This window comes from Crinia signifera, chromosome 1, assembly GCF_055691185.1.
Source record: "Crinia signifera chromosome 1, ASM5569118v1, whole genome shotgun sequence".
Taxonomy (NCBI): Eukaryota; Metazoa; Chordata; class Amphibia; order Anura; family Myobatrachidae; genus Crinia; species Crinia signifera.
Window position 1 is genome coordinate 336,304,883 of NC_139217.1, and position 144,179 is coordinate 336,449,061.

The 144,179-nt window shown below is 45.1% G+C and overlaps 1 protein-coding gene across 4 annotated transcripts; it reads right to left on the reverse strand.

Annotated features, from left to right (window-relative positions):
* Positions 1-13,910: 13,910 nt before the first annotated feature.
* EMID1 (EMI domain containing 1) lies at positions 13,911-108,168 on the reverse strand. Of its 4 annotated transcripts, XM_083145521.1 has the most exons (17): positions 107,538-108,168; positions 98,992-99,105; positions 98,214-98,317; positions 79,068-79,157; positions 75,125-75,186; positions 74,912-75,011; positions 72,648-72,692; positions 71,275-71,364; positions 69,380-69,490; positions 62,856-62,933; positions 62,131-62,183; positions 53,860-53,913; positions 53,737-53,781; positions 41,537-41,581; positions 25,678-25,762; positions 20,511-20,601; positions 15,362-15,499 (listed from the first exon to the last, which is right to left on the reverse strand). In XM_083145521.1, exons 1-16 carry the CDS (start codon positions 107,693-107,695, stop codon positions 20,546-20,548), a joined length of 1,290 nt encoding a protein of 429 aa, XP_083001647.1. In that variant the 5' UTR covers positions 107,696-108,168; the 3' UTR covers positions 15,362-15,499; positions 20,511-20,545. The 4 variants fall into 4 exon arrangements, with proteins under 4 accessions (XP_083001627.1, XP_083001633.1, XP_083001641.1 ...); XM_083145507.1 differs by lacking the exon at positions 25,678-25,762 and having other exon boundaries at positions 15,225-15,499; XM_083145515.1 differs by lacking the exon at positions 20,511-20,601 and having other exon boundaries at positions 15,225-15,499; positions 107,538-108,166.
* Between the last annotated feature and the right edge of the window lie 36,011 nt (positions 108,169-144,179).

The following is a 144,179-nucleotide window of genomic DNA, read 5'->3' on the forward strand; positions in this document are numbered from 1 at the left end:
GCCTTCCATTTAAATCAGGAGATAGTTCTACCTGTGTTTCAACCCCCTGAGGGTTCTAAGAAAAGGGACAAGTTGAAGAGTTTGGATGTTGTGCGTGCTTTACGCATCTATGTGGACAGAGTAAAGAGTGTCAGAAAGACTGATACTTTATTGGTACTGTATGACGTACACAAAATTGGTTGGCCTGCATCTAAGCAGACTATTGCTAGGTGGTTGCGATCTGTGATAGCATTTGCATACACCAAAGTGGGTAGGCCTGTACCGGCCAGAATAAATGCGCATACCACCAGGTCAGTTGCCACCTCTTGGGCGGTTCGACATGGGGCCACAGCTGAGCAGGTTTGCAGGGCTGCCACTTGGTCATCTGTTCATACCTTTGCCAAATTCTATAGATTCCACGAGTTCGCGTCGGAGGACGCATCATTCGGGCGAGCAGTGCTGAGAGCTGCAGACCTGAGCGTACCCACCCAAAGGACCGGCTCTGGAACGTCCCAGTGTTGAGCTGTGTCACCAGGACCATTGAAAGAGAAAAAGGGATTTTTGTAAGAACTTACTTTTCGAATCCCTTTCTCTGATATGGTCCTGGTGACACAGCGATCCCTCCCTTACGTTCAGCAAGTATGCCAGAAGTTTCATGATGTTCATGTTAAAATGGTTAAAAGTTAACAGTTACTGTTATAAAATGTGCATATAATATGTGCAGGCGTTTGTACTGAGTTAATGTATTCCAGTGGCTTTGAAAGATTGAACTGAAGAGTCCGGGATGCAGTAGGGGAGGAGCCTACCCTCTAAAGGTTTAGGATAAGTGCCTGGCTCCTTCGGACCCTCCTACATCCCAGTGTTGAGCTGTGTCACCAGGACCATATCAGAGAAAGGGATTTGAACGGTAAGTTCTTACAAAAATCCCTTTGTGTTTTCCATCCAATATGATGTGAGGTCCCATGAGTGTTGAATAGGAGCCCCTAGATAGCCGTACTGCACCACTGAATGATCGGAATCGCATGGAAAATTATTTACCTTTTGCACATTTGGTTTATCACAATCCAGCCCATCAGATATATCTTAAGGCCCCCTTACATTATGCGATTTGGGCACGATTTTGCCCGACTCGGATGAATCGGGCCGTGAAATCGTCCCAAATCGCATATGGAGACATCCCCTCCGACCCGATGCGCGGCCCTGTGCGCATCGGATCGGAGTCGGGAGGTCGGACGGGCTGCACATAAGATTTACTAAATCTTATGTGCTGCCCGGAGCCCTGCTCCCCCCCAACGGGGGACCTACCAGAGCCTGGCGGAGGGATCAGGCGCAGGGAGCCGGGCAAGAAGCCGCTGCCATCAGCGGGTGCAGGGGGGGGGGGGCGGCGCAGGGTACCAGGGAGCCGGGCAGGAGAAGACGCAGCAGCGCGAGTGGCTAGAGCAGCAGCAGAGCACTTCCCAAAAAAAAAGCCCATACAAACACATAGGAAGACATTCAGTGGCTGAGACCTCTCTCAGCCAATCACTGATTGGCTGAGAGAGGTCTCAGCCAATCAATGGCTTCCTATGCGTTTGTATGGTCTTTTTCTCGTGCCACTCGCGCTGCTGCTGCACCGTCTTCTCCTGCCCGGCTCCCTGGTACTCTGCGCCGCCCCCCCCCTGCTCCCTGCCCAGCAGCTTCTTGCCCGGCTCCCTGCCCCCCCCCCCCCCCCGCCCGCTCTCTGGTCGCGGGCACATCCCCGCTGCTGTCCCCCGCTCCCATTGTCCCTGCAGTTCCACTTGCAAAACTTGGTACATAAAGTGCCATCGCATGTGATCCTTCCCGGGGAGCTGCTGGGACAATCGGGTCTGACTTGTACTTTTGACAAGTTGGACAAATGTAAGGGGGCCTTTATAGTACAATTGTATACCATAAGATATATCTCATGTGTTTTATCTTGGCTTGATCAATCGCATGAGATATGTCTTATGCAAAAATGACACCAAAGTACATAACCGGAGGGATCACTCCCGGGAAGGTCCAGGGGAAGTTCAAGCAAAATTACATTAGGGATGGCCATCGTTGCAGTCACCATCGATGGTTGCTATCAATGCCATGTTATCCTATAGGGAAAACGTTCCAGCTTTGCCTGGCAGTATTTCTGGCTTCCAGGGGGATAGAGACATGGGGCTGGGCTCGTTGCACCCCCGGACCACCCCCTAGATTCGCCTATGCTTCCCGGGTCACTCCCAGTCACCACAAGGCCTGCTTGTATCGCATCTTCATGTCCGCGCCACGGCTTCCTGCAGTGCTTCCTAGGTGCTTTACAATATCTCAAAACATGCGGGATTCAAACAAAATTGATAAAGCATTCATCAAAGAATAGTTTTCATCTGAATTTTTGTTGACACAAATAACACTGATTGGCACTGCATGTGAATTATATTCATAATTATTATGCTGTATCCTTATTTTTACTTAAACAAGGTATAGTCTCATTCAAATCATATAAACCAATGTGTTCCAGAAACTTACTTCTTTATGGGGATGGCTATATTTCCATTATCTAATGCGATTGGCCAGAAGGATGTGAGGCAGCAACATGATACCCTCTCAGCCTGCTGCTGGTGAGCCTTCAGGACAATTGAAATATATAATTCAGGGCCGCCGCCACCACTAGGCAGCTTTAGGCATTTGCCTAGGGCGCCGGCCACTGGAGGGCGGAAGTCGGGAGCAGGGTACCCCCCTGGATGCAGGTGAGCGGCTAAGCGGCTCCCCCCACCCCCAGCAGACTCAGCGGCTGCCTCCGTGTTGCCCCCTCCCCCCGTGGAATCACTTCACGCCCGCCCAACGCCGCTGTGGAGCGATGCGGCACCCGGCACATGAGCGGCTTCCCCCCCCACCCCCAGCAAACTCGGCAGCCACCGCCGCATCGCTCCTGCCCGCACACCTGTTCAACACCGCTGCGGAGCGATGCGCCACATGGCACCAGGCAGGTGAGCAGATCCCTACCCCAGCAAACTTGGCTGCTGCCGCCGCATCGCTCCTGCCCGCACACCCGTCCAACACCGCTGTGGAGCGATGCGGCACATGGCACCCGGCAGGTGATTAGACACCCCCCCCCCCAGCAAACTTGGCTGCTGCCGCCGCATCGCTCGGCCCGCCGACACCCCCCCCCCCCCCGCCGCATCATCGACCCACACCCCCTCTGTAGCGGCACAACGGTGGGCGCCGGGGCTCCCCCCATGCCTGGGGCGCTCCGGTGCCTAGCACCGGCCCTGTAATGTACATAATGCAATGTGGCTGATGGACTATTGTATTCTTAACATACCCTTCAAGTTAAAAATAGCTAAAATAACAGTTACATCCACATAGTAGTATCAAAATACAGTATATTAACTATTATATAAACCGGATCCAAATGTCCATGTACAGGACAATGTCTACACCATACAGTGCATGCTTAAATGTGACTCATTGTGAGTGCCTGTGCTTCAATTATACAGTTATATGGTCAATGTAGCAGAGACTAATTCACAAAGCATACCTGCACATTCCATCATACATGACCCCACTGTGTGATTTATTCTCATCATGACATTATATATTCCCATAATGTTACCATTTGTAGCTTCATACCCGCTACAGACTAGACCAGGAGTGGGCAATTATTTTGGCTGGGGGGGCCACTTAACAATCCAGTAAATATTCGAGGGCTGCACACAAAATATCTTGTATATACAATACCCATCACAAACAATGCTGTAATATTTTTATCAATATTTTTTTTAAACATTTTGCAAGACTAACAATAAAAAAATTAACACTTATTACGTCACTCGGAATGAGCCAGAATTCACATTAGACCACACGGTATGAGTCCAAATTCACATTACACCACACGGTATGAGCCCAAATTCACATTAGGCCACATGGTCTGAGCCCAAATTCACATTATGCCACATATTATGAGCCAAAATTCACATTATGGGGCACCAAATTACGCAAAATTCTGTTATGGGGGGGATGCTCTAACATCCGCGCCCCCTCACTGCCGCCCATCGCCATCTACCACAACCATAATTATCGCATATGATCTAACATATGCGATAATGATCACAAAAGACAGCTCTTGCGTTAAGAGCTGTCTTTTGCGTTGACCCGGCAATGAGCAGCGGGTCCCGGCGGCTCCCCCTCCCTCTCTTACCCAGCTACTGCCTGCTGCTGCAGGGAGGGCTGGCTCTCCTCCTCTCTGCACCCGGAAGAGGATGTAAAGTACAGGGAGGAGGAGGTCACAGGTCAGGGCAGCACAGCTCTGTGCTGCCTCCGACAGGTGAGGGGGGGTCGGTGCGGGGCGGCGGTAGGTCGGTGAGGGGCGGTGGAAGGTCGGTGTGGGGTGGCGGTGATCTGGCGCCAGATTTTTCTGGGGATGCCCCCTGCCCGGCGGTAACCCTATGGGGGGATGCTTAGAGCATCCCAAAATGCGGTAAAAACCCGATAACTGGGTTTTTACTGCATTTTTAGTTTAGAGAATCTCCCCCATGGTATCGGAGGAGGAAGGTGGGCTCTTTACAATTGTACATCCCAGCTGCTGCCTATGATGGAGTTTTGTGCCCCTTTAAAATGTGCGTGTGTGTGTGTGTATATATATATATATATATATACATATACACAGTATTTAAATATACACAGTGTATATTTTTTTTTTAGCCACAACACCTGAATCAAGGTGATAACAGTCACAGTCCTCCCTCAGGGTCTGCTAGTGTGTGCACTAGATCCTTAATTCTCCAGGACCGCTGCTTCCAACCAATGGGGAATCCCTGGATACAATGGGATTAAGACAATCTATAAGAACAATACAGAAGGAAGCGCTCCTTAGTGCAATAACGTTTTTATTAAAAGGCAATCTGCCACTTCAAAAAAGTTAAAAGATATACAGGTACTCGTATTCCACAATTCCTCAGTGTGGGCTTAGGTACCACATGATATAATAAAACAACTGTCACTGTCACTTTTCCTCAGGAGACTCGGAGCTGGGGAACACGCTGGTCCAAGGACACTGGTCTGCAGACTCTTGCCGGGATCTTTCAGGTGTAACAACTGCTCTCCTCTCACAATCGGTGACAGGTTGAAGTTAGCGTCTGATGAGGCACGCCCAAAAGCGTTTCGTCATGGACTTCGTCAGTGGGAAAAGTGACGGTTGTTTTATTATATCATGTGGTACCTAAGCCCACACTGAGGAATTGTGGGGTACGAGTTCCTGTATATCTTTTACCTTTTTTGAAGTGGCAGATTGCCTTTTAATAAAAACGTTATTGCACTAAGGAGCGCTTCCTTCTGTATTGTTCTTATATATACTCCGATATTCGCGGTGGCACTCAATAATAAACACTAACGTTTCGAAGTTTTTTTACTTCGCCTTTAGGTCAAATACAATACACACAATATCTGAACACCTTTTATCCCCTCACCCACACCTGCAGGCAATCAAGCTGGCTCCACCTTGCGACGCCCACAAATGATGGCACAAGGTAACACAGCTGTCAACTCACCTAGTTACAAATCAGCATGATCAAAACAAGTGCACAGTTACCAATCAAAATACAAAACATACATAGTACAATACATGAATAAAACATGAAAAACACATCACAGAGACAAATATAAAGCTGAAAACCTGAAAAGACTGAACCAGGATATTTGTATCACAAGAAGCAATGGAGACCTAAGCTGTCATTTAATCCCCGAGGGTATAACGTACCCAGTTTGAAAATCCATTTAGATTCATACCGCAAGAGTTTACCTGATCTATCCCCTCCTCGAAGTGATACAGGGATATGATCTATGATGGTACACTTTAATGAAGCCAGACTGTGATCCGCACTCATGAAGTGCCGGGCCACAGGCTGGTCACTCTTGCCAGTACTGATCGCTTCCCGGATAGCCGCTCTGTGTCCAGCCATGTGTTCTCTTATTGTACAGTCTGTCTTACCGACATAACTGAGTCCGCAAGGATACATAATGAGATACACAATGTATCTCGTAGTACAGATAACTCTGTGGTGAATCAAAATTTCTTTACCATTTAGCGGATGTTTGAATGAACTGCCCACTGTCATCGATCTACAAGTAGTGCAATTTAAACATCTGTAGCAACCATTTCTGCGCCCCAGGAAGGACAAATCATCCGATCTAGAGCCCACATTAGTGACATCATGTTACGTCCCCTGGAGTAACTAGCCATTAATTCATGTGGTTTTAATTGTAACCCAGGGTCAGTTATCACAATTGGCCATAAATCCTTACTGATTTGTCTAATTTCCTTGTTAGCTACATTACATTTATTAACCCAGGGCATTCTCTTCCCCAAAACCTTCTTATTTTTGGTGCTAAGCAGATTCTAGGAATCTTTAATGCTTTTTCCCTAGCAATCATTAAATCCTTCAGATTGTAGCACCTGAGCAAAAAGTTCTCAACCATGGTATCAATTTGCACCATGGCATCTTTGGTTGCACTGCAAATGATGGATTTGTATGACCAATGAAGATTTCTTGGCTCAATCTGAAGTGATGCTTGAGCATTTTAGGAAAAGAGGATACCCAGAGGAACTACTTGATAAGGCCCTTAGAGATGCATTTTTGGTCCCCAGAGATAATCTCTTAGTAAATACTAATAAAAAGAAATCTCTCCAGCAGCAGGATTTATCTGAAGGTGATAAAGCATGGGTCCTCAAACTGCGGCCCTCCAGATGTTGTGAAACTACAAATTCCAGCATGCCTTGCCACAGTTTTAACACTCCCTATAGCAAAACTGTGGCAAGGCATGCTGGGATTTGTAGTTTCACAACATCTGGAGGGCCGCAGTTTGAGGACCCATGTGATAAAGAGTCTCCCCTTTCAATTCTAAATTTAATATTACATCAAATTCCATAAAAAAGGAACATGATAAAATACTGTCTAAATGTCTCAATAAGCCTAAAATAAGTTTTGAAAGGAATCAAAACCTTAGAGACCTTATAGCACCCAGCTTGCCATGTCAAGAACCTGCAATCCCTAAGACCACATGGTTACCTACTAAACCTAAGGGCAATTATAAATGCAATAAATCAATTTGTCTTACATGTAATCATATGAAAAATAGAAATCATTCAATTATTTCTACACAAAATTCTAGTGTACACCCTATTAAGCAATTTATTAACTGTGAAACAACCTACTGTATTTATATTTTGCAATACTCTTATAAACTGCAATACATCGGTCAGACTACACGTAGCTTAAAAAGCCACTTCAGAGAACACAGGAATAATATATTCAAAAAATTCCCTTTCCATAGTGTATTGCGTCATTTCTTGGAAGCTCATGAAGGAAACCCTAAAGATCTCACAGTCTCAGGTATTGAATATATTACCAACACCAAGAGAGGAGGTGATAGATTTAAAAGATTGTCTATCGCTGAATCCTCATGGATTTTCAAATGAGATACACTTATTTCTGCAGGTCTTAATGAAGCTCTAGATTTTTCATGTTTAGAATAAGGTTAAGATGTTTTGGGGGTTCGGATTTCACGAAGCATAAATTGGGGTCCACCGCTATGCGTTTGTTTCATCCCTCCTCCACTTCATCTACACTATCATGTCTTGTCTTCAACTGTCCAGTGTCTCCAGTCAATTAGCTTCCCTCTTTCTCTTGTAGATACATTGAGTTTGGCATATATTATCAGCATTGTTGTGATTACCTGGTTCTCTGCAGGGATCAGAGAGACAGCTAACTACCCTTTTTGAGGGTTTGCAGTTTCCTCTCGTTCTGCTCCTTCCAGACAATTATTTTTGGTTCGAAAGGTACTTATTTATAAATATAGATAAATAAATAAATCCAACATAGACATCAATCCATTACACCAATTAATAATTATAAATGTTCTAAAAAACATATATTCACATATATAAATATAGATATGCAATTTTTTTTATATTTTATCGCCATTTTATTTGTTTTATTTTATATTATATGTTGAACAAACTTATTTCATATATGTGCTAGATAATTATACTGTAAAATGCTCTTTACTATTTTTTTTTTCATCATATTTTTTTATTTTCTTATATGTAACTGTCTTTTATTATATCGCTCTAGATATCTATTTGATTATCCATTAATTAGAATAATAATAAGAAAAGTCTATATAGAATGTTATGTTTATATATTTTACTAAATAAAAATAAATAAATTAAAACTTTTGATTTTAAACTTATTATCTATAGGACACTCTGTAGTAGAAGTTATTGATCTTATGTTTCCAATGTTCTGAATTAGCCTGTTTATTCAATAATAGTATCAATTAACGACCAATGACCAATTAAACAATGAACTTTTGCCTATAAATAGGCAGTATGGATACTGGCTTAACACAGCTTGAAAAAGGTCTCCAGTCGTCTAGGAGAAGAAACGCGTTGCTCTACACCCACCAGACTTCGACCGACTTGTTCCTGACTTCCGCATTGCCGCCTTTACTTCCGCCCGGATCACGGCTCTCACCGGTGCTGCCCATGCCGACTCCCGGCACTCTACGTGATTGCCCCTCATGGTGTGCAGCATCCCTCACGGTGTGCAGCATTTGGACATCCAACTGGTTTGCGGAGTTGCCGGTATCGTGCCCCCGGTGACATAGAGTGGATCCATCTCTGCCCGCACACAAAGGACCATCCAACCGGCACCTCTGTTTATGGGTGAGCAATTAACCCTTGCCTCTCCTGCTTGTTACTAACACGCAAGCACAGCAGCTAATTACACATTTGCCAACTGCCAGTATTGAACTTATTGCATGTTAGCCCACTTGCTAATCCAGGCTTATTTTTGGCTACACAAATACTCTGCTGTTTCTTAGCTACTTACTGCTTGCTATACCCAGCGGCTTACTCTATGTGGATTGCAGTTCCTTTATTCCCAATTTATATATGCTCCAGCTGGGACGCCAGCATTCAATAAATCAGGAACCAAGTCAAGCCTTTTTACAGCTTTAGATACCTATTGTCTGCTACAATATTGTACATGTTTGTTTGTTCATTATTTTTATTATTATGTGTCTATGTATATAAACCTTTTGCTACAAAAACAGCATGTCCTATATTATTATTTACTACCCTGGTTACAGAGAGGTGTGCACCCCCAACAAAACTTGTCTCCAGTAAATCGGTTTAGAGTCTAGCAAACTCTCCACCACTGCAGCAGTTATCCAAGGGTACAATCTTATTTGAACTATTTAATTCTTTACATATTATTTATACATTTTTATATTCTTACTCATTAGCGCCGGGGCTCTTGAGAGAGTGGTTCCCCTTCTCTCAAGAGAAAATTTCCAGTTCTTTTCTGCACTGCAAATGCGCCTCGCTCTTACAAATGGAGAAAAAGGAAATCCAAGTTTCAATGAATAAGGGTGGAAACTGCTGGCTGCCAACAATATATTTCTATAAGTGGATTTCTGAAATAAATCCGTTGAAATCTGTCCCTCACATAACGTGACCTTAACGTCTAGGAAGTTATCTGACTTAGCATCAATCATCATGTTTGTATCGACAAATGAGACAAATTGCTCCAAACATATATATATATACAGGTTTAGTATCCCTTATCCAAATATCCGTTATCCATTATTCTGAAAACCATAGTTTCCAAAATTTACTTTTTTTTTCTTCTAAAAACTTACAGTGTAATGGGCACTACAGGGGAAATGAGATGTAACTGGCACTAAATATGTGCAAGAGAATGATTGCATGGCATTCAAATTCAGTGTCTGAGATAGTACACAAATTTTGTTTCATGTTTTAAAACCTTGTTTTTTGCACAAATAATTATATTTCTGTGTATTTCATGTGTTTGATGTGCTTATACAACATAAATGCAAGATACCTCATTAAAAAATAAAAATATTCCAAAATACGGAATAATCCGGTCCTTGGTCCCGAGCATTTTGTATAAGGGATACTCAACCTGTGTGTGTGTGTGTGTGTGTATGTATGTATGTATGTGTATATATATATGTATATATATATGTATATATATATATATATATATATATATATATACTTCGTTTGCGTGTCCGGCACTCCCCGCTTCTTGTTTAAAGGTGTTATGCCCGGGTGCCTTCCCTGTGGCACTGCATCCACCAATATTTTCTCCAAATAATGGGCGTCATTCCAGGACTTTAGTGTAACAACAAGGTGAGATTTATAACTTCTCCACGGTCTACGCCGTTTCGGGTATTTAACCCTTCGTCAGGACCAGAAGATATCCCAACAAGAGTGGTTGCATTTTTTATGTGGGAGTTGGACTGCCATGAATAAGGGCCTGAACAGGTCCGAAACGTCGGCTTACTACCAACTATTGTGATGGAATAAAGAGCATTGATCTACTGCTGTTTTGGTGAGTGCCCTGATTCTATGAGAAACTGTGGATTTGGACCGTATATTCAAATGCGAGCCTGATGGGAGCACCACCCAAAGGATTAATAGTAACCGTGAGTGCATTGGACATATGTTCACACACACATATATATATATATATATATATATATATATATATATAAAGGATGCACAAAACTCCATCACAGACTGCAACTGGGATGAACTAGCAGTTTTTAACCCTATTAATAAACTTTTTTTTCACCTGGTGTTTATTTTTTTCACAATAACCGCAAAAGTTATGTTGCATCACCGAGAAGAGCTTTGCCGCGCCACGGGGTAGCCAGCTGGGATTTCCTTTGCATCGTCAGATGTAATAGTGGATCAAAGTGGCACACCAGCTTTAACCGGCTCTTTGGCTCTGTCACCCAGCGACTGACATCACATAGGTTTCCTCTTGCTGTAGTGCAGTGACAAGCTGTTCAGCCCATCAGGATACTTGTCATTGTGCACTGGTGAGGGGCAGCGGGCCGTATGTTGCCCATCCCTAGGCTAGACCCATCTCCTCTTGTACACTATATAAGAGTGATTTCAGCTGTTTGTGTTTACTGCTGTTCTGTTTTTTAATGTCTATCAAACTAAAATATAAAGTTTGATTTATTTTATACCACAATAAACATTTAAATTAACAATCCATCTATATAGGTATGCAGTGCCCGGACATTACAATGTGTCATCATGTTTTCTCTAAACCTGGACACAAGAATGGACATGATGATTACCACACTTTTACTCTCAGCACATTGAGCTCTTTATAAGCAAAAGTGCTATGGCAGCAAGAGCAAGGAAAGCATGTTTGTGAGGAAAAAAACAATCCCACAATGCAACATTGTCTGACAATGGTATTTAACTCTCTGACAATAGTACAGTCACTTTAGGAACACTGAACCCAATACTGAAATATTCACATAAAGGTGAAATATATTAATTGTTAACATGACTTTTCACTGCAGCAGATATAAAATTGTCATTCCATTGCTAAAGCTTCGGTCACATCTATATTTGAATACAACCACATCAGGACAAATGCAAATCCACACCCTTTTCCAAATTGAAAATTGGGCCAGTCCTGATAAAATTGGATCTAGTCAATACCCCTTTCACACTGCCAGCAATTACCCAAGTTAATGCACACGAACATGCAGCAACCCGGATTGCGGCTTATTCTGAGAAGTGCCAGTTGAAATAACCTGGATAACGTGCAGGGACAGTGTGAATGGGTATCCTGGGTCAATCTGATCAAGAACCACTTCCCAGCATAAGAAGAGCCAGCACTAGGAGATCATTTCATCTCCAAACGCTGGTACTGCAGTGTGGTGACATCATCAAACCAGCAATAAACCAGGTCCAGCCAGCAGTCTGAAAGGGGTCCTAGCCGGGTCGCTCCCATGCACAAAATCACAGGTGTGACCTAGGAATGCATTGTAAAAGGGGTTTAACAAGCATAAATATGGCAATATACCAGTCTTTATGGGTGCCAGTTACAGACAAGTCGAGAAATGGAGGGAAATCGCCCAAAATCGCAAGTGTTTGACATCCCATCCGATGCGCAGCTCCATGCGGATCGGATTCGGAGGACCCACCTAGTTGCATGTATATTTCTTATACACCTTATACACATAGCTTGAAGGTAATTTTATACAATATTTTTTAATGATTTTGTGCAGAAAACAAAGTTTGTGTACACTGGGCCTAATTCAGGTATGTAAACCTATTAGTTTATATAGTAATCCGACGTTTGTGGTCAGCGCATGTGCAGGATTCGTTCTGCACATGTGCATGATATAAATGCTGCAGGAATTGTAGGGTTGAGCAGGAGCGGCAACCTGGAACATTGGAAGGCAGCGATCATCAGTGGTTGTGACGGTGATCTTCGGAAGCATCATTCAGATTGCAGATGTTGTCAGGAGGTGTCTGCTTCATATAGACACCTCTTACAGCATTTGAATTGGACTTCCTTATGATTGTGTGCTACCAACCACCTAAGAATCAGGATCCTCAAACCACCAGAAAGCAAAGGTGTCACTCTCAGTGTCCCGCTCAAACAATTTTGTACTTCCACATTTTGGATATGGGAGACTCAGCCTGTAAAGTGATCTTACAACTAAATGTATATTTTCATAGACCAGAAGGTATGTTTCTAACTGTTTCTCAAACTTTCATTCTCCTACACAGATGTGTACAAATCATCCCCTACCGATATGTCCATAGGGGAGGCAAACACACAGTTGTCAGACTTTGCCCAGTTTAGAGATACTTCTGCATTGTTTAGAGACCCAGGTATGCTGGAAGATCAGATGTTAGAAGCTGGTATTCTAGCTTCTCCGAGGTACTATGAGCTACAGGAAACACATAGACATGAGCTAACCTTGAACAAATCCAGTGTTTCAGCACTTAGGTGAGATATTAACATTTATCTTGTTATGTAAACACTAGACTTCCTTAGTCACTTGGTTTCCTTCCTAGGCACAATGTTCTCTTACTGTTACCTCTTCTTTAACGTTGTAAGTAAAGTTCTCTCATCTTACAGTGTGTCCATACCTCCCAATTTTCATTGTTGGTCGAGTGGGACGTATGCGCGCGGTGCAGCCACGCGGCCAAATTTTTGGGGACGTGAACTCACGGTGAGGTGACGTGGCCTTGCACGAGTGATGCGATTTGAAGGCCACTGCAATTTGAAGGCCATTTTGACACTGCTGCCCCTCTGTCTGCAGGGAAGAGACGCGTCTATTCCCCGCTGACAAGCAAGTGGCAGCGGGGATACCCAACTGCCCCCCCCCTGCCGTGGTACATTGCTGGCCCCATACCATACCTCCCAACTGTCCCGCAATGGGGAGGTATGGTATGTCTTTAATTGGTTATCTCTCTGTATTTCGTTATCTTTTTTTGTTTCAGCAGCTGGAACGAATGGGATTTATCACAAGACCTAGAGTTGTTGAATTAGCAGCCATAGGTGAGGTGGAGAGAGCAGTGTGTCTTCTTGTGGAATGAGAGATTGATGTAGATATTACAGTGGCCAGTGACAGACAGACATCTTGTGAACATCTAGGGTGATATTTAATAGGATGAGAGATTCAGAAAGTGAGAGATTTTGTGAAAAATCTCCAGTTTTTTTAAAGCGGCAATCATTTACACTGCAAAATCAGTTTGATTTTGCAGTGTAAATGATTGCCGCTTTAAAAAAACTGGAGATTTCTCACAAAATCTCTCATTTTCTGAATCTCTCATCCTATTAAATCTCACCCATAATCTCCTCTGACTCAGGGCAAATAAACTTCTTATATATTAGCTCATGGCGCTTCCTACAAGATTTAAATATGAGAGATCATTAAAAATACTTTGCAAGTGTAACTTGAGGGGCAATACACTAATTATTGTGGACCAATATTGACAGTACATGCTGGCTTGTAGAGCAGCCCAAATAAAGACAACATTTCCTGGATAAAATCCTATGTTTTATGTCATGAGTGAAGCATTTTCAAACAGAAACTCGATAAAAAAAGTTTTATTTATTTATACAAAGTGTTTTTTGTTCCATTGTGGATTTCAAATAATAAGATGGGTACATAATAAAATAACACACTCTCATGTTATAAAAAAAAAGTCACACCAATCAAATGTATTAGCCCATCTTGGGTATTTTGTCTTGTAAACTTTCATATATTTGTACAATTACAAACTTGCAGCATCACTTACAGTAGGTGGAGAATTCTATTTGAGTTTACTCATAGGTGGTGAGCTGGGAGAACTTCAACAAGATCATGTTGGAAATTATCCTGGACCAGTGTGTCACTGACACTACTGAAACTATCAGAAGTTATTCCCACAGTTCAATGGGTGTTACACACAACTGGGGGCATCCTCTGTGGTTTATTCCATGTTCCAGCTCCTTCATGATACCACTGAGGGGGTACTCCCTTGTGTAAATTGCCTTAGTAATGGTACCACATGAATTAAAAATGCTCCAGGTTAACCAACCAAACTGATTCTTACCCTACTGTTAGTGATGATATACTGTACACATGTATATTACCACCAAATGCTTCCTATTCTCTTTATGTGAATTGTCTTCAGAAATAGAGTGTGGAGTTCCAGTTTGGCTATGAGATGCTGGAATAAACATCAAGAAACACACATTTCATTTACAAGAACAATTAGCTGTATTTTGTTTTTTTCCTTCTGAAAGTTCAAGTTGGTTATAGTACCACGCTCATGAGCTGTCCTACTGGCATGTTCATTCAGCTTAATTGGGTCAATGATTCAGTCTAGTGATCGCTAGTACCTGCCTGGCAGTTACTATGTGTTCACCAGCATTTCACTTTTTGACCATAGTGCATAAACTTGGCTGTGACCTGTGCGCTTGATACCATTTGGATACCCATATAGATAACTGGATTAATTATTTAATAGAAAGTACAAGAAGCAACATTTAGAAGAAGCTTGATGGTGATTTTAAAATCTGGTCTCCCCGTTTTAAATAACGGCTACAATCCTGCAGGCAAAAATGTCAGGATCATATGCATCTGTGCCTTTAAATATTCTTACCTATATATTGCCACAGGATTGGTTTGGCTACAGTAATCAAGCTATACCAGTTTTTCCGCAGGGCACCAGCCACTCAACGTGACGGTGTATGTAGGGTTTTCCAGGCAACATAAAAATGATTCTTTTCAACCCAGTTTGCAGAGAACACACAACAGGCCTAGATTCCTGTACATCTCCTGATTGAGCACATATGAGATATAACAACCAACCCTGGGAAATTCATGTGTATTCATCTGGTAATATCCTAAAGTTCAGGCTTGAGAGATGTTTTATGAAAACTGCTTGGAGAAAACGTTGGGCATCCATTTTTCTCTTTAAAAGAATACAAATAAGGCACAAATAGAGCCACAGAAAGTAGATAAGCCTAATTAGTTTGCCACTGGCACCATGGTGGAACCCATCAATAGTTCTCATCTTCTTCTTCATCATTCTGCGATGGCAACACTTTGTAAAGCGATGGGTGATTGCGCCTTCCACGATAGAATCCACTAGTGCCCGTTGGTGTTGGATCTGTTCCAGAGCCTGTGTCAGTTTCTAAATTAGACAAAAAATTTAATTAACAACCATGGAGGTGACCAGCGGCGGCTGCAGCATCAACTGTGTAGTGCAAGGAAATGATCACTTAGCACATATAAACATACATGTGATAGATAATGTATGTTATATATGTGCTAGATGGTTCACCCGGCGATTGGCAGTGCTGAATGCAGAGGTGCCCAGGAATCAGCATGCTTCACAAACACTAAACCTGTCTGTGGACCATTGGTTAGTTTAGCAGAAGTCTGCATAGTAATGTGTAAAGCATACTGATTCCTGGGCGCCCACTGCATCCAACATTTCCGATCCCCGGGGTTACCAATCAGCACCGGGGTAACCTTTCAACCCCAGCCCTGATGGTCGGGGTTTGCACATGCGCATTTCTGCGCATCTACAAACCTCAACAGCAAACAGCTTTGGCGAGTTATACACTTGCCGGGACATTCGCTGCGTGAAGGGAGGGCGTTTTATGGGTGTCCCCAAGAAATGCATTCCCAGGGGTACGCGGGGGTGCCGTTGCTTGCCGGGGACACCAGCCGCCCGCCCTGTCTTCTTCCAGGCACTCGTAAAATAAAGGTCATTTGAGACTGACTTTTATTAGTGAAGACAGGTGAAATCATTCAATGGTCCGCGACCATCAAATGATTTCTCCTGCTAGTGGAGGCATATGAGGGGATGTGTTCTCGTTAGACATCCCCTCGCATGTTGCCGAAAGGATTCAGGGGTGGAGGGGTGTAGGCGTTCGGATGGGCAATGGGCGGCGTTAAGCAGCGAGTGACCGTTGTGGAATTAGGGCCTTTCTTAAAAAAAAAAAGTAAAGCTCCACAATAAAAATATATGCATAAAATTCTAATTTAACACGTATATGCAACTTAAATAGTTTATTTTATTCCATATTCTGATTAATATTACAAATCGATCAATACTTTGTCATCATTATTTTTGAAGCAATTGCCCCAATTATCTCATATTACTAATGTAGATTTAAAAACACAAAAGAAAACTATTTAATACCCCAAAATAACCAAAAACAAGCAGCATGCACCTGTTTTTACACACATGCCTCATGCAGTCACAGCACATGCACACAGAATATACAGGCAGCATGAATACTTCGTGCCAGATGTAATAGCCACCGATTTCAGCGGCCTTGAGGGATGCCAGCCAAACTCTGATTTTTTTTAAAGGGGCAATCACTTACTAGACAAAACCATGCCTTGTAAGTGATTGTCCCTTTTAAAAAAATCTTTGAGTTGGGACGCTATTACAACTGGCCCTTGGATTCCAAGCCAATTACATCACCAGGGCTGTAATGTCAGCTATTGTGAAATTAAATATGTATCTTTAGGCAGCACCCCAACTTAAATTTATGGCAATGCCTATATACCTTTAATGCAAAGGGCCTGATCCTGAGTCGGACGCAGCTCCTTTTATGGCTGCAAATAAATGTTGCAGCAAATTTTGCATATTTCCAGTCTATTTTGGGAGATAGTGGCAGAAACTGGGTGGCAATGCTGTGGTTACACTCAAAAGATGCATCAGTGTTGCTATATATATATATATATATATATATATATATATATATATGTTCAGGGAGAGGACCGGCACTCTATCCCTAGAGTTGACTGCGGCTGCTGTGCCTTCCGAGAAATAGTAATCCCAACGTTTTGGGGACTAGCCCGGTTTTCAAGGTGCAGATGTACCTTGAAAATGGGGTTAGTCCCCGAAATGTTGGGATACTTTGCATGTATTTTATTGCATAAAAGGATTACTTTGTACACAAGTCTGCGAGTGCCGCCGTCTGTTTGGGCTTTATATATATATATATATATATATATATATATATATATATATGTATATCTACTTCAAAGCTATGCGTAGTCTCACATATAGGAAGGGAAGCTTGTTTCTGACTATTTCTTTCCCCTAGCATTGGGAAATTGCCAGGATTAATGATGATAGGTGCTTCCAGAGGTCGGGCTGCAGCACAGTCCAAAATACAAATAGAAGAGCCACACCGACTGCCAGTGGGTCAGTTTGGAATGGCAGTTGGTGGCAGTGGGTGTGGCTCCCCTATTTGTATTTTTGGACTGTGCTGCAGCCCCTCCCTTGGAGCCGCCACTGGCTACTTCTATGGATGGAAAAACAGGGAGCGGTGCAGCTAAACACTTGGGGGGAAATTTACTAAGATGTGTATTCTACTTCACATGTGATGTTGCTATGGGCAACTAATCAGATCCTGTCTACTATCGTCTAGAGCAGTGATTTTCAACCTTTTTACCTTGCGGCACACTAAATAAGATTTTAAAATTGCCAAGGCACACCATGAGATCCCCACAGGGCAAAACACATTGGCCCCCACAGGAAAAAAACAAACCTATTGCCCCCCATATAAAAAACAATCACACTGGTCCCCACAGGTAACCCAAATAAAATACATTGGCCCTTTAAATGAAAAGAAGAGACAAGTAAATAACACTTGAACTGGTGGTGGCTGTAAACTAGTTTGGGCATCTCTAGATCTGGGGGCACACTTGAGAACAGCTCAAGGCACACTAGTGTACCATGGCACAGTGGTTGAAAAACACTGGTCTAGAGGGTGCTAAATAAATAAGTAGACTCTGATTGGTTGCCCATAGCAACATCACATGTGAAGTAGAATACACATCTTAGTAAATTTCCCCCTTGATGTCATATAGACCCTCGGTCATACTTGCCTACTTGTTGAGTCTCTGCAGCACTTCTGGGGGGGGGGAGCTTGTCATCTTTAAGCCCCGCCCCTGTCACGGTAAATGCTGTGATTCGCGGCTGTTCAAAGAGTGCTGGGAATGCCGGTATTTTACTGGCAGATGAGGGGGGCTGCGGGGTGGGGCTGATGTGATGGGCAGGAATGTGGGAGGATTGCCTATGCCTACCCTTCCGAGGGACCGGGAGGGGACCCAATTTTCGGGACCCTCCCGGCCATTTTGGGAGGGTACGTAAGTATGCCCTTGCTTTAGCCCTATGTATACTTACATTAGTATAATGAAATTAATATGGCTTCTCCTGCTTCCTGAAAATACAGCCACTTTGTGTCCAACTCAAAATCAGGCCCAATATATGTACTGTTATAAACTGTACTATTTATAGAATTGTTTCAATTTGCTAAGAAATATGTTCCTAGGTTTCCTACTAGAATTGATATACTAGTATTGAAAATACTGGATGTGTAAATTATAAAGTGCCACATGAACCATACTCCACCAACCTGGCATTCGGTTATCAGGAAGCATTGATGAGGCACCCCTTTCCCATATTGAAACATTGACTTGTGGTGCCAAAGTAAGATGAGTCCCAAATGTCCTATTGCTAACTGGGGTGGCGATTGATAGATCAACACTCAAGTCAACTCCACATGGTTGACAGCCAAAAGGTTGACAGGTACAAAAGGTAAACAAGGTCAACCGGTTGACATGTAAAAGCTAAACATTACAATATTTTGACATGGAAATGATCGACAGCTTTTTTTCAGGGGGGGGGGGGTGTCATCTTTTTTTTTTTTTATTTACTATCCATGCCACAATCCTTTATAACATTGTGGTGAGCAGAGCCCGCGAGGGTACAAGCTTCTACTAATTTGGGTAATTTATGGCAAACCTTCTTCATGGTGTTGACCCCCCCCATCTCCAGTCTCTGGCTATCACCACCGGGTCTGTCACTCCTGTTTCCATTTAAAAATTAAATTTTCACTGGGGGCAGGTGCAACAGGACAGCAGACAAGTATCTACGGTATCCCCAGTGCCTACGAGCCCCTGCAGGGGCTATTATTGCTACACCACAGGTCCCCCTGTGCTACTGTCGACTATTGCTAACTATTCCCTACTGTCTCAGAGTCCCCTGTGTCACTGTTAGCCAGCTGTGAATGTCACTATGGGGCCCATTTACTATTGAATATTGGTGGCTACTTCACCAAACTACCCATTTTCACGGATTAGCCACAAATATTAGGTACCCCTCGTATGTATGTAGGAGGGACCACAGTAGGAATCTCCAATCCCTGCTGCGATCCCTCCTGCTTCACTCGCAGCCCCATTCCTCCATAGGTTTCTATGGGGGATGTGATGTTGCCCAGGTTGTGGGGGGTCAGTTCTGAGATGGAGATAGCCTATGGCTACGGGATCGCACTGACGGCAGTGGGGTCGCTAGGGAGGTCAGCGCTAACCGTGCATGTGCAGACCCCCGGCTGCCAGCTCTGGGCATCGCAAGGGGCGGGATGTTTTTAGAGCCCTGTCCCTGCGCCCTGAGGTATGATACATACCTCCGATGGAATTTTACAATGCGATCCTGAGTGGTAATATTCCGCCAAGATCGCAATGTAAATACGATCCTTGATAAATGGGCCCCCATATGTGAGAGAATCCTGGAGAGCTACAACAGAGGATTTCATCCTCCTCCTTGTGAAAAATCACTGCCCATGCTCTGAATAACCGAATGACAAAAGGGCACGTGGAGCCTCCATTCATTTGTAATCACCAATAATATATATATATATATATATATATAGTGTCCAAGCCTGCCGGCACTCAGCGTAGTGAACAGCAGTCCCCGGTGCCCAAAAAGAGAATAATGCATAAACTCCAAGCGAAATGATGGCACTCGAGAGGCAAATAATGCAAAAATTAACATATATTGTCAAGCTTTCGGGGACTTAAACCCCTTCTTCAGGACAAACACCTACAGGTTGTAGGTGTTTGTCCTGAAGAAGGGGTTTAAGTCCCCGAAAGCTTGACAATATATGTTAATTTTTGCATTATTTGCCTCTCGAGTGCCATCATTTCGCTTGGAGTTTATATATATATATATATATATATATATATATATAAAACGTCATTTTTTGGTGTCCCTCCTATCGAAAAACTTAAGAATACCTAGTTGGAACAAGCTCACATATACAGCCCGTGGATACAAGAGGTAGGGGAAATGGTAACAAACATTCCGGTAGCAAGGAGCCGCACATGGCTTTTGTTACCTGGCCACATTATGTACTCAAGCAGAGTGACCCTTTTAACCAGTAGCTCCAGCTGCTCCTGAAGCTGGAGGAAGGAGGCTAAGCTGACCACCTGCCAGACCGAAAACAGCACAATGGAACAATGGACCAAGATGACAGTAATCAAGAGATGGGTGTGAAAGAGGGGTGAGGAAATGTGTAGTAGTAAATACAGCATGAGAAGGTAGTATTTGAATATTGAGATATAAGAAATGATAACACCCATAAAAAACGTAATAAACATAAAGAGTAAGAAAAAAAAAAAGTGAAAAGAAAAAAGCAATATAAATATAAGAGCAATGAAAGCATATAGGATTACAAGAAAGAGCAGAAATTAGTTACTAGTGCTGAAGATACTGTGAGCTTGATTTTCATCATGAAAAAATGAATTTTCAAAGTATTTGTTAAACAATATGATATGCACATGCATTCCAGCAGATGGCAGCATAAATAACGTGTTACTTGGCAATGGTGAAACTTTTATTCAGTGTAAAGGTCCATACACACTGGGCGACTATGACGAAAGCCGCTTTCCCCCTGCCCGGCGCCGACGGAGGGGGGAGGACGGTGTTGCATAGCGCAGAGCTATGCAAAGCCGTCCTCAATGCCGCTCATCTGCTGGTATAACCAGCAGATGATGAGCAGATGAGCGGCTTTCCCGGCAATGATGCGGGAGCGCGCAGCAGCGCTCACCGCTCATCGCCAGGCCATACACACTGGGCGGGTTTCAGCTGAAAGTTGCTCAAACAGGCTGTTTTGAGCGTCTTTCAGCTCAAAGTCGACCAGTTTGTATGGGCCTTAAGTGCTTTATCTCAACTACTTACCGATCAACAGTTAAAAAAATTAAAAATGTCCAAAGATGCAATTTCAGATAACCTTGGTCAACTACAAAACTTAGTTATGCTTGCATAGTTCCAAGCTTGAATAATAAACTGTCCCACTTTTCAGAAAGTCTAATATAATGTGTAATGTAATTTTACCTTGAATATTCCTAATTATATTCATGACTTAAGTAGTCATTTATAAAGCCCAGGTAATTTGCGTAGTGAGAAATGAATGAAGGAATTGTTTGAACTTGGTAAAAGGAACATTACAGGTTTAAATATTAAGGGGGGTATTCAATCTGGTGTCATGACTGTCGCACTTGCCGACAGCTGTGACCCGATCCCGTTCTAGACCGGCTCGACGTCAGCTCGGCAGACGGGATTCAATATCCCACCTGCAGATTGCCAAAAAGGGGGAGTGACTGCGAAAAATGGCCGAAAATCGTCGAGCTGCGGCCGGGAGCTCGACAATTCCTGGACATTCTCGGCAGAACGTGCCCGACTGCTTGTAAAGTCGGGCACGTTCTGCGGCGATCCCTGTTCAATGCTGTCGGGGAAGACAGCATTGCATAGGGCCCGGCCGCCATTTCCCCTGTCGGGAATGGAAGCAGGAGATTGAATACCCCCTTTAATTTTTAGGACTGTACCAGGAGATTAGAGACCTTTACAACTATGGTAACTAATAATATTATAAAATAAAGAGACAGCATAGTAGCCTAATTATCATGAATAATATAATGTTAATTACACTTTGAATGTGCTTCAATGAAGATTCCAAAAAGATGCTCTTTCAGCTTTTCAGACGTGGTGCTCATACTCAAGTGCGATTTGGGCCCTTTTCACCGATTTCAGTGAATCAGACCAAGAAAACAGATGAAAAGTGTCAAATCACATGTGTTTTATCTCCATGGTCCTGTGCGTATCGGATGGGAGCCACATATTGCAAGGGCTGCCAGCAAGATTTGTGGGATCCAGCAGCCTCAGCCTCAATGGATCATATGCAAAAAGACCACATATGCTGTATCGTATGCAATCCTGCTGCTGTGGACCTTAATGGGAGATTATATGCAAAGTATCCCCTCAGAGAAGGTGCAAACGTGTAGGGGGGGGGGGGGGGGGCGCATTTGACTTCTAACTAGCTGTCAGAGTTTTCTGATATTGGTCATAGAATTTTGCAAATGGAGCGATTATTGGATGACTGTGCAGTGTTCGCATAGATGCTGCAGAGTAGCCACAGCCTGACTGACAAGAAAATGGCAGTTAGGGGCAGGAACATGGCATTTTCTGGGTGTGTTTGTGAAAGCGCAGGCAAGCCCAGACATTTTTCAGGTGGGTCTCTGATGTCAGTGAGGACCACTTCCAGACTGTTTTTTTGAGCAGATTATTGGAAACCCTAGACTTGCACAGATGAAAAAAGAGTTGGTGGGAAAAGGTTGGTAATACGGTAATACCTGCTTTATGTAGTTACATTTCAAACTGAATGAACTTAGTAATTAATGGTTATCCTGTCATTGATAGAAATGTACAGTACACTTATATCTAAAGTAGATCAGTCACCCAAAGTAACTGACTATGGGCCTGATTCTGGTTCACTTACAAAAGCAAATTCTCTCTCTAATGGACAAAACCATACTGCACTGCAGGTGGGGCAGATGTACAGTAACATGTGCAGAGATAGTTAGATTTGGGTAAATACAGGCTGCTTTATTTTTACACTGCAGTATAGATATCCGTTTGCAGTACAAACCCCACCCAAATCTAACTCTCTCTGCACATGTGACATCTGCCCCACCTGCAGTGCACATGGTTTTGTACATTAGAGAGACCATTTGCTTTTGCAAGTGAACCAGAATCAGGCCCTACAGTATATTCTAACAGGATACTTAAATGAAAACGAAATATACTGTATGTTTGCATGTACTGGTTCATAGCGGTATACTTCTTCTATATCAACTCTTTACTTGTCAGCATGAAGGTTGCTAAATGCCAGACAGCTAGACACAGTAGAGTATTAATGAGGGCTTTGAATAGACCATGTACTGGCAGGAGCATACTGTTTCAGGAGCAAGTCATTGCATATTTGACTGCTTTGTGGACATCGCCTCCAGGGGGAACAAGCTCAAAGGATGTGACAATGCAATATGAGTCATCACTGTATTGCCTTCCCCATCACACACAGATTTGATGGACCACCCGCAAGCATCACTACGTCGGGATGGTTTCCTTCTCTATCATTAATCTAGGAATATACCCTGCAATGCGCAAGTCTCCCTCATATGCCAGGAATGTAGGAAAGTATGGCATACTGTGATCCTCATACCACCAGGCAGTCAGTCTTTAGTAAGCTGGCACTGAATGGTTACATCAGTTTACTGTTCCAGGTACTTCAACTCACATATAAGGCAAGGCGCACAGTAGGAGCTGCTTCGAATGCAGTTGTCTGCTTACTTCCTTATGCTAATGTGAGAATATGTTCATGTATTCTAAATAGGGATGGCAATCGATGCGTTAACCATGCATGGTACTATTTATAGGTAACCATCAGTGGGTAACACCATCTGCAAGAAAAAAAAAGGATTTTACCCACTGATGGTCATTACAATTCAGTAGGCTGTGGGCCAATGAGAGACGAGGTGTGGGACTTCCTAGAAATGTTAGGGGCAGAGCCAAACACAGTGTTCTGACAAAAATCTGGCCACGACCTCCTCAAAAACTGTCTGCTGTAACGGGGTGGACATTTTGTAAAGGGTCAATTTTAATTAGCAATAGCAGCAGGACCCAGGAGCAGTGCCGGAATCGCAGTCAGGCAGATCTGCAGGTCCCAGCCACAGACGCGGCAACAAGCGGAAGGGTAAGGCAGGTCACGGAAGCAGTGCAACAATTGCTCCCGCAGACCCCCGGCACCCACACTTATTTAGGGCCTCCCCGCCACCGCAGGGCTATTGTTACGCCACTGATCTGATTAATTCTAGGGCTTCTACTAATCTGCTAAAGAACCAAGCTCAAAATGGTCATTGCTGACGCCACTGAAAAACACTGGGCACACCTGCATTTTCAGAAACACATCCAGAAAACTAAAATTCATATTTCTACCCCTAAATGCTGGCTTCCTGTTAATCAAATGGAGACTGCAATGCAACTGCTATGCATACAGAGATGGATATTTATTTTCAATATTCATACACCCATAAGATTCAGGCTGAATTCAGCTTATTAAGCTCAAATATATGGCAACCCATGTATGCATACCTATGTTCTCTATATCGGTGTACCTTTCTCTGGCCCTTATTCTGATCGGTGCGGATATTCCCGCATTCTTACGGAGCGGTCCGCACGCCACGGTGTTCTGCCGCGTGCGGCCATCGTCCGTAGAAACGCCCACGGGTCCTCCGCATTCGGACGGACTCACTCTTTAAGAACAGGGCGTGTTTACGGACGACATACAAACCATGCGTGTGCGGGAGAAACACTCCGATTCTGCACGGTATTACAGAGTATTACAGAGTATGCTCGGGAATACCGCATCCGAACGGGAGCCAAGCGGTGCTACCGCACGTAAGCGGAGTATTTACGCCAAACAACCCACTATTATGTATCTTCTGCAATACATCACATGACCCACTTATTCAATTACCTATCCTCATAAAAAACTTCTTATTTGGAATTGGAATCAATTAGATGCCAATATATCCTTACAAGCATGCCTAACACATGCATTGCACACATTAACCCTTACAGCAATTGAAGTGCAATGGTTTCTATTAAAGCACTGACAAGCGTCCTATTAGTGAGTAATGAGTAAAGGAGTCGATTCTATTGGGTTCAGGTGTTAATGCTTGTAGTCATTAGGCGTACGTTCGCCTACCGCATGAACGAGTGGTGTCCGCAAAGCAATAGTACACTTGTGGACACCGCACATTTCTTCCCTTTTTGATCGCGTGCATTCGGAGTGGTATCCGAATGTACGCCCCCCAACATAAGTGTACTCCCCCGTGTCCGCCCATGTTTCCGCCCCGTTTTGCCCACTTTGAAACTACGCCCATGTGTCATTCCGCATGACGCCCATAATACGCCCATATTTCCCGACTGATTGCGGGGAACAGTTTTGTACGGGATTTGGCCGAACAGGTACGGAGTCAAGGCGTGGCACATGCGCGTTGCGTTCTCCACGCATGCGCAGACGCCGTAAAGACGCGATCCGAAAGTATGCGGTAAAGTACGCGTCAATCAGAATAAGGGCCTCTATTATGTTATCTGTATCCCCCTTCCCTCCATTCTATCCCCTTTCTGTTATTCATTTTTTCCTCCTCTTCCTCGATACTCACCATGTATTCCAATCATTGTCTCCAATATTAAAACTCTTTCTGCTAAAATCTTCAGAGCTTCTCTAATCTGCAGCATCCTTTCCCCCTGCACAGGCAAGAGACAGACACAGCTGTGAGGGATTAACCCTCTCCCACCCACATTTTACAGTTGCAACTACAGTTTGGTAAAAAAAAAAAGAATAAAACATGCCAGGGTAAGTGAATCATGCAGGATATCTATAACGCTGGAAGAGAAAAAAAGGTATTCAGAATTAATTAAATTATATTCGTTGACACAGATAAATTGAGAGCCATTGTAAGAATATATATTGCAAAATCTTGTGATAAAAGGAAACTCAGTAAATTGATGTCTGTTATATTTTACTGAATAAATTGTACTTGTTAATTATATGGGTACCACCAACAGGAAGCAGTGGATACGTCTGCAGCAGAGGACACGGGGCAATAGCCTTCAAAGCCCATATTTAAAGGCCCATACACAATGGGCAGTTTTGAGCAGAAAGCAGCTCACTTTCATGGTTTGAGCTGTTTTCAACTCAAAAGCCGCCCAGTGTGTATGGGTCAGCGATGAGCGGGTGAGCACTGATGCTGGCTTCCGACACTCATATGATAGTATAACCAGCAGATGAGCAATGGGGCGGATGTCAAGTCATCCACCCCGGGAAAATAACTATTTTCAGCCCAAAGATTTTCCCCATCATCGTTGAGGCCCATACACACTGGACGCATTTTGAGCTGAAAGCAGCTCACTTTTACCGTTTGAGCTCTTTTCAGCTCAAAAGCCGCCCTGTGTGTAGGGCCTGGTGGTGAGCACTGATGCGTGCTTCCGCATCATCGCCGGGCACCGCCGATCATCTGCTGTAGCGTCATCTGTGTACTCACTGAGTGATTTCAGCCCAGTGATTTTCCCCATCATCGCTGTGCATGCACACTGAGCAAAATCGCCCAGTGCGTATGCACCATTAGTGTCAACTGGCACCCGTATACTTAACACCTGGACAAAGGGGCTAGTCCCCGAAATGTTGGATAATATATACACCTTTTGAAAAACCCACTGAGTGCCGCTGCCTGTTTGTACTGAGCTACAGCTATACTATATATATATATATATATATATATATATATATATATATATATATATATACGGTATATTACAGATATTATATGTTACAAATGCTCTTTGGTTTTAACTGTAATACTTCTAGTCTCAAGAAAATGTATTCTGTCAGAATGTATAAAAATGTTTAGAAACGTATGTGAAGCAAGACACTCCGACACTCCGAGGTCTGGCAGGTGGACCAGGGAGAGGTAGAAGCTTTGTTCCAAAGGGTCGGACTTAGGAAGGCTGCAGGTCCTGATGGAGGGTCGCCATCTACCCTTAAGACCTGTGCAACGCAGCTTGCACCCATGTTCACTGTGATCTTTAACACCTCACTGGAAATGAGTAGGGTCCCCGCTTGCTTCAAACGCTCAGTCATTATTCCGGTTCCCAAGAAGTTGGCTGTGAAGGATCTAAATGACTACAGGCCAGTCGCACATCAGTGGTCATGAAGACATTCGAAAGACTGGTATTGAACCATCTGTGGGAGGTGACAAACACCCATCTCGACCCCCTGCAGTTCACCTACCAAGCAAACAGAAGCATTGAGGATACAGTTAACCTAGGGCTGCATTATATCCTGGAACACCTGGATCATCCAGCCACCTATGTGAGGGTCCTATTCATTGACTTCAGCTTGGCATTTAACACTGCTATCCTAAAGCCCAAACTTTTCTCCCTAGGAGTTCCAGAATCTGCCTTCTCCTGGATTGTGGACTTCCTGATGGCATGGAAACAGGTGGTGAAAGCAGGAGCCTTCACATCACCCATTCGTATGATCAGCACTGGTGCTCCCCAGGGATGCGTCCTTCCCCTGCTCTTCTCCCTCTATGCTAATGACGTCCTTCCCCTGCTCTTCTCCCTCTACGCTAATGACTGCATCTTGAGTGATCAGTCAGTAAAAATCATAAAATTTGTTGATGACACCACCATCATCGGCCTAATCAAGGAGGCAGATGAGTCTGCATACAGACAGGAAGTGGACAGACTTTCACAGTGGTCTGGCAGAAACAACCTGGACTTAACCCCTTCCCGACATTTGACGTACATTTACGTCATGGCCGGGAGGTACTTCCCGACACATGGCATAAATGTACGTCATGAGTTTAAACTGTCACTGCGTCTCGAGACGCAGTGACAGAGGGACGATGTCTGCTGTCCCTGACAGCAGACATGTCCCTGCATGCCCAGGGGGGGCTGCGATGTCGCCCCCCCGTCGGCGATCGCTGTGATTGGCTGTTCAGTGTGAACAGCCATTCACAGCGTTTTCCTGTGTTACCAGCGAATCGGACGCTCGGTAACACAGGTGTCAATCACCGCCGGGCGTCAGGGGGCATGAGGGGGTCATCGGTGACGATGACACCTCACCCCACCCTCACCCCACCTGCCCCCAAGGCTGTGATTGGTCCGTGGGACCCACGGACCAATCACAGCCAAGGCGCGACATTTAAACTGACGGTGACTGCGCTGCAGACGCCATTCCGGTCTGGAATAGCGTGCAGAACGGTCACCGTGCCTGCCTGCCGTGAATACCGACCTGATCCTTGCTAATACTTACCTGATCCTTGCAAATACCTTACCTGATCACCTTATCACTGCTTGTAGCGTGCTGGACGCTTCCTGGATCTGACTTCCTGAGACTTCCTGCTGCTGCTGCAGTGTGATAGAGAGATAGAGAGATAGAGAGAGAGATAGAGAGAGATAGAGAGAGATAGAGAGATAGTGACAGAGAGAGCTATATTTTGTGTCTGCTACCCCCCCTTTTTGGGGGTGCAGGGGTTTTCTATATATATATAACTGTCAGTGCTGCTGCTGCAGTGTCATACAGTGATAGATAGTGATAGATAGTGATAGATAGTGAGAGGTAGAGAGATAGAGAGATTTGTGTCTGCTACCCCCCCCCTTTTTGGGGGTGCAGGGGTTTTATTTTATATATATAACTGTCAGTGCTGCTGCTGCAGTGTCATAGAGTGATAGATAGTGATAGATAGTGAGAGATAGAGAGATAGAGAGAGATAGTGACAGAGAGTGATAGAGAGTGTATATTTTGTGTCTGCTACCCCCCCCTTTTTGGGGGTGCAGGGGTTTTATTTTATATATATAACTGTCAGTGCTGCTGCTGCAGTGTCATAGAGTGATAGATAGTGATAGATAGTGAGAGATAGAGAGATAGTGACAGAGAGTGATAGAGAGTGTATATTTTGTGTCTGCTACCCCCCCTTTTGTGCTGATCAGTATATCTGTGCTGATCAGCAACTTTTTGGGGGCGCAGAGGTTTTTTTTTTATATATATACCTGTCAGTTGCTGCCAGTTGCACTGTCAGTTGCACCAAAGGTTGTGCACCTGCTGTCCCTCACTGGTAATCAGTGTCGCATCACTGATCACCTTTTTTTTTTTTTGTGAGTGCTGTGGGGTCTTTTTTTAATTTTTTTTTTACACACACTGATTTTGTGGGTGTCCTGTGGCCACTGTGCGCCGATCAGTGACGTACATCACTGATCAGCTTTTTCGGCACAGGGTTGATCAATTTTTTTTTTTTTTTTGATCAGATTCCTGTTGCCTTTGAGCGCTGTTCAGTGACAGACGTTACTGACCAACATCTGTGCTCAATTTTTGGCGCAGGACCTTTTTTTTTTTTTTTTAACCCCTTCAATTTTTTATTTTTAACCCCTTCATTTTTTTTTTTTTTTATTGGTATAAAGTATTTTTTTTTTTCTGCACCACATACACACTACATACCCCCCGGATTGAAATAAAGTTTGTACCCCCCCCTACACTATACACGTGTTGAAACATTTCACTACCAGTAACACAAAAATAAAAATGGCATCCCAAATGTCCTCCCAAATGTCCTCCCAAATGTCCTCCCAGTCATCCAGGAGAATGTATTCAGTGGAGGAGGCATATGCCATGCTTGCCTCTGACTCTGACACAGGCAGTGATGCAAGCGGGGAATTTGAAGGATTCGTCTTAAGCTCCTCTTCCTCCTCTGGTGATGAGGGACCCCCTCAAAGACGCCCCCGTAGATCAGCTGAGATTCCCCCCCCAATAATTGATCTAGTATGGACCCCACCACCAGACAATTTTGAGCCCCAGGTTCCTGAGTTTTTGGCCATGCCAGGAATCCAATTTGATTCCACAGGTCTCAGAGAAATTGACTTTTTCAAATTATTTTTCTCTGATGATTTTATAAATTTAATGGTGGACCAAACTAATTTATATGCCCAGCAGTTTATTGCTCAAAACCCCACGTCATCATTTGCTAGGTGGACCCCTGTAGATGCAGTAGAGATGATGACGTTTTGGGGTCTGGTGTTTCATATGGGCATAGTAAAAAAGCCAGAAATTAGGCAATATTGGAGTACAGATGTTCTGTACAGTACTCCATTTTACCGTATGGCCATGCCCCGGACTCGATTTGAGACAATTCTTAAATTTATACATTACACCGATAATGCACAGTGCCCACCCAGAGATGATCCCACCTTTGACCGGCTATTCAAAGTCAGGCCGGTCATTGATCATTTCAGTGCCAAATTTGAAGAGGTGTACATCCCTGAAAAATGTATTTGTATCGACGAGTCCCTTATACATTTTAAAGGAAGGGTTAAATTCCGCCAGTACCTTCCCAGTAAGAGGGCAAGGTATGGCATAAAAATGTATAAACTGTGTGAAAGCACCTCAGGGTACACCCACAGGTTTAGGGTTTATGAAGGGAAGGATTCAAGAATTCAACCGCCAGAATGCCCCCCCTCCCTCGTAGGTGTTAGTGGGAAAATTGTCTGGGATTTAGTGCACCCCTTCCTGGATAAAGGTTATCACCTCTATGTGGATAACTTTTACACTAGCATCCCCCTGTTTAAGGCCCTTGGTTCAAGAGGTACAGCAGCTTGCGGTACTGTGCGCAAGAACCAAAGAGGCCTCCCAAAAACGCACATTGCCCAAGTAATGAGAAGGGGTGAAAGCAGGGGAATATGCAACGAAAATATGTTGTTGGTCAAATATAAGGACAAGAGGGATGTCCTTATACTGACAACAATTCACGGAGACAGTACCACCTCCGTCCCTGTACGAGGTACCAGTACCCACACCTCCAAACCTAATTGTATCCTGGATTACAATAGGTACATGGGCGGAGTGGATCTTTCAGATCAGGTACTGAAGCCGTACAGTGCCCTGCGGAAAACAAAAATCTGGTACAAGAAGGTGGCCGTGTATATCATCCAGATGGCACTGTATAACGCTTACGTGCTATTCCGTTCTACCGGCCAGAGGGGGACATTTATGCACTTTCAAGAGGAAGTCATAAAGGGCCTAATATTTGGGAACCAGCAGGCAGAGGGCCCCAGTACTTCTAGTACTGGCCCCCGTATTGTACCAGGGCAGCATTTTCCTGATGAAATCCCCTCCACTGGAAAAAAGGGCAGGACACAAAAAAGGTGCAAAGTTTGCTATAAAAAGGGAATAAGAAAGCAAACTATTTTCCAGTGTGACACTTGCCCCGACAAACCCGGCCTATGTATAAAGGAGTGTTTTAAAATATACCACACATCTATGGAATATTAGGTTCATAATTTCACCGTGCTTCGGGGGTCTTGCTAATGCCACATAGCACCCACCATTCATTCCACCAGAATCTGAGCCGCAAAATCCAAAAATCACTCCTTCCCTTCTGAGTCCTGCCATGCACCCAACTGGTATTTTTTGGTCACATGTGAGGCATTGCCGTACTCGGGAGAAATTGGGGCACAGATTTTGGGGTGCTTTGTCTCCTTCATTCCTTGTGAAAATGAAAAATTTTGAGCCAGAACTGTATTTTTGTGTAAAAAAATGTAATTTTTCATGTTCACTGCCCACTTGTATCAAAATTGGTGAAACCCCTGGGGGTTTGAAATGTACACTATACCCCTAGATGAATTCCCTGAGGGGTGTAGTTTGCAAAATGGGGTCACTTGTGGGGGGGTTCCACTGTATTGGTGCTTTGGGGGTCTTGCTAATGCGACATAGCACCCACCATCATTCCACCAGAATTTGTGCTGCAAAATCCAAATATCACTCCTTCCCTTCTGAGTCCTGCCACTTTTTGGTCACACATGAGGCATTGCCGTACTCGGGAGAAATTGGGGCACAGATTTTGGGGTGCTTTGTCTCCTTCATTCCTTCTGAAAATGAAAAATTTTGAGCCAGAACTGCATTTTTGTGTAAAAAAATGTAATTTTTCATTTTCACTGCCCACTTGTATCAAAATTGGTGAAACCCCTGGGGGTTTGAAATGTACACTATACCCCTAGATGAATTCCCTGAGGGGTGTAGTTTGCAAAATGGGGTGACTTGTGGGGGGGTTCCACTGTATTGGTGCAACATAGCACCCACCATTCATTCCACCAGAATCTGTGCTGCAAAATCCAAAAATCACTCCTTCCCTTCTGAGTCCTGCCATGCACCCAACTGGTATTTTTTGGTCACATGTGAGGCATTGCCGTACTCGGGAGAAATTGGGGCACAGATTTTGGGGTGCCTTTTCTCCTTCATACCTTCTGAAAATGAAAAATTTTGAGCCAGAACTGCATTTTTGTGTAAAAAATGTAATTTTTCATGTTCACTGCCCAGTTTTATCAAAATTGGTGAAACCCCTGGGGGTTTGAAATGTACACTATACCCCTAGATGAATTCCCTGAGGGGTGTAGTTTGCAAAATGGGGTCACTTGTGGGGGGGTTCCACTGTATTGGTGCTTGGGGGGTCTTGCTAATGCGACATAGCACCCACCAAAATTCCACCAGAATCTGAGCTGCAAAATCCAAAAATCACTCCTTCCCTTTTGAGTCCTGCCATGCACCCAACTGGTATTTTTTGGTCACATGTGAGGCATTGCCGTACTCGGGAGAAATTGGGGCACAGATTTTGGGGTGCTTTTTCTCCTTCATACCTTCTGAAAATGAAAAATTTTGAGCCAGAACTGCATTTTTGTGTAAAAAATGTAATTTTTCATGTTCACTGCCCACTTGTATCAAAATTGGTGAAACCCCTGGGGGTTTGAAATGTACACTATACCCCTAGATGAATTCCCTGAGGGGTGTAGTTTGCAAAATGGGGTGACTTGTGGGGGGGTTCCACTGTATTGGTGCTTGGGGGGTCTTGCTAATGCGACATAGCACCCACCAAAATTCCACCAGAATCTGAGCTGCAAAATCCAAAAATCACTCCTTCCCTTCTGAGTCCTGCCATGCACCCAAATGGTATTTTTTGGTCACATGTGAGGCATTGCCGTACTCGGGAGAAATTGGGGCACAGATTTTGGGGTGCTTTGTCTCCTTCATACCTTCTGAAAATGAAAAATTTTGAGCCAGAACTGCATTTTTGTGTAAAAAAATGTAATTTTTCATTTTCACTGCCCACTTGTATCAAAATTGGTGAAACCCCTGGGGGTTTGAAATGTACACTATACCCCTAGATGAATTCCCTGAGGGGTGTACTTTGCAAAATGGGGTGACTTGTGGGGGGGTTCCACTGTATTGGTGCAACATAGCACCCACCATTCATTCCACCAAAATCTGTGCTGCAAAATCCAAAAATCACTCCTTCCGTTCTGAGTCCTGCCATGCACCCAACTGGTATTTTTTGGTCACATGTGAGGCATTTCCGTACTCGGGAGAAATTGGGGCACAGATTTTGGGGTGCTTTTTCTCCTTCATACCTTCTGAAAATGAAAAATTTTGAGCCAGAACTGCATTTTTGTGTAAAAAAATGTAATTTTTCATTTTCACTGCCCACTTGTATCAAAATTGGTGAAACCCCTGGGGGTTTGAAATGTACACTATACCCCTAGATGAATTCCCTGAGGGGTGTAGTTTGCAAAATGGGGTGACTTGTGGGGGGGTTCCACTGTATTGGTGCTTGGGGGGTCTTGCTAATGCGACATAGCACCCACCAAAATTCCACCAGAATCTGAGCTGCAAAATCCAAAAATCACTCCTTCCGTTCTGAGTCCTGCCATGCACCCAACTGGTATTTTTTGGTCACATGTGAGGCATTGCCGTACTCGGGAGAAATTGGGGCACAGATTTTGGGGTGCTTTTTCTCCTTCATACCTTCTGAAAATGAAAAATTTCGAGCCAGAACTGCATTTTTGTGTAAAAAATGTAATTTTTCATTTTCACTGCCCACTTGTATCAAAATTGGTGAAACCCCTGGGGGTTTGAAATGTACACTATACCCCTAGATGAATTCCCTGAGGGGTGTAGTTTTCAAAATGGGGTGACTTGTGGGGGGGTTCCACTGTATTGGTGCTTGGGGGGTCTTGCTAATGCGACATAGCACCCACCAAAATTCCACCAGAATCTGAGCCGCAAAATCCAAAAATCACTCCTTCCGTTCTGAGTCCTGCCATGCACCCAAATGGTATTTTTTGGTCACATGTGAGGCATTTCCGTACTCGGGAGAAATTGGGGCACATATTTTGGGGTGCTTTTTCTCCTTCATACCTTCTGAAAATGAAAAATTTTGAGCCAGAACTGCATTTTTGTGTAAAAAAAAATGTAATTTTTCATTTTCACTGCCCACTTGTATCAAAATTGGTGAAACCCCTGGGGGTTTGAAATGTACACTATACCCCTAGATGAATTCCCTGAGGGGTGTAGTTTTCAAAATGGGGTGACTTGTGGGGGGGTTCCACTGTATTGGTGCTTTGGGGGTCTTGCTAATGCGACATAGCACCCACCAAAATTCCACCAGAATCTGAGCTGCAAAATCCAAAAATCACTCCTTCCCTTCTGAGTCCTGCCATGCACCCAACTGGTATTTTTTGGTCACATGTGAGGCATTGCCGTACTCGGGAGAAATTGGGGCACAGATTTTGGGGTGCTTTTTCTCCTTCATACCTTCTGAAAATGAAAAATTTTGAGCCAGAACTGCATTTTTGTGTAAAAAAATGTAATTTTTCATTTTCACTGCCCACTTGTATCAAAATTGGTGAAACCCCTGGGGGTTTGAAATGTACACTATACCCCTAGATGAATTCCCTGAGGGGTGTAGTTTTCAAAATGGGGTGACTTGTGGGGGGGTTCCACTGTATTGGTGCTTTGGGGGTCTTGCTAATGCGACATAGCACCCACCAAAATTCCACCAGAATCTGAGCTGCAAAATCCCAAAATCACTCCTTCCCTTCTGAGTCCTGCCATGCACCCAACTGGTATTTTTTGGTCACATGTGAGGCATTGCCGTACTCGGGAGAAATTGGGGCACAGATTTTGGGGTGCTTTGTCTCCTTCATACCTTCTGAAAATGACAAATTTGGAGCCAGAACTGTATTTTTGTGTAAAAAAAATAATTTTTCATTTTCACTGCCCAGTTGTACCACAATTGGTGAAACCCCTGGGGGTTTGAAATGTACACTATACCCCTAGATGAATTCCCTGAGGGGTGTAGTTTGCAAAATGGGGTCACTTGTGGGGGGGTTCCTAACTTTTAGCATCTTATGGTGCCTAGAAACCTACATGGTGCCTAAAAAATAATCTCATAAAAAGGAGGCTCCAAAATCAAGTAGGTGCTCCTTCTATTATGAAGCCTGTGGTTTGGTCACCGTGCACACTAGGGCCACATATAGGATATTTATGAAAACAAAAGAATTGGGGGAATCAATTTTCAGTCACATTTCTCTAGTAAAATGTACTGTGTTCCTTAGAAAAATGTATTAAAATTGCAAATCTGCAAAAAAAAAGAAATTTAGAAATTTCACCTACACTTTGTTTTAATTCCTGTGAAACACCTAAAGGGTTAACAAACTTCCAAAATGCTGTTTTGAATACTGTGAGGGGTGCAGTTTTTGAAATGGCATCATTTATGGGGGTGTCTCACATACAAGTCCCTCAAAGTCACATCAGAACTGAACTGGTCCCTAAAAAAATCAGTGTTTGAAATTTTCTTGAAAATTTGAGAATTTGCTATTCATATTGTAAGCCTCCTAGTGTCCCAAAAAATTAAAAGGAAGTTGAAATAATGATGTCAACATAAAGTAGACATATGGTCTATGTTAGTTATTCACTATTTTGAGTGGTAAGATTATTTGTCTCACAAGCAGAAAATTTAACATTTTGCAAATCGCTAAATTTTCCATTTTTTCACGATACTTTGGTATTTTTCACAAAAAAACACAGACTGTATCGACCCAAATTTACCACTAATTTGAAGTACAATGTGTCACGAAAAAACAATCTCAAAATCACTGGGATAAGTAAAAGCAAAAAAAAGTTATCCCCACTTAAGTGAGACATGTCAGATTTGAAAAAAAGGGCTCTGTCAGGAACGCAAAAACTGGCTCTGTCAGGAAGGGGTTAAACCCCATCAAACCAGTCGAGATGATAGTAGACTTCAGGAGAAAACCAAATGTCAAGGTCGCACTAGTAATTTCCAACAGAGTGGTGTCATGGGTAGAGACCTTCAAATTCCTTGGGACAAAAATCTCTCGTAACCTCAGATGGGAGCCCAACATAACTTCCATTGTCAAAAAAGGCCCAACAGCCGCTGTTCTTCCAGAGGCAACTGAAAAAATTCAACATTCCACAGGAGCTGCTGCAGCTCTGTTACACTGCTATCGTGGAGTCCGTTCTATGCTCCTCTATTACAATCTGTTATGGAGGGGCCAATGAATCTGACAAACGAAGCCTGCAAAGAGTGGTGAGGACAGCAGAGAAGATTATTGGGACGGACCTTCCCCCCTGTAAGGGAACAATACTTAAGCAGGGTCAAGAAGCACGCTGGGAAGATCGTGGTGGACAAACTCCATCCTGGGCATAACTTGTTTAATATTCTCCCATCAGGTAGAAGCTTCAGGTCCATTCCTGCCAAGTCGTCGAGAACCGCAAAAAGCTTCTTCCCGACAGCTATTCAACAATGTACTCTAAGATACTGCTAATATAATCACCTAACTGCTCTGTCTAAACTTGTAAAACATAACATGTGAATTGACATTTGTATGCGCAACTGATGCAATGTATGTATGTCCTGTTATTCCTCTTGTACCATGCTTGAAGCTGCACTGTATCCACAAAAAAATTACTAGTATACGAGAGTATACATGGCCAATAAAGTGATTCTGATTTTGATAGAACGTGATCATGTAGAGGATAGTTTTCTTTTGCCCAGAAGATGTCCTATGAATTAGAAGGAAACCCGTTTTTTTTTTTTGCACGAAAAGATTTGCACAGCAAATCTGTATATAAGTTCTGTTACTAGTAGCGGACGTATATACCCAATGTTTATGGTTGGCAGAGTTTATTTTTGAGCGCCACTACATAGGCAATTTTTTTTATTCAGAGGTGAGAATTTCTCAGCCAGAGATTCTGGTGCTATATTACGCTATCAGAATCAGACATGAAGAAGGGAATGGTGGGCGTAATCTGATATTCTATAATAACCTATACATCCATGCAGACCCCTTTAAATTAGAATAACTACAGGGTACTCTGGTAACATCTTTTCACAGTGCTCAATGTTCATCGTAGTGAAATAGGGCATATTGGGAAGTGTGTTACACCATTCATGGCCCTTTTGGATCATGCTTTGGTGATAACACATCTAGGTCATTGTTGTCACTAACAGAAGGATTTGGGAAAGAGTTGGACAAAGAAACAAGAAAAAAATGTATCCCTATGGAAAAGTGTACTCTGCCAGAGAGACTGGTTCCCACTTCAAAGGATCAAGTGTCAGGAGTAGTAATTGCAGTGGCACTCCTCCATATGGCTTCTCCTCTGGTCACTCGGTTGCTAGGATGCTTCTTACTGATTGGTAGAGAGTGTAGAACTGCTACTGAACCTATTCGTTGCTTGCAGACTTGCTGAAATATTGGTTCTTCAATACCTACCTTCATTGTTAAATTGAATGTTACAGCTGTCTAATGTATCATTTATTGCAGGGGTTCCCAATCTTTTTTGAATCACGGCACCCTAGAGTATCAAAAATTTTTCACGGCACCCCTAGGCCAAAAATAAATTTATTAGATTGGGTTTATATGTGATTCTTTGGGTCAGGTATGTGGTAAAGGACAGGATTTTCTTCTGTTTGTACACATTTTATTAATGGCAGCCACCAGCATTGCTTTTGGTCATAAATAATTAACCATTAATAATTTGAGTTGGTCCTGGACTACCAACCCAGGGCACCCCTGCATGTGTCCCGAGGCACCCTAGGGAGCCGCGGCACACAGTTTGGGAACCACTGATTTATTGTATTGTATAGTGTTGCTATACTGTCTCATATTAATGTATTCTGTCATCTACTTTGCTTGTATTGACCTTTGTGATTGTGTGTTTGTTTGTTTGTGTAGGAGTGTGTGTGTGTGTGTGTGTGTGTGGTGGGGAGGGGGGGTTGTAAAGCTTGTTACACACTATACAATTTGTGACACCCACAATATCACTAACGATATCAGCGGTGCTCCCAGGTGAACGATCTAGCATAAACATACTAACCAATATGGAATGGGGGGAGGGGTGTCTTGGCCTATAATGAGATGTGCTCCCATGCTGACATTTGCTTTCCTGGGGAGGGGGGTCAGATGAACTCACCTGGTTGCAGTTGGGTCCATATTTTTGGTTTGAATTATTTTAAGCACCTTAGATTTACACTATGTTATATTGCAGAGTGTAGTATACGTAATCTGATTAGCAATGTCGTCTTTGTTTTTTTTCTGTATTGTATTGGCCTTTAACTTTTTATGTATCATATTAACCTTTAACTATTCTTAAGTATTATGCTGCATAGCCTGAATTTTACCTGTGTATTATTCTTATATGCTTCCTGCCTTTACATTTGCCATTTCAGTATTGTCATATACCAATATTATCTGGTGTGCATTAAAGGAAAATAATAGTGGGTACTAGGAAGAATGGAATAAAAAACCTGATTGAAGCAAAGGAAATATATTTAATGATTAACTTCCGGAGAATTTCCCATAACTCTGGAGGTCCAAAAGGTTTTTTTTTCTCACACTTAACTCATTTTTTAAGGAACACAACTAGTTTGAGATGAACCTCCCTTTTTTGTGATGCAATCAGAGATGTTGTTGCTGCAGGCTTTGTTTATGTGTATACTATATTTATGCTGTGTTTGCTGTGAGTACCACAAGGTTTATGTTTGGGTGTATTTGCTGTCTCGTTTCCTTATGTTGCAAATCAGTCAGTGTATTGTACTGTATTGTAATGTTAGTAACAAATTAACATACATATTTACTATTTTCAGGAAGCCGCTTGTTAGTGTTGTTATATGCATACAGTATTTTAATATAATGCAGATGTCATTAATTCCTTCACTCCTGGAGTTCAAACAGTGATCAAACTGATTCCAAATTCAGTTGTATTGTGTTTAGTTCTGTGAACTCTGAATATATGGTAAAAAATAAATTTAATTATGCAATTTATTGATACAAAGAAATGCAATGGAATGATGACCACATACCACATGATCACTATAAAACTAGTATATCATTGGTTATTGTGTAGGCTATTTTCCTTATTTAATAGATTGCAACGTTCATATGAGGGCATAACATTGTCATCAATTACAGTGTTCCTCTTGGGGTGGTACCAGGTAAGCCATATCACCCATTCGTAATTATATTTACTGACATATCAGGTTTCTGTAGTCAAGAGTAATGAGTGTAAATCTTAAGGGGCCTACACACAGGGCAATTTCAGGGTATTTTCCAAGTGATCTCAGTAGATCGCTCAGAAAATGCCCCTACATCGCTCAGTGTAGGGGCCATTGCGATAGCGGTGCACGGCCCCGCGCAATGTTATTACACAGTGATTAAGATCCTGAATGCAGGATAAATCTAGTGAGATCACCGGTCAGGGCGAGTGTTCTCATCAGAGAACACTGGCCCTGATAGATCGCTCAACACATAGAAATAACACATCGCTGTGCAGTGCTGTGTGCTGAGCGATATTGCAGTGTCACCCCATGTGTAGGCCCCATTATTCTCCTTCTAAATTGCCTGTCTTTTCTTCAGAGATCAGAGGTAACCCTGCTGCCTTGTGCTAATACTGTATGTATGCTAATACTGTATGTGTCTCCAGTAGGGAAGGAGATGAAGTGAAAGAAGGGGTTAAGTAGTAGGCCATAGGTTAGGAGGTGAAGGTGAGACACAGAAAACCCACACACAGCTGTGTCAGTCCTTATCCCAGAGACCAATCACCCCAATACACAATCAGACTGCATATACATAACTGTGGCACAGGGGAATGTTTGTTCCTTAATAATAATTATTACTAAGGGATCTATTTATTATTGGTGATTGTGGGGTGCTGAAAAATATCATTCCTTATTGCCACATAGGGAAAAGGAATGATTTCTCAGGGCTTTAGAGCAATTTATTTATGCTGGGACAAGCAGCTGCCCCAATAACTGCATTACTGTATGACAGCCAATGGCTTTCAAATGAACAATTTCTCTTGAAGCGCCACAGTGTAATTTGTCTCTGACAGATATGTGAATGAGGCACAGAAAGAGACATAGGGGCTATTTCACAATATCAAGCACTAACTAAAATCAGCCTAGCCAATGATCACAGTGATACAGATTGCACTTGAGCTTGTTGTATTCACCATGCTCCTGTTGGGGGGGGGGGGGGGTCGTCCTTGGTGTTGGTAACCTAGTACTTCAGGCGGGGAAGAAGCTATTACCAAGAAATGGGTAAATACCATCTCACCATTCCAATTGCATTAAGATTGGAGATGGATGCAAGCATAGCTATAGTAAATAGGTAAGCCCTAGTGATCTTTCTGATGTTCTCCAGTGTTATCCTTTTTATAACATGAGATAAGCCGGTAAAAACAGTTTCTTTGGTGAAAATATAGGAGATATAGACCCCTTAAACTGCATAAATAGACCCCTTAAACTGTTGAGGAATGACAAAACGACATAGGCCCATTTATCAAAGTATATTTGTGGCTATATCCCGAAAATGGTTAGCCACAAATATTAAGTACCCACCCCATGTATGAAGGAGGGACTGCAACAGGTATCTCCGATATCTGGTGTGCTCCTTCCATTGATGCACACAGCCGCATCCCCTGGAGGGTTCTATGGGGGAGGTGTTGCTGCCAGATTTATCAATATTTGGAATGCAAAGTATTGTGGATATTGACTACTGCCACCTGAATATAGCGATAGCCCATTGTAACCTTTGTGTTACACAACACATTGTCGGCTAGGCAGAGGGTTCCTCCGGAACCCTCCCCAGAAGTGGCTGCTGTGTAGCGCAGTGTGGCTGACCGCACATGCACAGACCTCCCCGGCAGCTAACAGAGCATGTGCTTAGTAATATATAGCACCAATGGGATCGCATATTGCAATGTGATCCTGAGAGGTAAGATCCCGCCCAGATCGCATTGAACATGTGATCCATAATAAATGGGCCCCACGGAGAGATAATAAAGTGTAAATGCAATATAGAAAATAAATACAGTACTATAAATTACTGAAGTGGGAAAGAACAGAAGAGAATATAGCAGATGCTGGCACTAGCAGTAAATGAATACACATCATATTACATATAAACAGCTGTAGATCAAAAGCCCAAAACACATTTTATTCTCTATAAGAATATTCCAAAATTCCGTCTTGCTCTTGATTTTGAAATACACTTAGAGGTCCGAATATGAGTATTTGGTTCCTCCTACAGAATATGTTAGGGTTCTTTAATGGAGGTTAAATGGTGTGAAAACAGAGCAGACTTAAGCAAGGCATGGGCTATTGAGAGTCTTACCGGCTCCCCTCTCTCTCCCGGTTCACCCTTCTGTCCCGGAGGACCCTGTAACAACAGAAAAGGGAGGAAGAGTACAAAGAAATGAGATGAAGGAGGAATGACTGATTAAAGGGGATGCAGTTAAAATCCCGGCGGTCGGGATCCCGGCGTTCAGAATCCCGACGCTGGAACCCCGACCGCCAAAATCCCGACACTTTCTCCCTCCGTGGATGTCCACGACACCCCTGGAGGGAGAATAAATTAGCGTGCCGAGCGTAGCAAGGCACCGGGCCCGCTGCGTGGCGAGCGCAGCGAGCCCGCAAGGGGGGGCGATCCACGTCCTCCCTTGTCGGGATTTCGGCGGTCGGGATTCCGGCGTCGGGATTTTGAACGCCGGGATCCCGACTGCCGGGATTTCATACTGAATCCGATTAAAGAAATCAATTATAATGTACTTTGAAATGTATTCAGATCAGTGAATAATTCTAATTTACAGAATAACAAATCCTACACTGAAACTTTGGTCCTGATACCAGGGCCGGATTAAGAGGGGGGCACAGGGGGTCGGTACCCCTGGGCCCTCATCTAGCTAGGGGCCCCCTGTGGTCGGCATGTATATAAAAAAAAAAAATTTTTTAAACATGGCAGTGGGGTAGTGCTGCAGCTTCACCTATCTGCCAATGTGACAATGATTAATGGTGCTGAGCATCACGAGCCAAGGCACACTGATTGCACAAGTGTGCAGTGCATTACTGGGAGTTGGCTAAGTCCCATGAGACTTTGCACAGGAGGGCGGAGGATGAGAGGTTTGTGCTGAGCTCTGATTGGTGGAGCTCATCACATGCTATGTTAATACATGTGCAGCATGAGATGTGCTTTGTGATTAATTCAAAAATTACATTTAAAATCAATTTTTGAGGTTAATAAATATCCTTAGATTATACACTTTGGGCCTGACTCCGGTTTACTTGGGCTGGGCAGAGTTCGACCTCGTTTCCTATGGTGGGGTCTGCGCATCCGCATGTGCGAATATACGTATGTGCAGACGCCCTGTGCGAATGCCTTCAGCGAGTATCACACTCAGCGAGGCATTTGCAGGGGAGGGAAGAGGGCGGACAGGGGGCTGATGCAGTGGAACGTCCAGTGTTTTATGGGCATTCCCATGAAAATGCATGGGTGTTCCGCTGCAAAATCAGGCGGGTTGATGCCTGCTCGGGGTGGGCGGCTGACGTCACATGATTTCAGTGTCTGTCAACTTTTCAGTAATCTTCATTGGAAATAAAAGACAATCTTCTAGACTGTCCCCTTGTGGCCGCATGCAAGGGGATGTGAAAGCGTACACATCCCCTCGCATGCAAATGTGGGAATTTGTGCGGCAGGGGGGTAGATGTTCGGATGGCCGGTGTTTACCTGTTTGCTAGGATGTGCACATACGCAGCCTAGCAAACAGGTCTGAATCAGGCCATTTGTGCCACCTATGTATGGATAACACAAGCCCAGTGTGAGACTGCCTGTGCTAGAACAGGCCTTTTACACAATTGTATGTGAATATCTACAGGAAGTGCTTAAATGGGCAATTACTAACTTTCGAATTTACCTATATGTTGGAGGTATTAGCAGAACTAGCTCTTGCTGGGCCACATAGCACAATGGATACCCATTGGAGTCCCTTTGGGTGGATACTACATTTTGATATAATTATTTTGGCTGCCATTTACACAACTTCAACAACTTATTAAGGCACACAAAAGTGAGCGATACAAGTGTTTCCGTAAACCAATTAGGATAACAAACAAAAATGTACTTTAAACAGAGGAGAGAACTGGAGGGACTGGTTAACATTCCTATTTATGGTTGTAATTAACATGTTTTCCAATGCAGATGGGTCACAGTTATGTAAGAAAGCACTGTAGAGATTGGTGTTTGTGTGGCATAAGGAAGGGCAATGGGATCCTTTGTGCTACACCAAAGAAAGTAGGTGTTGTTGGAATGTACGTGTACAGGTAGCAGTGGTATGGCAGAGTGTATGTGTACAGCAGCGGGTGGCCTGAGACTAAGAACAGCCAGTGACGGATTCAGGGGGGGGGGCACCCGGGCACGTGCCCCCCCTGTCATTCATTTTGTAGATGAGGACCAGAGCTTTCCAACGAGCCCAGCCCCATGTCTCTAGCCCCCCCGGGAACTGGAGATATCGCCTGGCAAAGCTGCAACATTTTTTCCCCATAGGATAATATGGGACCCGTCAATTCCAACCCCCACCCGGTTCCAATGGCTGCCAGTTCCCCCCCTGGCATCACAGGAGCTTGTGGTTGATGTCATTCAATTCCAAATCGCTGGAATGGAATTGACGGGTCCATATCGGTCAATCGGTTCCAGAGATAGAGGGTGACATTCTATGATTTGCGTTTTTTGTTTTTTGCGATTTTTTTCGCAAAAACAGCCGAAATCGCATGTTTTTCCATTTTTGCATATTTAATGAGCTGCGAAAATGTGAAAAAAGTGCGATTTTGGCCAACAAGTTGGACACACTGGAAATGCGATGGCTGCTTTTCGCAGCACATCGCATCCAGATGTTTTCACATTAAAAAGTATACAAATCGCATATTTAATGGTATGCGATTTGTATAAACTGTGTCTATAATTCACCCAAAAATCAGACCAGGTTCTGATGGGCGAATTAGCCAGAACCCTGCACAGATCATTGCGATCTGTGCAGGGTTCTGGTGTAAAAAAAAGTTTAAACAGTTAAAATAAAAAAAAAAACAGCGCGGGGTCCCCCGCCAGAGCATAACCAGCCCCGGGCTCATTGAGCCGGTGCTGGTGTCATAAAATCAGGGTCCCCGACAAATAGGGGTCCCCTTGATTTAATGAAACCAGCACTAGGCTCAAGGTCCGGCGCTGGTTCCCGAAATACGGGGGACAAAATGACTAGGGGTCCCCCGTATTTTAAGAACCAGCACCAGACCCAACCAGCCAGCAGGGTAATGCCACAGCCGGGGGACACTTATTATATAAGGTCCCGCAGCCAAAGCATTATCCCCCTGGCTGGTCAGCATGGGCAGGGGTCCTGGGGAAGTGGGGACCCCCCCAATGAAGGGCCCCCCCCCCTCCAGGACTTACCAGCCCATGCTGAAAGTCCGGGGCTGTCCCCGATGCCCCTGGGCGGTGGGCATCGGGCTGATGCAAAGTGTAAAAAAAAAGATTAAAAACTATTGTTTTCTACTGTAGAACTATGAGTCCCAGCAAGCCTACCCAGCATGCTGGGACTTGGAGAACCACAAGTCCCAGCATGCGGGGCATTAAAGGGCCCGCTGGCACTTGTAGTTCTACAGTACAAAAAATAGTTAAATAAAACACACTGACACCCTGAAAAATAAAAGTTTAATACATACATAACACACACACTGATACTTACCTACCTTGAGCCCGTAGGTCGGTCCCTGGATCCTGGGTCCAGGGTCCGGTGCTCCTGGACAGAAGAGTCCGGTTCCGGGGCCTTGGTCCTGGTTCCGGGGCTGGTCCGGGGTCCTGGGCTCCAGGGCTGATGTCTCCGGGTCCAGGATCCGAAGTAGTCCAAAAGGGGTTCCTACGGAAGGAAATCCTACTCACCTGGTCCCCGGCGACGACCTCGGCATCCTCTCCGGCAGACGCGCTGCTCCCGGCTGGTACCCGCTCACGGACTGGAGAGGATCTTCCGCGCCTTCCCTCAGAATGATTCTATTGGCCGCCTAGCGGCCAATCAGGAGCCGACTTTCTCGGTTTTTTTTTTTAAATTGCGATTTCCTGCAAACGTGCGATTTTCAGACATGAAAATCGCACATTTTCAGGACTAAAGAAATCGCACCAAATCATAGTAGGTAGGTAAGGCTGAAAAAAGACTTGCGTCCATCTAGTTCAGTGGTTCCCAACCTTTTTTGTCTCCCGTACCCCTTGATTAGGCTTTTCATTTATGAGTACCCCCTCGTGAAATTTCAGGGGGCGTGGTCTAAAAGGGGTGTGGCCTCATTTGAAGGGTGTGGCTTAACAGGTGCAAGTCATACTGGCAATGAAGAGAAAAAAAAAAAAAGTGCAACCACTTGACCACAATATAAGGTCAGCCCATTTTGCGGACAGCATATAAAATAACAGAACACTGTCAAATCTCTATTATTAAAGTAACAGACATTCCAAGGGATCACGTTAGTCTTCCAATAGTGCCAGATACAGATATGCTCCAATGGTGCCAGGTATGCCCCCACAGTGCCAGAAACGGGAATGCCACCACGGTGCCAGGTATGACCCCATGGTACTGGGTATGCGCCCACAGTGCTAACAATGCCCCTACAGTGCCAGCAACAAGTATGCCCCCATAGTGCCAGCAACAAGTATGCCCCACAGTGCCAACAATGCCCCACAGTGCCAGCAACAAATATGCCCCAGTGCCAGCAATGCCCCAGTGCCAGTAACAAGTATGCCCCACAGTGCCAGCAATGCCCCAGTGCCAGTAACAAGTATGCCCCACAGTGCCAGCAATGCCTCAGTGCCAGTAACAAGTATGCCCCACAGTGCCAGCAACAAATATGCCCCACAGTGCCAGCAATGCCCCAGTGCCAGCAACAAATATGCCCCACAGTGCCAGCAATGCCCCACAGTGCCAGTAACAAGTATGCCCCACAGTGCCAGCAATGCCCCAGTGCCAGTAACAAGTATGCCCCACAGTGGTTGGTACTGGTGACTTAACCCTCAGAGGAGAGGGGTTGGTGATCCCTCTGCGGTATGGGGAGGGCATGTGTAGGTGCATCTGCTGTCTGCCTGGGGTGGCGGGAAGCGCAAATACCTGTAGCCAGGAACGAGTTGCAGGCTCCTGCCCGTCGCTACTCTGTCCTTTGATGTCCGCATGGCTGGCTGTTGGGTGCCGGCCTCCTGCGCTCCAAGCTCCGTCTCCTTTTCTGCCGGGGGGCGCACTAGTGCGGGCGCCGCAGCGTTGCCGCACTCAGTCGCCCCTCCGGTCTGCCGGCTGCTGGATACGCTAATCGGGGCGGCACTGGAGTGGTACCTCACTCCCTGCCCCTCCACCGTCTCTCCCCGGCTCCGGCACGCTCTCCACGGCTGCACGCGCTGGCTCTCCGACTTCCTCCTCTCCTCACGCGTCAGCCCACACGCTTCTCCGTGCCCTCCTCTCTGTCTCCCGAGTCCCGATCAGACCCGCTCACCATCGCTTCCGGGACCTCTCACCCCCCGCTAACACCTGCCCTCTGCTCCTATTGGTCCCCCTTTGGCTGTCACTCAGCCCGGGGGCTCCTTTTCGCGCCCTCTGCTGCGTCCAATTTTTAACCCCTTGGGCACCGACTGCCGCGGCCGCCATTACAGTGCGGGCTGCAGCGTACCCCCGAGCTGGTGGACGCGTACCCCCAGGGGTACGCGTACCACAGGTTGGGAACCGCTGATCTAGTTCAACCTGGTATAGATATCCATTGCTGATTTGGTAGGTTCTGGTATTTTACAGACAATTTATATTTCTTATTTGTACCCATGGATGTTTTTCTCCAGTAAATGTTTGTCCAACTTTGCCTTGAACGCATTTAATGAGCCAGCCGTTACCACCTCTCTGGGAAGAGAGTTCCAGAGTTTGACTGTTCTGACCGTAAAGAAATTCTTTCTACTAGCTGAATGAAATCTTTTTTCTTCTAATCTATACTCATGCCCTCGCGTCCTAGATTCCTTTCTAGTAGAAAAGAGGGTGTGTGGCAGTTCCTTATACTGGCCCTTGATATACTTGTACATGTTGAGCATGTCCCCCCTTAAACGTCTCTTTTCTAATGTAAATAGTCCCAAATTGCTTAATCTCTCCCCGTAGCTTAAATTCTCCATTCCCCTAATAAGCTTTGTTGCTCGCCTTTGGACTTTTTCTAATTCTATGATGTCCTTTTTATAGTGTGGGGCCCAGAACTGTACTCCGTACTCTAGGTGAGGTCTCACCAATGCTTTATATAGTGGCATAATTACCCTCGAGTCCCTAGTTTCCATTCCCCTCTTAATACATGCCAGAATTTTGTTGGCTTTTTTTGTAGCTACATTACAATGGGCACTACATCCTAGTTTGCTGTCTATTTGGACTCCTAGATCCTTTTCAAGTATGGAATTACCCAGTTCCTCTCCACTAAGGTTGTAACTTGCACACTGGTTGTGTCTCCCAAGGTGCATAACCTTACATTTATCTACATTGAACCTAAATCGCACCTATTGATAAAAATCGCACCTATTCGCACTATTTGGCCCGTTTTTCGCATCTCATTAAATATGCGAAAAACGGGCCAATCTTGCGATTTTCAAAAGTGCGATTTGGTGCGATATAAAACATGCGGATTTTACCGCATAGCATAGAATGTCACCCATAGCGTGTAAATCTATTTTTTATTTTTGAAATGTAATTTCATGGCTGTTCATGTTCTTTGAGGGCAGATTACTCTGGAACCAAACGTTCCAGTTTCACTGGACCAAAATCATTCAAAGCCCACTCAAAAGTTCTTCAATATGATACTTGTCTCATGTAAATGGGTCAGTTAGTTCCGAAGATATAGCCGGTTAAATTAGATAACTGGTTAAAGGGGGGGAGGGGTGGTTTTCTCTCCCCCTCACACCAGAAAATGCAGGGACTAGGCTGGTGTAAAAGGGGCCAACCTGGGAATGCATTTTCTGGTGTGAAATGGGTATTATTTCAAATAGCTGGGACCTGCAGTGCTAGGAATACAGCCAGGCTCTGCCACTGTCAGCGGCTATCACTTCTGCCTGGCGGCGGCTGTCCCCCATTTACCATGAGCATGTATTCCCCATTGGCAATGAGCATGTAATCCCACATGGCATCGAGCATGGAACCTCTGGCAATGAGCAAGGGTACGTCGACCACCATGACCCCACCAACTGGTCCTCAGAGGACGACTGGAGTGAAGAGGAATCGGAGAGGTGCACGGGCTGCAGTGACCTCGACCACATACGCCCTGAATGCCCCTGGCCTATGGACTACGATTCGCGTGAAGAGACTGACCCTGGAGGATCTGAGGACGACGGTTGGGAGACTATGGAAGAAGATGACGACCCCCCGCCCTCAAGGGCGGCTGCCCGAGAGGTAGAGAGTGCCCCAGAGGGAACGACCGGTGGGCAGAGGGCAACCCCTCGACAGGAAAACCGGATGGAGGCCCCCTGCAGGATGGGAGAAGAATGGGTAGAGGTGATGCCCTTGGAAGGAGAATCTCCCTGTTGGCCTATGGCGGGTGACCCCGGCGAACGACCCCTCCCTCAGAGAAGTCGACGGAGGAGGCCTGAAGCCAAACACAGTAGTCCACCGCCCACAGAGGACCAGGACCAGTCCCTGGGGACAACCGCCCTCGACACAGAAGACTTATCCCCGGAAGCCACCCCCCCCAGACGAGAAGGTGGAGGTGAGTTTTCCTTCCACAGATGCTGGCCCAGGCACCCCAGATGGGACATCCGGACCAGGACCAACCTCCCGAGAGGACAAGGGTGACCCCGACGCCGGAACGCAGGTAATGGCTCACTTTGTGGGGACCACAAAGGAAAAGGGGGGGCAAGTGTAGAGGTACGCCCCGGTGCAGTAGCACCGGGACGGAAGGGGCAGTGCCGCTGCCGGGTGGCGCCGCCCCCTGCAGCCAGGACCAGTGTACTCGTGCGGTCACTGGCCCTGCTGCTGGTTGGCGCCTGCTTCCTGGCCTGGGGTGGCCTGGCGCCACCCCAGGGAGCCGGAAGCAGACCCTCCAATGACGCCGGGTGTGGGAGCAGCGGCGAGCCTTTGCCGCTGATCCCCACGAACAAAAGGAATTGAAATGTGGAGCCAAAGGAGAGCCAATCATGGCTCTCGCTCTGGCGCCCAATGGGAAGCGGCGGCGAGCCAATCCTGGCTCGCCACGTCACGAGCCCCGCCCCGGGCGCTGGTTAGTTCTAACCAGCGCCCGGGGCGGGAAGTGAAGTTCGGCGACGGAGAAGGACAGGAGGAGACAGCCCCGGAACGGAGAGGAGCAGCCGCCGGAAGCCCCGGGAGGCGGCAGCTGTGTGCGCAAGACTGCTACATGCTGCCGCCCACCGGGCGAAGGACACAGTGTCGGGGACAGCCGGCGAAGACGGAAGAAGCCCAGGTGCGGCGGGGTGCAACGCAAAGGAGCTTGCCCCGGCCCCCGCTGCCCCGGTGAAGACTGCAGGAAGCCCGGAGGTGGTGGGAAGCATCCCACCTCCGGCGAAGACGGACCACCCTCGTGGCTGGACCAGGCTTGGTCCAGCGGAAGGCCCTAGGATGGGTAAGTCCACATGCGGGTCCCCTCCCTAGACCACCAGGTGGCAATAGGCCCGTGGGCCCAATTCAGGCACCAGGCCTGCGGGACCATAGTCGGGCTCTAGGCCCATGGGGACCTCAGGTTGGTGGCGTTGGGCATTAGGCCCCTTGTGTGTGTCGGGCATTAGGCCCAGTTGTGCTCTGGGCTTTAGGCCCACATATAGTTGGCCCTCAGGCCCAATTGGTTGCTGGGCACCAGGCCCATCCGTGTTACTGGGCGCGAGGCCCGTCTGTGTCGCTGAGCATCAGGCCCATCTGTGTTGCAGGGCGCGAGGCCCTTGTTGTGTAGGGCTGAGGCCTCTCCGAAGAAGTAACAGGCCTGTATCGACAGGCCGCGAGTTCAGGTATCGCCTCAAGGGTTATTGTGGTATGGCTGGGAGCAGCCAGAGGGAGGTAGGCCCTCGCTAGGTGTTGGTGCAGTGTTGTCTCTTTACATTGTACTGTTTTACTTGACACCGTGTACTGTATGCTGTACTTGGGTTCACCAATTGTGGCCCTGTGCAAATTGTGTCCTTTTCAGGTTGTGTGTGCGTCAAGCCGCAGGTTGCGCGACGCTAGGCCGTGGCATCGGAAGATCCGGCGCTAGGTCGCGGGTTGCGCGGGCGTTAGGCGCCAGGTTGCGTGACGCTAGGCCGTGGCATCGGAAGATCCGGCGCTAGGTCACAGGTTGCACGGGCGTTAGGCGCCAGGTTGCATGACGCTAGGCCGTGGCATCGGAAGATCCGGCGCTAGGCCACAGGTTGCGCGACGCTAGGCTGTGGCATCTAAGGATCCAGCGCTAGGTCGCGAGTTATGTAAGACGGCTTCAGGCCGCAGGGTGCGCGGGCGTTAAGCCGCAGGCGCGTTGGTGTATTGCCCTGCCCTAGGGAGCAGGAGGTTACGTGAGTTCATTTTCAGGTGCCGGTATCCGCATTGGAAGCGTGACGGCGGACCAGTAAACGACTGGTGAGTAGAAATTGTATTGAATCTGTTGTCGTGTTGTTTGTGCTCCTTCCCCTCCCCGGAGCGTTCCCCCCGACCCCCCGCGCCTCCCACACCAGTACAACACTATCCTTCACCTAGTCTGCAGTAGTGTCCTGAGCTCCCTCCAATTGATTCAGAACAGGCTCCAGTTCTTCTGAGTTTTCAGAGCCTGCTTCAGCTATTTTGTCCTCTGGAATCATATTCTCCAATCTTCAACTCCGATCCACTGGCCCTGCTGCTTCATCAGGCCCATCTGTGTTGCAGGGCGCAAGGCCCTTGTTGTGCACAAGGCTCAGACCCTCCTAGGGCTGAGGCCTCTCCGAAGAAGTAACAGGCCTGTATCGACAGGCCGCGAGTTCAGGTATCGCCACAAGGGTTATTGTGGTATGGCTGGGAGCAGTCAGAGGGAGGTAGGCCCTCGCTAGGTGTTGGTGCAGTGTTGTCTCTTTACATTGTACTGTTTTACTTGACACCGTGTACTGTATGCTGTACTTGGGTTCACCAATTGTGGCCCTGTGCAGATTGTGTCCTTTTCAGGTTGTGCGTGCGTCAAGCCGCAGGTTGCGCGACGCTAGGCCGTGGCATCGGAAGATCCGGCGCTAGGTCGCGGGTTGCGTGGGCGTTAGGCGCCAGGTTGCGTGACGCTAGGCCGTGGCATCGGAAGATCCGGCGCTAGGCCACAGGTTGCGCGACGCTAGGCTGTGGCATCTAAGGATCCAGCGCTAGGTCGCGAGTTACGTAAGACGGCTTCAGGCCGCAGGGTGCGCGGGCGTTAAGCCGCAGGCGCGTTGGTGTATTGCCCTGCCCTAGGGAGCAGGAGGTTACGTGAGTTCATTTTCAGGTGCCGGTATCCGCATTGAAAGCGTGACGGCGGACCAGTAAACGACTGGTGAGTAGAAATTGTATTGAATCTGTTGTCGTGTTGTTTGTGCTCCTTCCCCTCCCCGGAGCGTTCCCCCCGACCCCCCGCGCCTCCCACACCAGTACAACACTATCCTTCAGCTAGTCTGCAGTAGTGTCCTGAGCTCCCTCCAATTGATTCAGAACAGGCTCCAGTTCTTCTGAGTTTTCAGAGCCTGCTTCAGCTATTTTGTCCTCTGGAATCATATTCTCCAATCTTCAACTCCGATCCACTGGCCCTGCTGCTGCATCAGGCCCATCTGTGTTGCAGGGCGCAAGGCCCTTGTTGTGCACAAGGCTCAGACCCTCCTAGGGCTGAGGCCTCTCCGAAGAAGTAACAGGCCTGTATCGACAGGCCGCGAGTTCAGGTATCGCCACAAGGGTTATTGTGGTATGGCTGGGAGCAGTCAGAGGGAGGTAGGCCCTCGCTAGGTGTTGGTGCAGTGTTGTCTCTTTACATTGTACTGTTTTACTTGACACCGTGTACTGTATGCTGTACTTGGGTTCACCAATTGTGGCCCTGTGCAGATTGTGTCCTTTTCAGGTTGTGCGTGCGTCAAGCCGCAGGTTGCGCGACGCTAGGCCGTGGCATCGGAAGATCCGGCGCTAGGTCGCGGGTTGCGCGGGCGTTAGGCGCCAGGTTGCGTGACGCTAGGCCGTGGCATCGGAAGATCCGGCGCTAGGCCACAGGTTGCGCGACGCTAGGCTGTGGCATCTAAGGATCCAGCGCTAGGTCGCGAGTTACGTAAGACGGCTTCAGGCCGCAGGGTGCGCGGGCGTTAAGCCGCAGGCGCGTTGGTGTATTGCCCTGCCCTAGGGAGCAGGAGGTTACGTGAGTTCATTTTCAGGTGCCGGTATCCGCATTGAAAGCGTGACGGCGGACCAGTAAACGACTGGTGAGTAGAAATTGTATTGAATCTGTTGTCGTGTTGTTTGTGCTCCTTCCCCTCCCCGGAGCGTTCCCCCCGACCCCCCGCGCCTCCCACACCAGTACAACACTATCCTTCAGCTAGTCTGCAGTAGTGTCCTGAGCTCCCTCCAATTGATTCAGAACAGGCTCCAGTTCTTCTGAGTTTTCAGAGCCTGCTTCAGCTATTTTGTCCTCTGGAATCATATTCTCCAATCTTCAACTCCGATCCAGTTATTTATCTGGGATTATAGTCTACAATTTTCAGCTTCAGTCTGCTCAATCTGGTTATTTCTCTGGAATTATAGTCTTCAATCTTCAGCTTCAGTCTGCTCAATCTGGGTATTTCTCTGGAATTATGTTCTTCAGTCTTCAGCTCCAGTCCAGTCCAGTCCAGTCCAGTCAATCTGGTTATTCTCTGGAATCGTATTCTTTATTGTTCAGCTTCAGTTCACTCAGGAGTGTTATTTAGGCTAGCATACCTCTATATACTGGTTATTTGCACTTCCTCTGTTTAAGCACAAACAATATATAAAATATATGAAAAGGTGAGCCAATACAATATAACTGAACCCAGAAAAGGAGCCAAGTGAGACCATGCCAGACAGAGGTGGGTCCAGAAAAAAATGTCAGGGGGCACCATGATGGGGAGATGGTTATTTTGTGTTACTTGGCCCCAAAACAGGGGGTGTTGCAGTTGCTTCAAAGGTAATGCCATATTCTTATGACGGGGAGAAGGTGATAAAGTGGAGAGGCAAAGGGAGTCAAGAGTGATGGTGCTGGGAAGATAGTGGAGCAGGGAGAGGCAGAGGGTGAGGCAGTGGGTGTCAGGGAGAGATAGTGGAAAACAGAGAAGCTTCTGATGTGAGGCTACTAACGCTTGTGCTGTGAGGCTACTTCATGTGCTCTAACTCCAGCTCAGCTGACAGGAAGAGGAAGTGCAGAGTGCAGACTGGCTGCGTTGCACAGGTTTCCCTAAGTAAGTGGTCCGTGGAGAAAGGAATATTTTAAAAAAAAATGCACTAAAAACAACTGGGAGGGCATGTATCTGCATGCCTCCACCTCTAAATCTGCCCACTGTAGTACAGAGACAGGCGAGATGGGACTTAAGCCCTTGAAAATGCTTACCATGTCCCCTTTTGCCCCAGATACTCCAGGCTGGCCAGTTGGACCCTGCATTGCAAGTTAGAGAATTAGGATATATTTATTACCATCATACAGTGCTATGTAGTAGGTTATCATTATACTCACAAGGTCTCCTTTCTCTCCCCCAAGACCATCTCTACCAGGTGGGCCTGGTAACCCCTGTATAATAGCACAAACAGAATACATAGTGACCAATTAGTAAATCACAATAAATAATATACAATTAACACTAGTATAACCAAAATAAATAAAAAGAATATAAAGCTTTTTACTGCATGACTTATTCAAAATCTTCTAATTTGTTGCTATTAAAAGATGGCTCTACTTTAAGAATTATTTCCTATTCTTCTTACTATCCCTAAAACCTTGGCTGTCAGTTGCCCAAGCCATTTGCATCTCAGGAGGCCCTACTATTTTCCCCTTTGTGTATACCAGCGATATGTCTGTAAACGGTGTCATGTGTCAGCAGTGTAGCACAGCTAATAGCCAATACAGGTTGAGTATCCCTTATCCAAAATGCTCGGGACCGCGCATTTTGGATAAGGGATTTTTTTTTTTTCGGTTTTTGGAATCATTTTTCCCCCATACTTACCTGGTCCCCTGGTGGTGCTCCAATGGTCCCCCGATGTCCACGGTGTCTTAAACATAGAAACATAGAATTTGACGGCAGATAAGAACCACTTGGCCCATCTAGTCTGCCCCTTTTTTAAACATGTTACCTCAAACCATATTTGATCCTTATTTTTTTGTAAGGATATCAATATGCTTATCCCAAGCATGTTTAAATTGTACTACTGTATTTGTGTCTACCACCTCTGATGGTAGGCTATTCCACTTATCTACTACTCTTTATGTGAAGTAATTCTTCCTCACATTTCCCATGAATCTTCCTCCCTCTAGTTTCAGTGCATGTCCTCGTGTTCTGTTGCTCCTCTTCCTGTGAAGAATGTCTCCCGCCTGTACCTTGTTAAAACCCTTGATATATTTGAAAGTTTCTATCATGTCCCCCCTTTCCCTTCTCTGCTCTAAAGTATACATATTAAGATCTTTTAGTCTTTCCTGGTACGTTTTGTGATGTAGGCCATGCACCATTTTAGTTTCTCTTCTTTGTAGTCTCTAATGTATTTATATCCTTCTGGAGATATGGCCTCCAGAACTGAACACAATACTCTAGGTGAGGTCGTACCAATGACCTATACAGTGGCATTATTACTTCTTTCTTTCTGCTGCTGATACCTCTCCCTATGCAACCAAGCATCTGACTAGCCTTCTTCATTGCTTTGTTACATTGCCTACCTGCTTTTAAGTCCCCTGAAATAGTGACACCTAGATCCCTCTCTTCCTCAGTAGTTTCCATTATAGTGCCATTTATACTATATTTAGTCTTTGGATTTCTGAGACCCAAGTGCATGATTTTGCATTTTTTGGCATTAAACTGTAGTTGCCATTCTCTTGACCATTTCTCTAATCTACCTAGATCCTCAATCATTTGTTTTACCCCTCCTGGTGTGTCTACCCTGTTGCATACCTTTGTGTCATCTGCAAAAAGGAACATTTTACCCTCAATTCCATTTGCAATATCACCAATAAAGATATTAAAAAGCACCGGTCCAAGTACAGATCCCTGGGGTACTCCACTTGTAACCTTTCCCTCCTTTGACTGTACTCCGTTTACTACAACTGTCTGTTTTCTGTTCTGCAACCACACTCTTATCCATTCAACTATCTTAGAATCCAATCCCAAGCTTTCAAGTTTATTTAACAGTCTGCGATGTGGGACAGTGTCAAAAGCTTTACTAAAGTCTAGATAAGCTACATCTACAGCCCCACCTTGATCTATTACTTTGGTCACCCAGTCAAAAAAGTCAATAAGATTTGTTTGACATGATCTTCCCCCAGTAAACCCATGCTGTTTTGGATCCTGTAAATTGCTGGTTTTGAGATATTCTACAACTCTTTGTTTTAAGAGTGTTTCCATCAATTACCCTACTACTGATGTAAGGCTCACTGGCTGATAGTTGCTTACCTCTTCCTTGCTTCCACTTTTGTGCAGTGGGACTACATTTGCTGTTTTCCAGTCCTCTGGGATTACTCCAGTAGCTAGTGACTGGTTGAATAATTCTGTTATTGGTTTTACCAGCTCCCCTTTAAGCTCTTTTAGTATCCTTGGATGTATCCCATCTGGCCCCATTGATTTATCCACTTTCAGTTTTGAGAGTTCTGTGAGGACTTTCTCCTCTGTAAATGTACTTGTCTCTCCCTCAGTTTTCTGACTATACTTGCAACTTAACTGTGGCCCCTTCCCCTCTCTTTCAGCAGTGAATACTGAGCAGAAATAATTATTAATATTATCTGCTATTACATTGTCCCCCTCAAGAAAACGTCCACTCTCTGTCTTCAGTCTAATTATTCCACTTTTTGTTTTTCTCCTTTCACTTATATACCTAAAAAAAGTCCCCCCTTTACCCACTAACTGGGCCATTTTCTCTTCAGCCTGTGCTTTTGCACATCTGATTACCTTCTTAGCCTCCTTCTGTCTAACAAGATACACCTCTTTGTCCTCATTCTTCTGCATCTGTTTACATTTCTTAAAGGCCAACTTTTTTGCTTTCACAATACTTGCTACTTCTTTTGCAAACTACAATGGCTTTCTTTTTCTTGTGTTTTTCCTAACTCTTTTGAAACAAAGTTCTGTTGCTTTTAGAATTGCACTTTTTAATTTTTCCCACTTATCCTGCACTCCTTCCAAGTTCTTCCACTCTGCCAAAGAATCCCTTACAGAGTTTCCCATCTCTACAAAATCAGCCTTCCTAAAATCTAACACCTTTGTTTTTGTGTGCGATGAGTCAGTCTCTGTCTTTATTTTGAACCATACTGAGATCCATATGGAGATCCTGTCTTCAGCAGGATCTCCGGTCCCAGGGGTACATAGCACAAGTGCCTGGTCACGCAATGCACCCCTAGGACCGGAGAGGGGTGGAGAGGGGTGAAGCAAAAAAATTCAGAAAAACTATGATTTTTTGAATATTTTAGCTAGATCGCATCGCACGGCATGCATGCAATGTTTGTGCGATGCGATCCAAAAGCAGTACAAAAAGTATGTGCAGCACTCGTGACTGAGGGGGAAAGGAGGGGAGAGAAGGAGGAGATGGAAGAAGAGGGGGCGGAGTGTTGAGGACTGGCAGCGGCACTGGCACAGCACACTGAGAAGAGGGAAGGAAAGGGAGGCGGCGCTGCTGCCTGTTCATCATTTGATTGACAGCTGACAGGTGCAGGGAGCAATGGCTAGGGGGCGGATCCGGACATGACATGTCATCCAGGCATTCACAGACAGCGCTACATGCCTCAGCGCAAGTGTCCGTGAGGAAGAGGGGGCAGGTCGCAGGAGGAGGACAGTGTGTGCGGTGCAGGGAGCTGCTCTGCTTCTCCATACTGCCGCCCGCTGTCAGACAGGCGCTGCGGGCGGCGTGCAGGAGGCAGTGACAGTGAGGGCTGAGGCAGCTTTAGCAGAGCAGGGAGGGAGACGGCGCCTTTTCAGCATGGCGCCTCCCTGCTTTGCAGGAGCTGCTGAGTGGGTAGCGCCGGCCCTGGCTGGACAAGCTGTCCCTGACTTTACTGTGGACACTCTGCTAGTTTGAACTCCTGTCTCACATAAGCTGAATTATTGTACCTGAACTTTTTTTTTGTAGCCCATGAAGGAAGCCATTACAAAGGCTCTGCTTTTTAGCCTGGAATTAAAGCTTACTTTAAAGGTGCCATTGTTTACCTTAAATTTACCTGCTATAACTACCATCATTGTGTCAGCCGCTGTTACAGATAGAATAAATCACCCAATGCAGGAAGCATGAGTTGCAGGACACACTAAAAAGCCATATAGAGCAACATATAGTTTTGATACAACATTTTCTCTGACCTTTATCACTAAACAACGGCAGGATGGATGTGAATGTTCTGTGCCTCTGATAAATGGCAATGGCTCCTTTGGGAGTGGAATGTAATGGCCTCCTTGGTCTGCACCAAGAAAACTGCAAGGAGACTTGGGACTCTGCTCCCTTTAGACCAAAGGGCCATAGCTCTCAAGAAAGTCTTACCAAAGGCTGTTAATATCAAATACAATATCTGGCCAAGAGGAAAACAGGATGACATGTGCCAGCCTAACAGGAATACATTTCCCAGTGTAAGGTCAGACAGAAACATTGCAAAACCACAGGACAAGACCAATACTTAAGAAACCAGGGCAAGAAAACCTGTTCTGTGCATGCATCAGTCAGCTCCATTGTGCAGCTGCTGGGTGCTGGCCAGTAGCAGGAGCTCTCCTTCTTCTGACCAGGCAGCATAGCCAGCGACAAGTCTCCTCCTCCACAAAGGTAGGAGCTGGTGCTGGTGGTATAGTGCAAGGTTGTAGTGGAGGTATTATTATTTCTGTCTGGAATTGATAATTAGGTTGAAAGAAATAATTTTTATACTGGGTCAAAAAACTATATTCACAGACCTTGGCGGAGATGTTGGTGAAATAACTACCCCTACTGTGTACAATTACAGGTACACTTGAACTAACAGCAGGGGCCAAATGTAATAGGGTGTGAGAATCAGAAAGTGAGAGATTTTGAATGCTTTCCCATTTTTTTTAAAAGCAGCAGTCATTTACACTGAGAAACAGTGGCGTAGCTACAGGGGTCGCAGCGGTCGCAGATGCGACCGGGCCCCTGAGCCAGGGGGCCCAACCCCCGCCACTGTCCTGGAAGAGGGAAGGGAACAGAACGCTCCCGTTCCCAGTGCTGCTTTGCGGGCCCGCGTGCGTCGCGCTGACGTCACGCGGCCATACGATGAAACACACAATCCGGAAGTAGAGAAGCCTGGACCGCAAAAGCCGGAAGCAGAGTGGAACGCAGATACCGGAAGTTCGCGGAAACGCACACTGTGTGTGACCTGCTGTTGTGTCCGGGTGAGAGGTGGTGCCGGCTGGTGAGTGTCCCCATAGACAGGGGTGCGGGATAGGGAGGAGCGGGTGACATAGATACACAGTGTCTCTATGTGACGCCCGGAGCTGCTGCTGCTGCTGGTGGGGACACGGCGCCTCCTGGCCTTACACGTGTGCTGCTGTGGGGCTGAGGCTGAGGGGGGACATCATAACTATATATCCCAATACAGCGACCGGGGCCCTGTCCCACCCTCAGCCATAGGCTTGTTACCAGCAGCGTGTGGCCCCTGTGGCACAGTATTATTCCTCTAATATAGCAGTTATTATGGTGTAGATGGGCATCAGCACTGGGCTCTATACTGATAAATATGAGTATATATCAGCCTTGTATATAATTGGTGATGTGTACTACACCAGTGTGAGAATATAAGAGGGATATACCCACAGTACATATTGCTGTATACAGTGTATGTGCTACATAATATACCCGGGGTATAGAAATTAGAAATCTATTATCTAAAATCTGTGGCAGGGCATGCTGGGACGTGTAGATTTTGTTGTATGTAGGGGGGCCCCAAGCTGACCTTTCGCACCAGGGCCCATGAACCCTTAGCTACGCCCCTGCTGAGAAACAAGGTTGATTTGGCATGTAGTTGATTGACGCTTTAAAAAAATGGGGCCCTTTTTCAAGGTCTCACAAAATGGCCCCAGAACTTTGATCAATGTATTCGAGAGTTTCAATGTCTGGCACATAGGCGTGCGCAGGGGGGGTGCCGGGGGTGCACAGGCACCTCCTAATGACAGGACCTTGCTGCACGATTGCAGCAAGGTCCTACATCACAGAATATAATTTTTTTTTCCGGGAGCCGGCTGCCTGTAGGGGGAGCTGAAGTGCACAGACAGCTCCTCTCAGGCCTTACTGAAACAGTGCTGGACGAGTGGCCGGGTGAGGAGTGAGGAGAGGACTTCCTGGTGAATGTGCTGCAGGTAAGCTGGAACAGGGGGATTGTATGTGATATGAGGCTATGACTTTGTTTTAGAGGGGAAGGGGGAAGGTATATTGGTCTTTAATAATGCTGGCTGCTTTTTTGTTATGAAGGAAAAATGGGGAAAGGGGGAGGGGATGGGGGCCAGGTGCACAGGACTGATTTGCTAGCAGGTAAGAAGGTTAAACTCCAGTCAACATGTGAGTGAGTAAATTATGTTATAATCTCGTTGTGGAGGTGCTCCCGGGGAGTATGGTAAGTACAATTGGAAACGGGTTGATATTCAAGGGAGAATATCAGGAAAGAAACTCCCGGGTGGGGCACTGCCTTCTATAATATAAACGTATCAGTCTAAAATATCAACTTTATTAATACTAAAATTGATCCTGTTATTAGATCAAGACACGAACATGAGACGAGGACATACAGATAACATGAATAGAAAAAAATTGAGAAAAGATCGTGAAAATATGATATCTGGGTCTGAAAATGGGCTAAATGCCTCTGTTCAATATGGCTGTAATATCAGTGTATTCCTGTAAAGGATTATTTCAGACTAAGCACGTCTTCAATTAACCATATTGGTTATCATAAGCACATATCTAATAAATGCGTAACAAATGGCACACTGTCTGGCAGTACAACTTATTGTTATCTTAATTACTTTCTAATGGTCGAAAACTGTGTATAATCTCACTCTAATTGGACTGCAAGATCCAAGAGAAATTGAGAATTGTGGTGAAGTACCTGGGTTGAAAATGCTCGCCTAGTGGCTGACTAGGCGAGCATTTTCAACCCAGGTACTTCACCACAATTCTCAATTTCTCTTGGATCTTGCAGTCCAATTAGAGTGAGATTATACACAGTTTTCGACCATTAGAAAGTAATTAAGATAACAATAAGTTGTACTGCCAGACAGTGTGCCATTTGTTACGCATTTATTAGATATGTGCTTATGATAACCAATATGGTTAATTGAAGACGTGCTTAGTCTGAAATAATCCTTTACAGGAATACACTGATATTACAGCCATATTGAACAGAGGCATTTAGCCCATTTTCAGACCCAGATATCATATTTTCACGATCTTTTCTCAATTTTTTTCTATTCATGTTATCTGTATGTCCTCGTCTCATGTTCGTGTCTTGATCCAATAACAGGATCAATTTTAGTATTAATAAAGTTGATATTTTAGACTGATACGTTTATATTATAGAAGGCAGTGCCCCACCCGGGAGTTTCTTTCCTGATATTCTCCCTTGAATATCAACCCGTTTCCAATTGCTTTTTTGTTATGTCATAAAGGTGTGTGTTTATCAGCTTGTAAGTATAATATGTGTGCATAGGGGGGCTGTGTATATGTGCACTACGTGTGTGGGAGGGGACTCTGTGTACTGTGTGTGTATGTGGGTGTGCAAAGGCTGTGCATATGTATACTATGTGTGGGGGGGCTCTGTATGTATGTATGTATGTGTGTGTATACTATGGGCCTTATTCAGATGCACTCGGCTGCATGGGGGGGAGGCGGAGATGGGCGGGGGGGCGCCGGTCTGCCCCATTACCATATGGGAACGCCCAGCGTTCCATGGGCGTTTCTCATGGTAATGAGGCAGTGACGCGGGTGTGTGGGGCGGGTAGCTGACATCACCGAATGTCAGCTGCCCACCCAGATCCACGCCAGCGTGCACACAAATGTAAGTAAATTAAAAGTCACTTATATAGGCGTGCACACTAAACATCATTCGATGGTCGGTGACCATCGAATGATGTGGGCGGACACCCGAGCAATGCGAATGGATGTTTATGCATAACATCCATTCGCTGCTGTGCGGGCTAAGCCGCACTTTGCTGGGGGGGGGGGCGGGCGTTCGCCGGGCGGGGTTTGATGGACTCGCAAGGCTGCGAATTCGCAGCCTTGCGAATCAACCTGAATAACTCCCTATGTGTGGGGGCGGGCATTTGCCCCTGGGTACTTGGGGTACAAGTGTGGTGCACCCCCTAATAAAACGGGCTGCGCACGCCTATGGTCTGGCACATGATTGCTAGCTAGCACTGTAAGGTTGCCAGATCATCCCCTTCATAAGGGACACATAAATAACACAGATCATGTGGCTGTCTGACTTCAAGTCTCCATTTCACTTGGGTTTAATCAGCCATAGAACCTGAAAATGTATATACAGTATATGTTCCTTATTAAAGGGATGATCTGGCAACTGCAGCTAGCAGTGACACATATAAGAGTACTGTTTGAAACTACCCAATGGGATGAACTGTAGTTAGTTGTAGGAGGATATACTGTATCTTACAGAAAAGCTGCATTGAGACATCTGGGAATCAGTAATCCTTATAATATTTGGGCTAGCTGCTTACAACTGAAGTGTAATGAAAGACTGCTACATAATATGCCCCAAAGCATTAACAAAAATGTCCAAAATAAATGCACAACAACTTTACTTCAATCAACCTACGTCTTTTCCCATAAGTCCAGGTGGTCCAGTTTGTCCCTGTGGTCCTGGTGGCCCTTAAAATAAAAAAGTGTCATTATGTAGATAATCATTACAATGACTATCAAAGGGAACATACTAAATCCCATCTCTTCCCAGTTATGTTCCACTGGGTTCTCTCCCCTGGGACCCCAGCATTCATTCTGTTTAGTAGTACTTACTCTACATGCACTTACAGAACTGCGGCCTCTGTTAATCACCTTTGGATCTGCTTTCCTCTATCTACATAGCAGTAGACATCCACCAGAGCAGCTGTAAGTCTTTCCATCAGAATTGCTCTGCTTCTACAGAGACATATGATTTGCACCAGGAATGATCTGCCCAGGACCCTGCATGCTAGATGCAGTGTTGGAGGACTGGGGTAAGATCCTTCACCATAGTACTATCACTGAGCAGAAGGAATTAAGGCTGGGGACCGATGTTGCAGCTCTGCGCATGCGCATATTTACGCATATGCTGGGCCACTGTACGAATGACTAGCACAGTCACTGAGGCGTTTGTATGGGTAGGGGAGGGAGGGGGTGGGCTGGGAACACAGGCGGGTCAGCTTATGTCACATGGGGTTAAGACACTTGTTAAGTGATGAGCGAACGCTGCTTAACGAGCGGTGTTGAATCACCCCCTAAGTACCGGGGTTATTTACAGTGCAAAACCCTTTAAGATAAATAAAATGCATAGTCCTTTGTTACCTGCTGGGCCAGGAGGTCCTCTTGGCCCCTGGATATTGTGTTGCCCATTTTCACCAAAGTGGTTTGAATTAGACAGGTCTAGAAACATATAGAAAGGCAGATGGTTATTATAAAAATGCATTTCTTTAACTTTTAACTAATAGAAAGGACATGGTTTGAATTATTCCTCAGCAATACATTTCAGAGAGTACAACAGGGTTGTAATTACCACATTGCCAAACCAGGGGAAATTGTCCAGGGAGACACATGTTTATGTGAATCACTTTTTTCTGCTTGGTTTGAATATTACATTAACCATAATAAATGAAGTGGTTCTCTGTGGAACAACGCTATAGATTCAATATCCCACCTGCCATGCACCGAAAAAGGGGCGTGGCCGCAAGATATGTCCGTAAATCGTCGAGCTGCGGCGGGGAGCTCGACAATTCCTGGCTGTTCTCGGCAGAACGGGCCCAGCTGTTTGTAAAGTCGGGCCCGTTCTGCCGAGATCCCTGTTCAATGCTGTCAGGGAAGACAGCATTGAATAGGGACCCCTGCTATTTCCCCTGTCGGAAATAGCGGCAGGAGATTGAATACCCCACTAAAACTTAGATTTGTTTCTTGTGACTGATTTCCTATACTGTGCATGAGGTGTGCATTAACACCAGGTGCTTATTACCGCATAGTGTAGTATTTATTTTAGACCAGGCATGTTCAAACTATGGCCCTCCAGCTGTTGTGAAACTACAAGTCCCATCATGCCTTGCCACAGTTTTGCTATTAGGAAATGCTAAAACTAGGGATGAGCGCCGGTGCCAAAGATTTAGATTTGGATTCGTTGCCGGGATTTATTTTCCCCTAGAGTAACATTAACCTCAATAACATTAATTTCCAGCCCTTTCCAGACAATTTTTACCACTTTACAGCTCACATTGTTGTTTTCATTCAATTTAGGCCAAGGTCTGCAGCAAGCTGTTTAATTATTAACACACAGAACTTATTTTATTTTTTTGAATCAGTAGCTTGTATAACGCTGCGTGGACGCAGAACAATCACACACGGAACTTCTGACAGTATACTATGGGTGCAGTACACACAAACAATGAATAAAGAAGAGAACAATTGATTTGTTTTTTTTTTACTTTATTTTTAATGAGCAGCTTGTATAACGCTGCGTGGACGCAGAACAATCAGACAGAACTTCTGACCATATACATATATATATATATATATATTTTTTTTTACTTTAATTAATTAAATATGTTTTTAATGCGCAGCTTGTATAATGCTGCGTGAAGGCCAAACAATCACACACGGACCTTCTGACAGTATACTATGGGTGCAGTACACACAAAAAAATTAATAAAGAGAAAAATTGATTTGGATTTTTTTTTATTTTAATTAATTAAATTTGTTTTTAATGGAAGGTACTGCCCTAATGTAACATTGGCATCTTTCTCTGGATTTCGACACCCAAAAATGCAGATGATTGCCAGCATTGGGATTCTCTGGAAACAAAATGTTTGCACACATTAAATAGCCAAGCTGAGAATAGAATTGCTATTTTTATTCTATTTCTGTTTGAGCTTTCATTAATACATCAGGCAGGGAGCATTTACCTGATCAGTTCAGTGATTAAAAAGGTGTGTACCCAACTTCAGATTATTATATACAGAGTTATTATTATATATGGGCCTATTTATGTAGCAGTTTCTACATCATTTTATGAATTGTTGCTAAGTACTAATAGTCTAATATAGGAGCTTTCACAGAAAGCTCCTGCATAAGGCAAATTAGTGCTGCAGATCAGGGGTGGGGTGGGGTGGGATTTATAGTGTGCGTATATGCATAATTATGATATTATATAGGTTTCCTATATAATATTATAATTATGCATATACGCACACTATAAATACACACACCTGTAAAAATCCTGCGTTTGCCTCTGCATGGCCGGGTTTAACTGCTTGCCTTTCAGTACCAACCATCAACCTTATTTATGTCACAGTGTGGTACAACCAGCCCTACTATTGTGGTAGCAGTAATTTCATAGCAAGCAGAGAATATCATTGTCACAGTGAAGTCACAGGCCAGAACACATAATCATCTTTAAAGGGATAATCATTGGTTTCAGATCAACCCTTGTCTGTTCTCAGAGCCCTAGCCAGACACTTCCAGACAGTCGCTCAACAAGGTGATTATCATTGGTGGATTATTTCTGCACTGCCTGTATATTCAAATTAGGGTCACTGTGATTATACATAATAGAGGGGTACAGCCAGTATAATTAGTATGCGACTTCTATTGGTATAATAATGCATAGGGGCTCTACTTGCGCTACTACAGTCTGTGTAGGTGCTGTGCTGATTTAGGATGTTATTCTGTTATTAAACGCATCCTTGCGAGTAAACCTAACCCCGCCTTGCAAATGGTGGCACGCCGGCCCACCATTCACAAGGCGCGTTCCTTTGCACTGGCTGCAAATGGATGTTTTGCATAGAAATGCAAGGGAACGCCCACATCATTTGATGTTCGACGACCATCGAATGATGTGGAACATGCATGCATACAGTATGTAAGAGTGGTCTGAGGCACCCTTACATATGCGAGAACGATCTGAAGGAAATGGGAGGGCAGCTGACATCCGGTCACGTCATGAGAATGCCCAGCGGTCTCATTGGAACGCCCATGAAACGCTGGGCCTTCACATATGCTAATGGTTCCACACACCCCCACCCAATGATCTGTTTATTCGCATACGCACCCTGCGTATGCGCAGAAATGGGCATGCGCATTGGGCATGCGCAGTAACAAAACATTGGTCGCCGTGTGAACGAACGGCAGTTGCGAATGGACCTGAATAAGGTCTAGTCAAGTGGGGGTAGCCATTGCTGCCATAATAGGGGGGGGGGGACGGGGGATGGTGGAAACAGTGAAAGAGCATTTATTATTTATTAGAGCAGTGAAAGAGCAAAGGAATGTATTATTTTTGTCCCTAAAGTGACACCTCCCCCCCACGCGTAGATATGCAGTAGCGCACGCCGGGGGGGTTTCTGAGTACCCAGAACCCCCCCCTCAGGAGCCTAAGGGATCTAGCCTGAAAGCTGAGGGTCCCCTCTTTCCATGGGTACAAGAATTTTAAAAATCGGCCCTTGGGAACCGGAGATATCTGACTTCAAAGCAGTGGTCCCCATCCAAGCCTGTTAATTGCTCTTCCCAGTCAGATATTTAAGGTTCTGTCTGACTTAGAGTTTTTCTGAGGGTATACTGCAAAAGCTGTGACTCTCCCCCTTTGATGGACACTAGAAGCTTGTCTCTACTGTTCCCAGAACCAGATATATCAGCCTTCCAGCAGGTGGTTACTGCCCAGCTCCACACACCTGGTATGTAGTTTTATATACTCGTTGGCAGATTGCTCTGCCTCCTGAACTCTGATCCCCTAGTGCCCAATACCATTTGGTAGGTGAGATTCTCTATTTTTTAATTCCATTAAAAGCTAAGAAATCTATTTCCGGGAACTGGAGATATCTGCAGTCAAGTAAGCCCTCCTCCCACCAGAAAATTATGAATAATAAACCCACTGCACTATACACCCCTCCTCTGCATATTAAACATCCTCTACCACCCTGGAAGTTATGTATCAGGACCCCTTCATTCAGCCCAATGCCCCCTTCTCCCACCTCATCTCCCACCATCTGTGCAGTAAAGGGGGAATTAGTGAAAATTACTGATCCAGGCCCTACATGCTGAGCGGTTGATATAATGCCCCCTTCCACCCGTGGGATATCAAAGCTTCCGCTCATAGCACCCACCACCCCTACCGCTGGAGGATCGGTAGGGGCTCCAATACATTGCTATGCCCAGGGGTCTACACTGTTGTTATGTATGTGTATATATGTGTGTGTGTGTGTGTGTGTGTGTGTGAGTGTGTGTGTGTGTGTGTGTGTGAGTGTGAGTGTGTGTGTGTGTGTGTGTGTGCATATATATATGTGTATATATATATATATATATAATAATTATTATTATTTATATACATTTGGTCTAGCTATAATACTTTAACTGGCCCAGCATATACTGGGTCACCTAAGTGTCCATCTCCGTGCTTTACTCCTCCCCTCTCTGGAAATCCCCTTCTGAAAATCCTGCGTTTGCCCCTGATATGTGGTGGGCCCTGCCTGCCCAGTTCTTAATCTGGCACTGTCTGAATTTACTGATCCTTACTACATTTCAGGATATCAAAAGAATTCTTGCATCTGCTCAATAAGTACTGTATAGCCTGCCACCTAGTGGCTGTATTGAATACCTACTATGACATGCAATAATACAGAGCTATGGGGGAAATTTTGTAAGGCAAATACACCTAAACAATTCCTATTCATATTGGAACATTTTCTATTTACATTTACTATGCCAAAAATAAAACAATTTATATTCATGACACATTCGTATTAGTATTTCTGAATATGAATATATACGCCATCGACAGAATACGAATAGGAATCACCATTCAAAAGACAGCCGGCAGTGCGGTCTGTATCCCATAGGCTACATTTCAGAATGGCAGTATCCCAGGGACCCAATGCTGCCCGATATTGATATATCGGGCAGCTTTGCATCCCCCATAGAGACCTATGCACGATACACCTGGGGGCGGTGCAGGAGGGATCGCAGCAGGGATCGGAGATTCCTGCTGCGGCCCCCTCCTGATACATTTGGAGGATAGTTAACCCCTTGGGTGGTATGGATGGAAATTTTCCGGGCTCAGCTGCGCTGCCGCAGCGGGCTGTCCCGGAAAGTTTCCGGGCATACCACTAATATAGATTAGGTGCACGCCAGTGGTGTCCAGGTGTGCACCACTGGCGCAGCACCTCTAGAGTCCCCCTTCCTCCTTGCACCCCCCAGTCCCACCCATCACCTTTGCTCCGGCGTACGCTGGAGCCCCCCTGACCCAGCCGCCATGCTGCCAGCTGCCACTCATTTTACAACAGCAGTGACGTCGGCAGCAGGCTCGGGTATGTTAAGCGTGGCTCGGGGGGACTCGGGAGCACTCAGCCACCCGAGTCCTCCCGAGCAGCTGCGAACATCTCCCAGCCTGCAGCCGACGTCACTGCTGAATGTGACAGGCAGCTAAGGCAGCGGGAGCAGCGGCGGCAGGGAAGCTCCGGTGTACAAACACCGGAGCGGAGGTGAGGGGGAAGGGGGGGGGGGGCATGTTTTTTCAAATTACGGAGGTCAATCCCAGGAATCCCGGGATTATGCATTTTTCAATCTCGAAGCCCGGGATTGAAAAAGTGCCCCGGGATTGAAGCATTGAAGCCCATCCTGGGGACTGAAGTGCCTTAGGCCAGTGGTTCCCAAACTGTGTGCCATGGTACTCTGGGGTACCTTGGGACACTTGCAGGGGTGCCTTAGGTTAGGACCAGGAGTAATCCAAATTGGACAGTATAATAGGCAAAACTATTGTTTGTGGCTTCCGATCATAAAATATGTGGAAAAACAGAAGCTATTCCTATCCCTTACTACATTTCTAACCTAAGGATGACATATAAACACTATTTACTTAATTTAATAATTTCTTTTATAACCTTGTCAATAAGAAACTATTGCACTAGGGGTACCATGAACAAAATTCTGATACTCTAGGGCGCAGTGATTATAAAAAGTTTGGGAACCACTGCATTAGGCTAGAAAAGTATATACATAATTTTACCATGTTTCAACAGTAAATCTGTAAAGGTTCATTAGCTCCAAATTAAGTATGTACTCATTAATTTACAAGCATTTAAAAGCAGTGAATATTGTGAATACAGAATGTCCATGATTTGGAAATAAGGAAACGGAGAATATTTAATTATACACAGAAAATAAACCAAAGCAGCAAAAGTATAAATGTCCTAATGAACTATTTCTATTCATCAAAGAAAAAATGTTTGTTTTGTCTATGAAATAGATACAAGTATAGACTAAATGATCTTTAACATCGGTGTGGAAATGTTATTTTTAAACTTGTATCTTGTAGGTTTTTTTTGGAGACCAGTAGTAGTTGGATTACTCTTTTTACCAAACCTCTAGAAACTATTAGAGTATGTAGGACACTCTGTGTCCAGCTGGAGAAATATCTCAGTCAAATTTGGAAGTTCTAAAACTGTTTTACTGAATGCCCAAGAAAATACAGCTCACGAAAAATAGATAGTCACAATACTTAAATATCTGTTTTTGGGGTGGGTCACATGGAGCAGCATGAGGTCACACACAGCCGCTGTGACCCAAAACATGGCAGCCCTGTGCAGTTTAGGCTACGCAGGCAGGGGGCTTCCATAGAAATGGGAGCGCTTCACAGTTCAGAGAAGCTTTCACATATTGCAATGTGATTGCAAAACTTTGCAATCGCGGAGAGGGACTTGGTATGGGGGATGGCAATCCCCTGCGCTGGGCGGCCCTCAATGCTAGAAGAGCAATTGCAGTTTTGAGAATTTTTGCAAAACTACAACTGATGCTGAATTGGGCCCAATGGGTAATGCTAATGGACTAAATAATTGATATACCTTGATTCATAAGTCTCTGCATAGCTGAAGTAGGGATGCCTGATGGCCCTGGGGGTCCTCTCTCACCAGGAGCACCTGCAGGACCATCCCTTCCAGGGGGGCCAGGGGGACCTAAATGTGTGACATGGGTAAGAATGTAAGTTAGAGATACATTATGTAACTAGATACGATATGACAACATATATCAATAAGTACAGTTTTGTGGAAAAGCTAATAGAGAAGGATAATGTCTGATAAAGAAAATGAAAGATTAAAGTAAAAGGCATTATGCAAAGAAGGGTAACACAACAGCAAGCCTGGTGCACAGTGAGGGCTAGGAAATACTACATGGATAAAACAGAGAGGTCATAAGTCAAGCTGGGCCATAAACTAGTCTAGAATGCTGATTCAGAAAAAGGTCAATTTAATCCTGCCCACCGCTCGTACATGCTGTCCCCCTTCTCAAGGCGAATTTGCCCACACGGCTGTGAATGGATGTTTTGCCAAACCCACATCATTCCAAACCCACATCATACAATGGTCGCCGACCATCAAATTAAGTGGAATGTACACGCAAAACTAAGACACTCTCAGTAAATGGGGGAGCCGGCCTTAAGGATTTCGTCTGTGTAATTCAGATTCAAAATAACACATAAAATAAACTTTATTTAAAACCCAAAAAAAGATTGCCACTTTTAAGCTTCCCCATGGGGAACAATCTCCGAAGGCCCCTGGTGAGTGATATAAAAAGTAATAGCAATCTAGCCATCACCAGGAGGGAGACTTTTACCAATAGACAACAGTCGTAGGAGGTGGCATTAATAAGTAGGCAAACACCCCATTTTGAGGTATATTAGGCTATAATAAATCAGAACTTTACAGTATGTCAGTAACAAAAAGGAAACAAAGCTGGAAATTCACCATGTGTCTTTAGTTGTCTATAATGCTGTATGATTTATTGGAACATATTTTGTCAATAAAATTGATAAAATGTCCCTAAAGCCTGCAGTATTCAGCAGCAATTTATATGTACAGTACGTGTCTGCAGTGCTTTTGGAAAGGACTAGAAAATAGTCCAAATACACTAGTGCATTGGAACTAATGCTCCCATACGTTATCTTCCACTTACGAATGCCAAATATTGCCCAAAAGAGGTGATGAAACAAGGAATAATATGGGAATATTACGCATCAGGCTAAGCTTCTCCTTGAGGAGAGATCAGGGTCAGAGAGCTCAGTGCAGTTGTACAGCTTGCCCGCTCCTAAGAATGATACTGCTCTTATATTATACAAGTAACAAGCTCATGCGTGTTAACATGAACAAGAGCTACCATGCATTCTTAGACTGGACAGCAGGGCCTTTGCCCAATATAGACAAGTGTGTGGGGCAAACAAATTGGACAGATCCATTCACTGTGAATTCGGTTCTGATATAGGTAAAAATACATTGGGAACTAATGGTGTGTACACACGGTGCCAAGTGCCGTGCGATGTGATCCCTGACGCCATCGCATCACATTGCACGGCATGCATGCGGTGTGCATACAAGCTTGACTGTATAGTGCACTATATAGTCAAGGCAGCCAAGACTTTCTGCCGTGCGATACAGGAGTGCGCATCGGGATCGCACGGGTTAAAACCCTTGCAATCTGCATGCGATCTGCATGAGATACCGATGCGATTCTGACTATGTCAGAATCGCAGGGAGATTGTACCCGTGTGTACACACTATTAGGGTCTGTATACAATGAATTAAAGGAATGTCTATAAAAGTATAAAGTAGAAGAACATTATACATTTTCAAACTAGGGGATAAACCACACCAAAATAACATAAAGTATAAGAGGTAAAATGAATGCGACATTAGAACACAGGTGAAAAAGCATTAAAATACAGTAGACTGACAGCAGGACCCACCTGGAGGTCCAGCTGGACCTTTCATTCCAGGTAACAACTGGCTTCCGGGCGTTCCAATAGGCCGTATAGTGCCCTTTCTTTTGTTACTACCTGAAATTAAAATGTATGGAGTTCATGTATACATTACATTTTCTGTGCTGAGTAAAACAAGGGCTCTGGAACAGCTTTTTGTTTGGATTCAGTATTGAATCCCGGCGGTCGGGATCCCGGCGTTCAGAATCCCGACGCCGGAATCCCGACAGCCGAAATGCCGACAAGGGGGGGGGACGTGGATCGCCCCCCCTTGCGGGCTCGCTGCACTCGCCACGCAGCGGGCCTGGTGCCTCGCTACGCTCTGCACACTAATTTATTCTCCCTCCAGGGGTGTCGTGGACACCCACGGAGGGAGAATGTGTCGGCATTTCGGCGGTCGGCATTTCGGCGGTCGGGATTCCGGCGTCGGGATTCTGAACGCCGGGATCCCGACCGCCGGGATTGTAACTGCATCCCTTTTGTTTTCTCCCTCCCTTTTTGTGGTATATCATTGCAATATAACAAATTATGCAGCAATACTTGTATTTAGTAATCATATTTACACTAGTTAAAAACCTGTCAAAATGATGGCTTCTGCAATGTACTTTCACTTTGAGCTGTGGCAATTTCTACTTTCACTTTGAGCTGTGACAGTTTTTAGCCCACAAACTCTCCACCCCACCACCAGTCCCTATCTGCTCCTACCTACATTCCCTGGCAGGTATTCAATGTGCCAGCGAGGGGGTTAAACAGCGAGGATCACAGAAAACCAGGGATCCTCGCTGTTTAACCCCTGCGCCGGCCGCTCGCCCTATTCAACGTTCTGGGGAAATCCTCGCCGTCACAGGACGGCGAGGATTCCCCCAAACAGCGAGACCTGCGGCTAATGCAGCGAACCCGCTGTATTTCGCCGCGAGTCTCACTGCTTCTGGAGCCGCATACGCCAATTCCCCCTCACTCAAAAAACGGAGCAAGGGGGAATTGGCGTATGAGGGGGGTGCGTTGAATACTGACAGGGTGAGTGGTGACAGCGAGCAGGCAGGAAGCCCTGCTCGTTGTCGCCGCTCGCCCACGCCATTGAATACCCCCCCCCTGTCTTCACCACTTTCTCTCTCCATATCCAGCAAGTTTGATACAGATCAGTCTTCATGAATAAATTGCTTTCACTTTCTGTTATGACATCTTTTAGCACACAAAGGAGTAATTTGGTCCGTTGAGTGGCCTCAAATGTATACTGACATTACTTCACCTCAGGAGTAGTTAGCCTTTTACTTCAGGAGTAGTTAGCCTTTTATATATAAAAAGGAATACCATGATTGCATACAGCAATGATGCATACCATAGAAATCTAATTCACTTACCTTCCTGAGCCAAAAAAGAGCCTTTTGCCAGCTGTGCCATAGATGCTACAATATAATGACATGAACAAGTGTTACAGATTACCATGTACTAGTGGTGGTCAGTGGGAGCACAATGTGAATAGTCACTGCACTGCAGTGCATAGAGGTATGTTGCTGACACATGCAAGAGGTTAATAAATAGGATATATTGGCATTGGAGGGAGGACACAGGATGGAAGACAAATTCTCATGTCACCAGTTCCTTCCACTGAGCACTCTTGCGTTGTATAATGTCCTGTGACACATATCCTCCAAAAATAGCTGGTCATGGGAAGCAGATTTATGCCATTTTTGTACAGAAAATGGATTCACCAGGTCACACAGGAAATGAGACTTTATGCAAATATAAACAAGGGATAGTTATGCACAAGTTATGGCCTGCCTGAGGTAGATTAGGCTTCTATTTATTTTTAATCATGTGGGTTTTTATTGTTTAAGTCCTACATATACCCTTAAAGATCTCCAGTACATTTTTTATTTCATTATTTTAATTCCACACAAACATCTAGGAGGCTAATCAATGGAGAAATAGTAAATTTCAGCATGGGGTAGAGGGGAACAGTAATAGCCTATGGTTCCACAGTGCCTAACGTTTCCTGCGTATGTTGTGTTTAAGAAACAAGAAGCACTTAAAGTGTTTTATTCCTTAGAAAAGTCAAATTACTCATTTAAAAGCAAAAAAAAAAAAAAAAAACCAGCACAAAATAAAGGTCAATATGAAGCCTGTGGCTAGACATAATGTCATTTTACAAATGATGGCAACAAGTAACGATTGGAAGGACATAGAGCATGAACAGGAGAGTAATGCCCTGTACACACGGTATGATTTGTTCTATCTTTCCATTAGATTTTGCTTATATAAGCAAAATTGGGTACTTGTTTCCTAGAACGGCGCCCAAGATTTCCATCTTATGCCATCGCATGCGTTGCATGCCATATAGCCGCATACGATGCATGCGATGCAATGCGATTTTTAATTTTATAAGCACTCTAAAGGGTGCTTACAATGTTAAATGCACCCCCACTATCAACGCGAACCCGAAGCGTGGTGAGCGCAGCGAGCTCGCAAGGGGCGTCGGTACGCGTCCTCCGACCTTTTCATACCCCCACTATCCACGTCAGCGTGGAGTTGATTTTAGATAGTGTGGTGAGTGTAACGAGCCACCAAGCCCGAAACGTGGCGAGCGTAGCAAGCCCCGCGTGGGGACCTGTATTACTTTACATGTATTCCGCGTCCCCTCACCATGCTTCGGCCTCGGTGGCTCGCTGCGCTCGCCACACTATCTAAAATCAACTCCACGCCGCACAGCCCTGAGACATCGAAATCGAATCAAAAAATAGACTTTGCAGGCAAGACTATATATTACAGATCTATACTATATAGCAGTGGTTCCCAAACTGTGTGCCGTGGCTCCCTGCGGTGCCTCGAGACACTTGCAGGGGTGCCACGGGTTTATGGTCCGCATTGCCAGCCACCCCCTCCCCTCACACGCAGGAGTCCCCGCACGGCTGCATATGGATGTTACATCATCTTCCATTTGCATGCGGGGAGAAATCATTCAATGGCCACCGACCATCGAATGATTTCTACAGGGCTCACAGTTCAGAGACACCTATATAGTGACTCTAAACTGTGGGCGCCCTGTGTGAGGACAGAGCAGGCAACGGACATCCGGTGATGTCAGCGGCCCACTCTCCGCACCCGCGTCACGGCCTCATTAGCCTTAGAACGCCTAGCGTTCTCATGGGAATGCCCATGAAACTCTGTGCGTTCCTATATGCTAATGGTGTTAGCCAGCGCCCCCCGCCCTTCTCCGTCCCCCACCGCTGTGTAGGGTGCGTGCACCCAGCGAACCAAAAGTTCACTGTGGGTGCATTCACCTTGCATCTGCACATGCGCAGAAACGCGCTTGCGCATGCGCAGGTGCTCAACACCGGTCCTCTGCGCGAATGTGCGGAGGACCAAATGGATCTGAATAAGGTCCTATGTGTACATCCCTTAAAACATAATCCATGTTGATGATGATAATAATAATATTAATCTGCAACATATAACAACATATAACAGTTGATGGTGGCATGCTCTTGGAGACAGTAGTAAACAAATAGTTCTGATTATGATTTTTTTTAAAAAGACAGAATTGGAATATGCAACTAAGCAATTGAGAAGCAAATGAGAATCAAAAATCATAGCAGCAGAGGTACAGAGTACTTTTAAGTCCTACCCTTCATGCCCACCTCCCCAGGACTACCACGTGCTGGTGAGCTTCCCAATAACCCAGATGGCGATCGCGCGTCCACTTCAGATGCTATGATCGTTGCAACCTGTTAACAGGAATATGAAAATAATTAGGCTACATTATATGCACAAAGAAATAAATTAGAAAAGCATAAACAATTAATACACAAACTAAAAGCATTAACTTAGATCAAATTACCTTTGCTTCTAAAGAACTTAGGCGCTCGCTTAACTCTGGAATCTGACTGCAGTTCAGGCATCCTACGTCAAAATAAAACATGGAGGATAAAATGAAGCAATAAAATGTATTATACCTAGATCATATGCAGCTTTGTGTTCAAAAGTCAATAATGTTATTTAATCCATTTTGTTTGACTCAGGTCAAGCATGCAAGTCTGGCCCAATTAATTGGCAGTGGTAAGTATCACTGCCACTTCACTGTTAGGGATCGTGGGAAAAGCTACTTTTCGGATCAGCTGACCCTGCACTGAAGCAATGCTGTAGATCTTCAACCCAACAGGTTGGAAAGGATTACTGAGTCCTCAAAGCCATCAATGGGACTCTTATCTGTAACGCTGCATATGGATAGCAGCACCTACTAGAAAAAAAAATATTAGGCATTCTGCCACTTGATAAATATAGATAAGTCGCCATCCACATAAGGTTTATGGGTATGTCAGCAATGGAAGGTAAGTGGTTAAGGGCGGGATGTATTAAAATACATCGCCGCCCTTCGCGGCCCCCCCGCCGCGATGCCGCCGCATATGTACTAACATATGCGGCTGGCATCGTGATGCGGTGACGGAGGCCCCCCGCGATACCTGGAATGTGGTGTGCGGGGGTCTCCGTCACCTCCCAGCCGGCTCCTGCATCCCTCACGCCGGGGACAGCTAAGCAAGCTGTCCCCGGCGCCTCCTCCTCCCCCCCTGCAGCCGGAAGGACGTCCGGCTGCGTCACTAGGGGGAGGAGGGGTTTACCTTCCAGGGTCCAGGAGGACCCTTCAGGAAGGTAAGCGAGAGGGGGGGTCGGCGAGGCGATACCCTACACTGCGGTATCATTTTTGATACTTTGGAAAATGCGGTAAAACCGGGGTTTTACCGCATTTTCCATTTGATACATCTCGCCCTTAGTCTTTGTTATATGGCCAAAGCAAAGAAAAAACCTGATCATGTGTAAGGCCTGTAATATGCATGCGCGAGACCTTACTGTGATTAAATCCTGCTACTTTTTTAATTGCTGGTCGTTTGCAAGGTGATTGACAAAAGCCTGGCTTTTGTAGGTGGTAACCGGCTGTTTCCTAGGAGTGGCAGGGAGAATGCAGTCATGCCCAGGTGTTTTCAGGAAAGTCAGCTATGGCCCGACCAGCCTGTTTCTATGGCAGTCATCGAGTACAATTTGTCCTGGGCTACGCATAGGGTAGTATTCAATGCGGCCGGCGAGCGGGTTAAACAGCAAGGATCGCAGAAAACCAGCGATTCTCGCTGTTTAACCCCCGTGCCGGCCGCTCGCCCTATTCATCGTTCTGGGGGAATCCTCGCTGTCACTGGACGGCGAGGATTCCCCCAAACAGCGAGACCCGCGGCTAATGCAGCGAACCCTCTGTATTTATCCGTGAGTCTCGCTGCTTCTGCAGCCGCATACGCCGATTCCCCCTCGCTCAAAGAATGGAGCTGTCGCCGCTCGCCCATGGCATTGAATACACCCCATAGACTGTACAGAGTGGAAAAATCATTCAATTCAATGAATTTGCAGCTTATCGCAGGACTGTAATATTTTCGCAAGCCATGTTAAGCAATTCACAGGCTTGCACGGAGGTGAGTTTCACTCTGATATAGTGGTGTATACCTGATTGCCGAGTTCCGAAAATTAGCAGCTGTGCAATGAGGTCTGAATTAAGGTGCCCATACACGGAGCGTTTTGCCCATGCAATGCGCGTACATCACAAGTGCATACACCGAAATACACAGAAGTTTTCAAGTTTTGTTCTCTCTCAAACTACCCATAATTACAGAGCTGTGTGTATGTCAGGCTCTCCAACATATTAAACAGATGTTTTTAATTCCATCTTGCTTGCTCGCCGTCACTCACTTCTCTCACTCAATAACCCTTACGTGTCTCTCTCTAGAAATCACTGCTCCCATACTCACTTGCTCTTATCACTAGTCATTGCAGCTTATTATTCCGCCCAGTGCCATTCTCCTGCTCGTTCCCTGACATCTCAGGAGGAACTGTGCTAGATAAATAACCGTAAGACGTAGATGGGCTACTTTGGGCGGTATACAGTCGTTAGGTCGACACTATTAAAGTCCACATACATTGGGTCGACCACTGAAGGTCAACTGGCCTAAGGTCGACAGGGTCAAAAGGTTGACACAATCATTAGGTCGGCATTGGGAAGGTCAACAGCCAAAAAGGTCAGCATGGGTTTTTCAGGGTTTTTGGAGACAACATGTGCCGACAGGTGGAATTTCATGCCCTGCCATCCACTAGGGCATGGAGGGAGAATAGCACAGAGCCCGAAGCATGGCGACAATAGCGAACTATGCAAGGAGACACAGTGCAATTTTTCTGTGTCCATGTTGTCTCTGTCAGCATTCAGTTAAAAAACATGTCTGTCGACTTTTGATGGTCGACTCAATATATGTCAACCTTAACCCAAATTCTATGTTTCCCTATGGGCCACTCTTAAATACTTGATAGTTACATCTCCCCCGTAGCCTGTTCAGTTTCATTAATACTAGCGTATTCAGTTCTCTCTCTACTGATGTTATTTTTGCATTCTTACTCTGTATCTTGCATAGTATACAACCACTTTACTTTTTCACAAGCAAAAGAAAATATTTTGTTCTTCATTTTCATCTCCCCATTTCAAATGTGCCAGATGCCTCCTGTTCTATAACTTTCATTCTCTCTGTGTTTCTGTAATCACTTCTCCTGGCCACATTGCAATGGTTGCTCTGGAAACAAGTGGATCACACTGTGCAGCACAGGGGAGTTTCCTCTCCTCACGCCAACCCCTAGAGGGCTATGGGTAGCAGCCAAGATTGAAGACCTATTTTACTCTGTGATGTCATCAAGTCCCACTTAGACTTATTCCGTATTGGTCAGATACAATAAAGTGTGCAAATAACAGGCAAAGAGAACCTCTTAAACCATATCCCTCTTAGGATCAGTCTTCTACAACAGGCCAGAAGCAGGCAGTAACAAAAAGCATGCAGGCAGCACAATATTATAAACTTCCATCTTAGTAGTAGCTGTGCATGGGTTAAGTAGGTTTAGTGAAGCAGCTGATTCCAGCACAGCTGCCCACTCTGCCCCAGCTGGCTTGGCAGAGTTTGTAAACTCCGCTTTTAACCCCATCTGACCTCAAAAGAGCCTGGAAAACTGGAAGGTTAAATGCAGGACAGCTTTCCATGCCCCCAATAATAGTCTGTAGGCACAATGTCAGAGAATGTCAGAAATACACAATGCTCAGCAGTTCACTCACCCAGACATGAAGAACTGCGCGTGCCATGGTGCTAACATCTTGCAGACGCCAAGCACTGTGGTTTTCTTTTAAACATAAGCAAGTATACTAAACACGCCAATGCAAGTCTAGCATATGTGCTCTCATTTTATTATTGTTCTGCTCTTTCTAATTCACAAAGAGAAACCCAACTAACCACTATAATAGTGGAAACAGTCTCCTGGTCTGTGCTTCTGGCTAATGCATTCTGGGAAAATATTTATCCTCTATATAATAAAAAGCTCCTCATCCCTATGGGGGAATGCAAGTGCTTTGCAAACTGACAGACACTAGATGGCACTTGACAGAGCAATCAATGTGTTACTCCATTCTGCCAATGCTGACATTGCTGTTATGCTGGTAACTAGTGTTTATAGAAAACGTGATTATTCTTCTGTGCCATATTAGTGTGAAAACCTGTGCAGTGAAGCACAACCTTCATTATGACTTTGGAAGCCCATAAAACACTCATTAGTAAGTATTTTATTCTGTAGGAACATAACAACAATCATCCTCCCATCACCGACTTCATTACATGGAAATATACCCAAAAGTCTGTACAAGTCACATTGCAGTGCCCACCACTAGGGTTATCTGAGGGTAGTAACAACGCAGTTATGGCAATGTGATCAGTTACCTGAGAAGCTGCCCCCTTCCCTAGTGGACAATCTATGTAAGGTAGTTCTGATACGTTGAGCTTCCTCTACATCTGCCGGGGATCCAAGGGCTGTAAAACAGTAGAGAATAGTTACCAGAAGCAGTCAGCATCTCTGCAGTCAGAATACCAACAGCAGAATCCCGAAGGTCAGAATTCCATTTGATCTTGAAGGTAAGTACAGGGAAGGGTTATGGTTAGACGCTAGTGGAATTAGGAACTAGTGGGAGGGTTAGGGCTAGGTTACGGAAGTTTGGGAGGTTAGGATTAGGCTGTGTGGTGGGGGTTTAGGATTAAATTGCAGGAGGGGTGGGTTAAGGTTAAATATTTATTGGGATCAGTCGGGTCTTTGACTGTTGGGTTGCTGCTGTCAGCAACCCAATCCCGGGATCGTCAGGATCCCGGAACTTGGCCCAAAAATTGTAAGGATTTCAATCATGGGATTGGAGTTTCCAATCCCGGGATTTCGGGATTAGACTGTGTTTGCTGCCCAGCTGCTCCCGAACTGGCGTGAGGCTCTGTGCAGTTTTTTTTGGGGGGGGGGGCATTTTATTCTTTATCAGGGAAGCCAATCCCGGGAATCCCAGGAATGAGCACTTTTCAATCCCGAATCATGGGATTGAATAAATGCCCCAGGATTGGCATCCCCAATCCTGAACGTTGTGATTTTAATTGCACAGCTCTACTAATCAAGCCATACTATAGCCATCATGGAGGTCAGTGCAAGCTCTTCAATGAATATTGGGGAAGATGTATTATGCCTTAAAAAGAGTGATGTGATGGTGATAAATGTCCAGCCAATCAGCTCCTACTTGTCATGTTATAGGCTGTGTTTTAAAAATGTCAGTTAGGAGATGATTAGCTGGACGTTTATCACTTTTTATCACCCTCACATTTATTGCTTTAAAGGAGTGGCCCATGTCAACTAATCAGCGGTACTTGTTTCCTAGCAGGGCGCCACCGATTTTAATTGTATGAAATCGGGTCGCAAAAATCAGTTTTTACATTGGAACCAATGTTAAATGGTCCCTGAGACCCGATTTTACATTGGACCCAATGTTAAATGCCCCCCAGACTCGATTTTTAATTGTAAACCCACCCTCATGGTTAGATGCTGGGTGTGTAGAGCCTTGGAGATTTGAAGGAGAAAGATATGCAATCTTGCGTTTTTTAGAAACAGCGACTCCTTAATGTCCTCATAAATGTCTTTCAGACAATTGCCAGGAATTTCTGGCTTTTCATACCTTGGTAACTCTGCACAGATTTGTAAGATTGCACATCTTTCTCCTTCAAATCCTCCAAGGCTCTACACACCCAGCATCTACTTCAATACAGTGTGGATTGGTAATATATAATATATCGTGGGAACTTGAATGTACTTGCTTTATGCCTGACAAAGTCATCAGTCAGCTTCTAAATTGCTATATTTTATGCACACCATAATACTTTTTAAATAAATACCCGAAGCGTGGCGAGCGCAGCGAGCCCGCGTGGGACGGCGGTACGCGTCCTCCGACTTTTTCATACCCCCACTATCCACGTCGGCGTGGAGTTGATTTTATATGGTGTGGCGAACGCAGCGAGCCCGAAGCGTGGCGGGACGCGCATTACTTCAGACGTATTACGCGTCCACTCGCCATGCTTCGGGCTCGCTGGCTCGCTGCGCTCGCTACACTGTATAAAATCAACTCCACGCCGACGTGGATAGTGGGGATATGAAAAGGTCGGAGGATGCGTACTGCCGCCCCTCGCGTGCTCGCTACACTAGCCACATTTCAGGTTGACGTTGATCATGGCATTGCGTTAACAATGGGGTGGCATTTCACATAATGGGGGGCATATAACATATGGTCCAATGTAAAATCGGGTCTCAGGGACCATTTTTACATTGGGTCCAATGTAAAAATCGGGTCGGTCGCGTTGCATCGCATTATAATGGCATGCGATGCGGCCGATTTTTAAAGTGTATTAAAAACGTCTTTAAAGCCCGAAAATTGTGTCGTCGGGTCCCATCGCATACCTTAAGTTAAGGTATGCGATGGGACCCGACGTGCGCCGTGCTAGGAAACAAGTACCGTAACATCTATAATTTGCATAATATAGAATTATACAGCAAAGTGGTTGCCATGTGCCACTTCTTCTCTTGCTCACTTCCCCCTTATCACTGCTTCATACATCTACCCCTCGGTCTCTAATATGCATGTACAGATCTCTGGAAAGGGCTCTCTAGAGGAGCGTGTTTTTGTGAAAGTTGAGAAAAAAGAACCTTTGCCAAGCCAGAATTAATAGATGAAGCCAGGACTATGGAGAGGTTGGCTGAGGCCGAATCATGCTAAGGAAGATATCTGTGGGATCTTATGTTCCATGATGAGTGACACTAATAATAGTATACATAGTAGTTCTAGCCAATGTCTCTAAACTTTGAAGGCCAACTTGATGGCAAGGAGCTTTTCTCTGTCTCTGTCATCATATACATATTGTCATCAAGATGATGTCTTTGAAAAAAGCTGGGTACACAATATAAAATATATTGTGTGATATATTTTTACTGTATACGGTCAGTAGGTCAACCACTGAAGATCCCAATGTACTTTATCTTATTGTATAAATCAGAATTGATTAAACAAAACATTATTTTAGAAGAAACATTTGAAATATGTATTCAATGAAAAGGGTGGTCAATATGTTGGAGGAAACTGGACTTTTGAGTTAATTTTCACACTTTTATTCAATTCGCATCCTTTTCCACTTCCCTCCACAGTAGGGCAAACCTCTAGTATTTTGGAGACATAGGCACGGGGGTCCGAAGCAGCTGCACTGTGCAATTAGCCCATTTTGTGATCTTGTTTTTGTAAATTGCCCTCTATAATTTCTTATTAACATGTTTTTTAGATTATATATACACATATTTTAAAGAACTTTACAATAATAGAAGGGGCTAAATGTGCACGATTTGCATATTTAGCCCCGCCCTCTTCCGACAAAAAGCTAAAAATCGCAGCAATTTAAAGCTTCTGCGTATGTGCATACACCGTGTGTACAGACTGTTCGCCGGGTGCACGCACCCAAGACAACGGGTGGGGGACGTCGGGCGGCGGCAGATAGTGTTTCACCACTAAATGCAAGCAAAAAGTGTTTCTGAAGGGGTAAGTTGGGGAGACTGGTAGAAAGTCTGATTGAGTCTTGTTTGTCGACCTAATGGTGCTGAGGTTGTCGATCTTTTTGATGTCTACCCGTTGTCCAGATACCAGAAAATGTGCGGGCAGAGATAAGAGCCCAGTTGTAACAGCCTGCAAGTTGTGGGCAGTTGCACAGAGATTTAAGGTGGTAATATTATTTAAAAGGCAAAACCAACTGACAAATAATAATAACATGCAATTTGAGACAAGTTTTGCGTTTTGGTCTGGCTCAATAGCAGCTGTCTGACTCCTGGTGAAGCCTAAAGGTGGCCACACATAGGGCCTTATTCTGATCGGAGCGGCCAAACGTGCGTACGTTCGCTATTAACGTACGCTAGCCGCACGCGGCCGTTGGGGTTAAGTCCACCCACAACTCAGCCGCATATGTACGGGCATAAACAACGTAGAAGGGGAGTGGCGTACAAATGAGCGTACGCCAATGTACACGGACGGGCCAGCCCTTACACTCCGACAACTGGCGTACAACTGAGCGTACGCTGCCGTTTACGGACATCTCTCGTCCGTCTTCCCACCGCCTTCTTGCGGAGATCTGAGCGTACGCCAGCTTGCACGGACGGGTCCCTATTGTTTTCAATAGAAAAGTCAGCTTATGTCACCGCTCGTGAGAGTGAGCGTACGTCCGTGTACGCTGACATACCCTTCATATATATGGACCTGCAAATCTTGCCTTTCAACTATAATTATGAAAATTAATTAATTGATTGAATTAATTAATGTGCAAAATAGTGGTCATGGGCTTAAAACATTGCTGAAACATCCTTTGTAGGTGTTAGATGTGGTTTATGTTATTGTATCCTAAATACAAAACCTATGTTTGTATTAGAGTGAACACGTTGACACATGTCGACTTGTGTAGATTGAGTGTGCTACTGTGTAAAGTCTATGAAAGCACGTAGTGAATGTGTATAACTGTTTAGCAAATAGCTACCTTAGCATATATAAGCAGGTCTTCAAAAGATTCTTACCTTAAATTAAACAAACCTTTAAATGTCGAGAAGTATAGAAAGATAAGCTTCCAATGTGTTTGAGTGCTGTGTGTGGCTTGCAGGTAGTGAAATCATGGTTTGGACTGCAGCATTGCTTATTACATTCAGGTGTATGTGTTTGAGTAGGAATCAGCGTTAATTAGCAAACTCAGGCGCACGCTGGCATGCGGTATCTGTAGGGGTGGTTTGAGATGGCGGTTGGCAGCCGCCTGTTTTGTGTCCGAAATGAACGGTGCCTTAGTCGATCGTGCGGTAGTAGCACCGCTCATTTTTGGTGCACACCCCCGTGTACGCCCATATTTACGCCCATTTTCCCTCATTATTTCGGCCGCTCCCCTCATCACGCCCCTATGCCGCCCCCAATGCCCGTACACTCGCGTACAGGTTTTTTCGCACGTAGAGACCCGTCCGTAAGCGTTGTGGAGTGGTCGCGCCTGCGCATTAGCGAATTTACGCATGCGCAGATCATGAAAAAACCCCGGGACGTACGCGTACGGCCCGGCCGCTCCAACCAGAATAAGGCCCAAAGTGCCATGCGCACTGTGCGTTTTGAACTAGATGCAATGCGATCTAGTCCAATGCTATGTGATGTGAGCGGGAGCGAGCATGGCATTGCATGTCCAAAACGCTCCGTGTGTGTGTGGGCACCTTTACACCTTTGCTTTTGCTGCTAATTGCAGCAGTAACAAGTTTACACTGCTGCGTTTTCTCGTGTGATCTGCGATATCTCCTGCCTTAGAGGCTCAATAAAAAAATGTAGTGGTAATAATATAAAAACTACAGTTTCTGTATGATTACTGGGGATGAAGGACTTGATAAATAGATCCGTAACTCTCATAGCATAGAAAGCATACATGTTAGTGATCTTAAATCCAATCCTACGGGATGCAGTTCAAATCCCGGCGGTCGGAATCCCGATGTTCAAAATCCTGACGTTCCCGAAATCCCGACACTTTCTCCCTCCGTGGGTGTCCACGACACCGATAGAGGGAGAATAAATTAGTATGCCGAGCGTAGTGAGGCACCGGGCCTACTGCGTGGCGAGCGCAGCGAACCCGCAAGGGGGGGAATTCGGCAGTCGGGATTCCGGCGTTGGGATTTTGAATGCCGGGATTCTGACGGCCGGGATTTCATATCAATCCCAATCCTACATATGTTGTAGACTGACCCTTCGTGTTACTCGGAGACAGGTACAAATGTTTAATCCTGCTGAAACACGGAAAATCCTCTATAATCTTCTCCCATATAGCATAATCCTCCGCCAGAGATTTAATGGAGCTCTATATCAATGTATGCTATGACCCCTTGCTCCATGTGAAAGGATAGTACTCTACTACACCCAACTATTATGGTTTATGGTTGTCACATGGTTTTCTTGTGTTCACATTATACTTTCCAATCCTAGCAGTACAATAACAAAGCTTGCTGCAAAGCAGTACACATTACAGAAGGAGTCATAGAACAGTGTATTACTGACCAGCCCTCATCTATAAAAGCTTTCTGAATGTGAGACTACTGCTTATCTGAACAATCTTTAAAAAAAATGCTGTGTTCTCTGCATCTATTCACTCATTGTAAATAAATTATTACCAATGTATAGATGGTCTGTATTTATTATGTTATACGGGGTTTAACAACATGGTTACATCACATAATGCTCATGAGCTTCCCTTAATTTGTCTCTAACCATTGGTATTGGTTAGTAGCAGAACTATTGAGGGTGTTCCAGCCCCCATGCCAACCATGAAACAGCCATCTATGGATATAACCAATCTCCTCCTTTTACAGCCAGTTAGATGACTGCAAATAGAAACACTTCCAACCTTTGTATATATCCTGAGAGAAATCTGTACAATTATCAATGTATGTATCTGTACCGTATCAGCAGTACCGGTGCACTAGTGTATCAGTACTAGTAGTGTACTTGTATCAGTGTTATATTTGTCCCATGGCTAATTGAATATATATCAGGGTTGCCGACTTTTACATTCTCCTCAGAGAGCAGACTGTCAGCATCACTTCTGGGGGCGGGGCCTGATGGAGACATCATCAGTCCCTGACCCCAGTAATGCAAATCCCGCAATATGCGGGTCTCCAACGAGGGGACTGGGCTAAATGTGCACGATTTGCATATTTAGCCCTGACCCCTTCCGCCGAAAAAGCCGAAAATCGCGGCAATTTAAAGCTTCTGCCTCCGGGGATATGTGGGGGGGAAGGGGGTCCCCCTAATCCGGGAGGGATGCCCCCCTTCTGGGGGGCCGGGAGGGGGACCCGATTTTTGGGAGCCTCCCGGCCATTTCCCATTAGGCACGTGAAGCACGTGCCTAGGGGTGGCACAAGTTTGGGGGCGGCACTTGGATGCCTCTGATAGTACTGTCAGCCCAAAATGTACCAATAACTGCAAAATATCCACTGTACTGTACTATATTTCATCTTAAATAGAGTGTAAATGGATAGGACATGCAGATACTGCCCCTGTAAACTGTCCTACTTAGTAAATATGTATTCATATTAAAAGAACATGTCACAGTTAGTGGCTTTTTTTTATAAATCCGTTATATTGGCTATTATCAAGGGCTTATTAGTATGAGGGCTTATAAGTAATCAATAAAAATAATACAATTAGGCGGGGGGAGGGGCGCAAACATAATTGTTGTGCCTAGGGGCGCCCTCATCCCTAAATCCGCCCCTGCTGATAGCAGCCAGATCTCTACATATCACCTCGGATTAGCCCACAGTCCTGTCAGCATAGGCACAGAACAATTATCCTACATGTGCCTCTTAATCACACATTATTGCCTTAAGATGTAGTCTGCTAAATATGGTGAGATCCATATGTAGATGGAAATGTGTGAGGGCCAGATGCACTAAGCTTCAAAAGTGACAGCCAATCAGCTCCTACCTGCCATGTCACAGACTGTGTTTGAAAAATGTCAGGCAGGAGCTGATTGGATGGTTGTTTATCACTCTCAGGGCAAGATGTACTAAGCTTGAAAAGTGATAAAATGGAGAGTGATAAACCACCAGCCAATCAGCTCCTACCCGCCATGTAGCAGGCTTTGTTTGAAAAACGTCAGGTAGGAGCTGATTGGCTGGTTGTTTATCACTCTCCATTTTATCACTTTTCAAGGCTTAGTAGATCTCGCCCATAATGTTATCACTTTTGAAGCTTAGTGCACCTGGCATTGAATGATGCCATATGAGGCACATTATATGACATAAAAACATCTGTGTCAAAAATACATTCAGTAACACGAAAAAAAAAGTGCATATACATATTTATCTACAGTGCTTACATTTACAGGGGTATGGGTCATTAGATTGACAGTGTTTACGTTGACAGGCAAAAGGTTACCCACTATTAGTTGACAATCAAAAGATCGTCACACAAAAAGGTTGACATGCATAAGATCAACATGATGAAAAGGTCGACATGAAAAAAAGATAATATAGAAAAAGGTCAGCAGGTACACAAGGTTGACAGGCTCAAAAGGCGGACACATGTTTTGTATTTTGGGTCAAATCTTGATGTTTATTAATATGTAAACACCATCAGTATAAATGTATACTTTTATGGGCTCATCTCACCTGCCGTGCTTCAGGCAAGAAGGCTCGCTAATGTTATACTATGTTATCCACAGGTCAGGGGCGTAATTAACTATTTTGCGCCCCCCCGCCGCACGTTTTTTCGGCGCCCCCCCACACACCTAACCTGCCCCACCCCCCGTACCTGCACCCGCGGTCTGCGTCACATCCTGCCCTCTGCCGGGACCTGCCTGACCGTCACGGTCCTGGCCGGGTCCTGCTGCTACAATAAAAACTGACTCTTAGAAAATGGCTGCCTCCATACTGCAGACAGAAAACTGTCTGCAGTATGGGGGCAGCCATTTTCTAATTGTCAATTTTCATTGCAGCAGGAGCCGGCCCCGGGACCGTGACGGTCAGGCAGGTCCCGGCAGAGAGCCGGGCGAGACGCAGACCGCGGGTAACTATAGCCCCGCAGCCCCCCCGGCGGCGCCCCCAATTTCTCTGCGCCCCCCCCCCGCCACCGCGAGGGCTGCGAAGCTATAGTTACGCCACTGCCACAGGTATATATGACACATGCATTATACATTAATAAATCAAGCAAATGTTCAGAAAACATAAACAAAAAAATATGTGTTGACCATATGAACCTGTCAACCACATGCTGTCGACCTAATGACTGTCTACCAAGACACTGTAGATCCATCATAGGTATATAATGAAGAATACACTTATTTTTGACATTTACTATCCCGAAAATACGGCAATTCGTATTCGTATTGATGTGCTATCAATACGAATTGCCGTATTTTCGGGATAGTAAATGTCAAAAATAAGTGTATTTCTAAATACAAATACACCTATTTTTTTTACAAATTTCCTTTAGTAAATTTCCCCCAACATGTCTACAGATAGTACAGATTGAGATAGAGACATATAGAGATGTGATATAACATGTTGACAGCCTATTTAGAGGACTTCTTCAAACACCTTGTTCCTAACCACCAAACAATTGCTACTTGCCTTAGGCAACTGTACATTGAGACATCATAGTAGATCTCAGTTATCACACAATTGAAGACACAATCATGGTCACAACTAGAAATCCACTACCAATCTTTTTCCAAAACTTTGACTTTTAAATATGTAATGACCTAGCTTTCTCCACACTGCAAAAAGAGAAATGATCTCCAGCACTAACTTTTTAACCTTGAAATCTGTGCAGAAAATCTGATATAGCTTTCACTAAATTAAGTAATATTTACATTCCTAAACTGTCTAATGCAGGATATTGCATGTCTCTCCTGCAGGGGTGGATCTACTGTGAAACTAATGAAGCTTAAGCTTCAGGGCCCCTAATCCCACTATGGCCCATAAGTAACCCTGAAGCTAGTACAGCATAGCTGCTATAACAGCTTGGATGCGTGTCCCTTAGTAATGTGGGAGTTGTAGTCTCTGTGATTTGTACTCTGTAAATAGCATGACACGAATATATCTGTTTATCAGCTACACTTTCCGACAGCCTGTAGGATTCTCTTTGGGTTAATCCCAGGAATGGCAGAGCCTGAGAGGTCCTGTCCAAGGAAAGAAGGCTGGGAGCAATGAAAGGTGAGAAGGAGCCCAGGACAAGGAGGCGTCTAATAAAGTCATTTTGCTGGTGCTGAGCAGCGTGTGCTGACCATGAAAGAACACCAAGCCCTTTTGGACCTTGTTGGATGTTGTCCTATTGTTGTTGGTTGCAATAGGGGCCCTACATAACTGGAATTGTGAGTGATTCAGCCCATGGCAATAGTTCTATCCAGTTGTCTTGAGAGGATCTTAGATATAAATGTAAGAATCAACATCTTTGTTTGGCCATTGGTTAGAGGGTGGTAAGCACTAGAAAAGTTCAACTTGAGTTGTAATGCAGAACATAGAGCTCTCCAAAATCTTGCTACAAATTGCACTCTGCACACTGTTGTAAATGATCTCAGTCCATGTAGGCCGAATATTTTTGAGATAAAGAGTTGCTCTAATTGGGGAGTGGTGGGTAAACCTTTCAATGGGACGAAATGTGCCAATTAGCAAAAATGGGTCAATCACTACCCATATGGTATTGTATCCTTGAGAAGGAGGTAAATCAGTGATAAAGTCCATTGACAAGTAGGACCAAGGCTGTTTCAAAATTAGAAGACTTGAGCATCTTTTGAAACTCAGCATGGCCAGCAAATCGCGAGGCATGGGCCCAATAAAGTTGAGGTCTTAGTTTAGAATTTACAAACGTTTTTCCATGAGGTATGAAAATTACCTCTATTGTAGCAAATTCTTTAGGACTAAGTACTGGATTTTGTTTACTCTCCTCTTGAGAAAGAGAAAAGGACCAAGAACATGCATCAGCTTTCACATTTTGAGATACAGGATGAAAAGACACAACAAAATCGAATCTGGTAAAAAAGAGAGCCCAACGAGCTAGTCTTGGATTCATGCACTGTGCATTCTGCAGGTATAATACATTTTTGGGGTCGGTAATGACGGAAATAGGAAACTTGGCTCCCTCTAACAAATACCGCCATTGTTCCAAAACAAGTTTAATTGCAAAGAGTTCTTGTTCCCCAGTGGGATAGTTTTTTCAGAAGGTAAAAATTTCTTAAATAAATAACAGCATTGAAGCAATTTCCCCTCGGCAGATGAAACTGCTCCAACCAAGATGAAGGCTGAGTCCACTTTCAGAATAAATGGTCGCGTGTTGTCGGGTTGTTAAAGAATGAGTGCGGAAATAAATACTTGTTTTAATTGTGTTACGAATTAATGTGGTAATCATACTAACTATGGAAGAGACGTTTTTAAGAAATTTCCTGAAATAATTAGTGAATCCTATGAAACATTGGATAGCTCTTAATATCATGGGTCAAGACCAGTTGAGAACAGCTTTTAATTTCTCTGGATCCATATGTACACCAGATCTGGATATGATATAGCCTAAGAAGGGAATTGCTTCCTTCTCAAACTCACATTTCTTCAATTTACAATAAAGTTGATTATTTCATAACTGTTGGAGAACTTCCTTGACATGGAGTTGATGATCTTGGAGGTTTTGAGAAAAAAAATTATAGATTATTTAGATATACCACTACTGAATAGTACAGCAAGTCATGGAAGATTTCATTCATGAACTCCTGGAAGATGGCAGAGGCATTTCTGAGGCCGAAAGGCATTACTAAATATTCAGAATGACCATTGTTAGTGTTGAATGCCGGCTTCCATTCGTCAACGGCCCGAATATGAATTCAATTATAGGCTCCTCCCAAAGCTAATTTAGAAAAAATAGTAGCTCCTTTGAACCGATCAAAGAGGTTTGTTATTAAAAGCAGGAGGTATTGATTCTTGATTGTAATGATATTTAACCCTCTGTAGTCCATACCTACCCCCCCCCCCCCCCGTCCTTCTGCTTAGCATGAGATATCGACATAACATCTACTTTAGCAAATACTGTAGAACTAAGTACTGGATTTTGTTTACTATCCTCTTGAGAAAGAGAAAAGAACTGAGAAAAAGCATTAGCTTTCATATTTTGAGATACAGGAGGAAAAGACAACACAAAATTTAATCTGGTTCAAAAAACAAAAAGCACAACAAGCAAGTCTTGGATACATGCACTGTACATTCTACAGGTATAATAAATACTTATGGTCAGTAATAGCGGAAATAGGAAACTTGGCCCCTCTCACAAATACTGCTATTCTCCTAAAGCAAGTGTAATTGCTAAGAGGTTTTGTTCCCAATAGGATAGTTCAGCAGGTAAAAATGTCTTAGATAACCACATTGATGCAAATAAAAAAACCTGTATCCAGCGGGAGAGGTAGAACCTTAAATGAAGCCTTTTTGAAGATTTTCTTTAATATATTCAGCCATGGCCTGTTTCTCCGGAAGGGAGAGTGAGTAGGTTCTACAATGTGGAGGAACTTTCCCTGGCCATAAATCTATGGGACAATCCCACTTCTGGTGAGGAGGTAAATTATTTGCAGCTTTCTTGCTGAAGATGTCAGAAAATGATAAATAGGGTAAATGAATATGACAAGACCCGGTAGCTTCGGCAGCATTTAGCAAAAAGGATTCATGACACATAGAACTCCAAGACACAATCTCCATCTTTCTCCAATCTATTTGTGGAGAATGAAATCCCAATACGATCGGATGGGTTGCCTTAGGAAATACAAAAAGTTGTTTTCGATGGAACACCCCAACATAAAAGTCTAATGTTTCGTGAGTAACAGAACCTTGACGTATAAAATTCCCGTCCACCTTGGAGTGATGAAAAGTGAGTGGCAATAACGAAATCTTAAGCGATGTGCAGACACGGAATGGGCAGTTATGAAATTCCCGATACAAGAAAAGATGATACATTTAATGGACCATCAGGAAGAATAATTTGAACTTATGATAGAATCAGACTTGTTGGGACAATGTCCCAAATTGGCTTTTCCGAGACCAGCTAGGGCCAGGAGTTTAACGGACTGCAAGGACAAGAAGTGATTAAATGTCCTGCCTCACTGCAGTAAAGGTATAGGTTCTGACAAGGTCTTGGTTTCCGTTTCTTTGGCGTTAATCATGATCTATTGATCTGAATAAGTTCATCTATATATTGGGAAGGAGTAGATGGAACAGGATGAGGACTAGAAAAAACTAGACTGCGGTCTTGTCTGGATTTCTCATACTGTCTTTCGCGGTAATGGAGATCTAACTTGTGCATAAAGATATTATTTCTGAAAGTGTAGTAGGAAGATCTCTGGTAGTTAAATCATCTTTGATACAATCAGAAAGACCGGATAAGAACATTATCTTCATTCCATTTTAATTCTGGAGAAAGGGTTTGGAAGTGGATATCATATTGTGCCACTGATTGGGACCCTGAAAATAGGTTTATTGAAAATCTAAATGAGATGAGTTTGGTATAATTTAAAAGAAGAGGATCTGATGTCTCCCATAATGGGGAGACCCAATCAAGGGCTGATACAGAAAGCAAAGCCACAATGGGTGACATTTAATGAGATTTTTTTTTGTGCAAATTTTTCTGCAAAAACCACACCAAAATCGCATGTTTTTCCGAAATCGCATATTTAATGAAATTCACAAAGCGTCATTTTGCCACGAATTTTGGATGGGGTACCTGGGGGAGTGGAGAGCCACCCAATAAAGGGGTCCATGGAGATGCATCGATCAACCGCGCTAGCAGCCTCTATAGCGATGGGACAGTGCTATAAAAGCTGTTAGCAGCGCCGGAGGAAGCCGGCTCACCCCGCTGTCAGTGCGGGGTGAGCTGGCTCTGGAGGAGGGAGGGCAGCGCTGGACCCTAGTTCGGTAAGTATATTGGTGTAAAAGTGAGGTGTGTGTGTAATAAAGTTGTACTTTTCTCTATGTGTGTGTTTTATTTTAACATTCTTTTTACAGGTGGTCTACAAGTACCTGCGGGCCCATTAATGCCCGCATGCTGGGACATGTGGTTCGCCAAGTCCCAGCGTGCGGGGGTAGCCTGCTGGCACTTGTAGTTCACCTGTATAAAGCAATGTTATGTATGAATGATTTAACACTATCAGGCCGTCGTCCAATGGCCAGGGATGCCAGTGACAGCCCCAGGTTTCAGCCCTGGATGGGTGAAGCCGGGGGAGGGACTCCTTTATTGAGGGGGGTCCTCACTCCCCCAGGTACCCTTTCCAAGGCTGACCAGCCACGGTGCTTATGGTACGGCCATGGGACCTTATGTAAAAAGTGCCCCCCCCCCCCCCCGGCTGTGGCATGACACCGCGGGCTGTTAGAGCCGGGTGCTGGTTTAAAAATACTGGGGACCCCCAGATTTTTGTCTGCCGTATTTTTGGAACCAGGATGGGTCCAAGAGTCCAGGGCTGGTTTCAAAAATTTTGGGGACCCCTACGCTTTTTGTCCCCCGTATTTTTGGAACCAGGTCCGGCTCAATGAGCCTGGGGCTGGTTATACTCAGGAGGGGGCCCTCACGCCATTTTATTTTTCATTTTTTTAACACAAAATCTCACATTTCCTCAAATTCGCACATTTTCATGAGTAAAATCGCACATTTTCATGACTAAAAATCGCACATTATCGCACCGTTTTGCCCGGATTTTGCATTGCATTAAATATGCGTATTCCGGAAAACAATGTGATTTTGAAAAGTGCGATAAGGTGCGATTTCGGAAAGTGACTAAAATTTGCATCCTATTAAATGTCACCCTATGTATGTTACACATGTCCTGTCTGAAGGAAAGTTCATAGGCTGGAGAGAAAAGTGCACTGATTAAGAAATATGTAACATAATTTAGGTGTGCCATCAAATTTAATAGGTATTCCCTTGACAACAAGGTATTCCCTTGACAACTTCAAGCTATAAAAACTGCAAAGGCTGTCAGATAAAACCTTCGAACAGCTCTTCTTTTATGATGTTTTGAAGCACCCTCAAGCTGCTTCACAATGTTAACTTCCCAGCTGCTGCAAGGTCTGCTAAATCATGTGACTAGAAGACAATGAAGACAATGTACTGACTCGAAAGTCTTACTTCATATCCACTTTTCATTTGTTTACATAATGCCATTTTCCTTACCAAAATTAGCGTATCTGTTAAATTCTGCATAACCATTTGTTTTCATTCTTTCTTCTAAAATTCTAACTTTTCTTAGATCACCCCTATCACTTACTGTACGCATTCGCTTTTGCCAACCCTCATTAGCACCAGAAAGCCTATAAACCATATATTTATGTGGTTTATTTTAATTTGCTCTGCAAACTGTATTCATTGGCAATAGTTGGTACATTTTCTCAATTAATGAAAATGGTCTAAGTCATAACTGTGCGGAACCATGCAAAAACAATAAAAAAAATTCTGAAAAAAGCCGCTTGTGTTGTTTTTTATTAGTGGAAAACAATTAACTAACTTCTTATGCCGTGGCCATTGGTATGTACAGGATAATGCCAATCCTAATTTAAAACACTTTCCTGTGCTCTGCGTTTCAGTAAAAATGTCTTTACCAATATTTTCACAGCTTTTACAAGTTGAAGAGGGAAATTCGTTCCTGGGATGGGACTTAAAAGTAATAAGGCAATTTGAAACTCAATAAGACCCATGCCACCCAGCTTAAACCCCTTTCTCTCCCTGACACACTCTAACTCCTCGTTCAAGTCCTTATTACTCATGGAAAGGTAAACACTCTGACTCTGACACTGAGGGTTCTCCCAGGGTACACTCTGCTGTTGGTCACATGCTATTGTAATGGGGATGGGCACAAGGCCTATCAGAGCAGGGGGAGGGTTTAGACAGGGTAGGAATGATCACGAGTTTAGAGTGATCACCCTCTGTTCAAGAAGCCCCACCCACCCTTCCCTATTTCTCTTCCTCTTCGGCGGCGGTAAAGAACGGTCATTCTTTAAGAACTCTGTGTGTGTGTGTGTAGGTAGAAGGGTGCACTCTCCCTCGACATCGATTGTCATGGGCCATGCTTCTGTCCGGGGAATGGCCGTCACCACCAGGCCTGATGGCTGACCAGGGAGAGTGGTCACCCAGCATTGTATGTATGCTTAGTGATCTTTAACCCCACCTTTCCTATAGTGACCGTTCTTTAGTGCCGCCACCATTCATAGTCTTAGTTAATTGTCAAAATAAATTTGACATTCTTTTTGAAACGCCAGCACTTTGTGTCGTAACTTTATTTTAAGTTAAGTTATATAAGGTTTAGAGTTAAATTTGTATTTAGGTGTATCAACCGTCGGGGTGGGCCAGGGGGATACCCGATGGTGAGTTTAATAAAACTCACTATTCAGGGCTAGGTGAATGTTATTGATGCATTCATTTACTCTGCTTTTATTTCTTGAAAGCTAGATTGATTGGGATTTACACCCATTTCATAATTACACCATGCACCATGTGAGTTGACAATTAGAGGATACCAAAAGCGCTACCTCTATTAATATATACCAACACCAAAGAATTTAAAATGGAGTGATATACATAACTTTTTAACAATGGATAAACGGCTATCTTAGTCCATCTGAAAAACAATCCCAAAAAGACTCCAAGTTTGGAGTATTTTTTGGATTGTTTTTCAGATAATTGGAGGACATTTATTGACTAAGATAGCCGTTTATCCATGGTTAAAAAGTTATGTATATCACTCCATTTTAAATTCTTTGGTGTTGGTATATATTAATAGAGGTAGCGCTTTTGGGTTTTTGAATTTCTTTCTACAAAGTATTCCTTATGGTGCATGACAAAACACCATTTTCATTTAACCCGTAGCTGCACATCCTCTTAGCGCTGGAATCTAGAAATATTTTTGTGTAATTAGAGGATACCATTTGATACTTATGTAGTAGCAGGGCGCCCACTAAGCAACTTGCTTAGTGGGCAATTCTGCATCAGAAAATTGCATCGCATGAGATTTTTCCGTGCGATGCAATTTCCTTATGTAATTTATTCACTTCACTCTGGCCGCGGGTGCAATGCGATCGCATCGTATCGCATGTGATCGCACCGCAAAATCGCATGCGATCGAATGCGATTTTATAGAGTGCGATGCCATTGACTTTGCTATACATTTGTATGAGATGCAATTAGATTTAGGCACCCCCCCACTATCCTCGCCACCTCAAAGCGTGGCGAGCGCAGCGAGGGGCGGTGGAACGCATCCTTCCGACCTTTTCATACCCCTACTATCCACTTCGGCTTTATTCGGTTTATTCGGTTTATTTTATATAGTGTGGCGAGCGCAGCGTGCCACCGAGCCCGAAACGTGGCATAATCCGCGTCCCCTCTCGGGGCTTGCTGCCCTCGCCACACTATATAATATCAACTCCACGCCGACATGGATAGTGGGGGTATGAAAACGTCGGGAGGACGCGGTTTTACACCCCTCGCGGGGCTTGCTAGACTCGCCACGCTTCGGGGTGGCATGGATAGTGTGGGGGTGCCTAAATCTCATTGCATCTCATACAAATGTATAGCAAAGTCAATTGCATCGCACTATATAAAAAATGCGATTTTGCGGTGTGTTGCGATGCATCGCACCGCCTGCGGGAAGAGAGCAGTGAATAAATTACATAGGAAAATCGCATCGCATGCAAAAAATCGAATGCAATGCGATTTTCCTACGGTGTCGTACGTATGCTAATTGGGCGCCCTGATAATACATAAGTACCTACCATTCTTCTCAAAGAGTTGTATGCTTAACTTATCACATAGATCAACCAAGAGCAGTGGCAGATTTTACCTAAGGGCTTCAGGAATCCAAACCCCCCCCCCCTCTCCTGTTAAATTTGGCATTCCTTCAGTGTTATACCCCTTTTACACCAAAATCCCTGGTTGGGCCTTGGTCTTTGAACACTGGAGTTTCCCGGGTTGGACCCAGCTCCATACCCCATTTACACAGCACTTCGACCTAGGATGTATTGGCAATCACTGGCTGATTAGCAGCACCTGGTGCTTCCTGTTAAATGTGTGTCCAAGGCAGAAGTTTGGATTTCCCAAATGGCACTAAGTGCCTGGGATTCTCTGGAAGTACCCTTATTGTGAGAACTCCCATTGCTGTAACCCGAGAATTGCCAACGCTGTAATTTAAGAAATGCCAATCTGTTATCCTGGAATAAAGAACCAGGCTTCATATTTAACCGGTGTATGGGATTCCTTGTCACAAGTGATAATTAATTCTGGCCTGATTATTTAAATTGAGATAGCGTCAATGCTGTTTTTCGGTAGTATATTTGGATTACCTTATGCATAGGGAGGTGGTAGTGGTGGTGGTGGTGGTGGGGTGCGCTGCTGCAGGAGTCATGATATATACCTTTAGAAAGTGAGTAATTACTGACTAATTAAGCTAATTGGAAACTTAATGTTGACTTGAATTTGACATATTCTAATTTTAGTTCAGATGTTTTAATTAAGGAACAAAACTTTTAAGATGCTTCTCTGCAGCAACCCACATCACAGCTGTCAGTTTTTAGTTGCCTGTCCTTTTTATAAGTAACTTAACAGAAGAAAAAAAAACTACTTTTGTCACTTGAGTTACTATTATTTTAGCTGAGCCAGTTACCTCCACTCCCCTCCCCTCCCTCGCTACACACACACACACACACACACACACACACACACACACACACCTCTGTTTCTTATTATGCTTTTTAAAGTTTACTTGTAAGTATCTTATATGACCATTTCTAAGTTTACAGTGGAAATTCGGAGTTACCATCTCTCCTGGACCTTTCACTGTTCCCCACTAACAGATGCAAATGTTGTGTTTTGTGATTTGTTATGTAACGCTGTGTGTGATCCAGCAAGAGGACACAGGTCATAGGGACAGAGAGGATTTACATCTTCCTTCTGTCACTGGCAGGAAGAGACACAGAAACTGTGCATAAAGGAGCAACACCCAAAATACAAAATATAATGCATTGCATGCTCTGGTAACATTCTGCTTCTAATACCATCATTAGCATTATTTACATGATGACAAAAGAATTCATAGCAACGTTAAAAAATACATTGATTTTACAGGCTTTGGGTCAACATTGCTAAGCACGATCTTATAAATTTTGAGGTTGAGCAAAATCATACTTGCCTATAAAACAATTAAAAATTGTATGCCACTCCCGACCCCCTGGAAAGGAGGGCAAGCCTCCCAAAGCCCAGGTACCCACACTTGGCTACCCACTTAGGGGTTTATTTACTAATATGGGAGTTCTAGTAAAGATGGAATGTTATGTTATTTATTTAGCATCTTCTAGAAGATAATAGATATAATCTGATTGGTTACCCATAGCAACATCCCATCTTCAATAGAATTCCCATCTTAGTACATTAACCCCTTACAGAGCACAATTTGTTTCCTGGCACATTTTATACAGGTTGAGTATTCTTTATCCGAAATGCTCGGGACCACAAGCATTTTGGATAAGGGATTTTTGCGGATTTTGGAATATTACCTGGTGCCCCTATGGTCCCCCGATGTCCGCGGTGTCCCCTGGCATCCACGGCAGCCTTCAGAGTCCTCTTCAGCAGCATCTCAGGTCCCATGGGTGCATTGCGCGAGTGCACAGGTGCGCCGGTGACATCACCTGCGAGCCTGCGCAATGCATCTTTGGGACCGGGGATGCCGCTGAAGAGGATTTCGATGGCCGCCGTGGACACCGGGGGACGAGGTAAGTATGAAAAATGGGGGGTGGGGGAAATACCAAAATATTCGGAAAAACCACGGTTTTCGGAATATTTCGGGTTTCGAATATACTGAAAAGGGAGACTTGACCTGTACTTTCTTTTTGGCACAAAACGTGTCCAACTATAAAAGCCCCATAGTCTTTCTTTTCTTAGTTCTTTCTTATTTTTTTGTTATTTGTCTACAAACTGCCCCTTGCATATGAAAATATAAGTTCATTACATTTCTTACCCTCCTCGCAATTAGCTCCTCTGTATCCTGGGCAGCATCTCCATTCCAGTGCAGTCACTGACTTATAGCCTAGTCTATAGGTTGGTCGCACAACTGTCCTGTAACTGCAAGAAAATCAGGTCATGATGGTACATAAGTAAAGACTGCTTGAGACATACAGTACATGGTCACATGCAATAAAATTAATATGAGGGGTAATTCAGACCTAAACCCAAATTCACAGCGTCCAGCTAAGCCCCCGAAAGTGAAATTTCACCATGCGAATTAATGTGCTCGCTGTTCTAATGAATGTGTATGGCTACAAATCTATTCACAGTCAAGCGAATATGTCCAAAACCCATCGTTACATTGGGTAGAAGTCATCACAGGCTCAGAGTAGCCAGAGACTTACTCAGCGGTGTGTTGGGAAAAGGCATATCCGGCCTGCAGTTGATGTCACACACCCTCCCCTGAAACTCTCAGGCACACCTAGCATTTTCCCGGACACTCCCAGTGTTTTACTAGACACGCCTGCATTTTTCTTAGCACTCACACCAAACAGCCGCTTTCCACCCTGACACGCCTACTCCCTGTCAATCACCTTGTGAATGGCTTACAAATAAAAAAAGTAGTAGGAATTTATTGTAGGACGGCCTTGCACATGCGTAGTGTACTGATCAGGTCTGAATCACCCCCAAAATGTTTCGTCTAAGAGAAAGTACAACTATGCAGAAACAAAATGGAGATGGAGAGAGAGTATATGGACATTGAGTAATCATATCAGGCTGTGTAGACTCACCTTCCTCCGGAGCAGCCTGCTGCCCAGTGACAGTTCTGGTAGACTTTCTGCAAGAAAGTTCCATTCTGAACTTGGCATGACACTGTCCGACTGATGGGCACAGAGCACCAGTTCCTACAATGCATACAAGTAAGATATAATAATTACACACAGATATATTTTTCTCCCCATAAAATTGTAGCATCATAAGCAAAGTAACCGGCTAATATTCTAATGATTTGTTAGTAAATGTAATTTTCATGAAAACATCCGCATACCTTGGTATTACACCACTGCTTCTTTCATTGCTTCTAGAGTGATACCTTTCTCCACAACAGTTGTTTATTCTATGACCCATAGTAGTGCCCCAGGTAGTTTTATTCTCCATATGAGTACCCTAGTTCATTTACTCAGGGGTGGATTTAGGGGTCAGGCCACCCCTAGGCACAACATCCCCCCCCCCCCCCAATTAGGTGTGTGGCGTGATTCAAGACACACACCCTGCCCATCACCTACTGTACCTGGCAGCCCCCTGTGCCACTACTGAGAGCTCACAGGCTGCAGGTAGCTACCTCCTGCACGCAGCACACACTGCCCTCTTCCTCTGCTCCCACCCACACTGGCAGAAGACACGCAATCACAAATGTGCACAGCTATGGCGGCAGCCCAGTGCTCGCTCCCACCACCCCGCGCACTAACTTCCCCCAGTATGCAGCTCTGACCGGCAGCCAGGGAATCAAAATACAGAAGCCGTGTTGACCAGGCCAGAGCCATGGCCTGTAGTAGGGCAGCCATTGGCTGTGCGGCGGGAGCGAGCCCCGGGCTGCCGTCATAGCTGTGCAGTGTGGAGAGCATGTACTCCTGTTTCTCTGGAAGTGCTGCAGCCTGTGTACTTCCAGTGCTACAGGGGTCAGTGCTGCAGCCTGTGTATCACACGCTCCTTTCTTCAGTGGGGTCGTTCTCTCCGGCGACCCATGAGGGGAGGGGTTGGAAATGCCTTGCCGCCCCCAACAGCTGCCTCCCATAGACCCATGCCCAGGCCTAGTGGGAAATCTGGCCCTGCATTTACTGCATCATATTAGTGCCCTAGTTCACATTATACTACACACTGCCTCCCATTGATATTATGCCACATTTCAGTGACCTCAGTTCATCATATGTCACACTGTAGTGCGCCAGTACACATTATACTACACTTTCTATCAGGTCATAATCATATTTATACAGTGTCCCTACTGCAGTAATTACTTTTCTGTATTATAGTGCCACCAGTACATATTATGCCACATGTACTTATCATTATGCATCATTATCATACATAGAAGTCTGGTAAGAGAAAAATAATCGATGCAGTGCTAATTAAGGATTGTACTTGTGAGTTCAGTGCAGGTATTGGTTTCGTTCATCATACCGCTTTTACTTAAATTAGTGCCTTTTTGGAAGGGTGAGATACTTCCCCTGCTTCTCCCGAGTTCTGTTACATTTTCCATTGTGTCTCCTCTTTCTCCCTGCATCCTCATGCCCGGTGTCTTCTCTATGCCCTCATATTTAGCTCTGTGCCTCCTTTCCATACCCCCACATTCTCCCACAGTGTCTCTTCTCCCTGGTCTCTAATTGTCCACATATTCTCCCTTGGTGTCTCCTCTCGCTGGTGTCTGCACATTACCCATATATTATACCCAGTGTCTCCTCATTACCTGCATATTCTCCCTTGGTATCTCCTCTCCTTGGTGCGCATTACATACATGTTCTCCCATGGTGTCTCATCTTCCTCCCCATATATTCTCCCATGATGTCTGCTCCATACTGCATCCACACCCCTGGTGTCTCCTCTCCCTACCAGCATCTGCATACACAGGATTTAGTGTGTGTGTGTGTGTGTGTGTGTGTGTGTGTGTGAGTGGTGTAAGATCCAAAAGCTGCCCATAAAAATGCTCCATTTTTATGGGCAGCTTTTGGATCTTACACCACTTCCCAAAGTCGGCAGAGCCAATAGAGATGATTGCAGTTCATAGTGAGGGTAAAGATAGGAGGAGGGGGCAGTAACCAATCATCTCCTACTTCCTAATGCAGAAAATTCCACTTTGGGTGGAGATCTTCTCAGTACACTGTCCCTTTCAGGGACAATCCTAATCTTACAATATGATCCCTGCCCTAAACTCACCTTGTATTCAGGTTGGGCTGGCCCACAGTGGAACAGAGGAAATCCCTGATGGGCACTACTGCCTATTGGTGCCTCCTCCCTTACAATTCTGCTTCCAGCTTGCTCTCTTAAATAATACATTGTTACTCAGCTAGTGGGTCAGTAAGTTACTTGATAAAGCAAAACCATGAATTGGTAGCTGACATGGGTCCCTAACATTGCATTCACCGTGGTGGGTTCTTCATGCCCCAGTCCAACACAGACTGTAACCAAGGAGAAGCCTATTCTACAACAGTTCCAGTATGACTGCTTAGCTCAGCCATGCCAGTGAGTGTGATGAGAGTGCAGGAGATGGATCACCCCAGTGTAGAGCTTTATTGAGAGGAAAGAACAAAGACCAATACGAGTACTGACTAGTCCTTTTTAGGCTGGGAAAAGGGACAGAACTTGATTCACAATAACCTAGTTCTGGGGCCTCTTAAGCCTCTGAGCCCCTTAGCAATGGCACCCTTTGCACCCAATATAGCTACACCCATGGTCTGTCTGTTGAACATCTCTGAGTTTTACCTTCGCAGGTTGTACATTCTTCCCTATGGATAGTTTTATCCTTCAGTATATGCTCAGTATAGACTGAACAGTATGTCTTATTCTCTATATTGAATACAAATCTATTTTGATAGATTTGATGACAAAATTACTTTCAGGGAGCTCTCATGAGGATAAATTGGAAGCCTGCCAGCTGTTTTGGCCATTGAAATTAAAGAGACAATGATGGTAAATACAATACCAGGCATGATTTGGTTTTAAAATGATTGCCCTTTAAATCCAGCTGACATAGCCACCAAAGATGCTGCAGCTTTCAAAAGCATTTTTTAGTAAATGTTAACCCCTGGACATACCCTCCCCCTCTCCCCCCTAACCTCCTCTAACCTGGGCCTCACCCTCCGGCATCTCTGGAAAAAGCTGGGTATAAAGTCGGCAGGTATGTGATAAACACGCAATAAAACACATACTCTAGTATAGCTACACTGTTATTACCCCAGGCACCTCTCATAGGTTAGAGGGAGTGTCACAGACAGAAGCCTGAGACAGCTTCAGGGGCTTTTCCTCATGAACTGTGTGCCAGAGACCCCTGCAGTTACAGTGTACGTGTGTGTGTGTGTGTGCATGCATGTGTGTGTGCGTGTGTGTGCGCAGTTTGTGTATATGCAGACAGTCCTATAGTCACACAGGGACTACATATTTTAGTAAACTGATTAGACTGTACAGTATGTATATATAATACAATATTTGACAATCTAATTATAATATAGCTGTTTGTGTAATTATGTTTTTCATGAAAACTTAGCGTACTTCTTGAACTCAGGCTACAGTTACTATAAACCGACTGGTGCCTGTGTAAGTGGGAGATTGCAGTGACAATGTAGTATGATTGAATGGTGAGAAATGACATTCTATTACAAATAGAATAATAACTTCTATACATATAAGACAACCTTCTAATAATCAAAATGGCATAATAGCTTTGACAAAATATTGACACAGTGTTTAATGAATGCATGGTACATACATACATTACATACAGAGGCGGAGCTACACACTCATCGGGGGCATGCAGGGCAGGGAGCCAAAATCAGGAGAGGCCCTCTCCCTGCTCTGTTTAGGGATGTCCATTGGCCAATGGTCGATGCAGAATACTTTTGCCATGGATCGGGGGAGAGCCACATGGTTTAACTACATTGATAGCACAGCATAATTGAGTAGGTTTTTAACCCCCTACCCCCCCAAGCTCTGCTCACACCCCCCCTGTAACAGTGACATGAATCAGTACCTGTAAAGGGGATACAGCTACACAGAAATGAAGGACTGGAGCTACATGTGAGTGAAGGGGTGGAGCTACATGTGAGTGAAGGGGCAGAGCTACACCAACCAAGGCTTTACAGGCAGATCATAAGCTGGTACAGATCCAGCAGCCAGTTGGTAGGTAAGTTCACAGTGGGCACTATGGGGGTTATTCTGGTTGACTCACAAGGCTGCAAATTCACAGCCTTACGAGTATGCCAAACCCCGCCTGGCGAATGCCGGGCCGCCTGCCCCTTCTTCCAGCGCGAGTTTACCATCACTGGCTGTGAATGGATGTTTAACATAAACATCCATTCACAGGCTCTGGGGACCCACCACCACCATTCGATGGTCACCAAACATCGAATGATGGCGAAGGCCCACACATATGTAAGGTTGCTCTAAGCGTGTCCACTCGGGAGAAAGTAGGTGCTCACCCTCCACCTGTCCATGGGAACACCCATGGAACACTGGGCGTTCCCATATGGTAATGAGGCTGCCTGGCGCCCCATGCCCTTCTCCATCCCCCTCCCACTGTGTAGGGTGCGTGCACGCACCCTGCATATGCACAGAAATGCACATGCACACAGCCCGACCATACAGTAGGTCAGGCTGCGAACGTATTCTGGTTGCGAATTGGTTCCTATGTGTGTAAACGGCGCTGCTCCTGTGGGTGTTTAAACAAGATGGGACACCCAAATCCTTTGCCACATATAAAGAATGTAATAAGAAATTAAAAAATACAATCAAGAATTGAATGTAAAATAGCTGCAGATAGCAAATCTAATCCCAACAATTTCTACAGTTATATAAAAGTGAAACGGTTAAGGAAGGAGAATATTGGCCCACTAAAAATAAGCAGGGTACCCTGGTAATAGAAGGAAAAGAGAAAGCAGGATTATTCAATTAATTTTTTGTTTCGGTATTTACAAGGATCTTCAGAAGATTTCCCACAGATTAAATTCTAGGCTCTTGATTGCTCTCAAACTATGTTTGAGTGAAAAAATAGTCAAAAATAGATTACAGAACCTAAATAGTAACAAACCTCCTGGCCCGGACGAAATACACCATAGGATACTAAAAGAATTGAGTTCTGTCATAGCTCTACCATTATATCTGATATTCGAGGAATCAATAAACTCAGGGATGCTACCAAGTTAGCAAAGCTAACTCTGAAAATTATAGACTGATTAGCCTTAAATCCATTTAATTAGCTTCTATGAGGAAGTTGGTAGGGGGCTGGACTTCTATTGATGCAATACTGCTTGATTTCGCTAAAGCTTTTGACATGGTGCCTCATAAAAGGTTATTATTGAAAATAGGTAATTTAGGGTAAGAATATAAAATTTGTAATTGGATTAAAAACTGGTTGCACAATCGGGGCCAGATAGTGGTGGTAAAAGGCATACATTTCAGCTGGGGTAAGGTCCAAAATGGAGTCCTTCGAGGTTCAATATTGGGACCCACCTTGTTTAATATACTCATTTATGATATAGGAAGTGACATAGTGAGCAAAATTGCAATATTTGCGGATGACACGAAATTGAGTAAGGAAATTAACTCAGGAGAAGATGTGGATACAAGTGACTTAATTAAACTGGAAAGGTGGGCGGAAAGGTGGAAAATGAAGTTTAACACTGATAAATGTAAAGTAATTCATTATGGGAACAAAAATGAACAAGCTACTTATAGGCTAAATTGAGTTATTATAGGGAATTCTGCTGTGGAGAAGGTCTTGGGGGTCATCATAGATGAAAAATTGGGTAATAGTGCGCACTGCTCAAGTGCAGCAGCAAAAGCAAATTGGACACTGGCATGCATTAAAAGGGATGCCAATGTGATAGTGCCGCTTTACAAGGCATTGGTGAGAACACACTTGAATACTGTGTTCAGTTCTGGGCACCACACCTTCAAAAGGACATAAATCAATTGGAACAGGTACAGAGAGGGGCGACTGAGCTAGTAAAAGGCCTAAATCACTAGAATACAAAGATAGGTTAACCAGGCTGAATATGTTTTCACTGAAGAAATGGAGGTTGAGAGGTGATATGATTAGTATGTTCAAATACGGGATTTGGAATCATATGGAACTGGGAGATGATTTCTTCACTAACAGGCCTATACTTAGGACATGCGGGCATGTACTGAGGCTCGAGGAGAAGTTCCGTATTGAATGAAGAAGAGGATTCTTCACCATTAGACAAGTAAAATTCTAGAACTGCCGGTGGGGGTGGTTACAGCTACTACTGTTAATGAATTTAAATAAAAACTGGATACATTTTTGGCCACTAAGGGAATCCTACAGATATGACTTATTCAAGTCAGTGGTTACAAGTCAAATAGGTTGAACTCGATGGACTCACATATTTTTTCAGCCTTAATTACTATGTTACTACTGTATGTGTATTAGTGGCATTACCCTTGTGGGAATTATGTGCATAAGTGGTGCTACTTCTGTGGGCATTATGTTTGTAGGTGGTGTTACCACTGTGGACATTATTTGTGTAAGTGGCACTGCTACTGTGAGCACTATGTGTAAGGCTAACTATTGCATAGCGTAATATGAATAAGGGGCATTACTATGTGGTGTAATATGAATCAGTGGCACTACATGTGAATAATACTGTGCAACTGTGTGGCATAATTTAAAAATAGGGGTACTATTGTGTGGCCATGCCCCTTTCTTGTGAGCCCACTCCCCAGACCATGAACTCTTTAACAGTTATCCAAACCTCTGTGATGGCTCTAGACACCCCCTTTAGAGACCACACCTCTAAACATGAGCCCCTACCTCTGCTTTAACTGTGTCCTTCATGCCCCAGTCGAACACTCAGAGGCTGAACTACCACTGGTGCAGCAGGTGCATTGCACCGAGGCCCCGAGGGTTTGCTGCCCAGACCAGCAATTATTTCTTGAGATGAGGTAGAGAAGGGAGCCCAAATTATATTTTTGTACCTGGGCTCACAACTCACAAGTTCCACCAACACCAGCACTATATTACTAACTGAACAAAACGAAAACATTCAGAACAACAAGAGAAATCACAATCTGGAATAGGTGGTGGATAAGGAAGTGGTACTGCATGCTGGCAGTAAAATGCATGCAGTGATAAGCTAACATTCTATAAGGTGATAGATCATTGAGATTACCAACAATTGTACATTCAACAAAATCAGGGTATTTGCATGTTAAACATAGAAAAAAAGTGCCAATTCAAGAAGTATCTACATACTGCCCATAATATATATATATATATATATCTATATATAGATATATAGATATCTATATATAGATATATATATATGGCAGAAGATGCTCTGCTACTGGACTTCCCACTTAATGTACCTGTGGTGACAGGATGAATTGATGAGAAGGGTGTTTCCACACAGGTGATGGAAGGGGTCATGTTGGCGGGTATCTATCTATCAGTGAAGAGTGTATTGTGGTACAGAATACCAGTTCAGCACAGTACTGCAGTGCATACTGTACAATGTTCTGCAATTGCAGTGTACAAAACGATGTATCAGGAGGAATGCTGGAATTGCAGCACAATAAGCACTGAGGGCCAGCTTTGTTGACATTTTGTTTATCTCTGCTTTTCCTCTGTTGATTTTCTCATATAAATTGTTATTGTTCCCTCTCCAACATCCACATGTCACAATTATTCACCCAGAAATCTTTCTCTCCAGCCTCAATGGGTGAAGCACTTTGTTCCACAGATAGTAAGATTCATTAAAAAAACTAAAAGGGTGAATTTCTATTATAAAAAGTAATGAGTTAATTCTCAATTTACAACCTGTGAAGTGGTATTGTAAATGGTGCAATAGACATTTGCATAAAATGCTGTGGCGTGGTCAACCCTGAATGACCCAATAAACCCCTCCCTGCTGGCACATTACACAGGGGGTCTCTCTGTAACTGAATTGACTCCCATCATGACAGCAGCCAACATTTCTAGTCTTTGCCGTGTGTAAAATGTTATGACCTCTGCAATTGTCTCTAGTAGTGAAAGGGTTATGTTACAATAGCTCGTCAGCTACCGGGGGCCCTAAATTGCTTGCATATATAGCAATTTCTTAATCCTAAAATAACCTTGAAAAAGTGCATCTGTTAAACTCCCGTGCAGCCAGAGGGGCAGGCAAGCAGAAACACATTTTTCCACAGCAAAAAAAAAAAAAATTAAAACTTCTTTATCAATGAGGTCACACGTAATCTTGCTCATCGCAAATTGCACTTATGTTGTAAGCTCTTGTGACAGACTGAATTTTCTTCCTCTATGCCTATTTCCATACAAAGCAATGCAAAAGTAAAATATTCTGTATTAATAAACAGCTGACCTGTCCCCCGCCGTGTAGCTGAACTTGAAACATTTACATTTACTAGTATGTACAAATCACTCAAGTTCAATGTTAAAATTCCAGCAATATATCTCTGTAAGTAAAATATACAGAAAACGGAAAACAGCTATTAGGAGTGCATGAGGTTAAAGTAGGGTACAGTAATTAGTACTTCGCAACATCATAGCAAAACAATGATATATGTTGAACTTCAGCTATAGATTAATCACAATGTCCATGGTTACCTTCTGGGGGTTGTGAGGGATTCCCTTGTTTTGACTTGCAGCGCTGGTGAATATCGGTATTGAGCACCAGATGTCCATGTGCAACAACCTTTATCCAGCAGGGCACAGAGGTAGAGCAGAATATGCCAACTAGAGCAGCAGGGCACTGATAACCTCATGATTCATCCACACAGGTTAATCGCACTTTGTGTTCCACAAGGCCAAGTCCAGGTATATGGTTTTGAAAGGCTTAAAGGTTATCTACTGATTCCCCCTCCATGAGTACAGGTAAGAGTCAGCATGCGTCCAACTTAGTGGGGAAATTGTCTGGTGATCCTCGATAAACCCAACTCAAAAAGTCACCAAGGACAAATCCGGCCTCCAGACTGCCCCTAAGTGAGAAGTCTCACTCCCCCCTGCCTCTCCTGCCTTACACAGAATGTGCCCCCCACGCTGCAGGGAGAAAGGAGAAAAGAAGTCTGCACAGACTGCCTACTTGCCTTGCACCGGCTTAGAAATCCCAAACAATTGAGTTTTTAAATCACTGCAATAGCATCCCCCCTCCCTTACACACTCTCCTCCTTCTATTACCTACCCTCTCTTCCTTCCCCTCCTCTCTTCACTTCCTAGCTGCCTCACTCTGTCTTCCTCCCTTATTTCTTTTGCTCTCCTTCTCCTTCAGTCCCCTTTCCCTCTCCCTCTCTTTTCCTCCTCCCACTGCACTTTTATTTTTTACTGTGACATAGAGACAATTCATGTCTTTTGTGTGCAGTTTTCAAACGCAGAGTCTCAGCCTGTGCCTGGATCCTATTTCTCCCCCTTCTATCTCCTAATCTCCGATTCCCTCACTTTTCCCCCCCAAGCTTCCTCTGCTTTTCCTGGCTTGCATCTTGGTATATTTAAATCCAGGCCCTGTAATTAGATTGGTTCACAAAACTGGAACATCTACTTAGAATGAGTTTGTGGTTGTATACCCTATATAGAACACGGAATTAAACATGAAAAATGTCATAAAGGACGGAAAGAACAGATAAATAAAGTTTCAAGGACCTAAGAATGATGCAGTCAGTATACTATACTATATAGGTAACTATGGAAACAGTTATATCAGACAATCATTCCTGCAGCTTGGGATGATGATGATGATGATGAGTAAGTACCAGTAGCAATTAGTAGTGACCCTGTCATATAGGATATGACTTCACTCTAATCAATCCTCCCCACAATTTGCAGTTACTTCATCTGCTGTGGTTCATCTGTTCTGCCTAGTACTTTGAGTGAATGCACTGTTATTGCAAAGATTGTATCCCTATAGGCTGATATCACTTTAAGCACTATTGCTCATGAAACAATAGCAAGTTCAACTGTGTTGGTGACAAAAGCTCCAGACAAATTTCCTCAACAATAAGCCCTCTTTCAAAGCGACTGAGGTCTCCGCTTGTAGCCTTGTAGTCTCCTCTTATAGCAATAATTACTGGCAACCTGGACATTTATAGAGAGAGACAGAGACAGAGTGAACTGTTTTGTTTTATCAAGATCCTCACTATGGAGGTCCTGGCTTTTAAATTTCAATATGCCTGAAAAAAAAAATCCAAATCGCCCTGTTTCTCATTTCTTCCAACTGTACCACTGATTGGTCTAATGTCAGATTTGAAGTAAAAATGATTAAATCTTCCCCTGTTGTACCCATACCTATAGTCACTGTGATTTCGATGGATGTGGTATGACAGCCCAACAGTTGGGATTCCAGGGATCGCTATACCGACTGCCAGTACAACGACAGGGAGATGAGCGCAAAGAAGCCCAATGCAACCTCGGTGGCTCCCTGCGCTTGCCCCCACGAGGGAGAATAGCCCACGTCATTCGGGATCGGCATTTCTGATACATTTATTCACTTCTGCATCGATTAGATCATCAGAACGCAATAAATTTATCAACCAGTGATACCACTGTATCTGTAGTGTCAGTGTATAGGCCAGGGTATTAATTACTAGAACTACTATAGTGTCAGGTATACAAAAAGTGATTGCATCAGTTTTCTACTTTGTATCATCAGTTGTTGGTTTTTTTTGTAATAATTTGTACACAAAGGATTTGAAGAAGTGTATACACGTGTTGTCAGTTATTGCACTTTTGGGCTGAATTCAGCCCCATGTTCAATGCTGGGTGGTTTGTGCATGTTCAAATGTGCGCATGCGCAAACCCCAGGAGCGAACGGCTGCAGCAAGTCTCACATACACCAAGCCATTAGCTCCAGGAGGGGCGGGTAGGTGGGACGGGCAGGGGAACAGCCAACGTATTATGGTGTCCCTATAAAAACGCTGGGCGCTCCTTGCACACGCAGGTGTGGCGATGCCTGCTCAAGGCAGGTGCTTGATGTCACATGACATCAGAGCCTACCCTTTTTTCGGCGATCTGCTGCCAGTATAAAAGTCAGTTTAGACTGACATTAATTACTGAAGGGGAGAGAAATCATTCTCTCCCGTTCGGCCGCATGCGGAGGATGTGTTAGGAACACATCTCCTGGCATGCTAGCGATGGGATATGGCCAACAGGAGGGGTTGGATTGACTTTCCTCAGGGCGTTTTTTACCTGTTCGATAGGCTGCGAACATAGGCAGGCTAGCTAACAGGTCTGAATCAGGTTTTTTATCTGTAAAAGTCTTTCTGTAATCTTACTTTGTTAGTTGGCCAATAATCAACTTTTGAATAAAAATGTAATACCCAGCGCTGGATTAGGCATTCGGGGCAGTGGCTATTAGATCTTTCTCTCTTTTAGCACCTATACAGCAAATTGTGGTGGGGGGCCCTTTCAAAACTTTGCTATGGGGCCCATACGGGTCTAGGTACGCCCCTGATTCGGGGCCCGGGTCACTTTAGCCCTCTCCCTCTTGTCATTGCTGGCCACAAACTGCACAGGAGAATATTATACTGTCAAACCACAGAGTAACGGTAGTATAAACTTAAAGACCATAGAATCACTAAAATAGCAGATACAAGCAAGTGGCAATATTAGCAGCAAAGCCTTGCATGTAGATCATACATATGTATAATGTCACTGAATACTTCAAATAAACTAGGAGGCAAGCTCAAATGTATGGACATGTTCTAAAGCAAAGGTAGGAACTGTCACGATCCGAGCTCTCAGACAGACTTTCTTACCGGCTAAGTGCCTCCGCAGGTTCAGCTTGCGGTCCAGACGTCACCTCTGCCGGCGTCCTGTCTGCCGTGCGCCATCACCGCTGCCATCCTCCAGTCTGCTCAGCGCTGCTGAGTCCGCGGCTGCGCGGCGCACCGCTCTCCTTGTCCCCAGTGACAGTACTCAGTGCACGGCAATCCACCTGTCCGCCGCCATTGCTCCCAGTATCCAGCATGGTGTGCACAAACATACTTTCCCGCCATAGCCTGACATGGGGGCTGCCATGTTTTCCCAGTCACATGTCATTCCCGTCCAATCCTGTGTGATCTGATCTCCCAGTCATACCTGCCCGGCCAATCCTGGCCACCCAGTGGGTATAAGTATGCTGGGAGCTCTCAGATCAATGCTAGTGCTTCAGTTGTCTCCTGTATATGGTCAGCTGTCCTTGTCTCCGTGCAAGTGTCTCTCTCTGCTGGTGTTGTCTTCCATTCTGCAGTGTATTCCAGGTTATTCCATCTCCTGTTGAAGTCCAGGTTATTCCATCACCTGTGAGCCTGCCTCGTCAGCCCAGCGATCCAGCCTAGCTCCAGGACTCTGGTCCTCCGATGCTCCAGCATCATCCGTCTCCGATGTTCCACCATCGATAGTCCGATACTCCGGACCCACAGTCAAGCTTCCGTCCGTCATTCCGGACCCACAGTCAAGCTCCTATCTGCCGTCCGTCATTCCGGACCCACAGTCTCCATATCCGTTACCCATCCGATGTTCCACCATCGATACTTCATTCATCATACCTGTAAAGTATTGCAATCTGCATGAACTGTCATTACTCCTGCATACTTTACTGCCTGTATCATTACAACCTTCTGCATAATAAATCTGGTTGTACTTTTACCTCTGACTTCTTATTGGCTCTGGGTGCACTGTCGCGCAGTTCATGCGCAGGGGTCCTCTTCAACCTCCCCGGTTCAGGTACCGGTCCAGGTCCCCACCAGAGGTCTCAGTCTTGTCGACTGAGTCCCCTGGTGTGACAGTAAGCACTAGCCAAATGGATCCAGCCGCAAACCAAGCTTCTCCACCCAGCCCTGTACAGCAACTGGCTGTTCGCTTGGATCAGCAAGAGGCTGCGCAGAGCCAAGTGATTCATTGCCTGCAAGATCTGTCTTCCCGGCTGGATAAGTTACAGACCACTCTCAGTGGCCCTGAGCCTGTCAGAGAACTTCCAAGTCCCGTTCATCCTCCTGTAATGGCTGCTGCACCTCGCCTTCATCTGTCTGTCCCCACCAAGTATGATGGGAACCCCAAGACCTGTCGAGGCTTTCTCAATCAGTGTGAGATTCACTTCGAGCTGCAACCCAGCAACTTCCCTACTGAAAGGGTCAAGATCGCCTACATCATCTCCCTCCTGTGTGGAGCGGCACTAGAGTGGGCGTCTCCCTTATGGGAAAGATCTGATGCCATCCTGTCCAATTACAAGGACTTCGTGTCAACATTCCGGCGTATCTTCGATGAGCCTGGGCGATCAGCATCTGCCTCCACTGAACTCCTCCGTCTCAGACAGGGATCCCGCTCCGTCGGGCAATATCTGGTCCAGTTCCAGATTCTGGCGTCTGAACTCTCCTGGTGTGATGGGGCCTTATACGCAGCTTTCTGGCATGGTCTATCCGATCGTATCAAGGATGAACTTGCTACAAGAGACTTACCCTCAGGTCTAAGTGACCTTATTTCATTGTGTGTTAAAGTAGACCTACGCTTCCGAGAAAGGGCTATAGAACGTCACAAGAGCGCTCCAGTTAAAGTGCCAACTCCTCCGCCTTCTTTACCCACTGCTCCTGCGGTCCACTCCAAAGAAGAACCAATGGAGATAAACCGTTTCCGCTTGTCTCCAGGAGAACGTCGACGTCGACGGTTGGCACAGCTCTGTCTGTATTGTGCCGATCCTGCACATCAAATTTCTGCATGCCCAAAGCGTCAGGAAAACTCCTCCTCCTAGCCCGTCAAGGAGAGGGTAGGCTAGGAGTAATTAAGTCCTCTCCATCAGCAACCGATTGTGTCCTTCCAGTTTCCCTACAAGTTGGTCAGCATTTCAAGACTGTCTCCGCGCTTCTTGATTCCGGTGCCGCTGGCAACTTTGTTACTGCAGAACTGGTCCGCAAGTGGGGGTTGCCCACTGAAAGTCTTTCCAAGACTGTCTTCCTTACTGCTGTGGATGGCAGTAGGATTCCTGATGCGACAGTCTCCCGCAGAACTTTGCCACTTACAGTAAAAGTGGGAGTCCTGCACACCGAACTTTTGTCCTTCCTGGTTTTACCCCGAGCCACTCATGCTCTGGTTCTGGGTTTACCCTGGCTCCGTCTTCACAATCCTCGTCTTGATTGGAAGACATCTGAAATCCTTTCCTGGGATCCTTCCTGCTCCGGTACCTGTCTCCAAAAGGTACTCCCAGCTCGTCATTCTTCAGCCGATGCAGCAGACCTTCCGCCTCTTCCCTACCAAGAGTACTCAGATGTATTCAGCAAGTCTGGCGCTGATGTCCTACCTCCTCACAGACCGTGGGATTGCCCTATTGAACTCATCCCAGGCAAAGAACCACCCAGAGGTAGAACCTATCCTCTCTCTCTTCCAGAGACTCAAGCCATGACCAGTTACATCAAGGAAAATCTGGCAAAGGGATTCATTCGTCCTTCGACTTCTCCTGCTGGCGCAGGATTCTTCTTCGTCAAAAAAAAGGATGGAGGCCTACGTCCCTGCATTGATTATCGCGGCCTCAATGACATTACAGTAAAGAACCGATATCCGTTGCCTCTCATCACCGAGCTGTTTGACCGTGTCAGCGGTGCAACCATCTTTACAAAACTCGATCTGAGAGGTGCATACAATCTCATCCGCATACGAGAGGGCGACGAGTGGAAGACGGCGTTTAATACCAGAGACGGCCACTATGAGTACCTCGTCATGCCCTTTGGGCTCAGCAATGCCCCAGCCGTGTTCCAGCACTATGTCAATGAGATCTTTCGGGACATTCTGTACAGTCATGTAGTTGTATATCTCGATGACATTTTAATCTACGCCAATAACATCACAGAACATCGTTATTGGGTCAAAGAGGTTCTGTCCCGGCTGCGAGCTAATCATCTCTACTGTAAACTGGAGAAGTGTGTCTTCGAGGTGAAGTCTATACCCTTCCTAGGGTACATTGTCTCCGGTTCCGGTCTTCAAATGGATCCAGGAAAACTGCAGGCCATCCAAGATTGGCCAATTCCCTCTTCGCTGAAAGGTATTCAACGTTTCCTGGGTTTTGCCAATTATTACAGAAAATTCATTCGTAACTTCTCTTCTATTGTGGCTCCCATCACTGCCTTGACTAAAAAGGGGTCTAATCCAGCGAAGTGGCCGGCAGAAGCCATCGAAGCCTTCCATCTGTTGAAACAGAGGTTCACTTCCGCTCCTGTTTTAAGACAACCTGATACCACCTTGCCCTTTATTCTCGAGGTTGATGCCTCCTCCGTGGGTGTTGGGGCAGTCCTCTCGCAGAAAGCGCCCGATGGTCGTCTTCATCCCTGTGGGTTCTACTCCCGTAAGTTCCTGCCTGCAGAGCGTAACTATGCCATCGGTGACCAAGAGCTTCTCGCCATCAAGTTGGCATTAGAAGAGTGGAGATATCTTCTAGAGGGCGCTGTTCATGAGATCACAATTATCACAGACCACAAGAATCTTCTGTATCTCAAGTCTGCTCAATGTTTAAATCCCCGTCAAGCCAGATGGACACTTTTCTTTTCCAGGTTCCGTTTCAAGCTGTCGTTCTGTCCAGGGACACAAAACCGAAAAGCTGATGCCCTTTCCCGCTCATGGGAGCAAGAAAGTGAGTCTAAGTCCACACATCAACACTTTATTATTGATCCAGTGGCATTCTCCGCAACGAGAGTTTCAAATATCACGCACCCTACAGGGAAAAGATATGTAAAGCCAGCTCTAAGAAAGAAGTTGCTCTGTTGGGCGCATTCTTCAAAATTCGCTGGCCATGCAGGCATTCAGAAAACTTACGAGTTTATCACCAGGTCCTACTGGTGGCCGTCCCTCAAACAGGATGTACAGGACTTTGTTTCCTCTTGTGCTAAATGTGCTCAGCACAAGACCAGTCGTCAGTCTCCTCCCGGGCAATTGATGCCACTGTCAGTGCCACATCGTCCTTGGACGCATATTTCTATGGACTTTGTAACTGATCTTCCAGAGTCTGACAAGTTCACCACCATCTGGGTGATTGTTGATCGGTTCACCAAGATGGCTCACTTCGTTCCCCTCACCGGTCTTCCCTCAGCTTCCAAGCTGTCCCAGCTCTTCATCAAAGAGATATTCAAGCTTCATGGACTGCCTCTTGAAATTATCTCCGATAGAGGAGTCCAATTCGTAGCCAAATTCTGGCGAAGCCTGTGCTCCCTGCTTCAAATCAAACTAAAGTTTTCCACAGTCTACCACCCTCAAACCAATGGCCAAACGGAGAGGGTGAATCAGGACCTTGAAGCATTTCTCCGCACATATGTCTCTTCTTCCCAAGATGACTGGGCTCAACTCCTTCCATGGGCAGAGTTCTGCCATAATAACCAATATCATTCTTCATCTAATGTCACTCCATTCCTTGCCAATTATGGGTTTCATCCTCGAGTTCCTGACTTCACTCTGCAACCTGTGTCCTCTGTTCCAGCGGTCGACACGACCATCCGGCAATTCGTCAAATCCTGGAAGCTCATTCGTTCTTCACTTCTGAAGGCTTCAAGCAGGTACAAAAAATTTGCCGACAGGAAACGCAGAGCTGTTTCGGAGATCGTGTCTGGTTGTCAACCAAGAATCTTCGATTGAGAGTGCCATCGATGAAGTTCGCTCCCCGATATATTGGTCCTTTCCCAGTTGAGCGAGTCGTCAATCCAGTAGCTTACAAGCTTAAATTGCCGCCCTATTTGAAAGTACCAGCTACATTCCACATTTCGCTGCTCAAGCCGCTGGTCTTGAATCGCTTCCATTCCAAGCTCCCCAAGGCTCCTAAGGTTTGCACCCAGCGTGGAACTGAATATGAGGTCAGTAAGATCTTGGACTCTCGCATCCGATATGGTCGTCTGCAATATCTGATCGATTGGAAGGGCTACGGTCCCGAAGAACGATCATGGACCAATGCCATCGATGTCCATGCTCCCAGACTCATCCGGGCGTTCCACTCCAAGTTTCCCCGCAAGCCTAAAAGGTGTCCTGGGGCCACCCTTAAAGGGGGGGGTGCTGTCACGATCCGAGCTCTCAGACAGACTTTCTTACCGGCTAAGTGCCTCCGCAGGTTCAGCTTGCGGTCCAGACGTCACCTCTGCCGGCGTCCTGTCTGCCGTGCGCCATCACCGCTGCCATCCTCCAGTCTGCTCAGCGCTGCTGAGTCCGCGGCTGCGCGGCGCACCGCTCTCCTTGTCCCCAGTGACAGTACTCAGTGCACGGCAATCCACCTGTCCGCCGCCATTGCTCCCAGTATTCAGCATGGTGTGCACAAACATACTTTCCCGCCATAGCCTGACATGGGGGCTGCCATGTTTTCCCAGTCACATGTCATTCCCGTCCAATCCTGTGTGATCTGATCTCCCAGTCATACCTGCCCGGCCAATCCTGGCCACCCAGTGGGTATAAGTATGCTGGGAGCTCTCAGATCAATGCTAGTGCTTCAGTTGTCTCCTGTATATGGTCAGCTGTCCTTGTCTCCGTGCAAGTGTCTCTCTCTGCTGGTGTTGTCTTCCATTCTGCAGTGTATTCCAGGTTATTCCATCTCCTGTTGAAGTCCAGGTTATTCCATCACCTGTGAGCCTGCCTCGTCAGCCCAGCGATCCAGCCTAGCTCCAGGACTCTGGTCCTCCGATGCTCCAGCATCATCCGTCTCCGATGTTCCACCATCGATAGTCCGATACTCCGGACCCACAGTCAAGCTTCCGTCCGTCATTCCGGACCCACAGTCAAGCTCCTATCTGCCGTCCGTCATTCCGGACCCACAGTCTCCATATCCGTTACCCATCCGATGTTCCACCATCGATACTTCATTCATCATACCTGTAAAGTATTGCAATCTGCATGAACTGTCATTACTCCTGCATACTTTACTGCCTGTATCATTACAACCTTCTGCATAATAAATCTGGTTGTACTTTTACCTCTGACTTCTTATTGGCTCTGGGTGCACTGTCGCGCAGTTCATGCGCAGGGGTCCTCTTCAACCTCCCCGGTTCAGGTACCGGTCCAGGTCCCCACCAGAGGTCTCAGTCTTGTCGACTGAGTCCCCTGGTGTGACAGGAACATTGCGCTAAGAGAGTACATGTAAACAGCAAAGAAGCTGGGAGAGTACATGTAAACTCCATGTGTAAGCGTGCTAGCCAGAACATCTGGATTATCAGAGAGTTGTACCCATTATATATATGGTCTTCAACTGGAGGTGGTCCAAAAAAAATAGGAAAATAGGGAAAAATGACTTGGGAGAATAGATGTCTCACAGGAGAGAGAGAGAGAGAGAGAGAGAGAGAGAGAGAGAGAGAGAGAGAATGAATTAATAATTGTTATGTCTGGGCTGTCTGACTGACATAATTCCCAGTTGGATAGGGGAAAGGAAGGACATGGATAGCAATTGTAAGATATATATATATATCTAAACACACACACACACACCACATGCAAAGCCTATGTGTGTCCATCTGTACCATACTCTGTACATAGGCTCAGCACTGCCTCTGAAAAAACCCTCCCATAACAAGGCTCCTGCTGCTGTCCTCTAGGGCCTGAGTAGCAAGTGATGAGCTCCACCAATCAGAGCACAGCACAAGCAGTGGCGTAACTATAAATTTGCCTCCCCCCAGCCAAAATGGTTTCTGCCCTCCCCCTCCTAGCCCCCTGTGTACGGGCTAGGAGCAATGGTAACAGGGGCATAACTTGAACTTCATAGGCCCCATAGCAAATTATTGAAAGCCCCCCCGGCTTGGAGAGAGGGAAGGGGAGACAATTCTGCAGCGAAACATAGGGATGGCACCCTTGCAGCTTTGAGTGTGACCATGGGCCGGCGTGTGTAGGATGCGCTGTGAGGTATGGGGCCATAGATGTTCCCAGCACATAACATTTGTGTGTGCATGCCAAAATATAAACATTTCTAGCACTGGGTGGGGGTGTCTAGAACCAGGCAGGGTTTTATTCTAGCTTTATATAATATCAAATAAATATTCAGCAATATACAAATATCAATATGAGCCCAATAAATTCAAGAAGGTAAATAAAAATGCTCGGAAGCTGACATAACTGACTACTGCCCCACACTAAACTACATCACCTCCGCCCACAGAAAGACCCCAATATTGCAGCAGTGTCGACCCATTCGAGCAGCACTAGCCTTGGAGGCTTTTGAATCACAAAAGTGTGAAAAAGTGCGATACCCCGGCTCCTACTCACCCACCGCCTGGTAGCCAGTTATGAGCTCCAACGCGACAGTGCCGGGGGAACACACAGCACCCCAGTCATACAGCCCCTCAGGTTACCCCGTCTTCTACTTAATCAGTAGCGGGGGGCATCAGGCAGAAATCACAAAGCAGGCTCTTGCCATGTGCCGGGTGAGGTGCAGGCAGGAATCGGATAAGCAGTTTATCCTCCAGCGGGGGCGGGAGCTTGGCAATGAGTGTGTACTGCTCTGGTGCGGGTGATGGAGGAGTAAGGATTGGATTGTGCCAGGCTGTTTCAGCCCTATGCAAAGTCGTGTTCTGGAGGGGAATTTACAAAGCAGTCAAATACGACTGCTTTATAACCCTCCGATGGCATGTCTATTCGTATTAGCGGCCGTATATACGGCCGCTAATACGAATTCCTATAGCCAGTCTGCACAGATCAGTCAGATCAGTGCAGGCTGCAGTGTGTAAAAAAAAAAAGGTAAAATAAATAAATAAATAAATAAAAAAAAAAGGCGTGGGGTCCCCCCTACGGCTGTAACCAGCACCAGGCTGAAAGAGCCGAGGCTGGTAATAAAAAACTCAGGAAACCTGGCAAATAGGGGTGGCCAGCAGGGTAATGCCACAGCCGGGGGACACTTATTATATAAGGTCCCCCCGGCCAAAGCATTAACCCTACCGACCAGTCAGCCTGGCCAGGTGGTGACTAGACCCCTATATGAGTGAAGTGCTCCTCCGGGTCAGTATTGCACTGGGAGTGTGATGACAAAGCCAAGCACTACACTGCTACACTTTTAGTCCCAGGAGGAGAGGACACTGCTGCCAGATACCACATGCTAAGCTAAGCAATGGGTAGGAAGAGAAACACAAGCAGTATGCTTCCAATGATAGAAGCAGCTTCGGAGCTAGCTTATACTTATTGGGTTAACTGTGAAATCACAACATGCGTGGCTATCATTAAATACACTGATATACTGTAGGATGCCCTAGTTCAGTATTGTCATCTGAATGCTGTGTTCCCAGAGGATGGAGGCAGGTAAGCATATAGGGAGTTATTCTGATTCACTCGGAAAGGCACAATCACTCTCTAATGGACAAAACCATATGCACTGCAGGTGGGGCTGATGTAACATGTGCAGAGAGAGTTAGATTTGGGTGGGGGATGTACTTCACACTGATATCTATATTGCAGTGTAAAAATAAAGCAGCCAGAATTTTCCCTGCACAGAAACAATAAAACACCCAAATCTAACTCTCTCTGCACATGTTACATCAGCCCCACCTGCAGTGCATTTGGTTTTGTCCATTAGAGAGTGATTGTGCCTTTCTGAGTGAACAAGAATAACCCCCATAGTACAATTTAACATTGTTTTTTCATAAAACAAAGGTAAATGCATCAGGAAAAATAGGTTATGTTGCGATTTAAAAAGGTACCCAAAAATATATACAGTTAATAAATGTAATACTCCTGGCATTCATATATCAAATAGTCAGAAAGCATAAATAGCTCATCATAGTACAGGGTTGCCTACCCTCCCGGAATGGCCCTCCTGGAAAGGGGGGAAACCCTCCCGCATTGCCCTTCATCACCGGCGGACACCCCAACCTGAAATACAGGCATAGCACGACGGGGGCGGGGCTAAAATGATGAGATCACTATGGACACACCCTAATAGGACAGCCAGCCCTGTGGCTCCGCGCCCGAACCGGCTCTTTCCCTCCCGGAGATGGCCCCGCCCCCCTGATTTACAGAGCTGGCTGCTCTCTCCCGGAGAGGGCAGCCAAAAAGTCGGCAACTATGTCAAAATATGAGCATGTCCTCAATAGGACTATCCGTGCATTCACAGCGTTTATGTCATAAATCATGTATCATATACAGTAGATATCTTCAATATAGTGGCTATCTACCGTTTACAGAAATGTCTAGTATACTGTATATATATAAAATATCAGTGTATGACTCCCGTTATTTGGTAAGACCTGGAAAGACAGTACAGCATGGAAGTTCACATCTCCCTCTCTCTCTGCTGCCTCCTGTCTTCCTAGAACAGGCAGGAGGTGAGAGAGGACACAGATACGCTGATGGAAAGGAGAGACCTTGTGTAGGTGTGCTGGCCTGGCAGCGTTAGGTCAGCCCTGTTACATGTGCATCGCAGGGCTGATATGCACTGCCAGGCTGGCTGCCCGCACACTGAAAGAATGTACCTTGATAGCTGGGAGCACAGTAGACTTGTCATGGAGTGTAATTTCCCCCTGAAGAGGATCCAGCCCATGTATCCAGCAGAGATTAGAGGTATCAGGATACATTTGGTGTAAGCATTCCGGAACACGGTACCAGTGGGTATATACATTATGGTAGACACTAATAGAACACTTTGAAATATTGAGTCAAATTGTTTCCCAGGTGTCTTCTCAAAGGGAGGTACCGAAGTCTGACTCCCATTGTAGTTCGTAGATAATCAGGCAAGTACAAGTATAGAATGATAAATTGGAGAAATGATGCCATGGTCCGATGGTCTATAAATGAAACGGCATAACTTTGCTGTAGGATGCCATAAAGAGTCTGGAAATGAGAGAAACAAAGTGATGAAATGCCGGATTTGGAGATATTGATTGACACACGATTGTTGAAGAGAATTTTTCTCCTGCAGTTCTGAAAAATATCATGGTGCAAACTGGGTAATAACATGATCAAATCAGGCAGCTGCTGTCCAAGTAAAGACCATGTAAGGTGAATGAACAGGGGGATGGAGAAGAGGGTTGAAACCAAAAAAGCGTGTGGGGAGAGGGATGGTTAGATAATGTATATTTAGAATTGCGAGAATTCCAAACGGACAGGGTGAGTGTGGCTGTAGGGACTGAGAACGCTGAAATGGGCCTACAGTATGTTTTTAAGTAAGCCATGTTTGAGTCAGATTTTGAATGTAAATTTACAGAATTTGTTTACTTGAAAGGGATTATAAAATGGAAGTAACTTATATCAGTTATTACATCAAAAGCTCTAGTTCCCTTACATGACCTGCACCCTGAGAAGACTGGGCCTTGAGTTTCTAAAAACAAAACAAAAAACATTTGTTAAGAGGGGAGAGGAAACTGCACCACCAAAAAAGAATAAGCCTTCAGTTTTCTATACCCTAAGCATGCTCAGTATGTATTTCTACTAGAGATGAGTCGTTCGGGAACAAATCGGATCTTTTGGACAGATCCCACAAAAGAGTGAGTGAGCCGCCGATCCCAAAAAGGTGAACCGTCATTCTTTTACTTTCAGTAGCGTTTTTCATTACAATGCATTTGGCTGAGCTCAGCACTGCCACCTGTGGCAGCTGAGATGTACTAACTCTGGAGACTGAGTTACACCGTGCTGCGACTGCAAGTGAAAGAAAGAATAACAAAGCTGCTGCTGCTGCTAGGGATGGCCATCGGTGCAGATGCCATCGATGGTTGCCATCGATGGTGGTTCTGCACCCAGCCATCGATCAGTGTTTTACTCAGTTATGTATGTTCTTTGTTCAGCTCACTCGGTCATGTATGTTCTTTGTTCAGCTCACTGTTTAAAAAAAAAAGTGAACAAAAATGGCAATAAATGAATGTAAAATAAATTATCCTTAGTTATTAACAAATAACCCCTTTTTTTCAAAGTAAGCCGATGTCCCGTCTAAAAGATCCGGATCTTTTCACAGATTGATCACTCGATCCCAGCTCTTCTTGGTGACCCGTTTTGCCCATCTCTAATTTCTACAGTTTGCCATTTTCCTTCCCAAGCTTGCTCAGTCTGTTCCCCACTCTCCAGATGCCTCTGATTATCTCAGTTTGTCATTATTTAGTGCTTGCGTTTTTTCTGCAAGTTACTGAACTTTCTGAGCATTCTTCCAGAAACCAGACCTCTAGAATTGGTGGCCTTTGATTGTTTTTAGAATTGAATCTCTCTTTGATCTTCTGGTTTCATTTGGCTCCAATCCTGGCCATGAGTCCTTGCCATTTACTGGTAATCATTCTGCTCCTGACTCACTGACACCATCTATTATTTGTGGAAGCTTGCTCTTTCAGACGTGTACGTGTGTAGAATACCAGTGCCATACATACCAGTTTCCTGACTTTCCAGTCATGTTAGCAGATCATCATCAGATTTTTATGTATATACTGCACCAACAATATCTTCTATATATCATTAAAATGCCTTTGACTCCAGCCCTGTTAATAGCCAACCTGGTTACCTGCATCATCTAGAAATATAGAATTTGATGGCAGATAAGAACCATTCAGCCCATCTAGTCTGCCCCCTTTCTAACCATTTTGCCCCCTTTCTAACCCTATTTTAACCTTATTTCTTTGTAAGGATATCTTCATGTCTAGTCCGTGCATGTTTAAATTGTTTCACTGTCAGCCTCTACAGCCTCTACAACCTTTGATGGGAGGCTATTCCACTTGTCCACTACCCTTTCAGATCTCCCATGGGCCTCCCTCCAGTTTCAGTGCATGTCCTCGTGTTCTAATACTTCCTTAGAAAGTTCTGATACTTTCCTCTAATACTTTCTAATACATGCCCCCCACATGTAACGTCTTAATGTAACGTATGTAATGCCCCCCCCCCCTTCCTCCCTGCTTGATGCTGCACTGTAATCCACAAAAAATTCCTAGTGTGCGCAAGCATACATGGCCAATAAAGTTGATTCTATTCTATTCTATTTCATTTAAAGAATGAGTCCCTCCCGTACTTTGTTAAAACCCTTGATATATTTTTATGTTTCTATCATGTCCCCCCTTTCCCTTCTCTGCTCCAATCTATATATATTGAGATTTTTTTTTAGTCTTTCTGTGTAAGTTTTGTGATGTAATCCATGTACCATTTTAGTTGCCCTTCTTTGTACAGTCTCTGATGTATTTATATCCTTCTGGAGATATGGCCTCCAGAACTGAACACAGTACTCTAAATGAGTTTGTACCAATGACGTATACAGTGGCATTATTACTTCTTTCTTTCTGATGCTGATTCCTCTCCCTATGCAACCAAGCACCTGACTTGCCTTCTTCTATGCTTTGTTACATTGCCTACCTACCTTTAAGCCACCTGAAATAGTGACTCTTTGATCCCTCTCTTCCTCAGCAGTTCCCAATATTGTGCCATTGATACTATATTAAGCATTCCAGCTACTGAGGTCTATCCTCTGTACAAAGATACACTAATTTTTTGTACATCTGACCATTTGCAGTTCAATACCTGTTACAAACATATTGGGTAACATGTATTCAATTACCACAGCACCATTTTTATTGGATCCTAGTAACCAGTGTGGGCTTAATAAAGTGGGAATGTCAAATGGTTTAACTCCATTGTAGACCTTTATTCTCCCCAGAAATTGAATGCCCTTGTAAGGTGGAAAACTCGTCTCTCCTGCTCGGTACCCCACCAGCTGTTCTATTCTTGTCACTGGTGATCAGAGCCGTTTGGATTATTTGTGAAAGGGGCAAGCCTTCCTCGATCTTATCATCCTGTCATCCTGCATTACTACCGCTACATCCCAAAAATTAGCTTTGTGTAAATCATAATCGTAATCAAGTATAAGTAAATTTAAAAAACTGATTGGCTTGATTAGCACCAGACATAACTTGAGTAAACCGCTCCTCACCTCCTGTCCACATCATAAAAGCATCATCAATATATTGTATGTACATTATTACATGATCTCTGTCAGAGGGATCTGAAAAAAAGAGGTCATACTCCACGCCAAACATATAAATGTTCGCAGAAGAGGGTGCCATCGAAGAACCCATGGCTCACCCCCTATGGTGAACATTAAAATCCCAGTCGAACAGGAAATAATTGCTTTAATTAAGTAGGGTAAGAAAGGAATGGTAATCAAATACAGATCATCCAAATTAGCATCTAAAAACCGTCTCATTGCACAGAGACCCCCCTCATGCGGAATTGACATATATAAACTCCATACATCAAGACAACAGAGTAATGTCCCAGAAGCAATAGTCTTGAACTGTTGTAACTTCAACAAGAAGGCAGTGGTATCTTTCAAAAATGTCAGCTGCGTCAGTAGAACAGAATCTAATAATTGTAACATAGGCTGCATAAGAAAATCGTGTGCCAAAACTATCGGCCTCCCAGGCAGTTAGACAGGGTCCTTATGAAGTTTAGGTAGGGAATATACAATAAGGACCTTGGAATTATCCACAAAAACAGCCTTGAATGAGTAGCGTCTTTGGCCAATTTAGTGTAGACATCCCTGTCTTCTGAATCACCCTTATCCGCCGGAAGGATGACGATTGAATCATCTTGTTCCAAAGCTCTCAATGCTTCTATTTGTAAGATTCAGGCAGATTTGATGAGGTATGATATGGGATCAAATCTTGATCTAGACACTTTAGTAATAAATGAAAAAATCGACACAGTGTCACTATCCACTTAACCAAATATGTATTCTCACCTCTAAGTGTCTCTCCAGTCACTGTGCTCCAGGCATGGATATTTTAAGTGGTTTGCATGCAGTCCACAGCACAGATTCCCCACAGTCGCTCCAGAGATCACCTGGTCCTGCTGATGCTGCAGCTGTGCAGTATATCCCTGCAGCCATTCCCAGCTTACTGCAGCTGTCCTCATTACTGCCTGTGTTGTAGGCTTCAGCCATGCCGCAAACAAACACACTTTCCCTCCACAGCCAGTATCACAAGAACTTTTCCAGACAATCCGATGCAGCTTGCTTCCTGGATATTGGCCAGCCAATCCTCCTTCTACCTGCAGTTATAAGAATGCTGGGAAAACTCCTGCACTCTGTCAGTGCTTCAATTGTCTAACCTCCTTTTGGATGTCTCTGTCTCCAGACCAAGTGCTATTATCAGCTCCAGCACAGCCTGACTTCTAGCAGTGCTACTGCAGTAACTCCAACTGTCTCCAGTCAGCATCCACTCCTGCTGATTCCAGTCAGTTTCCGCTCCTGTCTATATTACAGTGATTATCTGGTCCTCTATTGGCTCAACATCAGTTCACCATTGTTGTCTACAATCACTTCATTAACTGCTACTGGTCATCTATCTGGTACCACTAAGCTTCTACCAGACACCTATCAGAAAGTCATCTTCAATACGTCGGTGACCCAATATCGACCAATTGTCATCATCGGTGTACTTTTCTCCTGTGCCTGTGTTATGGTATTCCGGTGAGCTGCTATAACTACTTACATGCAGTCATTGTTGTCTCCGAAACCCTATCGATGTCGCATCATCCAAGTGAGCATTCCTTTTTCAATCACTGTTGTCTCCAATTTCCTATCGATGATTCACATCATATCATGCTAATGAACACTTCCTCTTGAAGTATTGTTGTCTCCAATATCCTATCGATGGTTCACATCTTATCATGCCTATGAACATTTCCTCTTTATGTCTTGTTGTCTCCAATATCCTATCGATGGTTCACATCATATCCCAGCCCTTCAACCTCTCTCATACACCCATACCCCAGCTTTGCACCCTGCCTCATACACCCATACCCCAATGCCAGATTAAGGTCCACATGGGCCTGGAGATTAAATATATTAAGGGCCACAGTGGATGTGATTAGTACCACATACAATTCCTTCCAATGTGGTGGCATGCTACATCGCTGCACTTCACCCTCATACTACATCTCTGCACCATATTACTATGGATTTGGTATGGAATCCCGGTGGTCGGAATCCCGGCGGTCAAAATCCCGACGCCGGAATCCCGACCGCCGGAATCCCGACCGCCGGAATCCAGACAAGGGGGGGACGTGGATCGCTCTCCCTTGCGCGCTAATTTATTCTCCCTCTATGGGGAGGTTATTCTGATCGTAGCGGCCAAACGTGCGTACGTTCCATATTAACGTACGCTATCCGTACGCGGCCGTTGGGGTTAAGTCCACCCATAAATCAGCCGCATACGTACGGCCAGAAACAACGTCGAAGGGGAGTGGCGTACAATTGAGCGTACGCCAACGTACACGGACGGATCAGCCCTTACACTCCGACAACTGGCGTACAACAGAGCGTACGCCACCGTTTACGGACGTCTCTCGTCCGTCTTCCCGCCGACTTCTTGCGGAAATCTGAGCGTACGCCAGCTTGCACGGACGGGTCGCTATTGTTTTCAATGGAAAACTCAGCTTATGTCACCGCTCGTGAGAGTGAGCGTACGTCCGTGTACGCTGGCATACCCTTCACATATATGGACCTGCAAATCTTGCCTTTCAACTAGAATTCTGACAATTAATTAATTATTCTATTTGTTATTCAATTATTGTTTTCTATTAACTCAATTGTCTACCTTAATAAAGACCCTAATAAAACAACATTTTAACCCTCATTACATGTATATTTGTTATGTTCTAATGTGGCATTTTAATCACTATCTATGTGTCCCCACATTGCTTTTACTTGTAAATAAATTTATGTTGGTGTTTGTGTGTATGTACTAAATTATGTCCCTAATTAGTTTGATCTGATTTTTTTACCATGTATACCTACCCTCATGTTATGTGTGATGTTTTAATCGAACATTCATGCATTTTCACTATGTGTTATTTAACTCAAAAACAAACACATTCACACAGCAATCGTTACCCCTCACCTCAAATTACAAATATAACTTACATTACACATCTGTATGTACCTGCCCTTACAAACCCTATAACATATTTATGATTAACAACACAGGCAACTTCTAACTGTACATAAACTTTTATTTTTTTGGAACAAACATAAAAACTTTATTTTTTAAATTAAATGCGGGCCTCCAGTTGCGCAAAAAGGATCTGTAAATAGAGGAGGGTCAGGAAGATCTCCCTAATAATGTGTGCCACCTCCTCCTGGTGCTGTTCAGTGTCTGTAGTGAAGGGGAAAAAAATAATTAATATATAATATACACAAATGTTTGTTGTATTTTAACATAATACCAAGTTGTGAGTTAAGTGTGAAGGCCACATACATTTTTCAACTACATTTAAGATGGGTCTGCTGTAAACACAGTACTAAAAATGTATATGTTTACACACACATACTGTACATATTACATAACATTAAATAAATTCCTCCTTCTTGGATAAATGTATGCTGTATCCCAATTGGTAGTTTTGTTTTGGGGGACTCACCTCTAACCTCACAATTAGGCTGTGCTATTTAAGGGTTATGACATTGTTGCGGCTTAAGCACTCCTTACTATTTTAAATTTAGGACATTGCTGTACAAATTATAGGCCTAAAGCTATGTTTGTAAAGCATGCATCCGCATGGCCTCACACACTATTAACAAAACAATCTATAAATTTATGTTGCACATCATGCTGGGAAGTGGAGTTACCCAACACCTGGACCCACATAACTACAACACCACTAATGTCGGATATCTCATTGGATGTACTGTTATGTCAATTATTCAAGTGGTGAGGCATGGCCACACTCCAAAAAACCACCAAGGGGACCCTTGTTCCTGGAGAAGGAGAGGCCACACCTCATGGTCGCCCTGCAGTGATATGTTGCAACTAATGTTGATGTTGGATACACATATGTGGTTGTTGTGATTGTTTATGTGTAGAAATGTGTAGGTAAACATTAGACACATTATTTACTTACGGCTAGTTGAGCCATCCTGCTCGCCGCTGGTTGGGTGTGCGGTGGTTGGGGGGGGTCAGGAGCAAGGGGGATGGGATAGGACTTGGGATACTGGTAGTGGGTTGGAGTGGGGATTGGAGAGGTTTGGGGGTGGGTGGTGGAGAGGTGTAGGGGGGTTGGAAATGGGGTGGGGAGGGGGTGGGGGTTGGGGAGGGGGTGGGGGTAGGGGAGGGGGTGGGGGTGGGAGTTGGGGAGGGGGTGGGGGTTGGGGAGGGGGTGGGGGTGGGAGTTGGGGAGGGGGTGGCGGTAGGGGTGTGGGTGGGGGTTGGGGAGGGGGTGGGGGTTGGGGAGGGGGTGGGGGTTGGGGAGTGGCTGGTGGAAGGGGATGGCGAAATTTGGTGGGCCCCAGCTTGACCCATTGTCTCCTCCTCTTCCTCCTCCTCTTCCTCCTCCTCTTCCTCCTCCTCTTCCGCCTCCTCTTCCTCCTCCTGGGCTGCCTGCTCCCGGGCTGCCTGCTCCCGGGCTGCCTCCTCCCGGGCTTCTATGCGTGCCCTTGCCCGTGCTGAAATGTTCATGTTGATGGTATAGAAATCGAAGATTGGGGTTCATAAAAAAGGGGGAAAGAAAAATTCACATTAGTCATGCTCATAACCTTCCAAATTATCATTGCTGTTATATTTCAGACATTTATCATGCAAACTAATTGATATGCTACACCCAAAAACTGAGCAACTACTTAAACCCCCCCTATACACCCCCTATACACCCCCTATACACCCCCTATACACCCATATACACCCCCTATACACCCCCTATACACCCCCTATACACCCCATATACACCCCCTATACACCCCCTATACACCCCATATACACCCACATACTCAGGAACATATTTATAAAAAGTACAGAAAACATTGCAAAAAAACGCAGAAATACTAGTAAATAAATACTTACATCGGGCAATATGGCGGCGAAGTGTCGAAAGCAACACTGGCTGCCGCCGGCGCAGGTCAGACCAGCGCCGCTCAACTTGGGCCAGGCTTCTGCGGACGCCGGTCCGGGCGAAGATTAGCCGGCGGGCAGCATTATATGCCCGCCGCTTGTCCATGTTGGACACATATGGGCCCCTGGGCCCCAGGCGCCGGTCCATGACCTCAACCAAGGCCAACAGCTCCTGGGTAGAAAACGCCCTAGCCCTGGTTGAAGTCATAGTGGCAATGGCGCAGTTATTAATTGCAGGTACATATATCACTTTTGGTGCTTGCTGATTGGTGTAAAAAATTGTTTGTTTAGTATTAACTTTATTAATCCTTCTTACATTAACAAACTGGATGCGAATAGAAACTTACGCGGACCGTTCCGATATACACACACCATAACCAACAGCATGCATTCAATGTATAGAGAGGAACTGTATATACAGTGTGCGTAAAAGAATACACGCAACCGTCTACTAATAAATACGCTGCTAAAAGGGTCACAATGCAACATGTTGGTGTATGACAATTTCAGACTCATGACATATGTAAGGAAAGCATTATAACGTGATGTTTTGAAATGTGACTCACAAAGCATACACGAACTCCAACAGATACCAGCTGACAACACTCATCATTGGAATGACAGGTGCACACATTTCACGATGTAGCACACAATGCTCCACAACCTGTGTATGTGCATATACAGGTGATTGATCAGGTGTGTTGAGACCTGCGTAATTTAAGCGCCAATTATCGGCGGGAAATATCGGCGTAAATTAGCAACTACATTGCGGGGAAAAATATACGCCCCCTTGTTCATGGCGGGAGATTAACATATAAATATTCAGTCAGATGCAGGCCAGAATTGCTGCAAACATGTCTAACTCAGACGATTCCGCAGCTGAGGACGCTCTACAGAGAGCTACAGCAGAATCCCTGCTTGAAGCTTTGCAGAAGAGGGAACAGGAGCGGAGAAGGAGGGCTCAAGAGAGAAGTAGCCTGCAAGACCAAGCGGGCCCCTCACTAACAGGCCCTGTTCAACCTCCACCAGCTCCACAAGGGCCAAGCAACCAGCCAGAACAAGAGGTTGCATCTCTCCAAACAGGTGTGACCCAGCAGGTGCATGGTGAGAGAACTGGGGCCACCAGAAAACGAGCTGCAACATCTAGGGTGAGGACTGAGCAGGATACCACCACCAAAAAGAGAAACCCTGCATTTGTAGAGGCAGAATTAAGAATTTTAGTGCCCAGAGCACGCGAATGGATCGAATTGCCAATCAGGAAGCCGGGTGCCAGTGCAAGGAGAAACCTTTGGGACAAGATCACAGAGGAAGTGAACCAGGTGTCACCAGTGGTCAGAGATTGGCTAGCTGTGAAGAAAAGGCAAGTGTGTTTGTCCCCCTGATAATGTCATATGTGTGTACATATGTTACATGTATGTTTTGAGAATAATAGAAAGGTGTGTTTGTAGATAGTGCTACACTTCAATGTCACATGTGAACACAACCATGTCTAATAACCCACATTGATATATGAAACATGCACCATTGGTGTGATGTGAGGTTATGGGCACAGTTCTGCTCATGTGAAGTATGTGAAGTATGTGATGGGACAAGAGAAAGTGTGTTTTGGAAAGAGTTGTTGTAACATGTTCCATATGATGCAACTGAAACAAGAATGACCAAACTGTGCACATGTAGCTGGTGAGAAACTACACATCCCAGTATGCCATCCCATAGTTAAATGACTCCATAATAACCACACTGTCAAGCTATGGTGGAATGTGTAGTTTCACAACAGGTGAAGGTGCATAATTTGGCCATGGATGATGTCATTTCTGCATAGTGATCTATGTATGTGCATTTAGTGGCCTAATGAATGAGATGAGACACTGAAATGCCTCCTAATGGAGACATTAATGTGTGTGTGGGACACATATGGCTAAAAAACATAAGATCACCCACACTAGGAAATGTAACGTAGTCATGATGTTCACTAGCACAGTGGTGCACATATCTCATGGTGATATTTGTATTTTTAAACTTGTAGGTGGACAGACTTCAAAACGACACTGAAGAGGAAGATGACTGACCGGTACAACCACAGCATGTCCACCGGGAGAGGTCCTATGCCCGATAATTTGGAGTATACCCCCCTGGAGCAGGACGCCTTGGACGTCATTGATGTGGCCGAGGTCAGGGGGATCTCCAATATGGACAGTGAGCTCCCGGCGGAGGTCTTTGCTGCTGCTTTTGATGGTAAGTCACAGTAATGCATTGTATTTTGAAAGATATTTTTTAGTGCGTATGTGATGGTGACATTGTTTTCAATTATTATCCTAGCAGAAGCAGAAACCCAGGATGAACCGGCAGCATCTTCCTCTGCAGAGCCACAGGTGGAGCAAGTGGTCCAGCCTCCACCAAGACGACACCCCCAGCCCCAGGAGACATGGGATGAGAGCGTGATGGTGATGCTGGAGAGGATCGAGCAGCAAGGGGTGAATGCTGCGATCCGTCAGCAGCAGGTTGGGGAATTTCTGGCGGAGTGGAAGGCCACAAACAGGCAGCAGTGTGAGGCCTTCAACCGCATGAATGACACTCTGGCGGCTGGCATGCAAAGCATTGGCCAACACCTCAGCCGCCAGAATGAAATTCTTGCGGAGCTGCTGACCACCGCCAGGTCCCTAAGGGACAATCCCCCATCTGCTGGCCCACCCCAAGCTGCTCCCCAACCTTCCACCTCTGCTGACCCTCCTGTGTCCACTAGGGGAAGACGCCGCAAGCCATCTGAGCCAAAGGCCCCTGTCCCCAAGGCCCCATCTAAAAGGGGGAAAAAAGGGCCCAAATAATGAGACCTGGTTCACTTCCTCTGTGGTTGGACCCCAAATGTTTAAATTGCACTGGACATCCACTTCCTGAGTTGGCCATCGATCCATTTTCGTGCCATGGGCATTAAAGTTCTTATTTTGACCTCTACAAATGCAGGATAAATTTTTGGTGGTGTGTATCTTGCTTAGTATTCACCCTGGTTGTTGCAGTACGTATTCTGGTGTCCCCATTTCTTTCACCATTGCATTTGCAGGGTAACACATGTTTGGAGATATGCAACCTCTTGTTCTGGCTGTTTTTTTATTTTTGTGTCTATTTTATTTGTTTATTTGATTTATGACATTAAAGTGTCAAATAAGCTGTGATGCTGAACAGCAAATAAATTTATTTTACCAATTAAAACAAAATTGTTGTATGTGTAATTTCTTGTGTGAAACAAATACTACATTTATGTGTACTTACTGACCAGGGTATTTTTGAACATTTGTTGAAGTGTGGTAGAAGTTTCCCATGTGTAACCCTCTCCATGGCCATTCCCATGTTCCTATCCAACTTTTCCCTGCTAATTAGTTTGTGTCAGCACATGTGCAGAGCAACTTAATAGGTGAGAAAGCAGTTTGTGTGCAGGTGAGGTAGCTCCTACAGTAGTAGGTAAAAGCAGGTCCAGAACAATGCTTTCCTCATGGAGTGGGTGAGGCAGACAAACAAGGGTCAAAAGGTACATTTGTGTAGGAATGCATATGTGTCCTCCCTAAAAAAAGATGTGTGAATCGGCCAAACATGAGAAAATTGCTTGTGAACAAACATGTATAACTTTTTAAATATATATGATTTTACAGTGTCATAAGCAGATGTAGGAATCCTTTGTTAGAGAGATGTGAGTGCAATAATGTGATTGGTGGCATCTTACATCCAGAGTGTAGTAAAATCCAATTCATAGCAGATCAGATAGTGGTACAGTTCTGTATTTTGGGTACTATACAAAGATTGTGTGCAAAATAGTGGGCATGGGCTTAAAACATTGCTGAAACATCCTTTGTAGGTGTTAGATGTGGTTTATGTTATTGTATCATAAATACAAAACCTATGTTTGTATTACAGTGAACACGTTGACACATGTCGACTTGTGTAGATTGAGTGTGCTACTGTGTAAAGTCTATGAAAGCACGTAGTGAATGTGTATAACTGTTTAGCAAATAGCTACCTTAGCATATATAAGCAGGTCTTAAAAAGATTCTTACCTTAAATTAAACAAACCTTTAAATGTCGAGAAGTATAGAAAGATAAGCTTCCAATGTGTTTGAGTGCTGTGTGTGGCTTGCAGGTAGTGAAATCATGGTTTGGACTTAATAGACTGCAGCATTGCTTATTACATTCAGGTGTATGTGTTTGAGTAGTAATCAGCGTTAATTAGCAAACCCAGGCGCACGCTGGCATGCGGTATCTGTAGGGGTGGTCTGAGCTGGCGGTTGGCGGCCGCCTGTTTTGTGTCCGAAATGAACGGTGCTTTAGGCGATCGTGCGGTAGTAGCACCGCTCATTTTTGGTGCACACCCCCGTGTACGCCCATATTTACGCCCATTTTCCCTCATTAGTTCGGCCGCTCCCCTCATCACGCCCCTATGCCGCCCCCAATGCCCGTACACTCGCGTACAGGTTTTTTCGCACGTAGAGACCCGTCCGTAAGCGTTGTGGAGTGTTCGCGCCTGCGCATTAGCGAATGTACGCATGCGCAGATCATAAAAAACCCCGGAACGTACGCGTACGGCCCGGCCGCACCAACCAGAATAAGGCCCTGGGTGTCGTGGAGTAAGAAAGTTTCGGGATTTCGGCGGTCAGGATTTCGGCGTCGGGATTTTGACCACCGGGAAACTGACCGCATCCCATTACTATATCTCACTTTGGGGCAGGGCCGGATTGGCCATCTGGCACTTCTGGCAAATGCCAGAAGGGCCGATGGCCTTGTGGGCCGATTTTAGCTGCACTGCAGTAGCCATAGCGCTGCTGAAGCCTCCTGGGCTTCACTGTGCGCTGCGCTGCATGGCGTCCCCCCCGCGCGCATCATTAGCATATTGACGGCATCATAGGCGTGCGCACGGGGGTGCACAGGCACCTACTGATGACGCGCCGCCGCCCCCTGCCCAACGCTGGCCGGATGCTGCCCGGCGCCTCCTTCCGCCCCTCTGCGCGGCAGCTAATACATTGTTCCTCCTCTGCCCAGCCGCACGAGGAGCTCCTTCCCCCCGCTGTCCATCACCTCCATACAGTGGCAGGCTGGGCAGAGTGCCAAGTGCCCGCAGGTCATTGCTGTTATGCAGCACCGGGGCCGCAGCTGTACTGTGGGAAGGATCCTCTGCCTGCTTCCCGGCTGTCAATGTCAGTCACTCTACCACAGTAGGGCTGCTGTTGGACACAGTGGACTGCTCTGTGAGGGAGCAGACCATAACAGACCATGGAGGGAGGAAGAGCTGTCAGTTTGTTGTGATCACTGTCTGTGTCTGGCTGGCCTGTTGGTGCAGAGACAGCAGCCTTTGCACAGTACACACTCAGTACTGCTCCCGCTGCCCTGGAAACAGAGGAAGGTGACAAGGACAAGAGTGCCTGATGCTGTGCTCTCAGAGTAAGCATTCTATTTCTCCATTTAAAGTTTCAGGTCCTAGTTTAAGTATACTTTATATGGGGTCCTTTTATTAGGATTTGAGGCATTACAGTGTGTGGTATAATGTGTAATGGGCATTAGGGCATGTGGTATACTATGGCTGTGTGACATGTAAAAGGCATTGCGGTGTAAAGTTTTGGCGCGTACTGTCATTGTCCCTATTTTACAAAAATTTGTCAAGCTGTGGCATAATGTGTAATGGGCATTAAGGTGTGTGTCATAATATGTAATGGGCAATATAGTGTGCAGCAATGTGTAATGGCATAATAGTGTGTTCCATAATGTGTAATGGGCATAACGGTTTGTTCCATAATGTGTAATGCCTCCTTTTTGTGATGCCACGCCTCCTTTCCATGAGGCCACACCCCCTTTCACTGCGCGGCTTCGCAGCGCAAGGGTTCCGCCTACTAATGGTGGGCCTGTGTGCTCAAAATGCCAGGGCCGATTTTTGGTCCCAGTCCGGCCCTGCTTTGGGGCATATTTGTTACATGAGGCCGTGCTCTTTTAAGACTGGGGACTGGGTTTGACTTTCAACCAAAAATATTAAACTTCATCAATACTCTCAGAAGTTGGGTCCTCGTTTTATTGGACCATTCAAGATTGTTAGGCAAATCAATCCAGTGGCGTTTAGCCTACAACTGCCCAAGACTTTGAGGATTCACAATATCTTCACTGCTCTCTTTTTAAACCTGCGTTCAAACCCAGGTCAAGGAGACCTGCACCAGTTTTTGTCCAGGGTCACAAGGAGTTTATTGTGGAAAGGATCCTGGATTCCAAGGTTGTGCGGGGTCATTTACATTTCCTTGTCCATTGGAAGGGGTATGGTCCTGAAGAGAGGTCCTGGGTCCCGAATAGCAATAGAGAATTTCCAGATAAACTTAAATTTAGGGATCAGTGGACCCCTCCTCAAGGGTGGGGGGGTTTACTGTCAGGCGCCGGGGTAGGCATCGCTGTGCGCCTGCTCCACTGACAGTTCTGGCGCTGTGGGAGCAGGGACAGCAGCCTCCCCGACGATCATCAAGCTGTGCTGGGCGGAAGTGTCGGGACGTTGCTAGGCAACGACCCGAACTTCCGCCGCTCAGGGTGCAGCAGCACAGGGAAGCGTCGGGGACGTTCCTAAGCAACGCCCCGAGCTTCCATTCAGATCACGGGCTGCACAGCTGCGGGCAATTTACGTCACCCACGCCTGTAGGCGGGGTGACTGCTTTTTAAGGGGCTTGTTCCATTACCATGGCGTCGCTTATAGTTCTGTATGTAGCCTTGTCTCAGAGTGTTCCCGTTTCCTGGTTCGGATCCCTGCTACCAGAGTGCTAGTTTGTATCTTGTACCAGCGTTACAGTGTCACCGTGCCAGCGTGGCTGTGCCTTGACTGGAGCCCTGCCTGTCAGCTCTACTGATCTCTGACTTTCCTCTGTGGCTACCATCTCACAAATAAGTCAGGGGTTCTCCCGCTGTTTATTCTGTATTGCTGTTACATTTATTTATATTCCACCGTTGTGTATTGTTACATTTACATTTACTTATATTCCACCATTGGGTATTGTTACCTTTGCATTTAACTTATATACCACCGTTGTGCATTGTTGCACTTGGGTACACACCAACACTATGTATATTTTCTGCAAGTGGTCCCACCTTAGTACCCTGCAGAGTCTTGTGTTGTACCTTCCCCCTCGGCCTTCCTAGGTGGTTCTGGCCTGCCCAAATTGGGTTAGATAGGTTTCCTCTTGCTCCCGGTCTGCCTCAGTGAACACGTTGTCTCCCATAAGACCTGACTGCAACGGAGTCTGGGCGGACCTAATTCGCCGTTACAGCCGGGCGGTTACAGGAGAAGACTAGAAACTGCAAATGTTCACTGACACCAGTCTGGGGCAACAGAGTCAGTGGGCAGTTCCGGTTTCACCGATGTCGGTCCTTACAGGAAGACTCAGCTGGAACCAATGCAGATGTCAGGTGCAGGTAAGTCACTGCTGGGCTATCAGGGAAAATATATTGAAATTCTGACATATGACACCCCATTCGTTCCTTTGTTTTATTGTCTTTGATAAGGGGTTTGGTAGGGCCAGGTTATCAGACATAACGGAGTTGAACCCAGACAATATCAGGCCACAGATAGTACAGAATAGTCCTTTTCATATCAGCATAAATATTAAAACTTAAGTGTAAAATAAAATGTCAAAAGTACTCTGCAGCCATCATTTGTAATAGAGAAATATGTTTGTGCTGCCACCCACTGGCCATTTCATATACTTTTCATTTCTGAAATACCAGCTGGGTACAAAATGTTTCTGATAAAAAGAAAAGGCCATTTACAAACCACAAACGCGCAGGCCTGTTATTTTATTTGTGCAGAAAGGATACATACAAACAGTGCCATAACTAGACATTTTGGTGTCCAGTGCCAGAAAAGGAATTGGTACCCCCCCGAGGCAAAATAGGGATAGTGCGTGCCGGGGAAGGGGTATGGCCACATAGTAGTACCAATAACACTGTAAAGCCTATTACACATTATGCCGCACACTGTAATACATCTACACATGATGCAGCACACCATAGTGCCCATTACACCTGATGCCACACAGTGCAGTGCCCATTACACATGATGCCATACCATAGTGCCCATTACATATGATGCTGCACACCATAATGCCCCTTACACATGATGCCGCACATAGTGCCCCGTACATATGCCGCACACTGTAATGCTCATTACACATGATGCCGCACACCATAATGCCCACTACACTTAATGACACACATTATGCTACACATACACATTGATCAGATACCTGGTGCCACACCCTCTCACTTTCAGACTGTGACAAACCACGGTCCTGGTAACTCGCCTGCACCTGGACACGAGGAGGGAGGAGAGGAGGTGAGTACTATCCTTCCTGAGTGCAGACCAATGTGCCCTCCATCCCGCAACGTCTTTAAAACAAGCTTTGGGCTTATGTGGTCATCCTCAGCACTATTGGCCTCAGAGGCAGAAATATAACCTATTGGCACTTGCACACCTGGGTGATAATTCTAGCTTGCACTTAGGTGCAATGTCCATGGTCCACCCAGAAGAAAGGGCAGAGACAGACACACGAAAGACCAACAGACAGAGATAAAACTTGCCAGCACTTATATTGCACTTCTTCTGCTTCTCCACTTACAGGTCCCTGTAAGGAGCCAACAACAGCAGCTCCATACAGGGACTATAACTCTTCTTGGTGTGATACGCTACTAACTAAACAGCATCACAAAGCCCTCAAACTGTCCATGTGTGTGGTGTGGCACAAACTAATAGTACTACAACAAATTCTACCCTGCACGGAAAACAACATTTACCATAATAAACACAGTGCAAGAACAAGTGATTTGACTGCCTTTTAACTCTATCTTCTGCCATACACTTCACTATCTAGCTAGAGCTGGCCAACTTAAGCACATGTCGATACATGCTGGGAACCGGGCCGTTCCTCCACCTATGGGGTTTACCTGGAAAGGCAACAGCCGCATGGACTGTTCACCCTCCAGTCTCTTTGGGAACACTCTTTCACTGAGCCTGGAGCTCAGGTATTTTCTTATTATGTGCTCATGCCTGTGGGCCTGCCTAAGTGGGACCTGTCAGTAAACTGTGATATGTGCCCTGGGTCACCTGTTACTCACCAATGGGGACTACACTACTGGGCCTAGTGCACCCTAATTAACAACAGGCCAAGGGCCTGATTAACAGTCATGGGCCTAGTGCCCGCCTAATAGTGGAAGAAGGGTGACTTGGGCCTTGCGCCCTAATTCACCAGACAAAGGAGCAACCTACTAACTGAGCCAAGGCCTAATGCTGATGTGAGGCCACAGGCCTGGCGCCTGACTATGAGCCCAGAGACTTACCGCCCAAATACAGGGGCTTCAGGCTGAATGCCCGACTGACAGTGGCCATATCCTCGGTTCTCAATCCCCAGCGCTGGCAGCACAAGCCTCCCGCTCCTGGCATCACAGGGCCTTGGGCTCCCATCTCCGGCACCATGTCCTCAGCTCTCAATCCCCTAGCGCAGGCCTCCCTCTCCTGGCATCACAGGGCTTCAGGCTGAATGCCCGACTGACAGGGGCTGTATCTTCAGCTCTCAATCCCTGGCACCGGCAGCGCAGGCCACCCTCTACCCGCATCACAGGGCTGTGAGCTCCCATAGCAGCTGCACCCCCGGTAGTCATGCCACTGCTGGGTGCAAATTGTGGGGCAGATGTATTAAGTTTTGTGCAGAGATAAAGTGGAGATAAAGTATAAGGTGATAACACACCAGCCAATCAACTGTTTTGAAAAATGACAGTTGGGAGCTGATTGGCTAGTGCGTTTCACTTTATCTCTGCCAGGCTTAATACATCTGCCCCATTGCACCTAAATCACATTGGATATGCAATTAATGATAAACAGACCCCTTTGACCCTCCAATTTTGTAAAACTGCATTATCTATCGTCTTGAAAACTTAGATTGTCAGTAACAGAAAGAAATAAGGAGTAACAAGAAAGTTTCAGTTTAGATCGCGACAGTCTCTATGCCTAGCATGTGGTGTGTAATGAGGGATTATCCTTAGCTTTGTCTGGGAGATTAGTATGGCTAGCATGAAGGAGTTTTACAGTACAAAATGGATATCAAGGCTAAAAGCTTGTTCCTGTTCCAAAGAATTGGAGGTATACTGTATGTATTTGTATTCTTTGTTCAATCTATAGCATGTGCACACTTTGTAGCTTTACTATATTCCTAGAAACTTAGGTTAACTCCTACCTTTGTTGGTAGCACTGAAATTAATATCTTGTTTTGTGACTATAATTGGTCGCCGTTAGTTCAGGAAACAGTTACTGAAAACGTATAATTTAATGTCCACAAATAAATTATACAGAAGATGCTTTCAGCTCTGAAACTCCAATACGTTTTGGGAATATTGCCGCTTTAACAAAACTAGAGATTTCTTACCAAATCTCTCATCCTATTACATTTCTTACTATATATATATATAGTACTCCAATAGCAGCGGCACTCTGAGTCTTGTAAACAGTGAAAAAAGTGAAGTTTATTGTCTACATGTTTCGGGGTACTTCCCCGTCTTCAGGACAAAAGCACAGTGAACAATCAGTGACATAAATACCCCACACAGAACTTACCCCTCCCGCTGTCTTCCCGCGCTTCCAGAGCCGCCTCCCACCGTCGCCGTCCGTTCGCCGGATGTACGGAACCCGGAAGTTGCCGCGTCGCTCCCAGTGGTTGCCAAGGCGCCCAGAGGACTCTCCCCCCCCCGGAACGCCCAGCCCCATCCTGTGACCTCACGTCACCTTCCTTCCATCACCGGGTACTTCCGGGGACGCCAGGGCAGGTTGTCATGGAAACGCCGGAGACCCTGTAAAATACATCATAAAAAAAACAATAAGTCTCAAAAACAAATATACATCTCTACAAAAAAAGGATACCATTTAAAAACCATTCAGTGCGGGTATATAACCGTGTTACAATTGGAAAACTGTTAAAACATTCACGTGTTTTACAGGGTGTACTAAGTGACATACACACATCTCAAAGAGGCCCTAAGCACTGGGTCTAGTGATCAGCCTGTAGCCAGGCATTTCGCCAACCTGAAACATGGCATGGCTACTTTAAAATACAAAATTATTGACCACGTTCCAGAAAGCTTGAGGGGTGGCAACCGTGGCAAAGCGTTATTGCAATTAGAGGCCCGGAGGATTTTCAGATTGCAGACATTAAAACCTAGAGGGCTCAATGAATCCCTGGGTCTTATAAATTTTGTGTGATGATATAACCATAAAACAGAGTGCTCATGCACACATACTATGACCATTGGGTTTGCCCTCCATGCCCAGTTGCCCAGTAGCCCGCCCACCGCACCTGCTTGAGGGTAAAGACATGGGTGGGAATAATTCCACACCATGTCACTGATATATAGTCTAAACTGCGACAGCTGGTGCCCCCTGGCATCACTGCTTTTTTAATGTGCACTTTAAAGATGTTTATAGATTACACCTCTGTCTATATTGCACTTGCACTTTAATTAATTAAATGTATTTTTTGTAGTGCACTAACTATTCAAGGGCTCCCCCTAATCACAAAGAGTGCAACACTAGAAAAATAACTCATGGGAGAGCCTCTTTGAGATGTGTGTATGTCACTTAGTACACCCTGTAAAACACGTTAATGTTTTATCAGTTTTCCAATTGTAACACGGTTATATACCCGCACTGAATGGTTTTTAAATGGTATCCTTTTATTGTAGAGAAGTATATTTGTTTTTGAGACTTATTGTTTTTTTATGATGTATTTTACAGGGTCTCCGGCGATTCCATGACAACCTGCCCTGGGGTCCCCGGAAGTACCCGGTGATGGAAGGAAGGTGACGCGAGGTCACAGGATGGGGCTGGGCGTTCCGGGGGAGTGAGAGTCCTCTGGGCGCCTTGGCAACCACTGGGAGCGACGCGGCAACTTCCGGGTTCCGTACATCCGGCGAACGGACGGCGACGGTGCGAGGCGGCTTTGGAAGCGCGGGAAGACAGCGGGAGGGGTAAGTTCTGTGTGGGGTATTTATGTCACTGATTGTTCACTGTGCTTTTGTCCTGAAGACGGGGAAGTACCCCGAAACATGTAGACAATAAACTTCACGTTTTTTCACTGTTTGCAAGACTCAGAGTGCCGCTGCTATCAGAGTACTACACATTGGGCCAGATTGCCAGCACAGAAGGCACCTGAGCAGGTCAACCCTAGGAGGGTCCGAGTGCCGGGTTCACGGAGTCACTAGATATATATATATATATATATATATAGTGAATGGAGGGTCAGGCACTCCAAATAACGTAAGAAACTTCAGCTGGTGCCAGCATAAAAAATAAGTATAGAGCCGGTAGATGTGGCACTCGTAGCTTGTAGAATCAATGACAGGAGCCAATATGATAACAACGTTTCAAATTTAGTAATTTTTCATCAGGTTATAACACATATAAAAACGAACATACCTTTATACAAAAGATCACCAGAAAGTGTGTGGCTGAGCGGGACGGGGTTACAGCACCCGCCCTTTCCGCCGGCAGAACTGACGTCATCAAATCAATGAGTCAGGAGAACAGCAGTGTATACCCATCACCATGGCAACAATCCTGCATAAGTAAATAACAGCATTAAGTCATCATAATAATAAATAGACAAAAAAGGCAAAAAAGCAGTAAAAATGACTGTAACAAATCTCATCTAAACACCGAGAGAGAAATCTGCTCGTTTAAGCCATTAGGAGAGATAACATTCAAACGCTGAATCCATCTGGATTTGCAGCGTAGTAATTGGAGAGGGCGATTACCACCTCTGATGGCAGGTGGGATGCAATCAATAATTCTGAATCGCAGGCTGTTCAGTGGATGTCGACACTCCAAGAAGTGGCGAGCCACTGGCTGTTCAGCCTTACCACTGGAAAGAGCCGCACGGATAGCACTTCTGTGTAGCGCAATGCGTTCTTTACATTTGCGCTCAGTCTTCCCGATGTAGCTGAGACTACACGGGCAGATAAGTTGATAAACAATAAAAGATGAATTGCACGTGAAGTGGTATTTAATTTTAAACACTTTGCCGGAGTGAGGGTGGGAGAAGGAATCTCCTGACAGCATGAACTGGCATGCCGTACATGTACATTTAAAGCAACCGGGACGGAGTTGGTTAAACCAGATGGGTTCAGTAGGTGACGGGTAAAAGATAACATTGGTTTTCACTAAGAAATCTTTCAGATTCCGACCTCTGGAGTGGCATGGCATAATGCGAGTGTCCTTAGTACCCCGAAACATGTAGACAATAAACTTCACGTTTTTTCACTGTTTGCAAGACTCAGAGTGCCGCTGCTATCAGAGTACTACACATTGGGCAGATTGCCAGCACAGAAGGCACCTGAGCAGGTCAACCCTAGGAGGGTCCGAGTGCCGGGTTCACGGAGTCACTATATATATATATATATATATATATATACTTTGAATGGCGCTCCATGTAATAAAGATAATGATGACCAGGGTGCACACACAGCAGGGTAGATATATGTGGGAAACAGTGGCACGCTCTCGGCTTTGCATAAACACAGTCAGACTACAGCAGTAGTATCCAACATTTCAGATTTTAATCCATTTTCAAGGAAAGAACAAACAATACTGAAAAAACACTTACATAAATAGCCGTGGACCGGAACCCACCTCACGGCGCTCTCCCCGTCACACACTACTCTCAGCCCGGAGCTTCCTGGTTGGTCATGTGATCAGGACCAAACAGCTGATCTCTCACAGGGTTCCCCGGACAGCGTCCGTTGCTAGGAGACAGCGGCGCTGGGTTAGAGACGTCTGTTAGGTGGGAGCGATGCATGAGCACCTAGAAACAAATGCCAAAAATGTTAAGCAACACTCAGTGAGATGGATAGAAAGACAAGGGGGGTGAAATGAGGATAAGAACAACAGTGGGAAATAAGTAAATGCACGTCGGAACATCAAGAATAGTACAATGTGGCAAGTAAGAACAACAGATTGATGTAAATATCAGCACAGTATTTATAAGAACATATTGAAAGACAGTTGTTCATTCAATCCTCTGGGGTTAACTGTGTCCAATTTGAAGATCCATTGAGTCTCAATCTGTAATAGGCGTTTGCCTCTGTCTCCACCTCGCAGATCGTCAGGGACATGGTCGATAATAGTGTATCGTAGATTGGACAGGTTGTGCTTGGCTGCCACGAAATGTTTGGCAACAGGTTGTTCCACTACTTTGTTGGATAAGGCTGCTCGAATAGCAGTACGGTGTAAGGCAATCCTTTCCTTAAAAGTCCTGATGGTCTTACCCACATACCCGAGACCGCACGGGCATGTGATAAGATACACAACGTATGTAGAAGAACATGTGAGTACATGTCTGATTGGTATTTTACGTCCAGTGTGTGGATGATTAAAGGTCCTGCAGGCAATCATGGCACTGCAGGTCGTGCACCCCATACATCGATAGCAGCCAGCTGGTTTCTGCTGGGTGCCAGGGGGCAGTCTATTGGAAATGTCTGTCCGGGCAACCAGGTCCCTGATGTTTTTTCCTCTGGTAAAGCAGGACATAAGTCTTGTCTTCTTCAAGGACTTCCGGTCTCTATCTTGTTGTAGAGCAGGCCACAAGGTGTGGGATGTCCTGTGGATATGGTCATCTGCAGTATTATATGAACGCACCCACCCCAAGGTGTCCGAAGGGAACTCCTTGGATCTTCTCTTCTGGATTGGATATACTGCGGAGGGTGATTGGCTCTAAATAGAGCAACACCCGCCCACCTAGAAGACGATGTAAACAATGAGAATTTACCCACGTGACCGGCTTCGTCACCGATCACGTGACCTTCTCTGATTGGTCCCAAACTCACATGTGACCGCACACTCTAACGAAAAGTTATTTCAAAGTTTATATCCTTGCACCTATCTCCACTCACTCGTTTCTTAAATATAGAGCGAGTTGAACCTCCATATATAAAGCACATAGCATGCCTCATCAGTACGAGAGGTATATATCATTGAAATCGGATAACATGTATTTCTATGTGACTTCCAGGTCACGTGACCATTACAAGTCACATGACACGGATTGAAATTGCAAAAGAAATGGTTTAAAAACCACCTTTTACAATTATTATTATAAATATATACTTTTTGCAATTATCTTACTTTATCTGCCTTCTGGTTTGATGTCATTTTACTTACTTTAATGAACGGTATCCTAACATCTATTCACATTGTACAGCTGCACCCAATTTGGTAATCACCACCAGGGTATTTATACAGCCCAGTATGGTGACACATGCATACTTGCTCCTGAAGAAGCTGGGTGTTTGACCCAGGGAAACGCGTTGAGCCCCCCACAATTGGACATTACCTTCTACTGCATCACCTCACCGGGCTCAATCTATACCACAGCGGACCTACGCTTTGTGCAATCTGCACCATCCCATCCGGACTCATCATCCGAGGCAGCGACCGGAAAATACAATCATCCCC

What these genes read in the sequence shown, in the direction of transcription:
- EMID1 (XM_083145501.1), bottom strand. Translation starts at nt 107,695, where the DNA reads ATGAGGTTATCAGTGCCCTGCTGCTCTAGTTGGCATATTCTGCTCTAC. An exon ending in TCCCTCACAACCCCCAGAAG is followed by an intron (nt 99,106 to 107,537) that starts GTAACCATGGAC and finishes TATGCATTGTAG; the next exon opens with GAACTGGTGCTCTGTGCCCA. An exon ending in AGGAGCTAATTGCGAGGAGG is followed by an intron (nt 79,158 to 98,213) that starts GTAAGAAATGTA and finishes ACTGTTTTACAG; the next exon opens with CCCTTGGATCCCCGGCAGAT.